Raw genomic sequence first — 126,389 nt, 5'->3', positions numbered from 1 at the left:
TCTGCACCATGTGTTTCATAGTTTGTGACAAGCCTTTGACAGGTAAAGATAACATGACCGAAAAAGCAAAAAAAAAAAAAAAAAGAGAGAGAGAGAGAGAGTGTTGACATAAGAAGAGAAAATACTCTCAATTATGGAGACAGGCAAATGGTTCATTTATGTTTGATGTGTGTTTATTCCTCCCTAAATATCGTCGGTGAAGTTTGCCATGCACGTCAGATTTTCCTGCGCATTTTTATACCTCTGCCAACAGAGAGAAAAAAAATCACATTCTAACAGACAGCTGGTGCTTAGAATACAGTTGAATAACTATTAAAAAACAGATGATATTTAGATGATAGTTCAGTCTAACACATGTGCCAGTGAACCATTAAACGTCTGTGAAACTATGCAGTTATGAAACGTAACATTAACCTCAGCCAAACCGATTTGCTCAGTTGTAAATAAAACAGCGAAGTAAACGTGACCCGACAGACAGAACCTGAGTGAATGAAGTCCAGCGTTTAACCACTGAGAGCTAAAACTCAGCTGAGGTTTCAAAGCTGTGTGCCGGTGATTGGACATCAGCCGCTGATGAAGCTGCTTCGCCTATAAAGTGCTCTGTAAGGAAACAAGCTCCAGCAGCTCTGCGCTCGGGGAAAACACTATATTTACTTATCTTGTGCAGAAAAATGCGCTGACATTGCTTTATATCGAGCACCGGCTGCCCGGTTAAACTGTGACACACCGTGCACATCTACTGTAATTGTGATTTCCGGCATGATGGCGCCTGTGTTTGGCTTTGCCGCTGTCGGGTGTAGCTGTTTTCGCTCTATTGTTGTGTTTTTTCTCTCTACTCTGCTGTTTTTTAACTGTTTTAATGATGTTCTGGCTGCCTTGGTCTACGACCGTCTGACGCTATTATCCATCCGTTCGTCAATGACGGCCAAAGATGTTTTTTCCTCTTCCATTTGTGGGACTTTCCATTCTCCACTTTTTTTCCCGCATTCCTCTGGTACCTTCCACCCTCTGCCTGTGACTGAATCTTCGGCCAGCGCTTTCAGCGTTCCCCGTAGACTACGGAGAAGAAGAGGAAAGAGATCAGGCATCCAGGTGAAGTTTAGGCTCCTTTGGCGGCGGGGGCTGATTAGAAAGCGATGTCGGGCGTTTTCTGTTGCCTACGCACATGACAGCTATATGGAGAGGCCTGGCTCTCCGAGGTCGTGTTATCTCAGAAGGGTTCATCCAGACTCTTCTGCTGACTGGTTTTTTATCCCCTCGGTGAGTGGAATATATGAACATGAAGGCTCTGATCTCGGGAATTTACGCCCTTTAGCTCGAGAAACTCGAGCTTCTACCAACAACAATGTTTTCACCCCGCTGTCTATGGCGCTCTTTAATGCCCGATCTTTGGCGAATAAATCGTTTGTGCTTAACGATTTCATTGTTTCTAAAAATCTGGACTTCCTGTTTTTGACTGAGACCTGGCAACGGGGTTCGGATTATTCGTCTACTATTGAAATGTGCCCAAACGGCTTCTCTGTCATTAGCCAGCCTCGAGGATCTGGTCGTGGAGGAGGCCTCGCGGTGGCATTTCGGAGCCGTTTAGACTGCCGTGCAGTGAAAGTTGGACACTTTCTGTCTTTTGAGCTGCAGCTCATCAAAATCGGAAAGAAGGATCCTTTTCACTGTGCACTGGTTTATCGCCCTCCTGGCCCAAACAGCTCGTTCTTAGCTGAGTTTAGTGATTTTCTGTCCTCTACTATGAGGTTGTCTAAATTGCTTCTTGTGGGAGATTTTAATATACATGTCGATGATGAGTCCGACCCCTTTGCTAGGGGTTTTACCAGCATTATGGACTCTTTTCAATTTATCCAACATGTATCTGGCCCCACACACAACAAAGGCCATACATTGGACCTTGTCTTTTCTTTGGGTCTGAATATTGATTTTATTTGTTCTAAGGACATTTTTATTTCTGACCATTATTGTGTCTTTTTTAATATGTCTTTTTGCGAGCCTATGTCTCCTGTTCATCGGACAGTCATTTCCCGTACTATAAACCCCTCCACAGCACAGAAGTTCTCTGATGCTTTTAAATTAACATTATCCCCACAAAACGATGTTGATTTTTCTATAGATCTATTCAATTATCATTGTCTTTCGATCTTAGATGAAATCTGTCCGATTAAAATGAGACCTGTGCTTGTTTCTAAGTCTGTACCCTGGTTAAATGACAACATTCGTCTTATAAAACGAAATTGTCGTAAAGCCGAGCGGTTATGGAGGAAAACGCACTTAAATGTTCATCTCCTCTATTTAAAGGATCTTTTAGCTTCCTTTAACAGTGCTATTCGAGTTGCGAGGGCTGCTTACTTTTCTCAGTTGGTTGCAAAGAGCAGAGGTAATCCTAAAGTTTTATTTGATACTATTACTAATATTATTACTCCTGCTTCACCTGCCGCCATTATCTCCTCTGTTGAAGATTGTGAAACTTTTCTTGATTTCTTTTTAGAAAAAATCAGTAACATAAGGAAAAACTTGTCCTTTTCAGCATCTGCGCTGTCTGCTCCCACGCCAGCTCGGCCTGTTGTTTTAGAAGGTTTTTCACCTGTTTCACTACCAGAGTTGGAAAAAATAGTCAGTGCAACAAAATTATCCACTTGCTCTCTTGATGTGTTACCTGCATCATTATTTAAAAATGTTTTTTACTCTACTGGTCCTTGCATTCTTACTATAATTAACACCTCCTTGGCTTCGGGCATAGTCCCTGCCTATTTTAAAACTGCTGTTATTCATCCTTTGTTAAAAAAGCCTATGCTGGACCCATCTCTCCCTAACAATTATAGACCAATTTCAAAAATTCCGGTAATCGCTAAGATTTTAGAGAAGATCGTGGCTAAGCAGCTTACAGCAGTCTTAGATAATTATAGTATTTTCGACAAATTTCAATCGGGCTTTCGTAAAGTCCATTCCACCGAAACTGCCCTTCTTAGAGTTTCTAATGATATTTTGTTACAAAATGATGCAGGTAATTGTTCTGTTCTCTTAATGTTGGATCTTACGGCGGCTTTTGATACTGTTGACCATTTTATCTTACTTAACAGGTTGAAATACTGGGTCGGTGTCTCTGGGACTGCATTGAAATGGTTTTCCTCGTATCTCTCTGACCGATTTTCCTCTGTGGCAGTTTCTAAGTATAGATCATCTTCTGCGTCTCTGTCTTCTGGTGTGCCACAAGGCTCTGTGCTGGGGCCATTACTGTTTTTAGTCTATTTACTCCCTCTCCAGCACATTCTGAGCCCTTTTGAGGATATTTGTTACCATTGTTATGCGGACGATATCCAACTCTATATATCTTTTAAGCCGGAGGAGGTTTCTAAGCTGCAGCTTTTAAATGTGTGCTTGGAAACCATTAAAGGCTGGATGGCTGAAAACTTCCTCCAACTAAATGATAACAAAACTGAAGTCCTCTTATGTGCCCCAGATAGACATAGACCCAGTATAATAAATGCTCTTGGTCCTCTTTCAGCTTTTGTAAAACCATCTGTCAGGAACTTAGGGATTATCCTTGATCCTGCTCTTACGTTAGATAGTCATGTTAAATCTCTTGTTCGGTCCTGCTTTTATCATTTAAGAAATATCTCTAAATTGAGCTCCATAATTTCCTATACCGAACTCGAGATTGTTATTCATGCTTTTATTTCATCACGATTGGACTATTGCAATTCCCTGTTTACTTGTTTAAACAAAGGTTCCTTGGAGCGTCTGCAGATCGTTCAGAATGCTGCAGCAAGACTTCTGACGAAAGTTTCTAAATATTCACATATAACACCGTTGCTTAAGCAGTTACATTGGCTTCCTGTCGAATCTAGAGTCCATTTTAAGATTTTGGTTTTAACTTTTAAGGCTCTTCGACAACAAGCACCACCATATATTATTGAACTTTTGCAGCCCTATGCCCCTAGTAGGTCTCTGAGGTCGAGTAGTCAGGGCCTACTTGTCATTCAGTATACGAGACTGAAAACTAGGGGTGATAGAGCTTTTGCTACTGTGGCCGCTCGACTTTGGAACTCCCTTCCTCAGGACCTACGATCCGTTGATTCATTGATTACTTTTAAAAAACAGCTAAAAACTTATCTTTTTAAAATTGCTTTTTGTTAACTTTGTTTGTTTTTTGCCTTTTAATCTGTTATATCTGTAAAGCACTTTGTGATGTCTATCTAGAAATGTGCTATATAAATAAAATTTTACTTACTTTACTTTACTTACTATCACCAAGTAACGTAGGCGTGTTTCTTGAATTAGCAGCAGGTGTTAAACAGCTGACAGATGAGGAGGAGGATGCATGCAGGTAAACTGAGGGTCTTTTGAGCTGATCGCTGGTTTCGTGAGAAAAATGTCAGCTCGTTCTTTATGTTACAGAAGCACAGAGACACAAGACCAGGCGGAAAGAGACGATCGTTCGGTGAAAATGAGAATCTGCGAATGCAACATGTGGAACACGGAGAGTGGAATATGTAAACAAACCGGTTAACGTAACCCCCTGGGTGCACTCTGCATGCTAATTGTTAGAATAGAATAGAATTCAACTTTATTGTCATTGCACATGCACAGGTACAGGGCAACGAAATGCAGTTTGCATCCATCCAGAAGTGCTTTAGTGATATAGATATATTACAATATATATTAGCAATAATATAGATATGTGAGTATATTACAGAAATGGGTCTATTATGGTATGTTATAATGTACACGGTATGAAGTATGTTGTGAATATTCTATAACTATAAGTATGTACAGGCTGTAGTGAGTACAAGCTATGTACAGGATATGAACAGGATATAAATATGAAAAACTATACAGAATATGAAATAAATAACTTTACAGAATCTGAGATATACAGCTATACAGAAATGGGAACTATGCAAGTTGTAAACAGTTGTAGGATTAAAGATTATCGAATGTACAGAATGATTATTTACACAGAGCTATACAGTAGTGCAGTTAAGATAAGTGAGGGTGTAGATAGTTTCTACAGAGGTGCTAGTGCTAGTGGTTGTGAGTGGTGGTTCAGTCCATGTTATTATTGTGTGTTTGAGGGTACAGTTGTCCATTGTGTGTGTGTGTAGGTGGTTGTGGGTGTGTGTATGTTCAGTCCATGAGTTTAACGTGGGTCAGATGTCAGGAGGCAGAGTTCAGGAGTCTGACAGCTGTGGGGAAGAAGCTGTTCCGGTACCTGGTGGTCTTAGTCCGGAGGCTCCTGTGGCGCCTCCCAGAGGGCAGGAGGGTGAAGAGTCCATGCGATGGGTGACTGGGGTCTTTGATGATTTTCCCAGCCCTTTTCAGACACCGCTTCCTGTAGATGTCTTTTATGGCAGGAAGTGGTGCTCCGGCGATGCGCTGGGCAGTTTTCACGACCCTCTGCAACGCCTTCCGGTCCGAGGCAGAGCAGTTCCCGTACCAGACTGTTATACAGTTGGTCAGGATGCTCTCGATGGTGCAGCGATAGAAGTTCACCAGGATGTCTGAGGACAGGTGGTTCTTCCTCAGAGTCCTCAAGAAGAAGAGGCGCTGGTGAGCCTTCTTGACCAGCTTGGAGCAGTTGGTCGTCCAGGTGAGATCCTCGGAGATGTGGACTCCCAGGAACTTGAAGCTGCTCACACGCTCCACAGCCGTCCCCTTAATGTGGATGGGTGGATGTGGGTCAGCATTCCTCCTGTAGTCCACGATGAGCTCCTTGGTCTTCTCGGTGTTAAGCAGCAGGTTGTTTGTGTCGCACCACTCAGCCAGACGATCCACCTCTTCCCTGTAGGCGGCCTCATCGTTGTCACTGATGAGGCCAATCACCGTGGTGTCATCTGCAAACTTAATGATGGTGTTGGAACCATCAGCAGGTCTGCAGTCGTGGGTGAAGAGGGAGTAGAGGAAAGGGCTCATCACACAGCCTTGTGGTACACCGGTGTTCATTGTGATGGTAGATGAGCAGTGGTTAACCAGCCGGACATGTTGGGGGCGGTTGGTCAGGAAGTCCAGTAACCATTTGCAGATGAGGGAACTGATGCCCAGGTCTGTCAGTTTCCTGATGAGTTGTGAGGGGTGGATTGTATTGAATGCTGAACTGAAGTCTATAAACAGCATTCTGGCGTAGGTGTTGTTGTTGTCCAGGTGTGAGAGGACAGAGTGCATTGCGATGGAGACTGCATCCTCTGTGCTCCTGTTCGGGCGGTATGCGAATTGGGGGGGGTCCAGGGTGGGGGGGAGACAGGATTTGAAGTGTGCTAGGACCAGTCGCTCTAAGCACTTAGTGATGATGGGGGTGAGTGCTACTGGGCGGTAATCATTGAGGCAAGATGGGTTGGAGTTTTTGGGTATCGGGACGATGGAGGTGGATTTGAAGCAGGCCGGTACCACAGCGTGGGCCAAGGACAGATTGAATATGTCTGTGAGCACTCCTGCAAGCTCCCCAGAACACGCTCTGAGAACACGCCCGGGGATGCCATCAGGGCCTGCAGCCTTGTGGACATTGATCCTGCTCAGCACCGCTCCTACATCGGTGGGGGAGAGAGTCAGAGGTTGGTGGTCTGGCGTCATGTCTGCTTTGGTTGTGGTTGTGGGGTTCCCTCGCTCAAAACGAGCATAAAAGTTGTTGAGCTCGTTGAGGAAGGAGACATCAGAGGATGCGGGGGAGGGTTTGGTGGTCCTGTAGTCTGTGATGGTCTGGAGTCCTTGCCACATGCGTCGGGGGTTGGAGTTGGAGAAGTGTTCTTCTACCTTCTTTTTGTAATGGTGTTTGGCTTTTTTGATGCCCTTCTTTAGATTAGCCCTGGCTGTACTGTAGGCGTGTGCATCTCCTGACCTAAAGGCGGTGTTGCGGGCCTTCAGGAGGAGACGAACATCCCGGTTCATCCAAGGCTTCTGGTTGGGGTACATGGTGATCCGTTTCTGGGTGGTGACACTGTCTGTGGTTTTGGAGATGTAATCCAGTACAGATGAGGCGTACTGGTCCAGGTCTGTGTGGGTGAACATATTCCAGTCTGTGTTTTTAAATCTGTCCTGGAGCACTGCGTCTGTCCCCTCTGGCCACACTTTAATTGTCCTCACAGCAGGTTTCACACGTTGGATGAGTGGTGAATACCGAGGTGTGAGGAACAGGGAGAGATGGTCCGATTGTCCAATGTGGGGGAGGGGTGTGGCTTTGTAGGCTCCAGCCAGGTTGGAATACACATGGTCTAAAGTCTTGTCTCCTCTGGTGTGGCAGGAGACATGTTGGTGGAATCTGGGGAGGACTGTCTTTAAGTTGGTGTGGTTGAAGTCGCCAGCAACAATAAAAGCAGCCTCGGGGTGTTTATTCTGGTGTTTGTTAATGGCTGCAGAAAGTTCTTTCATGGCCAACCTAGCATTAGCGTCGGGGGGTATATACACGGCAGTGAGTATGATAGAAGTGAGTTCTCTGGGGAGATAATAAGGTCTGCATTTGACCATTAAAAACTCCGCATTAGGTGAGCAGTGACTCTCAGTAGTAGTGGAGTTCATGCACCAAGCATTGTTAATATAAATGCACAAACCTCCACCTCTGGTCTTGCCGGAGTCATCTGCTAGCCTGTCGGCTCGGTGTGTGTGGCGTCCTGCTAACTCGATAGCATTGTCCGGGCAGCTGTTGTTCAGCCATGTTTCGGTGAAAAACATGACATTTGAGTCCATAATCCGTCTGTTGTTAGTGATGGAGAGCCGTATCTCATCCATTTTGTTTGCCAGAGAACGGACATTGGCGAGAAAAATACTGGGTAAAGGCAGCCGGTGTGGTGTTAGCTTTAGCTTAGCCCGTAGCCCTCCGCGCCTACCTCGCCTTTGTTTACGATCTCGGCGCCGTCTGCGTGCACTTCCGCCCGGCCGGGGAGAGTGGGCAGCCTCCGGTGTTCTGGAGATCTCTGGGATGAGTCGGAGATCGGCGATAAAACTGTTGGAGTTGTGAGTCCAGATGTCCAGAAGCTCTTGTCTGCTGTAGGTCAGCAGCGCACAGCAATTCTGGACGAATAATCCGGTTAAAAGTAGATAAAAAACCGCTAAATAGCAGATTCTGGAGAGACACTGAGCCTCGCGTTGTTCACGCGCCGCCATCTTGGATCTAAATATAGCAGAGCTAGTGAAATCTCTGAAAACATCTGAGCACTTTTGCAAACATGTTCTATGTTGACAACCTGACCAGACATACGTCGCGACATTCGCGGCTAAAACACTGTTAAAAGTGTAGCTGGTGACAGAAAAACGGGGTATTTTAAAACTACACCACCACCATTGCTGCCTGTGATTTGATCTGCATTCTGGGATACCTGGCTGCCCCAAGTCTACACAAGCTATCGATTATCTAGGATCGACCTGTTTTGACTTACTTTGCACGGCAACCAATCAAATGTTAGAGAAGCTGCATGGGCAGCGTTAACCCCGCCCCCTGAGTTTGATGGGTGAGGCTGACAGATAAAATTATTTCATGATGAGAGCCAGGTGCCATGACTGCCAAAATGAAATAAATAAATATATCATTAAATAATTAATTAAATGTGTCAATAATTAATTAAATGTGTCAATAATTAATTAAAATGTGAAATACATAAACAATTAATTAAATGTGTCAATAATTAATTAATTAAATGTGTCAATAATTAATTAAAATGTGAAATACATAAATAATTAATTAAATGTGTCAATAATTAATTAATTACATGTGTCATAACTATTTATTTAATTAATTAATTCCAATTTTAATTAATTATTGCCACATTTAATTAATTATTTAATGGTGTATTTAATTAATGCATTATGGCAGTCCTGGCACTCCATACCATTGAACCCTCTGCACAGAGTTTCAGTTTCCTCTTCTGGTCCCAAAGTGCAGAACAACAAAGTTTCAAACAGCTTCGTTCCAGCAGCAACAGCCACAGAGATGCAGAGAGACTTCTCTGAATCTCTTGGTTGTGTTTTATGATGCTGTTTGCATATCTGGTGTCTGTGTTGCTTTGGAAAGGACCAAAAAGCCTTCCAGAGAGTGATCCGTACAGCAGAACACTGCTGCAGGATTGCTCTCCCCCTGCTTCAGGACACCTACACCAGGAGATGCCGGACTAGAGCAGCGCAGATACTGAAGGACCCGTCCCATCCTGGCAACAAACTGTTCCAACTTCTGCAATCTGGTAGAAGGTTCCGCATCTTCCGGGCAAGGACAGAGAGACTCAAGAGGAGCTTCTATCCCCAAGCCATCCGTGCCCTAAACACACACACCCGCCCTCTCACATCATCTATAATTGACTGAGACAGGACTCTTCCAGACACTAAACCAAGGCACAATGTACATTTCAATTCCTTTAATTTTAAATATGTTTATATTGTCTATCCTGTAAAATAGTCAGATATCTATTCATATTAATGTACAGAATTCACCTGCTTGCTGCTACTACTGCACATTCACCCAGTGTATATACTATATGTGTATATATATATATATATATATATATATAATGTTCTTCCTCTACACCCCCCCCCCCCCCCCAATTTGTGCACATGTCGAGGAGCGTGTCAGGCTACATTTCACTGTGTGTTATACTTGTATAACTATGCATGTGACAAATAATAAAGAACCTAGAACCTAGAACCTAGAAAATGGGCATGTGAGAATGGATCACTCATCTACTGCAGCTCCAGATAGACAAGCTGGATCTGAACCTGGTAGCTTCACTTAGAAGACACTTGTGACAGGAACGTGTGAGAAGTTTTTTGCAGACAAGTGTGGATTTTGAGTCTGGTACGAGCTCTCCAGTCTTTGTAGAGATCCACATTCTGCATACTGCCTGTGGGAGGCTCCAAATCCACTGAGCAGCTGCTCGTGGTGGTATTAGCTTCATGTGTGTGTGTTAGCATTAAGCCTCGGTCACACTCTGCTGTGGATACAGTCACGGACACCTGGACATGTGATGGCTGAGTAGTCCTTCCTGTTAAACTTCTTTGAGGTTGAGCTTGAAGCTCCTGCTTGGGGCACAGCTGGTTATTGTACTGGAAATGTTCTGTAGAGTCCACACACTCACAACAAAACTCAGTGTGGACGACACTGTGCATGCACCAATGCTGATTGGTTGGAAAGTGGGTGGGAACGGGGAAGAGAGTGACAGCAGCATTCAGCACAAATATGGAGGATAAAAGAAGAAGAGCATGATTGTTGTAACACTGGCTTTCACTTTAGATTTACAAACACCAGCACAAGCAGAGCAGCCCACTGACTGCATGGCTGTGACAGCGCCCCCTGGTGATTGTAAACCGCTACAACATGTAGACGGCTGTTTGCTGCTCGTTTCTTTGCCTCCATCACAGGAGCTCTTTATCCTGTTCTTCACTCTCATTGGTTCTTTGTGTGCTTGTTTTTACAACAGTAGTTATTCTGATTGTTCAAAGAAGACAATCAGCTGTGACTAAATGTAGCTCCTACAGCAGCGATGGTAATAACTACTGAAGCAACAGCAGTTAGACTCTATAACTCCTCAATCACAATGTCAGGACTCACTGGACACTGTGAACATCCATGGTCGCCACTTCATGCATAATGGACCTTCTATGTGTATGGACATGTGCAGGTGTATATATATATGTATGTATATGTATACATATGTATATTTAGTGTGTACGTGTGTGTGTATCTTATGTGTCTATATATAGGAATAGTAGTGGCACAATAGTTACGTTAAGCTATATAGGACCATCACAGGACTGAATGGCTACAGACCTGTCGCCTTGACGTCTGTGGTCATGAAATCCTTTGAACGACTGGTGTTAGCCCATCTGAAAGACATTACAGGCCACCAGCTGGACCCTCTGCAGTTTGCCTACCGGGCAAACAGGTCGGTGGATGATGCAGTGAACATGGGGCTGCATTACATCCTGCAACACCTTGACCACCCGGGAACATATGCCAGGGTCCTGTTTGTGGACTTTAGTTCGGCTTTTAACACCATTGTGCCTGAACTTCTTTCCTCCAAACTCTCCCAGCTCAGCGTGTCACCAGCTACCTGTCAGTGGATCACCAGCTTCCTGACAGACAGAAAGCAACAAGTGAGGCTGGGGGAGATCACCTCTGAAACCCGGTCCCTCAGTATTGGTGCCCCTCAAGGATGTGTCCTCTCACCACTACTGTTCTCCCTCTACACTAACAATTGCACCTCCAAGAACTCGGCTGTTAAACTCCTAAAGTTTGCAGATGACACCACTGTCATTGGCCTCATTCAAGATGGTGATGAGTCTGCATACCGGCAGGAAGTACTCTGGTACTCTGGTGCAGTCAGCACAATCTGGAGCTGAACACTCTTAAGACTGTAGAGATGACAGTGGACTTCAGGAGACATCCCTCAACTCTGCTCCCCCTCACCATATCAGACAGCCCTGTGTCGACTGTGAAGATCTTCAAGTTCCTGGGTACAACCATCTACCAGGACCTGAAGTGGGAGACCAACATCAACTCCATCCTCAAAAAGACCCAGCAGAGGATGTACTTCCTGAGACAACTGGGGGAGTACAGTCTTCCACAGGAGCTGCTGATCCAGTTCTACACTGCGGTCATTGAGTCTGTCCTGTGCTCCTCCATCACAGTCTGGTATGGAGCAGCCACTAAACAGGACAGGAGCAGACTGCAGCGGACTGTACGGGCAGCAGAAAGGATCATCAGCGCCCCCCTGCCCTCCATCCAGGATCTGTACCTCTCAAGAACCAGGAAACGGGCAGGGAAAATCATCACAGACCCCTCACACCCTGGACACAGACTTTTTGATCTGCTGCCCTCTGGTAGATGGTACAGAAGCCTGCAGACCAGGACCACCCGTCACAGGAACAGTTTCTTTCCCCTCGCCATCTCCCTCCTAAACAGTTGAACTGTCACACTGCTCCCACTGCCAGACTGCAGCTGCACCTTATGCACATTCTGTAGTATTCATTCCACCTCATTCATTTCTGTATTTTATGTATATAAGTTTAGATTCGTTATTTATAGTTGGTTTACACAGCTTTGTGTATGTATGTGTATGTATGTGTAATGTGTATATATAGACACGTGTGTGTGTGTGTGTGATTTACACTGCTGTGTGTGTGTGTGTGTGTGTGTGTGTGTGTGTGTGTGTGTGTGTGTGTGTGTGTGTGTGTGTGTGTGTGTGTGTGTGTGTGTGATTTACATTGCTGTGCTTGAGAGCCACCATCTACCGGAACCAAATTCCCTGTATGTGACTGCACATATACTTGGCCAATAAACACGATTCCGATTCTGATATAGTTTATGTCTTGCATATTTCCACAACCATATCCATAATTACATATTGTGTATTCTACCGTTGTATATAGTGTATTATCTTACTCTTTTCATTGGCTGTACTTATTTGTATTTTTGTATTTCCTTCTGATATCTGTACCTGAGCTGAGGTAACGCAAAAATTTCCCCGTCGTGGGATCAATAAGTCTTATCTTATCTTATCAAATCCAGTATCAAAGCTTTTGATCATTAGTTTTCTTTTCTTCTACTATTATGCTTTGCTTCTGCTTCACAGATATTCTCTGAGATATTTTCTGAAATGTTTCCCACTGTTGGACAAACTTTCACAGTTTCTTCATAGAGGAGATCTCCTGTGGAGTCCATCTGTGCACACACAGTACTACCAAACTCATCACATACTAAACACACACACTTTGAAGGAATCATCAGGACTTTAACTGTTTCTCAGGTTAGCTTCAGGATAGCCATTTAGCATTTCTCCAGTCTTTTTCCCTGAGTAACAGAGGCTCAGATGACATCACAAAAGCTGATTATTCAGCTGCATTGGTGGTGGTGGAGCAGCATTAATAATGACGCTGTAGAACAACAGGAACATGGGAATATCAGACCGTTAGTGGGTTTAGTCATTCCTGCTGGACTTTTTGTCCTCATTGAAGTGACCTGCTGAGAGCTCACACTGTTCTCTGTAGAAATTATGTCAGTCTGACTCATCACATATTTGGAAGCATGTTTGATGTTTGCTCTCAGTATAAAATATGGAATATGCAAAGGATTGGAGACACGCTTCAGTCTTTATGGACCTGTTTCTGTAGCTGCCACCATCGTTCTACATGTTTGTACATCAGCTTATGAAATCCGGTCTCCTGTTAAAGTCTTTATTTATTGTTGTCTGGGGCTGGGAGCTCATGTATGTACCGGCTCTCTCTCCTAGTGGCCGCTTGGCGGGGCCTGGCGCCTGTGGCCCGGCTGGGCCCCTTCTTGAGGGTGGGGCACCCTCAGGCCTCTGGCCTCTGGGCCTGGGGCTCGGTCCACTCTGGCACAGCTGGCTGCTGGCAGAGTCCGCGGGCATGTCACTGCAGCCCCCTCTGGCTTCTGCTCCGTGGCTGCTGGGTGACCCCTCGTCTGGGGGAGGGTCTTCCCAGGAGGGTGGCACGGTAGCCCCTTTGGTGGTCCTCCTTGGGTCCTCGTACTCTGGGCCCTCTGGATGTCTGGGGCCTGGATCTCCTCCATACCTGCTTCATGCCCTGGGGGACGGGGCTATGGCTCCCCACACTCTCTAGCAGATTGTTGCATGGAGAAACCTTTTGAATACAAGCGTGCTGATCCACACAGTTGTGCACACAGGTGTACACACATATGTTCACAGACACAAACTACACATTTCTTGGCTGCTACCTCAAAGCACATTGTGGACTGTCAATCTTGCGTGCTGCACAATAACATTTAAAATTTAGTATCTACTGTTACCTACTGTTAGCTAGTTTATTGTGATGGTGTTGTATTTATTATGTTGCTCTTTTTTGTTTATTTTCTCTTCTGTTTTTTTCTTCTCTCGACAGGTGATCCAGGTGTTTTGTTTTGTTTTCTTTTTTGTTTGTTTGTTTGCTTTTCTTTTTTCTCTCTCCCCTCTATTTTCTGTTTTTCTCCATCTCTTTCTTTCATTCTTTCTTTCTCCCTGTTCTATCCCCCATTCATGTCTGTCCGTCTGTAACAACTGAAAATGAAATAAAATAAATACATAATTATAATAAAGGTCAATCAAATTGACCAATATGGCAAGGCCATGATGATCCACTTGGTAAAGTAAATCCGCTAGGCATCTTTTTTGGCCTTCAGACAACAATTCTGATGGCTAAAGATCCAAACGGGAAAGACTAAAAAAAAAAAAAAGTCTTTATTTATTACTCATCACCTGCTTCACTGTCACTGTGTGGGCAGAGCTGCCTGAGCCCCACCCACACAGAAGCTTCCAAACAGCAGACACACCTCCTCTCTGGAGCTAAACTTTTGCTTCATCTCTGCCTCTTTTCTTCATCCTCCATCTCTCTTTTCTCGTCTTCAGTGTTCTGCAGCCCGCAGAGCCTCTCACAGCCATTAACACACCCATACCTGACCAGCTAGCATTACCCAGCATGCTGTGCAGCAGTATCAGTTTGTAAATGTGCATTAATTCCTGCAACTGTTCATATCAAAGATTACTTTGTGCCGTGACCTTTGACCTTAAGAGAGTCAGCTGTGGATTATTCATTGTTCTTTCTGATACTTAGAACTTTGAGGAAGAACGCTACACAGTTAATCATGGTCCCCGGTCTCTGAATTAGGAAAGGCCGGCAGGCCGCGTGTAGGCCGCAGGCCATACATTGAGTAGCCCTGTTTGAAATGTGAACATTGTTCTGCTCCAGTCAATGGACTAAACCAGAGAAGAAGAAAACAGACTTTACCATCAAGATCATTAGTGTGGATCAGTATAATATCAGCCTATGTCTGCAGTTTAGTGTCAAGACAACTTTCACATCATATTCATCTCAGCACCACTAAAACATGGTGACTGACCTCAGAGTTTCAAGTACACATCCTGGACTCTCCAGAAAACCACACAGCTGCTTCACTCCTGAATCCTGCAGCTTGTTGTTATCACTCAGGTCTAGCACTCTCAGATGGGACGGGTTGGACTTTAGCGCTGCTGCCAGATAATCACAGCTGATCTTTGACAAACCACAGCACTCCAATCTGTATAAAGAATGAAAGATGTAAGTTTATTAGAATAGAATAGAATAGAATAGAATTCAACTTTATTGTCATTGCACATGCACAGGTACAGGGCAACGAAATGCAGTTCGCATGCATCCAGAAGTGCTTTAGTGATATAGATATATTACAATATATATTAGAAATAATATAGATATGTAGACAAAGTGTGTGCTTGAAATTCAGTGTTTCACAGTCTGTTCAGAGTTGAAAAGGGTTTAGAATCTAGAAGTTTAGAAAAGACTTGAAAAAGTCATGTTTTTCATTCAAGGAACCACTTGGCTGCACTTTTAAAGCTGCACATAGAGACCAGTGTTGTTAGTCCATGTGCGATTAATCCAGTCACACAGGATGAGAATAATCACAGAGTTACCCTGGGCAATCATGAAGCACAAACTGGCATTTGTCATGAATCAGCTGACGGAGCGTTTTGGGGGGATTTCCTGCTTTTATTGTTTTGTTTTAAGGTTTGATTCTCATCCTCTATTGGACCATAAAATGGGTGTCATCAGGACGCTACAACATAAAGCAAACACCATCCCCACGGACACAGCAGCCAGGGATGCAGAAGAACATCACATCAAGAAGGCCCTAAGTCAATGTGGTTATAACAGCTGGACATTTATGAAAGCTGGGAAGGCACCTAAAGAAAGCGGAGAGAAGGACAACTGCTGCCTAAGTGAAAACCTGTAGTGATACCATACATGTCAGGAATATCGGAAAAGTTGAGATTCATTTTTTTCTAAACACCGAGTCTCTGTGGCTTTTAAACCCCAAAACACACTGCACCAAAAATTGGTCCAACCCAATGATTGGGTCCCCCGAAACAAACAGAGCAACATAGTTTACGCTCTTAAGTGCCAGGCAGATTACCAGGATTTATACATCGGGGAAAACAAACAACCTCTGGCGACACAGATGGCACAACAAAGAAGAGCCTCGTCAGGTCAGGACTCCGCAGTCTATTTACACCTACAGGCCAGTGGACACTCTTTCAATGATGAGGATGTATACATCCTGGAGAGGGAGGAACACTGGTTTGAGCGGGGAGTCAAGGAGGCCATTTACGTGAAAAGGGAAAGACTGAATCGAGGAGGGGTCCTGGGGGTACATCTTTCGCCATCTTACAGTGCTGTGATTGCAGCCATTCCCCAACTCTCTGTGAATAGTACTCATGGTCTTTGATTAGTGGTTGATGATCATGGTCATGAGAATTCAGCCCTAGTAAAGAAAGCCCAGCAGTGCCTCCATTTCTTGAGGGTTTTGAGATGGAACAGGCTGCAGACTGAACTCCTAGTGTCCTTCTACCGTGCCACTGTTGAGAGTGTGCTTGTGCACACCATCCCTGTGTGGTACGCTGGTTGCACAACAGCTGACCAGAAGAGACAACAGAGGGTTATCAGAACTGCAGAGAAGGTGATCGGCTGTCCACTCCCCTGCCTGGAGTCAATTGCCAGCTCAAGATGTCTCTCCAGAGCCAGGGCAATTATAAAGGACCACCTCCATCCTAACCATCACCTCTTTTTAACATCCTGCCCTCTGGAAAAAGGTTCAGATCCATCAGGTGCAAAACCAACAGACTAAAGAACAGCTTCTTCCCGTGGGCTGTGTGGGATTATAATATTATTTTATGCCATGTTAGACCCCTAATTAAAGATTGTGAATTATTATGTAGTTTTAGTTTGCATTATCCTCCTGAATTAGAAGGTGATAACTCTTGCATTTGTTAAACTGATTTGCATTACATTAGACTGCTGATTTATTGTGGATGAATGATATTGTTTTATGATGCATTATACTGCTGAGTTATAAGAAATACTGTTGGCAGAAAGTCATCGCCTTATTTGTCTGATTAGAAGAGAACAGAACATACTGGAGAGGTTTTCTTCCCCATCTCAGCAGGAGCAGATAAACAGGGAGCCAAGGTCGTAGCTTAGGCGCCGTGTGAGAGAAAGAATGTGAATCTTTAGGCTTTTATGATAAGGTGGGGGCCACTAGAGGCTATAAGAGTTTGATCAATGGTCCACCATTTTGAGATCTGATGCTGTCTGCGTACGGTGTCCATTTCCCACGCGTGTGATCATTAAAATCATCGTTTGACTCAACCCGGCCGGACCAGTGTTGTTATTGTGGTTTTTCCTCTTGTATCCATCCCCAAAATTTGAATCCGTAACAGTTGTCAGAACTCTTAATGCAAATTAAGAGTGTGTACAGACTTTCCCAACACATACACTCTGACACTGCTGTTGATCATCTATGTGCAATATCTCAGTCTTGGGTTAGGGTTAGGGTTATTTTTGGCTCATGTGCAATATCCTTGGTATGTGCAATATTTTTCGGTCCTGTGCAATATTTTGGTCCCAGTAGAACTAGCATCTCCATCCTAAATAAAAAGCACTAAGTCTCTATGTCTAAGTCTCTAATTTGCATATTAATTATCAAAGAACTGACCTCCCAGCCCATTGTTCATTCAGTGTTGCTAGTTTCAGTCATTATGCACACACACACACACACACACACATATATATATATATATATATATATTTATGTATATTTATGTATATATATATGGCGTTATTTTTGTGCCACTACTCTGAGCGCACGTAAAAAAAAATTGCATGTGCAAGTGTTAAATTTTGAGAAGAAATTTATTTTGAGCGGAGGAAAGCTAAATTTGAGTGAACAAAATTCATTGCTGCATGCAAAAAATGTATTTCAGTGTTTGCTATTATCTATATACACCCACAATAGCAGCCCCTCTCGCTCAGTTTTTGCATTTGCGCTTGCTCGCAATGTGCTGCTTGCACTCTCAACATTTCTGCCCATGCGAGTTCAACTCTTTCTGTACACCGTTATATTTGTGCCACAAAACCAACCAATCACAGACCTGCAAAAAAAATCTGATTGGCTGTTTTGGTCTCCAATCAGCTCGAAATGACGAAATGCAATATCTCAGAATGCATTTCGTCCAAAACTCAAACGAGGCAGTGGCCGAGGAACGCAGAGTGGTGGAGTTTGAAATATTACTTTCTGGATCACAAAATAAACTTTCAAAGATATTTTCAGGCGAGAATGGTGCTGTGTAAACTTCAAATGTCTGCTCGATTCATCAAGACTTCACGTATTTGCAAAAGTGCTCTAACATTTTCGGAGATGCCTGTTACCCACCAGCTGACCGCACAGCTGGACTGACCATTGGGGTGGGAAACCATGTTTCTGCCTCCATCTCACTTAGCACTGGAGCACCTCAGGGTTATGTTTTAAGCCCCTCTGCTGTACTCACTGTATACTTACAATTGTGTAGCCACATCAGATACCACCTCCATTGTCACTTTTGCTGACGACACTGTTGTTATGGCCCTGATCTCCGACAACACCAAGAAGGCGTACCTGGAAGAGATTATGAACCTGGAAACCTGGTGTCAGGAGAACAACCTCCTCCTAAACATCAGCAAGACTAAGGAGCTGATTGTGGACTTCAGTACAAAGCAGGCGAGGAATTACAAACCCCTGATCATAAGTGGCACGCCAGTTGAGAGAGTGGTCACCTTCCCGTACCTGGGTCTCCACATCACTCAGGACCTGTTAGGACCTCACATACAAGGTCTTAAATAATCAGGGCCCATGTTATCCTAATGACCTTGTAGTAAAATATCACCCCATTAGAGCACCTCACTATCACACTGCAGGCTTACTTGTTGTTTGTAGAGTATTTAAAAGTAGAATGGGAGATTAGGCTTAAAACCTCCTTTTTGCTAAAGCATATAGTTAGGGCTGGATTTTAGGAGTTTTTCCTTCCCACCGTCGCCAAAGTGCTTGCTGATAGGAGGTCATATGATTGTTGATTTTGTCTGTATGTATTATTGTAGGGTCTACCTTACAATATAAGTCACCTTGAGACCACTGTTGTTGCGATTTGGCTCTATATAAATAAAATTGAATTGAATTGAAAATTTTCCTGTGCCTGCTTTGGATTTCAGTTTTATGCACTTTGTGTTTCCTCATTTTTGAATTTTGCATTTGGACCAATAAACGCTCCATATTGTCAGCTCCTGCTACGGTGCCTTCTACCTGGGTTGTCTATTGTTACGGAATAAATATATATTCTTAGTGCTTTTTTTCTGTTTATATTGTTTTATAGAGGCCAGTGTAGAAAAACGCCACTTTGAGTTATAAGGTGTGCTAAAGTTCACAGAGTACTGTGTATGACAGGAAACTCTGCACGCTTTGTGAACCGTTGCAAAGGAACAGGATGTAGACAGAAAGTGAAACTAGGCAGAGTGCACTGCAGAGTTGTTTTGATTGAAACTATGTGTGACTATGTGTGATGTATAACAGAACTATATTATACCCATTTGGCTTGTAATGTTTTAGACCTGTGGATGCTTGCTAGCGTCTGCAGCTCTCCTTTTCTGGAAATGTAGAATAAAGAGGATTTTTTGAGCTTTGACCACACTGAGTCAGGTTTTCTCTGTTCAGTACTGGGGATAAAAGAATCCGGTTTAATATTTGGTGCTTCCGCCTGGTTCCCTTTACAACGGACAGGACAAATGTGGCCCAAGGTGGGATCTGAAATGAGGCGAACAGAGGACTGGTCTAAAAAGATTTAAAGGTAAGCACCACCTGTTGAAAAAGAGCAAAGTGTGCATATTGGATGAATTCTAAATTATCTGTTCACCGAGTTAATGATCTTCATCGTTAAATTGGCTCAGTAGTGGTGAAATTAAACTAAATCATAAAATCTGTTCAGTAAATTTACTGGTGACATGTCCGAAGTGATTTTGGGGTAATTTGTGACAATAAAAGTAAAATCTGGGGAAATTTCCGATGAAAATTTATTACTGTTAATGTTGGGGTGAATTTTAGAGTTGACGTGTTGTGTGTACTGTTAACAGTGTTGTGTCAGCCAAGAGAAAAACAAATTAGAGTAGGGAATTGGGCACTTGTTTCAGGGATTTAAGTCCCTTTTGGTCAGAAGGCTAGGCCTGGACATCAGTAAAGTGGTGGTTGGAGTCCGCAGTGGTGTTTTTAACTTTATTTAAATAAATTTAGGACTGAAGTTGGACTTCTAAGAAGTGCAACTGGGTGCAAGGGTGACACCTCCACTTCAACGTGGACGCGTGTTGGAGACCTGCGGCGACGGGACAGTTCGGGTGGTTACTGGTAAAACTGGGGACTTTTGTTAGTGACTAGTGGTCAAGGACGGACCACTTTTTCGTCTGGGATGATATATGCACTTGTTTGGCCGAGAAAGCTAGGCTTGGGCGTTGGACACTTCAAAAAATAAAATAGATTGTGTAGAAATTGGGCCAGTCACAGTTTGGAACTGATACTGGTTAATTGGTCAGAAAAAGGTTAGACCTTGGCATTAGACGCTTGCAAAGTTGTCCTAATTGTGTAGGAAAAGTCTGGTACCAGCAGAAGGGTGATAAGGGTTGGACCCGGGCGTTGGACACCAGAAAACCCGTGTAGGGATCACGGTGTTTGTGTCTGTATGTACCTGGTTTGTCTGTTTATTGTGTATTGCTGCAAGTGTAAAGTGCTGACTATATAACGGCATGATGTTGTCCAATTTGTGTGCGTTGCTGAGGGTGCAGTTTTTATGTTAAAAGTGAGGAGAATCACAGAGGGTACAGTATATAGTGTGTGAACATAAAACAAGAGTTCGATTAGGCTGTAGAAATTGATGAAAATGCAGTGAATTGAAGAGTGTGTGTGTGTGTGTGTGTGTGTGTGTGTGTGTGTGTGTGTGTGTGTGTGTGTGTGTCTGTGACAGGAAGTGAAAATGTCTGCATGCAGTTTGAATGAGAGTGGCTGTGTGTGCAACGAGTGAGAAATAGAGACATTTCAAAATGTAAATAGAAAAATTAGAGAATGAATGTGTTAATAACTACTAATGAAAATGATATTAAATAAATGTCTTAGTGTGTTAACACAGGTGCCCATGGACTTGGCTCAACCTCGTGGATTCAATTCAATTCAATTCAATTCAATTCAATTTTATTTATATAGCGCCAAATCACAACAAAAGTCGCCTCAAGGCGCTTCATAGATACAGAGAAAAACCCAACAATCATATGACCCCCTATGAGCAAGCACTTTGGTGACAGTGGGAAGGAAAAACTCCCTTTTAACAGGAAGAAACCTCCCGCAGAACCAGGCTCAGGGAGGGGCGGCCATCTGCTGTGACCGGTTGGGGTGAGAGAAGGAAGACAGGATAAAAGACATGCTGTGGAAGAGAGACAGAGGTTAATAACAGATATGATTCAATGCAGAGAGGTCTGTTAACACATAGTGAGTGAGAAAGGTGACTGGAAAGGAAAAACTCAATGCATCATGGGAATCCCCCGGCAGCCTACGTCTATTGCAGCATAACTAAGGGAGGATTCAGGATCACCTGGTCCAGCCCTAACTATATGCTTTAGCAAAAAGGAAAGTTTGAAGCCTAATCTTGAAAGTAGAGATAGTGTCTGTCTCCCGAATCCAAACTGGAAGCTGGTTCCACAGAAGAGGGGCCTGAAAACTGAAGGCTCTGCCTCCCATTCTACTTTTAAATACTCTGGGAACAACAAGTAGGCCTGCAGAGCGAGAGCGAAGTGCTCTAATAGGGTGATATGGTACTACAAGGTCATTAAGATAAGATGGGGCCTGATTATTTAAGACCTTGTATGTGAGGAGCAGGATTTTGAATTCAATTCTGGACTTAACAGGAAGCCAATGAAGGGAAGCCAAAACAGGAGAAATATGCTCTCTCTTTCTAGTCCCTGTCAGGACTCTTGCTGCAGCATTTTGGATTAGCTGAAGGCTTTTCAGTGAGTTTTTTGGACATCCTGATAGTAATGAATTACAGTAGTCCAGCCTGGAAGTAATAAATGCATGAACTAGTTTTTCAGCGTCACTCTGAGACAGGATATTTCTAATTTTAGAGATGTTGCGCAAATGGAAGAAAGCAGTCTTACATATTTGTTTAATATGTGCTTTGAAGGACATGTCCTGGTCAAAAATGACTCCAAGGTTCCTCAAAGTGTTACTGGAGGCCAAGGTAATGCCATCCAGAGTAAGAATCTGGTTAGATACCATATTTCTAAGATTTTCAGGGCCGAGTACAATAACCTCAGTTTTATCTGAATTAAGAAGCAGAAAGTTAGCGGCCATCCAGGTCTTTATGTCTTTAAGACATTCCTGCACTTTAACTAATTGGTGTGTGTTATCTGGCTTCATGGACAGATAGAGCTGGGTGTCATCGGCATAGCAGTGAAAATGTATGCTATGTCTTCTAATGATGCTGCCTAAGGGAAGCATGTATAATGTAAGGGTTAGGGTTATAATGTAAGGGTTATAATGTAAGGGTTAGGGTTATAATGTAAGGGTCTGTATCATCCATGTGCTCTCTGGCAAACTTCAAACGGGCCTGGACATGCACTGGCTTAAGCAGCGGAACACGTCTGGCACTGCGGGATTTGATTCCCTGCCGTTGTAGTGTGTTACTGATGGTGACCTTTGTTACTTTGGTCCCAGCTCTCTGCAGGTCATTCACCAGGTCCCCCCGTGTGGTTCTGGGATCTTTGCTCACCGTTCTCATGATCATTTTGACCCCACGGGATGAGATCTTGCGTGGAGCCCCAGATCGAGGGAGATTATCAGTGGTCTTGTATGTCTTCCATTTTCTGATGATTGCTCCCACAGTTGATTTTTTCACACCAAGCTGCTTGCCTATTGTAGATTCACTCTTCCCAGTCTGGTGCAGGTCTACAATACGTGTCCTTCGAAAGCTCTTTGGTCTTGGCCATGGCGGAGTTTGGAGTCTGACTGTTTGAGGCTGTGGACAGGTGTCTTTTATACAGATGATGAGTTCAAACAGGTGCCATTCATACAGGTAACGAGTGGGGGACAGAAAAGCTTCTTACAGAAGACGTTACAGGTCTGTGAGAGCCAGAGATTTTCCTTGTTTGAGGTGACCAAATACTTATTTTCCACCCTGATTTACGAATAAATTCTTTACAAATCCTACCATGTGGATTCATGGATTTATTTTTCACATTCTGTCTCTCACAGTTGAAGTGTACCTCTGGTGCAAATTACTGACCTCTGTCATCATTTTAAGTGGGGGAACTTGCACAATCGGTGGCTGACTAAATACTTTTTTGCCCCACTGTAACACGTGTATTTCAGTAATAGCCTGCTGATTTCAGTGTAGTGGTGAACAGTCGCACAGCTCACGTAGGCGTTATCTGTGATACTCCTTAACTATAATTTATCCAAGTTAACTTCAGTTAACCATTCAGACAGTTCTTTTACAATGAAAAACATAAACACCCATGCTGCCGGTAGGTTTCTTCAGTGCCAGCTGTTAACATAGCTGCTTATGCAGTAACCATGGTAACCACTGACTCTGAGCGGCTGGATCGACGGAGGTCAGACAATTTTACATATATGATCGTAAAACAGGACACAGCCACTATACGTGCTGGCCTCATATCAAATGTGAAGGCAGACTGAGTCTATGTTTGACGTTTGTTTATATCTAATCTTCCTTTTCAAACATTTAAACAGCAGGGAGTCTGCAGCTGAGGGAATACAAACTCAAATTGTCGGAACAGGTTTGCTCGTTTCTTGGATTCATTTGGTGATTTATTAAATGTATAACTGTTATTCTAATCTACTGCTGGGTCTCTTACACTTTTCTTTATGCTGTATATTTTCACATCTCTGGAATAGTTGGCAGTTAGATAGTCAGCTGGGAAACTTTGTGTTAACTCATGGAGCTGAGGATATCGTGGATATCGTGGATATGCTGACCTCGCTCCGTGGTGTACAGGGCCGTTTACCCTCATGATTAATATTCACTATAAAAATATTAGCCGAACATCATGAAGTCTGTATGTGTTTCATAGTGTCGAACAACCTTTGTACAGTTAAAGCCAGCAGTTACTACATGACAGAAACACCAACGTTATCTCTTTTATGCGTTTATACACAGGTCACGCTGATTACTGAACAAAAACCCAAAGATCAGATGCTAAACAGATTTATTTGCTCTCTCTCCTCCTTAAACATGTTTTTAATGTTAGTTATAATTCAGAATTGGCGACTGAAACACGTAGGACACATAAGAACATCAGGAAATAAAACACCGATAAATATAACCTCAGTAAAAGAAGTCAGCGGGGGTTACTACAGCTGTGTACCGGGGCCTGCGCTTTGTCGGTGGGATTGCTTGCGAGGCGAGCGGGTCTATCCCATGCTTTGCCGTGAGACTGGGCAGACATCTCCGAAATCATCGAAGCACTTTTGCAAAGAGGCTGTATCTTGACAAACCGACCAGACACATGAAGATTAAACCACTACATTCTCGGATAAAAAAAATATTAAAACGGTATTTGGTGACACACAAACAGGGTTTTTCAAAGTTCAGTTCTGTTAGCTTCCACAGGCCGGTTGTTGTGTGCTAGAAACAATGGCCACCAGGCCAAAGCAATGGTTTTGACTCGATCAGCGTTAACCCCGCCCCCTGAGTTTGATGGGTGAGGCTGACAGATAAAATTATTTCAAGATGAGAGCCAGGCGCCAGGACTGCCAAAATGAAATAAATAAATATATCATTAAATAATTAATTAAATGTGTCAATAATTAATTAAATGTGTCAATAATTAATTAAAATGTGAAATACATAAATAATTAATTAAATGTGTCAATAATTAATTAAAATGTGAAATACATAAATACTTAATTAAATGTGTCAATAATTAATTAATTGCATGTGTCATAACTATTTATTTAATTAATTAATTCCAATTCTAATTAATTATTGCCACATTTAATTAATTATTTAATGGTGTATTTAATTAATTCATTATGGCAGTCCTGGCGCTCCATAGTGTGGGACCAGACACATTCTGTGTAAAATGGAAAGAGTCCATGGGGCTAAGAAAACCTCTAGGAAAGGGGTCAGAGTCATCATCATTGTGTATATTAAAATCCCCGACTATAGCCAGTCTGAGGCCAACCAATGAAATATGATGCGGGGAAAATGAACAGAGGTAGTGATTTTTTAAGTCTGATTTCAGACCATGTAAGTATTAGTTAAGCCAAGAGTAGGGCAAAACCTTTATAGCCCGGAAAGTTCTAATTCCCACAACATATTGTTAGATTAGTAAGCAAAACTTTTCTGTGATTAAGATTTTTGGGGTTGTTGTTTTAGTGATGGGTTAATTCTGGCAGTTAGGTTTCGGTTGTTTTCTTATTTCAATAGAGGGAGTTTTACTAAACACGGACATGTCTATAACTGGGCCCATTATTTTTGTAACAGTGCACTTAGAGAAAACCTGTCAGGTGATGATGTTTTGTGCTTTGATGAGCTAATAATCTGCTCTCTTTTTCTCATTTTTGTCCTAAGCAGGCCTGCAAGATTGAATTAACAGCGCTGTAAAAATCTTCGGGAGAACAAATATAAGGTGAGCTTTTCCAGATTATAATGGGCTGAGGAAAAGCCTAACTATGGGAACCGATGAGCGTTTGAGTTCCCGTCCAAAAGGATTGCAGTGAGTCAATCCAGTTAAAAATAATAAAGAACTCTTTTTCTAAAAACAAAATAAAACAAAAAAAACTAAAAGACACGTTGGTGGTTTGGAGGAAGCAATTATTGAAGCTAACTCAGAAAGATCAATTGGAGAAAAAGAGTCTAAATGAATATCAATGTTACTGAAAGTAGCTGTAGATAATATTACATCTGTGGGATTATTATTGGTATTTTTTTTCTAATGATAAAAATTTAATTTGTGAAGAAGTTCATGAAGTCATTACTAGTTAACGTTAAAGGGATGGTTGGCTCAAGAGTACTCTGACTTTTTGTCAGCCTGGCTACAGTGCTGAAGAGAAACCTGGGGTTGTTGCTTTCCTATAAAGCAACAAACTATTCGATTGTGGGCGATCGTGGCTCAAGAGTTGGGAGTTCACCTTGTAATCGAAAGTTTGCCGGTTCGAGCCCCGGCTTGGACAGTCTCGATCGTTGTGTCCTTGGGCAAGACACTTCACCCGTTGCCTACTGGTGGTGGACTGGTGGTCCGGCAGCCTCGCCTCTGTCAGTGCGCCCCAGGGTGGCTGTGGCTACAATGTAGCATGCCATCACCAGTGTGTGAATGTGTGTGTGTATGTAGACGACACCTGGGTCAAAATCAAGACACAAGAAGTGGAATCCTTCACTGCGCACATTAACACTCAGTGACGTGTCTAGCGGGGTGGCCTGGGGGGGCACAGGCCACCCCCCCAACCAGACTGGCCACCCCAGGTGCCACCCCGAAGATAAAACAATAAAAGTTAATGAAATATCAAATGTACGATTATGGTTTCACAGTGAAGCTCAGATATCCGAGGGTAAGTGAATGCAGCACCGGCTTCTGCACTATGCGCATCATGTTAGCAAAGGTAGGAGAGCCAAGCACGAAAGACGGCACCGCGGAAAACATTTTTTCAGCGAAAGATTAACAAGTTAACATAGCTGGACTAGCCATCGGACGTTTGCATGGTGGGCTGATGACTTATTTATTTATTTATTTTTTTGTAATGGCATGAACAATGAGAAGTGGTGGATTGGCCAGATGCTGGCCGATGTGTAAAAATAAGTCAGTTGTTTGGTGGTGGCTATGGCGGAGCTTCCACAGAGGCAACAGGTGGATGAGGGAAGGTGAGGCAGGAGGAGAGACCCGAGGTGGCCGCCAGTCCAAGTGTCAGGTGAACTGAACTTCAGGTAAGAAATTATGACCTGCAGTCTATCTGGGTCAGATATAAACCAAGTTTAGGTGGAGTTTATTTTCGTTGTGCTGACTTTTTACAGTCAGTTACAATACCTCATACTGCGTGAGCTAGCATGACGAGTTTCTATACAGCTGTTCGGTTGCTATGATGTTACTGATAGTGAACTTTATTTTATTCATAAGGTTAGTTAGTAGAGTTGCCAACAGCTCCTTAAAAAATGGAATGGTCCCTCATTCAGAGAAAATATTATGCGTTTCGTATTGAGCTGAGAAGAGACGCAGTTTGTCCCATACTTTAGCTAGAATGGAAAAAGACACAAAGCTGGAGTTATTCTGTCTTTACAGCTGCCTCTTCTCTTATCTCCCCTCCCTCTTCTATTGCTACTTCAATCATGAAACTGATCAATGATCAGCTGATCGTCTCTCTTGTTTGTTTATCGCCCACTTTGCGCCAGAAACAGGAAACCAGCGGATGTCGCGCTAAACAACAGCAACACGTTTAAGCTTGATCAGCTGTTGTTAGAATTTATTTAATATTAATTTCTACTATCAGCTGATGTTTGCTGGAGCCACAGCTGTAAAGCTGCTGGTCATGATGTCGGTTTGGATATGTGGTGAGAGGGAAACATGAAGATGAAACCAGGAGATGTCCTTACTGAATCATCAGAGCTGAACAGTGATGGAGAAACAGGTTTACCTTTTAGGTGACATGAATGAGTTGAAGGAAGTTATGAACTGTTTCTGAGAGACAAATAACACCAGGATCCTTTTCTAAGTAGCTGACAGCTGGTAACTGTGCAGGGGCGGGTCTAGCAAAGTGTTGCCAAGGGGCCAGGTAGGGCATTAACAGGGAGAGGGGGGCACAAAGAAATACTTTTCTTTTTTATTCTCAATTCAAATATTTAGCTTTTATTAAATAATTATCTGAATCTTGCGAACAAAGTTTTTATCTGACGTAAAATGTATAGAAATCATGCATACAGGGAGTGCAGAATTATTAGGCAAATGAGTATTTTGTCCACATCATCCTCTTCATGCATGTTGTCTTACTCCAAGCTGTATAGGCTCGAAAGCCTACTACCAATTAAGCATATTAGGTGATGTGCATCTCTGTAATGAGAAGGGGTGTGGTCTAATGACATCAACACCCTATATCAGGTGTGCATAATTATTAGGCAACGTCCTTTCCTTTGGCAAAATGGGTCAAAAGAAGGACTTGACAGGCTCAGAAAAGTCAAAAATAGTGAGATATCTTGCAGAGGGATGCAGCAGTCTCAAAATTGCAAAGCTTCTGAAGCGTGATCATCGAACAATCAAGCGTTTCATTCAAAATAGTCAACAGGGTCGCAAGAAGCGTGTGGAAAAACCAAGGCGCAAAATAACTGCCCATGAACTAAGAAAAGTCAAGCGTGCAGCTGCCAAGATGCCACTTGCCACCAGTTTGGCCATATTTCAGAGCTGCAACATCACTGGAGTGCCCAAAAGCACAAGGTGTGCAATACTCAGAGACATGGCCAAGGTAAGAAAGGCTGAAAGATGACCACCACTGAACAAGACACACAAGCTGAAACGTCAAGACTGGGCCAAGAAATATCTCAAGACTGATTTTTCTAAGGTTTTATGGACTGATGAAATGAGAGTGAGTCTTGATGGGCCAGATGGATGGGCCCATGGCTGGATTGGTAATGGGCAGAGAGCTCCAGTCCGACTCAGACGCCAGCAAGGTGGAGGTGGAGTACTGGTTTGGGCTGGTATCATCAAAGATGAGCTTGTGGGGCCTTTTCGGGTTGAGGATGGAGTCAAGCTCAACTCCCAGTCCTACTGCCAGTTTCTGGAAGACACCTTCTTCAAGCAGTGGTACAGGAAGAAGTCTGCATCCTTCAAGAAAAACATGATTTTCATGCAGGACAATGCTCCATCACACGCGTCCAAGTACTCCACAGCGTGGCTGGCAAGAAAGGGTATAAAAGAAGAAAAACTAATGACATGGCCACCTTGTTCACCTGATCTGAACCCCATTGAGAACCTGTGGTCCATCATCAAATGTGAGATTTACAAGGAGGGAAAACAGTACACCTCTCTGAACAGTGTCTGGGAGGCTGTGGTTGCTGCTGCACGCAATGTTGATGGTGAACAGATCAAAACACTGACAGAATCCATGGATGGCAGGCTTTTGAGTGTCCTTGCAAAGAAAGGTGGCTATATTGGTCGCTGATTTGTTTTTGTTTTGTTTTTGAATGTCAGAAATGTATATTTGTGAATGTGGAGATGTTATATTGGTTTCACTGGTAAAAATAAATAATTGAAATGGGTATATATTTGTTTTTTGTTAAGTTGCCTAATAATTATGCACCGTAATAGTCACCTGCACACACAGATATCCCCCTAAAATAGCTAAAACTAAAAACAAACTAAGAACTACTTCCAAAAACATTCAGCTTTGATATTAATGAGTTTTTTGGGTTAATTGAGAACATGGTTGTTGTTCAATAATAAAATTATTCCTCAAAAATACAACTTGCCTAATAATTCTGCACTCCCTGTATACCAAAAAGACAGTGTACATCACTGTCACAACAGCATTTGTTTTCATTCAAAGCTTTAATTAATACCTGGTGGGCCGGTCTGTAGTGAAAATGCCCATTTTTTTGTCCCAGTCCAGCCCTGCAGGTTAATACTGGCAGTGTCACCATGCCAGCTGACTGTATTTCATCATCAGCCAGTGTTGTTCTTTATACATCAATATTACCAAAGTTTACCATAAGGCAGCATATAAAGTATTTACTTGCTTTCAGGTTTTATTCAAATGTTAGTCTTTTCATTTGTTTCCCCACTTTTTTCCTGTTTCAAAATCAAACACCAGTTTGTGAGAAGATTATCTTCTTTTTTTTTAACAGGCATTCGTTTTGCATTGGCATTGGCTAATTTGCCAATTGTATGTTAAAAATGTTCGTATTTTAATATTCAAAAATGTTTTTGCCCAAAACATATGTGCACTACATGTCAGTAAAAATACTATGCAAATATTGATGTCCTTGACTGCTGAATAAACACTGACTGATTGTATCTCTTGTACTTTATCAACGCAGTATCTAAAAACTTTGCACAGTAGTGGTTAAAATCTCATTCTAATAAGAGTTAAAAGCGCATTCGGTTATTAGGTTTACAGGGTTATTGAATTATGGTTAACGGTTGGTAGAATTGTTTTTAACATTATCTGCCAATTACATCTGCCACCCTTCTCCAAATCTGTGCCCCTACCTGCCCCCCCCCAACAAAAATTTTCTAGACACGCCACTGTTAACGCTGTGGATAAAAACATCAGGTTCACCAGGGAAGACACAAAGGATAACTGTTTGCCTTTCCTGGACTGCGCCGTGCACATTGAAGAGAATGGCAACCTCAACATCGAAGTTTACTGGAAGCCCACACACACGAACCAGTACCTCCTCTTTGACTCCCATCACCCGCTGGAACATAAACTTGGAGTAATTAGGACCCTACACCACCGGGCAGAACATGTTCCCTTTAAACCTGAAGGAAAAAAGAAGGAACACACACATGTAAAGGAAGCACTCAAAATGTGCGGCTATCCTAAATGGGCGTTCTTAAAGTCAGCAAAGAGGCACAGAAAAGAAGATCAGACACCAGCGAGGGAGGATAAGAAGGACAGACGCAACAACATTGTCATCCCCTATGTAGCCGGTGTATCAGAAAAACTCAGGAGGGTTTTCTCCAAGCATGACCTCCCAGTGCATTTCAAACCCAGCAACATTCATTTAAACTAACATAAACATCCTGCTGCAACCAGGTTTCTGTAAGGCAAAGTAAATTGATTTGTTTGCAGCAATTACATTTACATGTCACTGTTTTACTCTTTGGTTCAGATGTGGATACTGTATAGTTCTTTCTTTGTGATTTTTTATATTTAAGTTTTTTTATTTCTGGTTTTTAGTTTGTTTTTTTGTCTGTTTGGGAGCTGACACAGTCTTTATGGAGATGGGGTTTTGGGGGGGTAACAGGAGGAGAGAAGCTGCAGAGAGGCGTGAAAGACTGCAACTCTGCTTCCTGGTCCCAACACTGGATAGTCATACTTGGGGGGTTTAATAAATTTGTCCATATTTCTAGAAATGAACAAATAAATCAGACAGCAATTAATCTCAAAAAGACTGTTCTCTCTGAGTCTGCTCCTCAATTCAATTCAATGTTATTTATATAGCGCCAAATCACAACAACAGTCGCCTCAAGGCACTTTATATTGTAAGGTAGACCCTACAGTTAGTTTTCAGCTACGGGCCTGACATGGAAACCGTATAAGCCAGAGGTCCCTTTACTATGGTTCACAGCTGCAGATCTGTTTTATATACATGAGGAATACTTGTCTATACGAGATCACTGCAAAAAGCACAGCCTTACATAATGTCCACCATACTGTTATTTATTTTATATTAAGATTAAAAAATCTAGTTGGCATTGGTATGGCGAGTAGCCTTAAGCAATAGTAATAAATCAGACAGCAATAGTACATTCATGTAGTTGCAAATAGCATCATAATATATTAAGTAACCCAAAGTATTTAAAATAAGTTAATCTCATTGAGTAACGTAACGGAATACATTACAAAATACATTTTGGAACATGTATTCTGTAATCTGTACATCTCTCCCTCCCCCTTTCTTCTGAAACACATGGGGTGGTTAATGGGGTGTTGTTTCAGAAGAAAGGGGGAGGGAGAGATATACTTATGTATGTCAGCATTAGACCGAATCCACTAGAGACAAGACACCCTATATGCACACAATATGCAGCTGGGGTAGCAAAACTCATACGGAAAACAGCACATATAGTGAGGGAACATCCATTGAGAGTACTGACCACACACAGTGTAGTAGCATATGTTAACTCACAAGCATTCACTATGACACCACTGACACAGCAGAGATTGAGTAAAGTCTTGGACGCTCCAAATCTGACATTCACACATGAAGAAATCAATATGGCAGATTTAATGGGGTCAGGGGAACGAGGCCAGAAAGGCGCAAGAGGAGGCAGCCCCGGAGGAGAAGGGGGTATAGAAGAACCGAGAACCGTGGGAGGAAGGAGGTCTGCGGCAAGGCCTCGACGGGCGACCTGTGCTAACCGCAAAACTGGCAAAACAGAAGATTACCGAAGCTCATGGGCTCGGTCATGTGGGTGTGGCTCAGATGGAGAGGAATCTGTGTCACTGGTGACACCCCTTTTTGAAAGACATGATTAAGGAGAAAGCGAGGACATGTTTGATCTGCGGGATACACAATCCAAAGCCAGTGATAAAACCGGAAGCAGGTAAGTTTCCCATTCCAAGGGGACCAGAAGAAGAGATTGTCATCTACTTCACTGACACGATCGACGTAGGTCCAGGAGGAGTAAGGTATTTGTTGGTGTGTGTAGATGCCCTGACAGGCTGGCCAGAGGCATGGGCTACAAGGAGGGAGGATGCTAAAAGTGTGATTAAGTGTTTGATCAATCATTACATCCCCAGACATGGGTTTCCCAAACGAATTCGGTCGGATAATGGGACCCATTTCAAAAACAAAAATTTGGCAGAAGTACAGGGTGGGCCATTTATATGGATACACCGTAATAACATGAGAATGGTTGGTGATATTAAAGTCCTGTTTGTGGCACATTAGTATATGTGAGGGGGAAAACTCCTCAAGATGGGTGGTGACCATGGTGGCCATTTAGAAGTCGGCCACCTTGGATACAACTTTTGTTTTTTCAATAGGAAGAGGGCCATGTGACACATCAAACTTATTGGTAATGTCACAAGAAAAACAATGGTGTGCTTGGTTTCAACGTAACTTTATTCTTTCATGAGTTATTTACAAGTTTCTCTTTGTTCACAGCCATTGACATGTCGAAGAGGTTAACACGTGAGGAGCGGGTCGAAATTGTGTTGATATCTGGTAAACGCAGTAACCGGGTCATTGCAGCAGATTTTAATACAAGACACCCTACGAGACCACCCATCTCCCATGCTACAGTTAGCAAACTGCTTGCTAAGTTTCGTGAAACTGGTTCAGTGTTGGATTTGCCAAAATGTGGGCGCAAGAAAACTGTCACTAATGAAGAAACATCAGTGGCTGTCCTAGTTTCATTCAGCAAGAGCCCACAGAATAGCACTTGCCGCATGTCACTGGAGAGTGGCATTAGTTGAACATCCCTTTGGCGGATATTAGCTACTCACAAATGGCACCCTTACAAACTCCAGCTACTGCAGCATCTCAACGAGGATGACTCAGATCGGCGCACAGAATTTGCAGAATGGGCACAACAAAAATTGGAACAGGACCCTCAGTTCACGCAGAAGATTTTCTTCAGTGATGAGGCAAACATTTATGTGAATGGTGAAGTTAACAAACAAAACCACCGCTATTGGTCTGACACTAAACCACATTGGATGGATCCCTCCAAGACTGTTGGAACAACAAAAGTGATGGTTTAGTGTGGTATATGGGGTACAACGATAGTGGGTCAATTCCTCATCAATGGAAACCTCAAGGCCACTGGATATTTGAAATTGCTACATGATGATGTGTTTCCCTCTTTATGCACTGAAGCTGGCACGTTCCCTGAGTTTTTCCAGCAAGATGGTGCACCACCACATTATGGGTGCCAGATCCAAGCATTCCTAGATGAACAGTTTCCTGGAAAGTGGATTGGTCGTCGTGGGCCAGTTGAATGGCCCCCAAGGTCTCCCGATCTGACCCCCTTAGACTTTTATCTTTGGGGTCATCTGAAGGCAATTGTCTATGGTGTGAAGATACGAGATGTGCAGCACCTGAAACTACGGATACTGGATGCCTGTGCTGGCATTTCTCCTGCGGTGTTGCTATCAGTGTGTGAAGAGTGGGAGAAGAGAGTTGCATTGACAATCCAACACAATGGGCAGCACACTGAACACATTTTATGAGTGTTCAGAAACTTGTAAATAACTCATAAAAGAATAAAGTTATGTTGAAACCAAGCAAACCGTTGTTTTTCTTGTGACATTACCAATAAGTTTGATGTGTCACATGGCCCTCTTCCTATTGAAAAAACAAAAGTTGTATCCAAGGTGGCCGACTTCTAAATGGCCACCATGGTCACCACCCATCTTGAGGAGTTTCCCCCTCACATATACTAATGTGCCACAAACAGGACTTTAATATCACCAACCATTCCCATGTTATTACGGTGTATCCATATAAATGGCCCACCCTGTAGAACAGATGCTGGGGGTGCAACACAGGTTTGGGACGGTGTATCATCCTCAGTCCCAAGGAAAAGTAGAAAGAATGAACCTAAAGTTGAAAAATAAATTGGCCAAAATTTGTGCACAAATGGGGCTAAATTGGGTTGCAGCCCTGGCCATTGCATTAATGATCATAAGGTGTTCTGTTAACCTATCCACAGGTTTCACGCCGTATGAGCTGCTGTCAGGACGACAGTTTCCAGCGCCCTGGACAGCGATCACGGCTGAAGAAAACATAAAAAGTAACAGAACTCATGCAGAATTTTGGACAGAACTAAAAGCTCTTGTCTCAAGTTTCACACAACAGGTTTCAGCAGGAGTGAACACGGTGGACAGGTCCATCCCAGACGCCAAAGTGGTGTGGCTAAAGGTCATCAAGCAAAAGTGGAAAGAGCCCAGGTGGACAGGACCATACGTAGTGATGGCTTGAACCACAACGGCGGTCCAACTGAAGGGGAGAGGCCAGACCTGGTATCATTGGTCACAGTGTGCAGTGGCAGACGAGAGCTTGGTGGAGAAAAGCTTATCTTTAACTAACACAGGTGGTAAGAAAACAGAGGCATAATAAATCCTCTCACCCGTGCAACCACCAACCAGTAGTCTACCTGGAAGGTCAAAGAAAGAAGAGGAGGATTGCAGAGAATCACCCGAACCAAAGAGGGGGCGTCAAAGAGGCGTAAAGCTTAACAGACCGGGGCTCCAGTCTAAAGCTAAAGGAGAGTATGAGAATTCCAAGCATGGGGTTCTGGGGAAGTTGGAAAGTAATTGGGGTGATGGCATGTTCAAGTGTTTTAATATGTTTGTTTGTTTTTTGGCAGACAGGTGAATTGCCCAGGCACAGAGATCCATCCACTCCAGAGTCCAAAATGATTGGGTCACAAGAAAAATCCAAGCGCGAGGTCTCAGGTAAACAGGATGAGTGTCTCAGCACATATGGTGGACTAGAGCTGGACTACGTTAACGGGTCCACCACTTCATTTACATTTGATCTGTGTGATGTCTTTAACTGTAGGGGAGCAAACAGTAGTTGGAGAGGGTATAATGTGTGGGTGTGTTGGGATTATGCAGTGAATACACATTGTGAAAGGGGAAGACGACCTTTTGACAGCTGGTGTCAGAACTGGAATCAGGTAAGAGGATACACTGGGGAAAATTGGGTGGCGTCAGAACAGGGGCAAGGGAATGAGCTAAAGCTTCATAGGGATTATAGTCCGACCCAGAATCCACTGACCCTGTCAATGGGGAACTGGTGGCGTCAAAAACCCATATATCTCGTTCTGGGTGTGGAGACTGCAGGGACAGATCCAAAGGGGTTAGTAAAAGTTAATTTTCTTAAAAAACCTAAGCCAATAGAGCCTGCAGCAAAGGAGAATGGGACATCACTGATAAAAGACAACCGCAACTCAGACGGGAAGCTAGTTGTAGTTGACTACACCCAGCTGAAACCACAAGATTTAATTGACCGTAATCTCTGGCTGGATTGGGTGGTCCAAAATGCTAGGGAACAGCATGTAGATGATTGTGTTGCCTGTGCCACAGCTGGACCTCGTTTGTTCACTGAGCCTGCGCCACTGTGCCCAGAGGATGAGTGGGGTTATAACTGTATGTTGAGGCTAACTAGAGAAGCTGTGACCATAGGTAATTGCACCACACTGTCCAGTTTATATCCACCAATTGACAAGCGCACACGAGTAGGACCATTTATATCCAAACAAAATAATTACACGTTTTAAATTCTCAACAGACAGCGTCAAGTACACTCTGGGAGAAATTGATCCCAGTTGGTGCACCACAACACTCACGGGGAGGACCACAAATAATGTAAGTGACACAGACACAATAATTGGTACGTGGGCTAGAAGTCCAATGATTTTTTGGGCCATATTGATGACCCTCTGGAGTACCTTTCTGTGTGCTGTGGTGCAGCTGGAGAACCACACACCGATGCAATATGTCAGCACACTTTCAATGGAGCAGCGGTAGAAGACGGTCAGCAGCTCCTTCAGGTCCATTTTTCTGAGGATTCTCAGAAAGTGGAGACGCTGTTGGGCCTTCTTTACGACCGCACAGGTGTTAGAGCTCCATTGGAGGTCTGTGTCTATCATATGGGTAACTACAAATAAAAATGTTGATCGCATTAATTATGTCCATTATAATTAGCTGAGACTCTCTAACCTAACCAGAGATGCCATGGAAGGATTTGCAGAGCAGCTGGGGCTGGCCGCTCCAGATGGCTCTGTAACCAGGGCTCTGGAGGGTCTGAAAACCTTATCTAAAACTATGCATGAACATTCGGGAGTCAACAATGTGCTGGAGAACTTGGTGACATCTGTGTTTGGGCAATGGAAGGGGTTGTTTATGTCTGCCATGTTTTCTCTTGCTACTTTTATAGGAATACTGGTTACAGGTTGTTGTCTCATTCCTTGTGCCAGAAGAGTGCTGGAGAAGGTGATAGAGAGGGCTGTGATCGGTCTATGATGCCATTGGTGGAGGTGGCTGAATGGACCGAGGAGTGAGACAATAGAAAGGATGTTGGCCTTCTTCGAAGGCATAAGAGGGGGAGTGTGGGAATTATATCATTTTTATATCATGTTTATTCTTCTATATCCTTTTTATTAAGCTTTGAGTAGTGGCATTTGATGAAAACATTTATTAAACATATAGTTTTAATAATGTTATTACAAACATTGCATATGTGCTCATGAAAGAGTTAAGCAATCAATCTTGTGAAGGTCATAAGCTTCATTCAGCTTGACTGTCTGAACTGATATATTGTAGGAATGGCGTGAAGTGCAGTAAATGAATGCATAACATGCTTACACACACAGACATCACGTAGATTTATTTCTACGGTAAAGGTGAAACATATTTTGCTTTGAGCTTGCATAGCAACAGTTGATGCACAACGTGTTAAAGATAAGCATGAAATGAATAAGTCGACAGGAAACATCTGGAGGGTGAGACGGGTGAAACAAACAGCCATGTATGGTAAAATGTTGCTGAACACGGAAACTTGTCTAACTGTCATTAATTATAACTTATGCATGTTGTATTCTTTGCTGATGCGAGAAGGGGTGTAAACCCTGACATATTAAAACTCATTTGAAAGTATGCCTTCAGCGGAGATCTCTGTTGACAATATAGTGGTGTGTATCTTCCCACACGTGTGTTTAATAAAATCATTGTTTTAACTCACTTGGACCAGTGGTCGTTTGTCTCACACCTCAATCACGAATCGGGACACCATTAAGGTCTTTATGTCTTTAAGACATTCCTGCACTTTAACTACTTGGTGTGTATTATCTGGCTTCATGGATAGATAGAGTTGGGTGTCATTTGCATAGCAGTGAAAATGTATGCTATGCCTTTCGTTAGAGTAAATTGTTAAATGTTGTCATTATTGTACTTACATGTGTAAACCTTGTCTTAACCTGTATGTTTAGAGATTTTTCTGTTCCTTCCCTACATCTAGGTGTGGGAGGCAATTAGCAATAGTTTTTAACTGCAGACATTACATGTAAGGTTCTGGGTGTCCTTATTTAATGACGATATTTTACTTCCTGCCCTTTATGGCCTCACCTGTGCTTGCGTATGGTGAGACTGTTAAAAAGGGGTTGAGTCATATACAGGGTGAGGGGAGATGACCCTTTGTGATCAGCAGGAAGTTACACAAAAACACCCACATGCATACACACACTCATGCTCGCACATGCATACACACACAGACTCAGTGCCTTAGTTTTATGACGCACCACAGGCTTTTTTTTTTTTTTTTTTTTTTTTTTACAATGGATGTTTGTGAAACTGTGTGTGAAAGAATAAAAGGCTGCAGGGGAGAGTGGTTCTGTGGAGTCGTCTGAGATTGAGGGCGAAGGTGCTGCTCTGAGGATCTGACCAGGCTTCCCTTGCCAGCAAGTAAAAACCGGTTGAGCTGTTTGTCTTGCTTTCTTCATGGGTGATAAGTCTTTGAACCAGCGGAGCCTGCAAGGTGCAGACCCAACACCTTTTGATGATACTGCCTAAGGGAAGTATGTATAATGTAAACAGAATTGGTCCTAGCACTGAACCCTGTGGAACTCGATAATTAACCTTAGTATGTGAAGAAGACTCTCCATTTACATGAACAAATTGGAGATAGATATGATACAAACCACTGCAGCGCAGCACCTGTAATAGATACAGCATGCTCTAATTGCTCTAATAGAATATTATGGTCAACAGTATCGAACACTACACTGAGGTCTAGCAGGACAAGCACAGAGATGAGACCACGATCAGAGGCTATAAGAAGATCATGTGTAACCTTCTGTGCTGTGATGGGCTGTGAAACCCGACTGAAACTCCTGCATTCCCCTGCAAATGATCTGATAGCTGTTTGACAACTGACCTTTCAAGGATTTTTGATATGAAAGGAAGGTTAGAAACTGGCCAATAATTAGCTAAGACTGCTGAGTCTAGAGATGTTTTTTTAAGTAAAGGTTTAACTATAGCCAGCTTGAACGCAGTGGTATATAGCCAATTATTAGAGATAGGTTGATCATATCTAAGATTGAAGCATTAATTAATGGCAGTACCACTTTGAGCAGTTTTGTAGGAATGGGGTCTAAAAGACACATTGAGCGTTTGGAGGAAGTAACTGCTGAAGTTAACTCAGTAAGATCAATTGGAGAAAAAGAGTCTAAATTAAGATCAATTTAAGTGTTTAAGAATTATACCATGGAGTCAAGTACTTCTGATTTGAGGCTTTAGTTTTCACAGGAGCTACAGTATCCAGAGTCATACGTAGTGAGGAGGTAAAGTTTTTAACAAGATAATCAACCTCTGTTGGAGTAGTGTTCAGGTAGGTGGTCTGCTCTGTGTTGATACAGGGCCTAGAAGATGATGATAGTGGGTGGATTATATTCTTAAACTTAGCTAAGTCATCTACTTTGATGAAGTCTACTCCCCACTGCTGTGTAATAAATTATTGTAAATGTAAATGTTATCAGGAAATGATCAGACAAGAGAGGGTTTTCAGGAAACACTGTTAAATGTTCAGTTTCTATGCCATATGTTAAAACAAGATCTAGAGTGTGATTACCTGCTTCTCTCAATGACTATCGCCCTGTAGCCCTCACCTCAGTAGTGATGAAGTGCTTTGAACGCCTGGTCAGAGACTTCATCATTTCTTCACTACCAGACACACTGGACCCACTACAGTTCGCTTACCGTCCAAATCGTTCCACAGACGATGCCATCTCTCATCTCCTCCACACATCACTTACTCACTTGGACACTAGAAGGGGGAATTATGTTAAAATGCTCTTCATAGACTACAGCTCTGCATTTAACACCATAATTCCCTCCACACTCACCACCAAGCTGGAGCATCTGGGACTCAGCTCATCTATGTGTCAGTGGATCTCCAACTTCCTAACTGGCAGACCACAGGCAGTAAGGATGGGCGGACATGTCTCAGCCTCCACCACTCTCAGCACTGGAGCCCCCCAGGGGTGTGTTCTGAGCCCCCTGCTGTACTCTTTGTACACATATGACTGTGTGGCCACTACCAGCTCCACCACCATCATCAAGTTTGCTGACGACACCGTCGTGGTGGGCCTGATCTCTGATAACAACGAGACGGCCTACCTGAAGGAGATTAGGAATCTGGAGAACTGGTGCCAGAGGAACAACCTCCTTCTAAACGTCAGTAAGACAAAGGAGCTGATAGTGGACTTCAGCACAAAGCAGGAGAGGAACTACCAGACCCCCGTCATCAACGAGTGCCCAGTGGAGAGAGTGGACAGCTTCAAATACCTCGGAGTTCACATCACGCAGGACCTGTCATGGTCCTGTCACATCAACACCGTGGTGAAAAAGGCCCGACAGCGTCTCTACCACCTCAGACGCTTGAGAGACTTCCAACTGCCCTCCAAGGTGCTCAGGAACTTTTACTCGTGCACCATAGAGAGCATCCTGGCGGGAAACATCTTAACCTGGTTCGGGAACAGCACCATGCAGGACAGACGAGCTCTACAGAGGGTTGTGCGGTCAGCTGAGCGCACCATCCGCTCCGAGCTCCCTGACCTGCACTCAATCTACAGCAGGCGGTGCTGGACCAAGGCCAGGAAGATTGTGAAGGACCTCAGCCATCCCAACAACGGACTGTTCTCTCTGTTGAGGTCAGGAAAGCGATTCCGCTCCCTGAAGACCAACACAGAGAGACTGAGGAGGAGCTTCTTCCCGCAGGCGATACGGTCTCTCAATCACACCACCACACAGTACTGACCCACACATACAGTTCTTACACACACACTGGACATTCTGGACTTTGTTTTTGCACAACACTGGTCACTATATTCTTCATTTCCGGTTAATACTTGTACAGCTGCTGTTATTGTGTATATATTATTTATATTTATATTTCTTCATACATTCTTATATAGTTCTATATTGTGTATTTTGTTGTACAGTTATTTTATTTTCAACTTTAATTTATATATTTTATCTTATTCTTCCCAGTTAAATTTACCCTTCATTCTAATTTGTGTTGTACAGTTATTTCATTTTTAACCTTAATTTATATTTTATTCCTTCCTAGTTAAATTTACCCTTTTTAATTTTTCATATTTATTTCCTATCTTATTCATAGCCTTTCCTTTTTTTTGTTTTCTTTAGGTCACGAGCAGTTGTCCAAGCATTTCACTACATATCGTACTGTGTATGACTGTGTACGTGACAAATAAAATTTGAATTTGAATTTGAATTTGATTAAAGTGGTGGGTGGGTTCTTTTACAGTTTGAGAGACGCCAATTGAGTCTAATAACAGACTAAATGCCATGTTGAGGCTGTCATTTTTAGCATCTACATGGATGTTAAATTCACCGACAATAAATATTTTATCTGAGCTGAGCACTAAATGAGATAAAAAGTCTGAGAAATCAGACAGAAACTCTGTGTAAGGCCCAGGTGGATGATAGATCATAATGAATAAGACTGGCTTTTGAGTTTTACTGGGTGGACAAGGCCAAGCATCAGGTTTTCAAATGAATTAAAAGTCTGTCTGGGTCTTTGGTTGATTGATAGGGTGGTGTGAAAAATTGCTGCTCTTTTGCTCTCTTATTGTTCTTTGTGGTTTTTTATGTTTAGGTCGTTTTTTGCTTGTTTTTAGTTTGGTTTTTGTCTGTTTGGGAGCTGACACAGTCTGTACGGAGATGGGGTTTTGGGGGGATAACGGGAGGAGAGAAGCTGTAGAGAGGCATGTAAGACTTCAATTCTGCTTCCTGGTCCCAACTCTGGATACTCATATTTTGGGGGGTTTAATAAATTTGTCCATGTTTTTAGAAATGAGAGCTGCTCCATCCAAAGTGGGATTCCGTCTCTCCTAACAAGACGCGTTTTTCTCCAGAACGTTTCCCAGTTATCTATGAAACCCACATCCCTTTTTGGACACCACCCAGACAGCCAACAATTTAAGGAGAACATGCAGCTAAACATGTCACTCCTGGTCTTATTGGGGATGGGACCAGAGAAAACTACAGAGTCCGACATTGTTTTGGCAATGTTACACACCGATTCAATATTGATTTTAGTGACCTCCGATTGATGTAACCGGGTGTCATTAGTGTCGATGTGATTTATAAATTTAGTGAATTTACGTTTACCCTTAGCCAGCAGTTTTAAATTTCCCTCAATGTTGCCTGCTCTGGCCCCTGGAAGACAATTGACTATGGTTGCTGGTGTACCTAGCAATACATGTCTCAGAACAGAATTGCCAATTACCAGAGTTTGATCCCCGGCGGGTGTGTCGCCGAGTGGGGAAAAATGGTTAAACACATGAACAGGTTGGTGGTGTACCTGGGTTTTCTGTATAATGCTATGCTTCCTCCTCACCGTCACCCAGTCGTCCTCTTTTCCCTGCTGCTCTGGGCCTGCCAGGAGACAGCTACGTTACGCTACCTTCGGCTTCACCGGCTACAAGGGCCTGGCTTGCTACGGGTGTATCAAGAGTGGAAAGCAGTCTCCAATTCAGTAATTCTAGCTTTCATAGCTGAAAATAGGCTACATTTATTACAAGTATCATTACTGCTAAAGGAGGCCGAGGTGAAGAGGCCATTCTGCTAGCGAGTCAGCTACAAGCTAAGCTAGCAAAACAGTTAAGACAGTGAGAAAATACTTTGGCAATAAATTAAGGAGTGAGTACACAGAGAGTGTGCTTCAGATGAAGCACGTAAAGATTATACCATCAAAAAATAAGTTATCTCAAAGTTTTTATTTAAATTGCTATGCAGCTAAACTACTCAAGCACACCCCTGTGCGTTGGAAAAGGAACAAGAAGTGATACTCTACCGCAGAGAGAGTGAACACCAAGTGACAGCACCACCCAAAGGAGTGAAGACAAGCTGGTGTGAGACTCCTCCTCCTCAGACTCCTTGTGCTCCAGTTCTCAGGACAGCTGTGACCCAGCACTCCCCTGCACCTGTCTCAGTTTCCCGGGTGAGGGGGGCTGGGGCCCAGTTGGTCCCCGATCTGGTTTCTGGGCTGGCTGAGGCTCTGCTGGTCCCTGCACCCGTACCCACTCCTCGGGTGGGAGTGGCTGATGTCCGGCAGGGGCCTGCACCCTTGTCCATCTTTGCTGGAGGCTCTGGTGAGCCCGTCCAGCTGGTTAACTCAGGTTCAGGGGGCTCATGAAAACAAACACCAACACCAACTCTACATCCACTTCAGTCATCTGCCACACCAGCTCAGCCTGCAATGCAATTATCAGTTCAGTCTTCTCACCAGTACGTAGCTTCGCCATTAATTCAACCATCAGATCAGCCATCTGTTCTGGCTGGGGTTTTTTGGGTGCCTGTCCAGCACTTCGTAGTGTCCGCTGGATGGTCCAAGGGGCCCATTCAGCAGTCTGTCTCTGCTGGAGGGTCCGAGGGGCCACTTCAGCTGTCTGCCTCCACGTGAAAGCCCAAGGAGTCACTCCAGCGGTCTTTGGTTCCCACTGGGGGCCCAGGAGCATTCCATCACCTCGTGTCTGCTGACGGACCTGAGTCCACTCAGCCACCACCAGGAGGTTCCACTCCGATGCCTGCAGCACCACCACTGTCCACGTCGCCATCGTGGGCGTCCCCTGAACTGTGTCGCCACCGCTGTCTTCGCGGTCGACCTCTGGGCTGGCCCTCTGAACTTTTTCCCCTAATGCTCCTGTGCTGTTGCCTTCCTGGTAGAGCGCCGGAACCTCTAGACTATGAACTTTGTGCTGTCGGCCCCCGGATCTGCTCAGTTGTGAATTGGTGTGCTGTCGCCCTCCAGGTCGACCTCCTGAACTTTGTTGTGAACTTGTCTCTGACCCTGGCCATATTCTCTGTGGGAGTTGTGGACTATTTTTCGAGTGACATGACCAGTCCCTGGACTACTTTAGTTTTGTTTTGGCTTACTGCTCCTGGGCTTCTGAAGTTTTGGACTCTGATTCTGGACTCCGGCCTTTTGTGCGAGTGCTTGATGTTTTGTTTGTTTATGGACTCTGGTCCATGGACTCCGGACTCTGGTCCACCATGACGCGGTCTAAGGTCTGCATCGTGGTGTCAGTGATTTTAGTTTCGTGTCCTCCCCGGCCTGTCATGTGTAACTGCCCTCAGCTGTGTTCCCCGTGTGCTTCCACTTCCCTCATTAGCTTCTGTGTATTTATGTCAGAGTTTTTCTCTGTTCTGTGTTGCGTCGTCCGTCATGGTTTTATGCATTTCCGCATGTTTTCCCTGAGTCTCTTTGTGTCTTAGCTTTAGTTCATCCCAGTGCAGTTTTGTATCGCCCCTTGCCTTTCAGTTAATAAAGCTGTGTTTTTTAATTTAACTCCATGTGTGGTCCGAGTCCAGCGTTTGGGTCCTCTCCTGACTACACACAGCCGCTGCCTGACACTTGGCCTCTCTATACAGAGATTACTCTAATCTGATCAAAGGAATCAAAGGAAGAAACATATTTCCACTGTTAAATATAACACGATATATATAACTTGTTTCTGGGTAATTAATATAATGGAACAGGACTGTCGAGGCTTCAGAACCTGCCTTTGAATTGTCTGGTTTACAGATTATTTCAGTATTAAATTAATCCAGTGACAGTTCTCAGTATTTCTGTTGCTGCACAGAAAACAGTAACTGCTGAATTCAGCAAAATTCATTTTCAATTTGTAACCAAATAAGGTTTAAAACAGTACGTATGCTGCTGCCATGGCAGAAGCTGGCTTAACGCAGTGACTCTCTTACTGTGTGGTTAAATAGTCCAAAGGAAATTATTCCTTTTCTTGACCATTATTTCCTCACCAGATGTCCTGAGGTGAAGGAAATGTGTGAAGGAGAAGTTCTAATGACTCAGGAGAGGGAGGAGTATTTGAATCCAAACTTGTAGATGATGGACTTCAAATGTTCATCTTACTTCAGGCCGATGTGCTCTGCATTGTTTTATGGAGGTCATGTAATCAGGAATGACCAGATAATTTCATTATAAAAGGTTGGAATTGTAAAGAAAAACAAGAGATCATAAAATGAAATAGAACTGATTGTATTTTTTGGTTCCTCCTTAAGAAATGGTGCCGTGTAAATATCTTTCATTTTAGTCAGGCTTTTTGTTTCCAAATTCATATTCAGGCTCCCAAAGGCTTCTTTTTGTCACTTGCTCACCTGCCTCTGCATCTTTCCCCTGTCCTCAGGATTCATTTGAAAACCCTTTCAGAGCATTTCAGGGTCAGGCTCCTGTGTATGTGGTCCATCTCCACCATCACTCTTCATCTCACTCACTGAGTTCAAATATGATACATTTATTATCTGTCTTACAGACCTGCCTAAGGTCATCCAGCTTTTCAGTCTGTGCCTGTTTCTCATTTCACACTTTGTACACCATCGACTCCTCACCTCATATCACTTCACCTTGGGGGTGATCTCAGGCGGTAGAGAAGGTCATCTACTGATCAGAAGGTTGGTGGTTCGATTCCTGGCTTCCCCTAGTCTGCATGCCAATTATCCTTGGGCAAGATACTAACCCCAAATTGCTCTCCGATGCATCCATTGGAGTATGAATGTGTGTGTGTGAATGTTAGTTAGAAAGCACTAAGAAAATGTGCAAGTGCGAATGGGTGTGAATGGGTGAATGCACAAGTTGTATAAAACGCTTTGAGTGCTCAGAAGAGTAGAAAAGCGCTATATAAGAACCAGTCCATTTACCATTTACCATATCTTAGCTCCCCCCACCAGAGATGTGAGCAGGGGAATTAAGACAACAGTTTAACAAAATCAAACATTCTAACTTTGGAGGTTCATTTTAGGTGAATATAATATGTATAATATGGAAAGCTGGAACATGAAGAGTTTTACTAGGGCCAAACTAGAGCTGCATTTTATGATTTCAGTTGTAACATTTTAGGGGTTTTCGTTTACTTTTTTGTTACTTATACATAATTAAATTTACAATAAGACTTGTCACTCCCCTGTGCCCATCAGGTACCACCACAGCTCACTTCAATAAAACTTTACTAAAGATTTATTTTTTCATGTTTTGATCCAGCTATTGTAGCGATTTCCCTTGTATCCAGTATTTGAACTTAGCAAGGCTAAATATGTCCAGAGCCTGTCTCTGTGTCTTTTAAACTGATTTGAATAAGGTAGAAATGGAGGAAGAAGATTTTTTTTTTGAAAATGACTGCACCAATAAAATTACACCTATCAACCCAAATAGTGAGGTGGTGGTTAGTTATTATTTTTGTTTATGATCCCATACATTTAACTTACATTAAAATATATTATCCAGCTAGAATAGTGTTATTGTTCATGTCACATATGAAAAAAAAACAGGAAGTGAGTGAAGGACATGGGAAATGTTTCCAGCTCTTCTACCTCTATCAAACATTCTCTCCATACCTGAGAGTGTCCAGTCTCCAGCGTGGATCCTTCAGTCCAGCCGACAGCAGCTTCATTCCTGAGTCCCCTGGATGATTGTAGCTAAGGTCCAGCTCTCTCAGATGGGAGGGGTTGGAGCTCAGAGCTGAGGCCAGAGAAGTACAGCCTTCTTCTGTTATCAGACAGCCTGAAAGACTGCAGACACACAAAACAAAAATCCATCTATGAACAATGATTTCCTGTCCATTTAGTTTAATTTAGCTTTATTATAAGTGACAATTCCCCATCCCCCCCCCAGCAATTCCCATGTAAGAATCTTCCTAAATAAAAATGGTAATTTTCTTATTTTTTAAGCTTATTCAATTCGAGGTTGGATCAATGAAAGCAGTTTTGAATTCTGTAAAAAAAAAGATTTTCAAATCTTTTTTTAAAAATTTCGTTTCATTTCTCCAGCCAGAAATTTTATCACGTTTTTAAAAAATAAAATTGCCACTTCCAATGATGCACTGAGTGTTTGTCCTTCCCCTATTATTCACTCTGTTTTTATACAACACACTGCATTTGATTATGAGTTGCTGACCTTTATGTACAAAGATGCAGACAGTTCAGTTAAGTAAAAATCAGCATTTGGCAATGTTGTATTTGTAGCAACTTCTGGGACATATTAAATAATTCTCTTCTTGGAACACAATAACAGCTGCCCAGTATTAAATTCAGTTCTTTTGAATTCTTTTGGCGGCAGAAAAAGACTGGACTCAGAGTGGTCAAAACTCAAAAAATAATCTTTATTTTACATTTCCAGAAATGGAGGCCCAAACACACGAAGACAAAAGCTCAGGTCTGAATGCAGTAGCAGCCAGCATGGTTATATTTCTGCAGCACGTCACACACACACACACACACTCAGTTCCTCTTTCTTTTTGTGTCTGATTTCCTGTGCAGCTCTACACTAAACTTGCCCTTTCTAAAGTCTGTTGCCAGGGCAACCTGTCACCCTCTGACCTAGTTTTTGTCTCGTCTGGGCTTGGTTTCTAAAGGCCTCTCTTATTAAAATACATAAAACAATATAATCAGAAAATAAGCACTAAGAATATATATATTTACTTCGTAACACCAGTTTGTTTGTTTATTTTGTTGTGCTGTGTTTTTTTTCAGCTTGCAATGCTAAATCTGACCTCTTGATGAATCTGAAAAAGAAAATAGCATAAATCAGAGTCTGATATATGAACAAACAGCTCTGTAAAAACAAATACCGACCAGAAACGGAAGCTTTGATTGATGAAAGTGCTGAAAAAGTGAAGACCTATTCTCACAGGATCCCATTACAGTGTAATTTTAAGAAATCATACTTTAAAAATGTGTGCTCTAAAATTACAGATAATTTAATGCAATTAAAAAACAAAACAAGCCACCAAACAAACAAACTATGAATCAATATCTCTCTACACAGGTAAACATTATGATTGAAAGACATTCATATCACAAGCTACCTGAAATATGGATATGGAGGTTATTAAATAGTATAGAATATTAATGCCCAGGAGACACCATACCATGTAATTTGGACATGGTTTCCTTTCCATGCATGAATCGAGGAAAGTGACCACCTCACTGAAGTGACCAGAACCTGGAAACTGGGGAAACTTGGCAAGAAACCACACGGGTATTACATAAAGGTCATCTGAGCAATCTAGCACATCCAGAGGAGCCAATGGGTCAGCACTGGGGACTCCAAAGTGTTGGCAAGAAAAGACTTATTGGCTACAGACTTAAACTTTACACCAAAGATGCAGATAAAAGTGGCTACAAAAGTCAATTCTGACTTCTGGTTTTGAGCTCCACCATGATGGCAGCGCTGTGAGTGAGTTTCCGAGGGAACCTACAAATCTGAAAACCTAACCCTATCAAGATGACGCTAATTTGTCCTTCGAGCAGAATAAAGAAGGGGGTGAGCGAAATACATCAAACCGATGCTCCTAAGAAAGTCGTAGTTTAATGGTGGGAAAATAACACTAGCTCCCAGGCTAAAACATTTTTCCACTCGCTGCGAACCTGCACACTGAAGAACTATTTCCGCACACTGTGACCTAACCACAGCAATCAACAGTTGAAATATGGCTGAAATGACCACTGTACTACTGAAAATTAAAAAAAAAACTTTTGCCAAGAAACCAGTGCACAACTGGGGGAAATTTAGGAAGAAATCCTAAAGGTGAGCACCCGACTGGATGAGGCGGAGGGAAGGATTCAGAAGGCAGAAGAGAGGATTCAAAACAATGAGGATGCCATGATTGAAATAATAAAGATATAGATAAGGCTGGAGGATAAATTGACAGACCTAGAGTTGCTGTACAAGAAGACCGGTGAACAAGAAGCAAGATCCTGGCTACAAAGAAAAACTCAGAGCCTTCAGGAGGACGGCACCTTAACCCTCGGGAAATTGAGGTTTACCCACTCTGTTTTTTTTGTTTGTTTTTTTAAATTCTATACTTAAGTCTATGATATTTGGTTTACGGAACACAATAAATAAATAAATGGGTTTTCTCATGAATGCTCTCTACGGTGAGCTCTAAGTCATCAAGAGCCTTCTTCATAGACTGATGAGGAATTTGCCTTTCGAGGTGAAGCAGCGTCCATTTCAGGGACTTCTACCTTGGAAGTAAGACCTTATTTTGATTTTTGTTTCTTTCTGATGTTATTTTTTTCATATGTTCTATGTTCAGTTTTTACAAGGGTGAGCAGGGAGCCTACCAAACTGTGTATAATAACCACAGAAACTATAACTTAGATGAGTAGCAGGTCAATAAAAATTTTGTCAATTAATGTGAATGGCTTACATAGTCCAGTGAAAAGGTGGAAAGCCCTATCGATGTTTAAAAGAGACAAAGCCCAAATTGTTTTGATGCAGGAAACACATCTAGCTAACATATATCAGAGCATAAAGACAAGGAAGGTAGATGTATAATGGTAACGAGTAAGATTGAGGGTACTATGATTACTCCCTTAAATGTGTATATTTTCCCTGGCAGTGACTGGTCCTTATATAGACAGATCCTGAAATTAGTAACAAGGAGTCAGGGAACTTTTATATGCGGTGGTGACTCAATGTCAAATGAAATGCTAAACTAGACTCTTCAAACGGAAAAGGTGATGGATAGAACATTGGAAGAAGGATAGTACATTATATGGATGAATTAGGATTACTAGATGTGTGGAGAGATTTCCATCCAATTGATAGAAAGTACACCCACTTCTTGTATCCACACAAAGTCTACTCTAGGCTAGACTACATTTTTAAGAATGTTTAAGAATTATCTATTTAAAATTAAAAGCTGTGAAATAGGTCCATGTACCATTTCAGACCATAACCCAGTTTATGCTAATATCTGCTAAATAGCAAAAACAGATCAGCCTTTTGGAGGTTGAACACAAACTTTTTAAATTATCCAAATATTAAAGAGAGTTTGAAAAAAGAAATAGAGATTTATTTAGACCATAACGAAAATGATGAGGTGTCACCGGGAATATTATGGGACGCATTGATGCATTGAAGGCAGTGATTAGAGGGAAAACAATTGGTATATCCTCTTACCTGAAAAAAATCAAGTTGGGAAAACCGTCGTCAACTAGAAGAGAAATTGTCAGAGCTGCAACATCTACATTCTGTGAATGATGATATTGAATCTGATATACTAAAATTTTCAAAAGAAATAGATTAGCTAAATACAATGGACATACAGACAAAAAACTTCTTTTTATGAAACAACAGCACTGTGAGGTAGGGAAGAAATAATTAACACTTCTCTCTCTTAAGCTTAGAAAGCAACAAGCGGCGAGGACAATACATAGAATAAAGAACCCTTTTTAAGGTCAAATAGAAACTGAACTGGGGGGAATTCAACAATGCTATCAGAACTATTATAGAAGACTTTACTCTCAACCCCTTGTAGATAACAATAAGGATGTCTCTCCGGTCTTTAAGTCTGACGTCATTAGCAATGTATGGGCCCAAAGTCCGCTGCAGGTCCCGAAGTCAAACCATCACAACAGCATTACTGAGAGTTGAAAAACTGTCTAAATTCTTTGATCTGTAATAAAATGGTGAGTGTGTAACAATTAAGTTTAACATCCAGGAAACCATGAAAACGGAATTTGTCAAATTTTAATGGGGTTAGAAGTTAGCAGGGGGTTAGCTCGCTAGCTTACATCTAAATATAATATAACATGTTCTGACTGAAGGATTTCTGAAACAAATTAAGATGTACAGCTCTGCTATCACTTCCGACATAAATGATGACAGCTATGTTAGCATAATATAAACAGTGAACCTGGAGGACAAACGCTAAGGAACGGAGGACTTTTTTCCACTCGATAAAGGTTAATGTGAGGGTTCCCAGTGGCTAGTTGCAAATGCAATCGCATGGCAGGATGCTGTAAACAGACCAAACTTCAGTCAGGAGAACAACTGAGATAATCCATCCACAATACGAGGTTAGTCATTAATATACTGCTGCATGGGCTGGGCCATAGTTACATCGTAAGGGTTTAAAAAGTGAGCTTTAAAATGATTAGCGGTAATAAAAACCGAGAGAAGCAGACAGTGATCACTGACTGTTTTAAGGGGTTTGTTGAGATTAAACAGACCAAGATACAAAGCCGGCTCTTAAAGCCAGCTCTTTGAAGTGAACAACGCGAGCCGGCTCCTTATTGTTTTGTTTTTTTCTTTCTCTCACCCTCTCTCTCGCACTTTTTTTCACTTCACTCCACACGTGAGCCTTGTGCTTGCGCTGAGGAGAGGGGAACGGGGCGGTAGTTACACTCGCGGTAGCACAGGAACAGAGTGGGAGGGAAAGAGAGAGAAAGAGAGCTAGGGACAACAACAAGACACAACATCATGACATTAGAAAGGTAGTAATCATCCACTTCCAATAATCATCCAATTATTTTCAGTTGCGGATGATAAAGGATTCAGAAAGTTTATTCATGCAGTGAATCCCATGTATGCAATTCCAAGCAGGAAAACACTCTCCCAAAAAATCATCCCAGGCTTATATGACAGAGAATGTGCATCTTCTTTTTGTCTTGCATAATTTATTGTGCTGTGGTTTGCAGTGTTATATGGGCCAGGATCGGGCGTAGCAGTAAGGTTACGAGGTACCAGTGATTCCATCCATTATTATAGGGAACGTGATATCTCTCCCCAATAAAGTGGATGAGTTGGCAGCTCTATCCCGACATCAGAGGAGCTACAGGGAGTGCAGCGTGATATGCCTCACAGATTTGTGGCTAACCGCGTTAACTCTGGAGTCACACATACATATGGATGGTTTTCATCTGATCCGGGTGGACAGAACAACGGAGAGTGGTAAGAAGAGAGGAGGGGGTCTAGCTGTGTTTGTGAAAGATAGATGGTGTAACCTTGGGCGCTTATCTATCAAAGAGACGCTATGCTGTAAGGACATTGAGACCGCATGAGACCGTACTATCTAAAAAGAGTTTACACATGTCATTGTGATAGCTATGTATGTTCCACCCTCTGCTAACACTGCAGCAGCCTGTGAGGTCCTGCACACTGTAACCAGCAGACTCCAAACACAGCACCCTCAGGCCCTTTCCCTGATCTCTGGGGACTTTAATTACATGTCCCTGTCCTCCATGCTCCCCACCTTCACCCAGTATGCCACCTGCCACACCAGAGACAATGAAACATTGGACTTATTGCATGCCAACACCAAGGAGGCATGTAGGTCATCACCCTGCATCACTCTCTGCTGTTCTAATTTGACAGCTCATGACTTTCTTATGTTTTTCAGAAACAGGGCTGAAACACTTAGGAATCAGATTACTTCCTCCTTGAGCTGTTCATTAGACTACTCAGCTGCTGTACCTGTTGGTGCAGATAAACTGTTCTTTGACTTCGAGGTTATTTCCCTGTCTGGATTAACTAAGGTTGCAAAAGCAGCTCGATGTACAACCTGTTCTTTGGATCCTCTACCAGCCTTGGCTATAAAGGAACTGTGGTCAGTATTAGGACCCTACATTCTGTTTCTCTTAAATACTTCGTTGACAACTGGAGTTTTCCCTGAATGTTTTAAATCAGCAGTGGTAGTACCAATCTTGAAAAAGCCTGTACTGGATGTTGACATGGTTGCAAACTATAGACCCACCTCACATCTGTCTTTTTTGTCTAAGGTCTTTGAAAAAGTGTTTTTTAAGTAGCTCACTGAGCATTTGTCAACAAACAATCTGTTTGAACCATTTCAGTCTGCTTTTAGACCAAATCACTCTACAGAAACAGCTTTAGTCAAAGTGGTAAATGATCTGATGGTAAATGCAGACAACGATCGCACTTCTGTTCTATTACTGCTGGATCTAAGTGCTGCGTTTGACACTGTGGATCACTGTATTTCATTGGATAGGCTTGAACATTTTATTGGAGTTACAGGAAACGTTTTATCATGGCTGAGATCTTACCTGTCTGGGAGGTCTCCGACTGTTAGTTTTAAAAATGATCTCTCCGAGACCTGTGCAGTGAGGCATGGGGTCCCTCATAGCGCTGTACCATTGCTGTTTTCTATGTATCTGCTTTCTCTTGGTGTTCTTTTATGTTCTTTTAATGTAATCTCTCATTGCTATGCTGATGACCTGCAGCTTTATGTTCCTCTTACCATTGGAAATTGTGCTGAAGTCTCTAAACTAGACTCTTGTCTATCTACAATTAGGGCCTGGTTATCGGATAATTTCTTGCTCCTAAATATTGGTAAGGAGGAGTTGATGGTCATTGGACCACAAAAATTTCATCTTGAAAATTGATGACAATGTCATAAATTGCAGGGATAAGGTAAAAAAAAAAAAAACTTGGGCGTGTGGTTGGATATGGTGCTCTCCTTTGAGTCTCATGTAAAAGAGATAACAAAGACCGTCTTTTCTCATTTGAGGAACCTTCCCCCAGAATCATCCCCCCTACTGTAATCTCCCTCATCTTCAGGGACTGCCTGTCTTTCATCTCAAGATTTTGCACCTCTCAGCTCCCAGCCATCACACCACCCCCAGCTTCTGAGGACTCCAACATACCTCCCACCCCCCCACCTCAGAAGCTACAGGCCGGTAGCTCTGACATCATCTCTGATGAAGACCCTTGAGAGGTTCATTCTAAACCATCTGCGCCCCCCGATGAGGTCTTCATTGGATCCGCTGCAGTGTGCTTACCAGCCTGGCATCGGTGTGGAGGACGCCATCATCTACCTCCTGCACCAAGCTCTGACTCACCGGGAGAAGCCTGGAAGCACTATGAGGATCGTGTTCTTTGTTTTCTCCAGTGCTTTTAACACCATACAGGACAACTTCTGAGAGAGAAGCTGGAGCTATCAGGAGTGGACCACCACATGTCCCAGTGGATACTGGACTACCTCACAGGACGCCCACAGTATGTGAGGACACAGGGCTGTGTCTCTGATACGCTGGTCTGCAGTACGGGGGCCCCACAGGAAACTGTGCTGGCACCCTTCCTCTTCACCCTCTACACTGCAGACTTCTCCATCAACTCCCCACGCTGCCACCTACAGAAGTTCTCTGAAGACTCTGCCATAGTCGGCCTCATCACAGGTGAGGACGACTCAGAGTACAGACAGTGGACTCTGGACTTTGTGGACTGGTGTCAGCAGAAACACCTGCTGATCAACGCCGGGAAAACGAAGGAGTTGGTGGTGGACTTCCGGAGAGTCAGACCCACTCCACTGACACCGGTGAACATCCAGGGAGTGGACATTGAGACTCTTATAGGTACCTGGGTGTTCAACTGAATAATAAACTGGACTGGAGCCAAAACACTAATGCTCTTTACAGGAAGGGTCAGAGCAGACTCTACCTGCTAAGGCGGCTGAGGTCATTTGGAGTCTGAGGAGCGCTTTTAAAGACCTTCTATCACTCTGTGGTAGCATCCGTCATTTTTTTACAGTGATGTATGTTGGAGCAGCAGTTAATCGACAGCTGAGAGGAAGAGGTTGGATAAACTCATCAGGAAGGCCAGCTCTGTTCTGGGATGCATCCTGGATCCAGTGCTGGCGGTGGGAGACAGAAGGACTCTGACCAAAATAACTTCTCTGACGGAGTCTCCCACCCCATGCATGCAAATGTTGCTGAACTGTAGAGCTTCTTCAGTGACAAACTGTTGCATCCTAGATGCATGAAGGAGCATTTCCGCAGGTCCTTCCTCCCTGCAGCTGTCAGACTGTACAATCAAAACTGCTCCCAACAAACATAGATGTTTACATCAGCAATGTAACTTGCACCAATCACTTTAATTTTTGATAACTTTACAATACTCTGTTTTGGTAACTATTGCCCTTGATTTAAATATGTAGAAATTGTGTGTGTTTCTGTTCTGTGTTCTGTGTTTTGTGTTCTGTTCTGTTTGTATATGTTTTCGTGCTGCTGTTACAACCAAATTTCACTTTGTGGGACAATTAAAGGATTATTCTATTCTATTCTATTCTATTCTATGCTAATATAAAAAAGTGACCACAATAAATATCCAAACCAGCCGATGTGGAAAAAGAGCTCAATGTGATAAGTGCTCACAAACTCCTCAAATTCAATATCTGGATTGTAGCAAAATCTGAAATATGTAGTTCTGTACTTGGCACTGTGACTGAACATACTTGCGATTGATAGGACACTCACTCGTTTCTACTCTGGGAGTGAGAAATGAGAAGTTGATTTTATGGTTGATACTCAGGCTTTGAATATCGTTCTGGCCTTCCAACCCATCTCTGACCATCTGGCTGTCCTCACTATCAACAGCACCATGAAAACCCATATCATTGTTGTCTGGATCAATTGGCAATCAGTGATATCGTGAGCAGAACAACTGAGAGGAGCAGACCGCTTGTTGGTTATATTGTCTGCTGTGGAAAAAATGGTTTGCTCACCGGTGTGTCAAACAAAACATGCAACAGAAAACATGAAGCGCACAATACCTTTCTTTTACCAATTAAACAAAATATATAGCTGTAAAGAAATCATCAGACAGTAATGAAGAATCTCCTAAGCCATCTATAGATAAGTAAAAGGTCACTGCCGATTCTAAAAAGTTCAGTTTTTTATGGAATAAAATCATTCAGACTTTATATGATCAGCAGTGGGAATGTTTGAATCCTGACCTGAGAGTTTCCAGTGTACAATGTGGACTCTTCAGTGCAGCAGACAGAAACTCCACTCCTGAATCCTGCAGGTCATTGATACTCAGATCCAGCTCTTTCAGACAAGAGGACTGGGAGCTGAGAACTGTGGACAGAGCACCACAGCTTCTCTCTGAGATTTTGCAGTCACTCAGTCTGAAAAACAAACAAACAAATAAATTAAAACAGTTAAATTATTTTTTTAAATGCTAGCAGCCAATAAAATTAATGGTTAACTAAATAGCTTGATTAAAATACAATTGTCCTTCTATATCCCCACTTACTCCTTGTAAGCTCTACCTGCTCCACCTTCTGAGTCAGAAGACATGAAAACAAACTCTAAATTCAATTCAATTCAATTCAATTTTATTTATATAGCGCCAAATCACAACAAAAGTCACCTCAAGGCGCTTCATAGATACAGAGAAAAACCCAACAATCATATGACCCCCTATGAGCAAGCACTTTGGCGACAGTGGGAAGGAAAAACTCCCTTTTAACAGGAAGAAACCTCCGGCAGAACCAGGCTCAGGGAGGGGCGGCCATCTGCTGCGACCGGTTGGGGTGAGAGAAGGAAGACAGGATAAAAGACATGCTGTGGAAGAGAGACAGAGGTTAATAACAGATATGATTCAATGCAGAGAGGTCTGTTAATACATAGTGAGTGAGAAAGGTGACTGGAAAGGAAAAACTCAATGCATCATGGGAATCCCCCGGCAGCCTATGTCTATTGCAGCATAACTAAGGGAGGATTCAGGGTCACCTGGTCCAGCCCTAACTATATGCTTTAGCAAAAAGGAAAGTTTTAAGCCTAATCTTAAAAGTAGGGATAGTGTCTGTCTCCCGAATCCAAACTGGAAGCTGGTTCCACAGAAGAGGGGCCTGAAAACTGAAGGCTCTCCCTCCCATTCTACTTTTAAATACTCTAGGAACAACAAGTAGGCCTGCAGTGCGAGAGCGAAGTGCTCTAATAGGGTGATATGGTACTACAAGGTCATTAAGATAAGATGGGGCCTGATTATTTAAGACCTTGTATGTGAGGAGCAGGATTTTGAATTCAATTCTGGACTTAACAGGAAGCCAATGAAGGGAAGCCAAAACAGGAGAAATATGCTCTCTCTTTCTAGTCCCTGTCAGTACTCTTGCTGCAGCATTTTGGATTAGCTGAAGGCTTTTCAGTGAGTTTTTTGGACATCCTGATAGTAATGAATTACAGTAGTCCAGCCTGGAAGTAATAAATGCATGAACTAGTTTTTCAGCGTCACTCTGAGACAGGATATTTCTAATTTTAGAGATGTTGCGCAAATGGAAGAAAGCAGTCTTACATATTTGTTTAATATGTGCGTTGAAGGACATGTCCTGGTCAAAAATGACTCCAAGGTTCCTCACAGCATTACTGGAGGCCAAGGTAATGCCATCCAGATTACGAATCTGGTTAGATACCATATTTCTAAGATGTTCAAGGCCGAGTACAATAACCTCAGTTTTATCTGAATTAAGAAGCAGAAAGTTAGCGGCCATCCAGATCTTTATGTCTTTAAGACATTCCTGCAGTTTAACTAATTGGTGTGTGTTATCTGGCTTCATGGACAGATAGAGCTGGGTGTCATCGGCATAGCAGTGAAAATGTATGCTATGTCTTCTAATGATGCTGCCTAAGGGAAGCATGTATAATGTAAACAGAATTGGTCCTAGCACTGAACCCTGTGGAACTCCATAATTAACCTCAGTGTGTGAAGAGGACTCTCCATTTACATGCACAAATTGGAGTCTATTAGATAGATATGATACAAACCACTGCAGTTCAGTACCTGTAATACCTACAGCATGTTCTAATCGCTCTAATAGGATATTATGGTCAACAGTATTGAATGCTGCACTAAGGTCTAGCAGGACAAGCACAGAGATGAGTCCACTGTCAGAGGCCATAAGAAGATAATTTGTAACCTTCACTAAAGCTGTTTCTGTGCTGTGATGAGCTCTGAAACCTGACTGAAACTCTTCAAATAAACCATTCCTCTGCAGATGATCTGTTAGCTGTTTGACAACTACTCTTTCAAGATTTTTTGATATGAAAGGAAGGTTGGAGATTGGCCTATAATTAGCTAAGACTGCTGGGTCTAGAGATGGCTTTTTGAGTAAAGGTTTAACTACAGCCAGCTTGAAGGCCTGTGGTACATAGCCGATTATTAGAGATAGGTTGATCATATTTAAGATCGAAGAATTAATTAATGGCAGGACTTCTTTGAGCAGTTTTGTAGGAATGGGGTCTAAAAGACACGTTGATGGTTTGGAGGAAGTAATTATTGAAGTTAACTCAGAAAGATCAATTGGAGAAAAAGATTCTAACTTAACATCAATGGTACTAAGAGTAGCTGTAGATAATATTACATCTGTGGGATTATTACTGGTAATTTTTTCTAATGATAAAAATTTTATTCGTGAAGAAGTTCATGAAGTCATTACTAGTTAACGTTAAAGGGATGGTTGGCTCAAAAGAGCTCTGACTTTTTGTCAGCCTGGCTACAGTGCTGAAGAGAAACCTGGGGTTGTTCTTATTTTCTTCAATCAGTGATGAATAGTAAGATGTTCTGGCTTTGCGTAGGGCTTTCTTATAAAGCAGCAAACTATTTCTCCAGGCTAAATGATGATCCTCTAAATTTGTAACATGCCATTTCCTCTCCAGATTACGAGTCATCTGCTTTAGGCTACGTGTTTGAGAATTATACCACGGAGTCAGGTACTTCTGATTAGAGACCTTAGTTTTCACAGGAGCTACAGTATCCAGAGTCGTACGTAGTGAGGAGGTGAAATTATTTACAAGATAATCGACTTCTGTTGGGGTAGCATTCAGATAGCTGCTCTGCTCTGTGTTGGTACAGGGCATTGAAGATGTTAAAACAAGATCTAGAGTGTGATTAAAGTGGTGGGTGGGTTCTTTTACATTTTGAGAGAAACCAATTGAGTCTAATAACAGACTAAATTCCATGTTGAGGCTGTCATTTTTAGCATCTACATGGATGTTAAAATCACCCACAATAATTATTTTATCTGAGCTCAGAACTAAATTAGATATAAAGTCTGAGAAATCAGACAGAAACTCTGTGTAAGGCCCAGGTGGACGATAGATGATAACAAGTAAGACTGGTTTCTGAGTTTCACAGCTGGGGTGGACAATGTTAAGCATCAGGCTTTCAAATGAATTAAAAGTCTGTCTTGGTCTTTCATTAATTAATAGGCTGGTGTGAAAAATTGCTGCCAAACCGCCCCCTCGGCCTGTGCTTCGAGATTTCTGGTAGTTAGAATGACTCGGGGGTGTTGATTCATTTAAACTAAGATAATGATCCTGCTGCAACCAGGTTTCTGTAAGGCAGAGTAAATCAATTTGTTGATCAATTATTAAGTCATGTACTAACAGAGACTTGGAGGAGAGAGACCTAATATTTAATAATCCACATTTCACTGTTTTACTCTTTGGTTCAGGTGTGGATACTGTATTGCTCTTTCTTTGTAATTGTTTATGTTTAAGTTGTTTGTTGCTGGTTTTTAGTTTGTTTTTTGTCTTTTTGGAAGCTGACACAGTCTCTATGGAGATGGGTTTTTGGGGGGTAGCAGGAGGAGAGAAGCTGCAGAGAGGTGTGTAAGACTGCAACTCTGCTTCCTGGTCCCAACTCTGGATAGTCATATTTTGGGGGTTTAATAAATTTGTCCATATTTCTAGAAATGAGAGCTGCTCCATCCAAAGTGGGATGGATGCCGTCTCTCCTAACAAGACCAGGTTTCCTCCAGAAGGTTTGCCAATTATCTATGAAGCCCACATCGTTTTTGGGACACCACTCAGACAGCCAGCAATTTAAGGAGAACATGCGGCTAAACATGTCACTCCTGGTCTGATTGGGGAGGGGACCAGAGAAAACTACAGAGTCCGACATTGTTTTAGCAAAGTTGCACACCGATTCAATATTGATTTTAGTGACCTCCGATTGGCGTAACCGGGTGTCATTACTGCCGACGTGAATTATGATTTTACTGAATTTACGTTTACCCTTAGCCAGCAGTTTTAAATTTCCTTCAATGTCGCCTGCTCTGGCCCCTGGAAGACAATTGACTATGGTTGCCGGTGTCTCTAGCTTCACATGTCTGAGAACAGAATCACCAATTACCAGAGTTTGACCCCCGGCGGGTGTGTCGCCGAGTGGGGAAAAACGGTTAGACACATGAACGGGTTGGTGGTGTACCTGGGGCTTCTGTTTAGGACTATGCTTCCTCCTCACCGTCACCCAGCCGCCCTCTTTCTCCAGCTGCTTGGGGTCTGCCGGGGAACAGCTAGCGGGGCCTACGCTATCTTCGGCTGCACCAGCTACAGGGGCCTGGCTAGCTACGGGTGAATGAAGGGTGCGAAGCCGAGTCTCCAATTCAGTAATCCTGGCCTCCAGAGCTGCAAATATGCTACATTTGTTACAGATATCATTACTGCTAAAGGAGGCCGAGGAGTAACTAAACATCTGACACAATGAGCAAGAAAGTGCAGGAGGGACAGGTGAAGTAGCCATGGTGCTAACGAGTCGGCTACGAGCTAAGCTAAGCTAGCGAAACAGTACAGAGACAGTGAGTGAATACTTTGGCTATAAATTAGGTAGTGAGTACACAGAAAGTGTGCTTCGGATGAAGCACGTGAAGATTATACTATGAAAGAAGAATGTATTTAAAAGTTGTTAATTAAAGTAGCAGCGTCACACTTCTTAAATCTAGTAGAAACATAAAACTCTGGATTCTGCAGCCATCCACTAAGACATGCTTTGTACTGGTCTGCTGCAGTTTGTGACAACTTGTGCCTGAGTTGTGAAGGATGATGAAACAAACGCTTCAGTCCATGTTTTTCTTCTAAACTGCATATAAGTTTGGCAACCGAGAGTTTTTCACACTCTATACCAGCTACAAAACAGAACACAACAAATAAATAACTGTACCCACTTGGATCCTTTTCATTCAATATTGTGAAAAGATTGTCTACTCAGAGAATACTGGTGATTTTAGATGAGAGAGATCATTTGGAAGATGATGAAGGGGAAGAGTTTTCAGAACTTGAGGCCTTTTGTCTTCACTGTATAGGACAGAGATGAGAGGAAAGGAGGGAGCAGTGAGGAGAATGACACACAGGAAATTGTCTTGGGCAGAGTCAAACCATGCCCTGGAGTCACGACTCGAACCTTCAGTACGTGGGTCACCTGCTCAGCCAGGTAAGCTATAGCAGCAGTAGGCAGTCAATGAGTTAATTTGAAGATAATGATGAGCATAGCTATAAATCAGGTAAAAACACAAAAAACAACTTATCATCAGCCAATAAGGGGGAAAAACAGAGAGATTGAATGGAATTGAACTGAGGTGCGCCAAAGTCTGTACCAACATTTTGACAACGCCCACTTGGCAACAGTGTGAAAGTGAAAGAAACTGGAAGAAAAGCAGGGTCAGCGAGGGACAACCATCTGCTGCAACTAGTTTGGAGTGAGGGGAGAGAGCAGGAAATAACAACATAGAAACAAAAAACACATTGTGGAAGAACGAGCCAGAGTTTAGTAATCAATTCAATTCAATAGTGGCGCATGAACACATGGAAAGTGGAGAGAAGTGGGTGAAAAAGTAATGCTCAGTAGATCCTGGGAAGTGCCCAGAAATCTAAACTTAAAAAGTGAAACTAAGGATGCTTCTATGGCTGCAATGATTCACTGAGTAATTGAAATGATGTGATTATAAAAAAAATTCTCAATGCAAATGGTTTGTTTAATGCATGAGCCACCACCAGTGTTGGGGAGTAACGGAATACATGTACTGCCATTACGTATTTAAAATACAAAATATGAGTAGCTGTATTCTGTTACAGTTACCGTTTAAAAGGGTGGTATTCAAAATACAGTTACTTTGTTGAAATAAATGAATTACACAGCGGTCTTTTCCTGTTCCATATATTAGGCTATGACGTCTTGATGCATGCTCTATCATCCAGGTAAGTAAATCTCCAAAAGTTGATTCTGATCATCTTGACCTGATTCTGTTCATCTGAACCTGCAGTCAGCTGAGACTGAACGAGTCACTTGGATGAGTGACGAAACGTTTCTACCACAAAACGCTAGGTCCAGATGAACAGAATCAACTTTTGGAGATTAGGTTATGACCTCTCTATTTTTGGTCATTCCACACCAGAGGAAACCCAAAGAAAACGCGCATTAAGAGGTTCTAATGCCTGTGTGTCAATCTCGCGGCCCATGTAACCTCTATTTGCGGCACACGTTATGACGTGAAGAATTATTTCAAAAAAATTATTCACGAAAATGATTTAATAAGAAGGCAATAGGCAGAGTGTTACAGGCATTGCCCTAAAGAATGTAGCCTCATGGGTAGTATAGTACGTGCTGCAGGGAGAATGGACTGCAATACCCGCTATGTGTCTGTGAGCACGAGGGAGGGAGAAAAAGGACAGTGGAAAAGTAAGCGTTGTCACCCACCAGAAACGGGAGATGGAAGCTTGTAAATATAATAATAACCACTGCAGCCAAAAGAGTGCCTGAGGAGCCGGTTGTAAGTAAGCTATTGACTCGACTGTACACTTTGTTTGTGTTTTCCTCCGAAACAACAAGTTCTGTTGGAGCAGCCTTTCAACGCCTCTCTCTGTCTTTCGCTAGCAAAGTTGACCTAGACAACAAAGTAAAGCTAGTTTTCAGCTACAAGCCCGACACGGAACTCGACGTACTAGCCAGAGGTCCCTTTACAGTTTTATGCCTTTACGGTTCAGAGCCACGGAGCTGTTTTATATAATAATTTTCTATACGAGATCACTGCAAGAAGTGCAGCCTTTCATAATGTGAACCTATTGTTGCTCATTTTATATTAAGATTTTAAAATCTAGTTGGTATTGGTATGGCGAATAACCTTCAGTAATAGTAATAAATCGCACGGCAATAGTACATTCATGTGGTTGTAAAAAGCATGACAATATATCAAGTAATACAAAGTATTCAGAATACATTACTATCATTGAGTAACGTAACGGAATACGTTACAAAATACATTTTGGGGCATGTATTCTGTAATCTGTAGTAGAGATGGACCTATCCGATATTACGTATCGGTATCGGTCCAATACTGACCTAAATTACTGGATCGGATATCGGAGAAAAATAAAAAATGTAATCCGATCCATTAAATATCACGAAAGCACCTCACAAAACTTGCAACACGCCGTAACTCGCCTCAGAACGTTAGCACGTCGGAGCAGTATGCATCACGTGATAGAGCGGCTGTGGCATGCGGGACCTGTCGGTGGTCTGGTTGAGCATTTGGAGCCTCGCTAGCAACCCGGCATTTCATCTCCGACAAAGTTATCCCCGAGAGAAGTAAAGCAAGTGTGTAAGTCCATCTCTGAATGTTTGTAAAGCATTCCTGCGTTAAGCTTAACAAACGATATATGGAGCGACTGCCTCTTCTTGCTGCTACTTCAATCATGAAACTGCTTAATGATCAGCTGATCGGCTTTTCTGTCGCGAGTCCGTCTCTCTTGTTTGTTTTTGGCCCACTTTGCATCAGAAAGAGGAAACCAGTGGATAAACAACAGCAGCACGTTTAAGCTTGATAAGCTGTTGTTAGAATGTATTTAATATTACTTTCTACTCGAGGATCTTTTTCTACGTAGCTGACGCTGGTAACTGTGCAGGGGCGGATCTAGCAAAGTTTAGCCAGGGGGGCCGATAGGGCATTAACAGGGAAAAGGGGGCACAAAAACATACTTTTCTTTCTTATTCTCATTTAAAATGTCTAGCTTTTAATAAATAATTATCTGACACCCAAAGTTTTAATTTGATGTAAAATGAATAGAAGTCCATTACTGTATATAGTAACTATTAAGTCTAATATATATACCCTAGTAAGCTATAGTACTTTTTCCTTTGGGAAGGTACCATCTGTGCAGTCTGCAATTTTGTTGAAGAAAGATGTTGAATCTATTTAATATTTCTTGAAAAATAATTGATTTCTGTGCATTTTTTTTCACACTGCATCAAATTAAGGTTGATTACGTCGATTAAGCATCATGAGGTGGACCGTGAGGGGTGGTTCCCTATTTTTTATTTATTTATTTTTGTTGTTGCTGGGAGTTGGAACCCTATTAGTTAAGTTGCTTAATATTTACGCTAAGTACTCTTTAAAATACCAGAATAGGGAGGATGGTGTATTGCTGAACTATGAAATATTTTTTTTTGCATACAGGTATAACAGAATAGCTTTAGTGTAGTTGTTGTTTTAAACTTGAGTATGGACTTATACAAAATGCAGCAAGATATTTAAAAAAAACTGTTTTATTGATTAAAAAACACTATATCGGATTCATATCGGTATCGGCAGATATCCAAATTTATGATATCGGTATCGGACATAAAAAAGTGGTATCGTGCCATCTCTAATCTGTAGTGGAATACATTTTAAAAGTAGCCTTCCTAACACTGGCCACCACGCATGTAAAAGTGATTGTTTCACCAACAGTTGTGACTTAAAATAGACCAGTAGAAATCTATGTAGGAGCATGCATGTGAATATAAAGTATTATAACATTAGGCACATACAGCCCCCAGCTTTTAAACAAAGACTGATAACACAAAAGCAACACATGATGATGATGATGTTATAGTTTAAGGTGCATTCAGCGTCTCGAGTACACTGAGTTCTTGAGCCATCAAAGAGGTTACAGTTATACTGGAGAAATTAAAAAATTTTAGGATACAAATTCATACAAAGACGTGAAGCCTGGTGTCGAGAAAAACCTGTTATTTTACTGTCACTTTGTTATCATTTATATGCACTGTCATTATTTCATCAGTACTTCATTAGTCTGTATTACTTATCTTCAGTTTATCATGTATCATTTATCATTTGTTTCAGAGCACGCAGGATAAAACACATTCGAGAAGTAATACTCTATTATGTGGCGAAAAGCACCAGCAGAAGCTGTACCTCCAGTCAGGCCGCAGTAAAGTCATATGAGGATACGGTGAACTTTTTAGCCTGGACCTACACTCACAAACTGCACACTCTGTATACACAATTGGTTAGGTTCCCAGAAAGCATGAGTGGAAACATCTGGAACATCTTGTTGTTCTTAGCCATAGAAGGACATAGAAGGAGATAGGGGAATGCTTCTGAATTCTTCTGACGTCATAAATGGCTATAAAGCTTTCTGTCTTTGTGCAGACGAAGAAGAAGTCCGGCTCTTCCCACACTGTACTGTGTGTTATAATAAAAATAATCTGTGTTGACCCACTACTACCAGTCGTATGTCTCTTCCTCAAAATCCAAACCATGACACTGGTAAAATAAATTACTGACACATTTGGCTGTTAAAAGTAAAGGGATGAGTGCAAATGTACTCACAGAGCTTTGTTGGAGGCTTTGACCACTGGCAGCAGCCTCAGAAGAGCCTCCTCTGAAGCAGAGTATTTCTTCAGGTCAAACACATCCAGATCTTTTTCTGATGACAGTAGGATAAAGACCAGAGCTGACCACTGAGCAGGAGAAAGTTTATCAGTGGAGAGACGTCCTGATCTCAGAGACTGTTGGATCTCCTCCACAAGAGAACGATTATTCAGTTCATTCAGACAGTGGAACAGATTGATACTTTTCTCTGCAGACAGATTCTCACTGAGCTTCTTCTTGATGTACAGGGCAGTGTCCTGATTAGTCTCTGAGGTACTGCCTTTCTGTGTCAGAAGGCCTTGTAGGAGAGTCTGATTGGTCGGCAGTGAAAGACCCAGGAGGAAGCGGAGGAACAAGTCCAGGTGTCCATTTGGACTCTGTAAAGCCTTGTTCACAGCACTCTGGTAGAAGTGTTTCTCTGCAGATTGTTCTGGTTCAGACTTCTGGGAGGTTGTTTGTTGTTGTTCCATCAGATTGAGTCCAGAGTTGATGAAGGTCAGATGGACATGAAGAGCAGCCAGAAACTCCTGAACACTCAGATGGATGAAGCAGAACACCTTGTTCTGGTACAGCCCTCTTTCCTCTTTAAAGATCTGTGTGAACACCCCTGAGTACACTGAGGCTGCTCTGATATCGATGCCACACTCTCTCAGGTCGGATTCATAGAAGATCAGGTTTCCTTTCTGCAGCTGATCAAAAGCCAGTTTTCCCAGAGACTCCATCATCTTCCTGCTCTCTGGACTCCAGTGTGGATCTGTCTCAGCTCCTCCATCATACTTGACCTTCTTCACTTTGGCCTGAACCACCAGGAAGTGGATGTACATCTCAGTCAGGGTCTTGGGCAGCTCTCCTCCCTCTCTGGGTTTCAGCACATCCTCCAGAACTGTAGCAGTGATCCAGCAGAAGACTGGGATGTGGCACATGATGTGGAGGCTTCGTGAAGTCTTGATGTGGGAGATGATCCTGCTGGCCTGATCCACATCTCTGAATCTCTTCCTGAAGTACTCCTCCTTCTGAGGGTCACTGAACCCTCTCACCTCTGTCACCATGCCAACACAGTCATGAGGGATCTGATTGGCTGCTGCAGGTCGTGTGGTTATCCAGAGATGAGCAGAGGGAAGCAGTTTCCCCCTGATGAGGTTTATCAGCAGCACATCCACTGAGGTGGACTTTCTAGGGTCAGTTAGGATTGTAGTGTTGTGGAAGTCCAGAGGAAGTCGACACTCATCCAGACCATCAAAGATGAACACAACCTGGAAGTCTTCAAATCTGCAGATTCCTGCTTCTTCAATTTTAGTAAAGAAGTGATGAACAAGTCCCACCAAGCTGAACGTTTCCTCTTTCAGCAGATTCAGCTCTCTGAAAGTGAATGGAAATATGAACTGGATGTCCTGGTTGGCTTTGTCTTCAGCCCAGTCGAGGGTATATTTCTGTGTTAAGACTGTTTTCCCAATGCCAGCCACTCCCTTTGTCAGCACTGTTCTGATTGGTTCATCTCTTCCAGGTGAGGCTTTAAAGATGTCTTCTTGTCTGATTGTTGTTTCTGGTCTGTCTGGTTTCCTGGATGCTGTTTCAATCTGTCTGACCTCATGTTCATCATTGACCTCTGCAGTCCCTCCCTCTGTGATGTAGAGCTCTGTGTAGATCTGATTCAGAAGGGTTGGGTTTCCTGCTTTAGCGATCCCCTCAAACACACACTCGAACTTCTTCTTCAGTGCAGATTTAAACTTATGTTGACATACTGTAGGAAAATGTGCTGGAAAAAAATGCAAAACATTATGTCTCATCTCCTTAAAGCAGGGGTCAGTAACCTTTAAGACCCAAAGAGACATTTGGACCCAGTTTCCACGCAAAAGAAAACACTGGGAGCCGCAAATACTTTTTGACATCTAAAATGAAGATAACACTGTATATACTTTTTTTTTTTTTTACTTTATGCTTTTTGTGAACAACTAAGATGTGTTGCTTATGAAATCCATGAAGTGCTATAGAAAATATTACATTTTATTTATGTAATTAACACATTTTGAACTAACAAAAGGAAAGACACCCAGCTGAACTAAAATGATCCAGCAAACAAAAGCTGTTTTGAGCCGTCAGCCTTATATCTCCTTTGGGCTTTTGGAGCCTTGACCTGACTTTTAAAAGATAATTGGAAAAAAAGCACTATGCTGCTGAAAAATGAAAAATAGATATTTGCAAAATTCTGCCTAAATATGTATTTTACCTGGTTAATGTATGTGGCGGGGCGTGGTCTGCAGGGGAGGTGGAAGCACCTGAGTGGCACCCGCAATCACGCCTCGCTGCCTTAACGTCTGTGCCATCTATGCTGTTGTGTTGGAGTGTGTCGGGCTGTGAGCTGAAAAGCTACACCCGGCTGTATGCGTACAGCAACCGTGTGTGAAAAGTGGTCAATAAAGAGTTGCTGAAAAGCATGTTCATGCAAACATCGTTGGGTCTGCCGTAGTACAATGGGACTTCTGCTCCCGAACCTCTGTGCACAGCGCCTGCAAATCGGGGCTGTACAAAGTCACTTTCATCTTTACGCAGGCAGCTTTACATGTGTCATCTGTGAGGCGTGAGCGGTGTTTGTTTTTAACATAGTTCACGGTGGAGAATAGCTGCTGACATAATGTGGATCCGAAGATCCATAATTGGCCTACCTGGGGTTGAAAGTCTCGATAAATGCATGGCGTTTTGGCAGGTATACCGGCTTCCGCGAGTGTGACGCTTATTTTGAGCGATGAAAAAATAATAGAATATAATTTTATTTTTATATTTCAATCACAATAATCTTCCAATTTAGAACTACAAGTTAAAAAAGAACTAACATAAATAAAATACACTTCAGCTCAATACTTCTAATTTATTTTCCTAAACCACCCGGAGCTGCACTATAAGGACTAAAGAGCCGCATGTGGCTCCGGAGCCGCAGGTTGCCAACCCCTGCCTTAAAGCATGAATATTTAGCTACATGTTGGTCCTTAAAACAATAGCAAGTGTTTCACTCATCAAGCAGCTTAAATCTTTACAGAAATAATCTTACTTCTCTGCAGACAGTCAGCCAGTTCCTCCTGTTTCATTCTCCTCAGGAAGTCTACTGTGATCTTCACAAATGCCTTTCTGCTGTTCCTCCTCTGATCATCAACTTCAGCCTCCAATATCTCCCCTCCCTTCATCTTACTCTCTTGGCATTCTGGGTAATCTGGACTCAGAACCTTCTGGATCTTCTTCAGCTCGTTCTTCACAAAAGTGATGATGTTGTCCTCCAGCAGCTGGAACAGAATATTTATGAATGAGCCAATCAGGCTGAAATAATGGAGCCAAACTTCAGATCCATGTTGGACACACTGACAATCCACTGGTCTACAAAGAGCAGCATGGAGATGACTGTGAACAGAACAGATGTAACAGTAGTTGTTGTACATGTACAGACCATAAATATGGAGTCCAGCTGTGTTTGATGCTGCTGGGCAGACTGACCACTGGGAACCTCTGAGCTCTGCTGATCCACTCTGTGGAGGAAGGTTTTAAGGTCAAGATCCTCTCAGAGAGATTTTAAGAAGCACAGTAACTCCCATATGACTCCCTGTTGTTACAGGTTCTTCCAAAAACAAACAAACCAAATAAAACATTGTGGAATTAATAAGGCCAGTTTTTTTTTTTTTTTTTTTTTTTTTTTTTAATTGAGCAGACTAGACAGTCTTCTTTGCTGTTCAGATTATTGCATTTGTATTTCACACAGTGGAACAAACGTCCTTTCAGTGTTAGGTTAGATCAACTCAGTCAGTTCAATGTTTCATAAACATTTTAAAATCTGCCTCTGCACACTTTGTTATAACATCTTGTTCATGTATTTTAATCTTTTCTTCTGTATTATTGTCCTTTGTTTTGTTTTGTTGTTTTTCCTCTCCAATTTATTATTTTTTTAACTTATTTTTCAATTTTCTTGGAAATTTGTAAAAATTAAAATCATTTAATATCATCATTGTTGTGATCTACTCCAGTTCTCCAGTCAATTTATTTCAATTTTTGCTGATTTAAAGCAGAAAAAAACAAAAGTCTTGATTTGCATGTGATGTAGCTGAATCTGCTGCACCCACAGGAGTGTTGATGTGATCAGAATTGGTGTATAACTGGTTCAGATCATCTGCTCAAAGCTGTGAGTGCAGTTTTGTGTAGTTCTGCACGGAGTGCTTCTACACTTTTACATGTGACACAGTGACAGGAAGTTCATTCATACATAAGCAGGTCGAGATCTGGCAGAAAAAACGTTTTCTGCTGTTCTTCTGCACAATGTACAGGTCAGCTGTTAGATTTCAGGTTTTTATGGAGGAACAATTTGTAAAATTGGAACATCCTCGGGATGAATCCTGCACTCCTGATCTGTCACACTGATCCAGCTGTCTGCAGATTAGACACATCACTGTGGTCGGCCTGCTGCCAACAGCAGCTGGATCACTGCTCCATGTTTGAAAGGAGCTTTCTTTATCAGTCACTTCATTGCAGGAACAAGAAGCTCATCAGATCCTGTCTGTGTGACACTGAAGGTGACATTACATTTTAAAAAAAGGAAAATATATGAGACAAGTTTCAGAGCAATAAATGTCTAAACTTCTTTCTTGTGGTTTCAGATGGAATAGATATTTCACTTCCTGTTTGCTGAAGTGGATTTCCAATACTTTAGAAATTAAAGGCTTGTTTTAAAGAGACAGTTTAAATGGGATTGAGGGAATGACGTGTTTGCAGTTTATATCCAACAACATCAAGCAGTTAAATCAAAGAGTTCATGTTACTAACAGCTCACCTCTCTGCAGCAGTGAGAGGCTGGACTTTAAAATCAATGGGACGATGTGCTGACCAGTCGCTCTGTAAGGACACACAGCTGGGTCCAGGTCCAGGTTCGGCAGGTCTCCCATAGATCCTGTTAGATAGAGAAGAGAAGAATAAAGGTCTTCCTCTGAATCTGAGGCTCTATCAGAGTTGGTCAAAAGTACTGCCTGGATGATTCAGAGCTGGACCAGAACTGCACATGTTTTTCCTGCTGTCTGAGAAACTGGACAAGTTCCTCTAAGGAATCCCCTGTACTGGACATCATTTCACTGAGCTATTTTCAGTTCTCACCGCCTGCAGGTGAGAAAACTTCAGATGGGATTTTGGAGGATCAACCATTTCCACACATTCACACAGCGATGTTACTGTCTGCTATTTGTGATTAAACATGTTTCTTACTTTCCTCACAGCTTTCATGGTTTCACTTGATGCTTCAGTGCTCGAAACATCTTCATCTTCTTGGACCCCAAATAACATAAAGAAATTTTGAGCTCATTTCAGCTCCCTCCACTCTGCACCGCTGAAACTTCTCTTTTGTTTCAGTTACCGTCTATGCACCACTTTTAAAGTAAAATAAGGACTTTAAAGTGATATTTATTTTGATAAAGTCCAAAAGAAAACTTTAATTCTTTAGAATTACATTTTCAGATAAAAACAAATAACTGTACAAAATAAATCTCAACTGCACCTTTGAATCATCCAGATTCTCAGAAACTAAAATAGACACTCACTGAAAAGAGTCCTTGAAAACAAAATCAAATAAAATGTTGAAAGCCTGTGTCGATATTAAAACTCTGTGACCGTTTCACTTCCAAAGCAAACAGGAAAATAAAATAAGAGTAAACACGTGCAGTAGTTTTATTGATCCTTAGCATTGAGAAGTCACAGCTAGTATCAGTGTTAATGATGAAACAGTGAGGAGACTGTTGAAGGGAACGATGAGGGGACAACAAAAACCCAGGAGAGGAAGCTGAGGTCTGGGCTCCTCTGTGCTAACACAGCCTCATGCTCCTGTAACCTTAGTAAACATACTAATATCTCACACGACACCCAGTCCATAAACTTCACTTAAGCTTTAACTGACTTACAACATCAGCACACATTAACAAACGCAGGAACTCACACAGCTACACTCAACTGTACACGTGTGATGAGATATAATATAGCTGGATGTGGTAATTTTAAGATCTTTGACGGCTCCAGAGATTCACTTTACACAGACTGCTTCTCCTACAGAGATGCAGTTCATTTAAAATCAGACAACAAAATGACATCAAAGAGTTCATGTTACTAACAGCTCACCTCTCTGCAACAGACAGAGGCTGGACTTTAAAAGTAATGGGACGATGTGCTGACCAGTCACTCTGTAAGGACACACAGCTGGGTTCAGGTCCAGGTTCGGCAGGTCTCACATAGATCCTGTTACAGAAGAAAACTGATAAAGACTCAGAAGTTTTTCACCTGAAAGAGAAACTGGTGGATAGAGCCGGTTACAGAGACCAAACACATGAACTTGTTTGTGTACTGGGACTGCAATAATTCATCACGTAATTTCAATAAAACCATAATCAAAGATCCACGAAGCTGGTATTGTGCTTTGATGCTTTAATCGACAACTCTGTAGCTCTCAGTCATGTAAACTTGAGTAAAAATAAATCTGCAATTAGGGCTGCTCAATTAATCGAATTTTAATCTCGATTACCATCTGGGCTTTCAATGATCATTAAAAATGACTGAGCTGATTATTAGCACCTCCCTCGTGCTTTACTCTCACACTGCTCCGTGTGGCAAATCGAGCGCACCTCTCTACATTCGAACACATGTCACAACAATTAAGAGGACCCAAGGGAAGCTCGGAAAGCTAAGCAGAAGTTATTTAGAGAGGAGAGTGACTGCCGTTGGTTGAAAAGAGAGGTAAAAAAAACTTCAGTGGTGTGGAAACATTATGGGTTGGCGGAGTCAGACGTGGATCAAGTAGACACAGTGTGTAAACTTTGCTACAGTGTAGCTGCACCACAGAGCAACACTGCAAAGTTGACTAAACATAGATGTTTACATTTTTCATTTATCTTTTATATTGCAAACATTTGCACTGTTATCAGTATTTGCACACTATTTTATATTATTTTTTAAAGTCATTATTCAATACATTGTTATTGTTAACCCTTTAAAGCCGGTCAGAGCAGCACGCTCCGTTTTGCGTAACTATTTTTAAATCCCTGTAGAACCTGAACCGCGTAATTTTTTTTGCATATGAAACCGGACGAGTTGTACTTACATCTTATGCCATCAGCTTGTCCTCGGTCACGGTTTCCTTCCACATAAAGCTTTGCAAAAGCTGCATAAAAAGCGCTTGCAGGAACAAAAACATAATATTCCAGAAACACGCTTTGCCGATCCGATCAGCTGTTCGTAACACTTCCCACATTGAACAAGACGTCAACGCGAACTATCGCATTTACGTCATTTCCTGCCCGAAACTGGAAGTGACGTCATTTTCGTGGAAAATGTAGTTTTTTACTTGTAGGCCTTAAAAGGCTATACTGGTGTTTTTATAAGTCATGTTTGACTTTTCTGAATAGTTTCTGGGATGCTTAGAACTCGAATTACACTGCTTTAAATAGTTTATTTTAATGCACATGCTGTTTTCTTTGCAAATTTGCATCATAGGATTGTTTTTTTGTTTTTCCTGCAGTATATAAAAATTGCTATATCTCCAAAATAAAACTATGAAGACACTCAAGATAAATTTCCTGTTGTTGTAAACTATTTTTTGCAACTTTTTTGTATTTACAGTTTTGGGGGATAAGCCTCTTAAATTTCTCCAAGTAGAAATATATGCAAAAAAACAAAACAAAATCGATTTTCAATTTTTTTGTAGTTTATGGCACTTTTTTGGAATTAATGTAGTTACTATGGACTTAATGCATACATATTATTAAAATATGGGCTATAACAGTTGTATTGATGTATAGCAACTTGAAATGCTCCCAAAAATGGCACTACAGCATGTAAAAAAATAATATAAGCTCTGGCGGACTTGGTTCTATGGTAGGTCTTAAAGGGTTAAATAAATATCGTCAAATAATCGAGATCTCAATTTCAGTGAAAATAATCGTGATTATCATTTTTGCCATAATCGAGCAGCCCTATCTGCAATAGAAAAATATGTTCTGTGAATAAAAAGTGTGACAGCATGAAGCTCAAGCAGCTCACAGCTTCTGCCCCCTGGTAGAAATTTGCCCCCTGGCAAATTGGTCCTGGGTACGGGACCAGACAAAGAGCGATTCAGAAGACCCCTATGGTAAATGGTAAATGGTCTGCATTTATATAGTCCAGTCCCTAAGGACCCCAAAGCGCTTTACACTACATCCACCCATTCACACACACACATTCACACACTGGTGATGGCAGCTACATTGTAGCCACAGCTGCCCTGGGTTACCGGGAGACAGGTCAAGACTAACTGGTGGAAGTACTTCATCAAAAGCACCTGATCAACAAACTGATGGGAACAAAAGAACTTTGTGGCACCATTAAATTACACTAATATCAAAATCAGGCTTGTCGGGGAGTTTTTAGGACTTCCTGATAATAATGAATTACAGTCATCCAGCCTGGAAGTAATAAATGCATGAACTAGTTTTTCAGCATCACTCTGAGACAGGATATTTCTAACTTTATGTCATTGTCCTTTTGCCCCAGTATTCTGAGTTTCTGTTTCGATGTCATTTTGTATTATCGTTTATTATTTTAGGTTCACTTTGTAACCCTGAGTTTATTCCATGTTTTCCGTTCAAGCTCCCCTTGTGTCTTTGTCCTTTGCGTCCCTCTCTGTGTGTCTGTGTTTATGAGTATTTGTGTGAGTCCTCGTGTCTTCTTTCCCTCCCTGTGTATCAATCCATGTTCCCCCTGCCTATCTTGTTTACCCATCACTTCCCAGCACGTTTTGTCTCTCTGGTCCTCTCTCTCATTCTCATGGCCTCTCACTCTCTCAGTGGTGTCTGTTTTCTCCTTGCCTCTTCCTGTGTTCCCTCTTCTTTTGTTCCACCCTGTCTCCCAAGTCAGTGTTTCATGTTCCATGTCCTTTTGTCACAGTCTATGTGTCACCATGTTTCCTTTTTTATTTTACCAGTCACGTGTTTCCATGTTCAGTGTGTTTGGATTTGCTTCCCCTATAGAGTCATGTCAACTTGTCAATTATTTTCCTTCCCAAATAGAGCTGTGCTTTTTGAGTTGAAGTCCTCCCTATCAGTCTGCATTTGGGTCCTATCCTGCCTGTGTCACAGTCAGTTCATGACATTTTAGAGATACTGCACAAATGGGAAAAACAATTAGTCCTACATATTTGTTTAATATGTGCGTTGAAGGACATGCCCTGGTCGAGAGTGACTCCAAGGTTCCTCACAGCGTTACTGAAGGCCAAGGTAATGCCATCCAGAGTAAGAATCTGGTTAGATAAAGTAATGAAGAGTGGCTCAAGACTTTTCCACAAGACTGCACACATTCATAAGCACAACTAGGAAAATGGAAGTAGCTCCCCAAATGTTATTTATGTGAAAATAAAATATAATTTACACAAACTGCTTCTCCTACAGAAATGCAGTTAAGAGACCAGGAAACAACAGCAAGCAGTTCATTAAATCAGACACCAAACTGACAAAGTTCATGTTACTAACAGCTCACCTCTCTGCAGCAGAGACTTTAAAATTAATGGGACGATGTGCTGACCAGTCACTCTGTAAGTACACAGATCTGGGTCGAGGTCCACGTTTGAGTCTCTGATGGAGCCTGAAAAAAGTTATAAATCTTCAGTAAAAATTCTCATCACATATCAGCTGATATTATTGGAGTTAGCTTACCTTTTCTCAGCTGACTGTCTTTGCTCAAATCTCTTAATGACATCTTTGATTGAGTTACTTTCATAGGACACAGAGCTGGATGGAGGTCCAGGCTGGTTCCTGTGAATAATGATGGAGCAGTGATGTGAGTGCTGAGCTGTGACATGGAGAAGAGTCATGGACAGTTAGAGATGGTCATCTCACCTCTGAGCTTTGGTCTGGCTCTCATGTTCCCCACACAGAGTGGTTTTAGAGGGAGGGGCTCCCTCCTCTCTGTCCTCACACTGATCCATGCTGCTCAATTCACATCAGCTCACACACACTTTCTACCTTCACCTGCAGCGGAAACACAAATCATTCATGTGCACATCAACTCAAATCCTCCTTTCCATCATGTGTGCTGTCCAAATATCAGCTGCCTCTTTCCTGCTTCCTCTCAGTGTCAGCTGAATGCAGTCAGGCTGTATACCAATTCAGGATCTGCAGCCTTAAAGGCCGCATTTCAGGGCCGTCACAGCGGCGCACCGAAGGCTGTCCCAATTCAAAAGCTGCTCGAAATGCGGCCTTGAAATGCGTCCTTCATTTCCCTGAATTTTAAGGCTGTGGCAGTGTAGACTTCGTGGCCCAACATATCCCAGAATGCATAGCGCGGCGGTGGGTGTGGATAATTTTGCCGAAGAAAAACGGCGGATGAGGGGCGCCCGAAGAGTAAACTTTAAGTAAGTACTGAATATAATGTCACTTATTTATGTGCAAATGTTTAATAACGAAGAACATTAAAACATTACTGTTTGCCACATGTCGGCAAAGTTATGTGACATTAGTGACGTTTGTACTAACTTGGTTTTAAAGCCTTTACTTTAAAATATACGCCGTTCAATAGCTGAGCTTAATCAGAGAATGATCAAAGCTCATGTAGAAACAAACAAACAAATGAACCAAAGATTTTCTCCTTCATTTCTGTCAAACAAAGCTGTATGACACGTTTCCAGTTGTTAGTATCATGGTTGCTAGGCAACCTGGGCAGCGCAATGGAGGCTAGACCGTCCCATTTCACAAGCCTCACACTTCCGGCCTTAGCGGTCTTTGAGTACGTGGCCCTTGAGGATCGTTGAGGCTGCGTACTTTAAGGCTGCAGACCTTGAATTGGGATACAGCCTCAGATAGCAGTGTGTGGCAGAGGAAGCTGCCATCAGCTGCTCTACTATCAGTCCACTAGATGGAGCCATGAAGCACATGAGCTTGACAGAGGAGTGGAGGAAAGGCAGATGAGAGGGAGTGATTGAACATGATGGGCTGCGGAAACATAGAATGAAACAAAAGGAGGGAAACACAAGGACTCACACAAACCCACAGAGACACCGAGGGCAAAGACACAGGCAGGAATCTAACAATCAAGGAACTAAACAGGAAATATAAGAAACTCAAAGCAGCATAACTAAGACTGTAAATGAACCAGAACATAAACCATAATACAAAATATCACCAAAACACAAGAAACTCAAAGTGCAGAATAATCACAGTACCTTTCTTTGCTCTTCACTCTTTGAGTGCAGACAGACTCCACATTAATCTATGACATCATCAATGAAAGTTAAAAGCTTGCACTTGTACAGTGACTACCAATACACAAATGAGTGTACATTGCTGTCAGAGCTACAGTGATTCATCCAGTAAGTTGAATGACTTGATAAAAAAAAAAATTGTTTGATGCTTTGTATTGAGGCCCATTGTTGAATTTACAGGGAAACAATAACCTCAGATCAAAAGTGCAAACCACTATAGTATAGAGCCATGTTATGAATAATAATAATAATAATAATAATAATAATAAAAACAATGTAACAAGCATTAAATTCAGGTTAAGTAGATAATCAGTATTTGGAGGAGCTCCTTATCCTTCTCTTTACTGCCACATACAAAGTGTTCACACAGTTTGCTAGCCTCTTTCAGCCTGCTAGCTATGCTAACAAGTCTACTGCCTGCACCCAACTTGGTGACATGACAGACAGCAGAGGTGGCGGCTGCTCTCATGTTAAAGGTCAGAGTAAAGAAATGAGGTGATGTTGTTGGGAGTTACGTCACAGACTAGAAGCATTTAGTTACTCAGCATATATTTAATCCTTATTATCTGCTCCGCTCACCTCTGTTTACCTCTGACAACAAGAACATTTAGCCAACAGTTTATTAGCTTTGGTGACATTATGAAAAGGCATCTCTGAGGTCAACATCACCTCATGTCTTTTAGTGCTGCAGCAGCAGGAACACCAGTTAATCTGAAATCTCTTTTTCTCTCTAAAACAAAGTGACAGCAGACGGAGTCAAAGACAGAAACCTTATTTAAACACCAAATATTCACCGGCTTTACTTCCTGATCCAGGATTCAAAGAGGACGTTGAACTTACTCAGCTTCTTCCTATGAACGTCTTCACTCTGCAGCTCTGCTGTCTGGACCAGGTCTGTGTAGAAACAGAGAAAATCCTCTGCTTCTTCTCTGTCACCAGTCCTCTGTGTCTGCAAACTGTCACATTAAACGCTTCACACCAGCAATGCATCTGAAGCTCACAGGTCAAAGGCCAGCTGCTGCACCTTGTGTGATAATAATTTGATCAATAATTAACCTGCAGCAGGTTACTGCTCCAACTCCAACACTCTGTACAAACCTGAGAACAAATCAGATAATGTGGGTGTGTCTGCAGGCTTCAATAGATGAGCATTAAACACCTCACACCATCAAAGAATCTGAAGTTCCAGCTCACAGGTCAAAGGTCACACTGTATATAACAATTCACTTTTCAACAGTTGATAGCCTGACTGTGGGCATCTGTAGAGCCATAAACACATTAAACACTAAACCATAAAAGAGGCTTAAGCTGTAGCTCACAGGTCAAAGCTCAGCTGCTGCACCCAGTTGAAATAAATAAATCATTAATCATTATCTTGTTGATTTGATCAACTGGTCTCTGAATGCAATTGACACCCCTTCTCAACGAGAAGTCTGGGCTCGGGTGAGCCTGACTGCTGAAGATATCTACCTATTTGGAACCATGATAACAGGGTTCTTGCTGATCGGTCCTGGCTTATCGAAGAATTAAGGAAGCGGAACCGGCTGTTCAAACCCCCACAAGGCTGCCCGCTGGGACTGAAATGATGGGACGAGGCGTGAGTTTCTCAAAATGGGCTCATTGAGTGCAGCACAGAGAAGATCTTGGAGAACGCACGGCTGCCGTGAATACTCAGAACAAGACCTCTGAGTGAAAAACTGGATTACATCTGGAGGGGCTAGCTCGAATAACACCTTTGAGTGCAAATTCGATCACATCTTGGGGAAGTGCACTGCAGTCATGAGTTCTCAGAACCTGCTCTTTGAGCAAAAAGAATGACAACATCACGGAACGTAAGTTTGGATAACATCATAGAAAGCTCACGGCTCTCCAACGGGAGATTGAGAGACCAGTGTTGGACTGTTAGAACAGCTTTGAAATTCATATGAGCTGTTCGCACTAAAGTAAAAACCATCATCACTTCATGCGGATACCCCTTCGGCGCCAGCTGCGGTCTCAAGGCTGGAGCTGAACAAACCACCCTGATAACAACTGTGTTTAGACTGTTCCCCCCATTCCTTGCAAGGCCACCTGGGTTGGCTGGAAGACTGTTTACTTAGCCTGGCAGGGCGAAGGACACTGTCTCAGCTGAACTCTGGACACACACACACACATACACTGATATGCACACACTGATCCCCCCTCCCTTTCCAAACGCCTTCGATGCTTGTGCCCTACCGGGGAAGATGGCAGTCGACTGGACCAGCGCAAACATGCTGCAGGACCGGATGCGCTGTCTACACCGGCTCTCTCTTACCCTTTACCCGCCCCTGTTGCTTGTCTTGTGTTTCTATGGTGTATTGATAGTCATGTGCTTTTTGTGCTGAGGTGTTTTTTCTGTTATCAAACTGTTCTCTCATGAGGAGCTCTGTCTGAGTGGAGTTTTTTTTTCTCCTCCTCTTACCTCATGTTATGTATTTTCGTTGTTTTTTTCCTATCAGCCTACCTTTCTGACATGTCTCCCCAATGTGATGTTTGTGTAAAGTTGGTCAGAAGGTTCCTTTGTAAGTGTGCATGCGCCATTAGCGTGCTGCCTGCTGTAACCCTAATTTCCTTCGGGATTAATAAAGTATTCTGATTCTGATTCTTGGGGTGTTTTGACTGATTTACACTGTATGTGTCAAATGTTGTAAATAACCAAAGTCTTGAACTGGGAGTGATTTGGTTGTATTAATGGTTTGTTTGTTGGTTATATATTTCCATGTAGATGAATGAAGACACTCTTACCTTTTCAAAATGACTGTAAGGTCCACCACGTCTATGCTTTTATGCCTCTTCCTGAGATAACCTCAGTGATTTTCCCTTGGTCTGAAATCTCACCTGATCATGTGATATTGTGAGTCATCTGCATTTAAGGCAGCAAACCACTCTTACTACATTGTTTCACATCATCTCAACAAGAACTGAGATGTATTCAGTTGTTAAATTTCATGCAGATCTTATATGATTTAATTATGTTCATGTTAGAAACATTATTGTTCAAACTCTTGTAAATGTAATAAGCATCCAGTTTCTCTTTTTTGAGTGAATGATTAAGAAGAACAAACATGGAAATAGTTTCTGATTCATCTTCAGTCCATCGTCTGATTAACCTGACATTCATATTTCTGAGTGGAACTAAATGACTCCTGCATCATTTCTGTTCTCTCTGTATTCAAGTGCAACATTTGAGCTTCTGCTGTGTTTCCATTTGAACGTGTTTTAAGTATTAAAAAACAAACCCAGTCTTCCACGTGTCACTTTACACAGGATGCCAGTGATATTTCTTTCATTTCTGATAAAGTCCAATGGTGTTCATTTATCTGTGCTTAGAGAAATAAGGCAAACTGCTCTAAGGTCAGCTGCCTTTAGATCAATAATTAACCTTCAAGGTTCAAGGTTCAAGGTTCGTTATTTGTCACATGCATAGTTATACAAGTATAACACACAGTGAAATGTAGCCTGACACGCTCCTCGACATGTGCAAAAATGGGGGGGGGAGAACATTATATATATATATATATATATATATATATATATATATATATATAGTATATATATTGGGTGAATGTGCAGTAGTAGCAGCAAGCAGGTGAATTCTGTACATTAATATGAATAGACATCTGACTATTTTACAGAATAGACAATATAAACATATTTAAAATTAAAGGAATTTGGAATGTACATTGTGCCTTGGTTTAGAGTGTTTGGAAGAGTCCTGTCTCAGTCAATTATAGATGATGTGAGAGAGTGGGTGTGTGTGTTTAGGGCCTGGATGGCTTGGGGATAGAAGCTCCTCTTGAGTCTCTCTGTCCTTGCCCGGAAGATGCGGAACCTTCTACCAGATTGCAGAAGTTGGAACAGTTTGTTGCCAGGATGGGACGGGTCCTTCAGTATCTGCGCTGCTCTAGTCCGGCATCTCCTGGTGTAGGTGTCCTGAAGTGGGGGGAGAGCAATCCTGCAGCAGTGTTCTGGTGTACGGATCACTCTCTGGAGAGCTTTTTGGTCCTTCACACAGCTGTTCCCAAACCACGATGTCATGTTCTGTGTGAGGATGCTCTCCACAGCGCCTGTATAGAAAATCCTGAGGATCTTTGGAGAGACCCTGAACTCCCTCAGTTGTCGTAGGTGATACAGGCGCTGCCTAGCCTTTTTGGTCTGGACCTGAATGTGGGCAGCCCATGTCAGGTCTGAGGAGATGTGGACACCAAGATACTTGAAGGACTGCACCCTCTCCACTGGAGCTCCATTAATGATAATGGGCTTGTAGTCTCTGTGCTGACCCCTTCTGAAGTCCACCACCAGCTCCTTGGTCTTGCCGACATTCAGCTGGAGGTGGTTGTCCTGGCAGCATGATGCCAGATTCTTCACTTCATCCATGTAGGCCACCTCATCGTTGTTGGAGATGGCACCCAACACCACTGTCTCGTCAGCAACTTCACAATGGTGTTGGAGCCGTGGGTGGCCACACAGTCTGAAGTATAGAGGGAGTAGAGCAGTGGCGAGAAGACACATCCCTGTTGTGCTCCTGTGTTGATGGTTATGCTGTTAGAGACGCATCTACCCACCCTCACCACCTGAGTTCTGCCAGTGAGGAAGTCCAACACCCATGCACACAGACGGCTGTTAAGTCCCAGATCCCTGAGCTTTGTGAACAGTCTGCAGGGCACTATTGTGTTAAACGCTGAACTGTAATCAACAAACAGCATTCACACATAGTTACCCTGTTTCTTGTCCACGTGGCTGAGAGTGGTGTGTAGGACGTGGGCGATGGCATCCTCTGTGGATCTGTTGGATCGGTAGGCGAACTGCAGCGGATCTATGGTGTCTGGGACAGAGGAGGAGATGATGTTCTTCAGCAGCCTCTCAAACACCTTCATTACTACCGAGGTCAGTGCAACTGGCCGGTAATCGTTCAGGGATGAGGGTTTGCTGTTCTTGGGCACAGGGATGATGGTGGATCTTTTGAAGCATGTGGGGACCACAGACTTCGCCAGGGACTCGTTGAAGATGTAAGTGAACACACCTGCTAGCTGGTCAGCACAGCAGCGCAGCAGACGGCCGGTGATGCTGTCTGGCCCCGCCGCTTTCCTTGTGTTCACTCTCCTCAATGCCGCTCGGACGTCATGCTCCGCGATGCTGGTCGTCACTGATGACTGCTGATGACGTCACTGTCCTCGGTAGTCAGGCGGTAGATAGCACTAGCCGCCTGGCTAACCTCGAAACGGGCGTAGAACTGATTCAGCTCGTTGGTGAATGCAGAGTCGGCGTTGATCGGCGCAGTGTACCTGGCTTTGTAGTCCGTAATGGTGCGTAGTCCGTGCCACATACTCCGTGTGTCGCCCTGGTGGAAGCGGGACTGCACACGTTCCCGGTACCGGCGTTTGGCATCTCTCACCGCGCGCTGCATGAGGCCGCTTTGTAGGCGCTCATATCGCCAGTGGCGAGACCCGCGTTGTAGGAGGCGGTCCTGGCGTTTACTGCAGTGCGGATCGATCTGTCCACCCACGGTTTCTGGTTTGGGAATGTGGTGACTAACCTGCAGCAGGTTGTGGCTTTATGTGTTTGTAAGAGTTTCACTTTCAGGAGAAGATTTAAATGAGTCATACAAATGTGAACTTCAACTTACTGCAAACTGCATGAAATCTGACCTGAAGAAATCCAGTCTTCTGCCTGTTGTGGTTGTGACAGCTGCTAGTAGGAGAGTTTGTTTGTAGGAGGCGGAGATGTTCTCAGAACAAGTGCGTCATGGCTCTTTGTGTAGACGCTAAAAGCTGTGAGCCAAAACTCTCTGCTCTGAAACTCTTCAGTCAGTCCTCACGCTGAGAGTTTAGAGGCTGAAGAGCAGAAATGAGCTTCTGTTTCTCAGCAGTGCGCACACAGAGAGCTACTTCTCTCTGCTCACTCTGAACAAATCAAAGTGAAACGTCTGTGAAAACACAGCTGCTGATGAAACTGTGTCAGATTAATGCCTCAATGTTTCACTGTCAGATTAAAAAACACATAAAAATGATTTGAAGCAAGCAGGAGGCAGATTTTCACAATAAGAGCACTTTGTTTTTAATTCATTTAATGTCAAACTGCCATCAACATCTCTGTGTTGTCTCTGTCTCTGAGCAGATTCAGGCTTTACTCAAATAATACAGGTTTTTTTATTACTGTTATACTTTTCATTAGTCTCTGGGTTGCTGACTATAAACATAATTATTAAAGTTTTTATCATTTCAGGCTGAAAATCAACATAAATTTGGTTCTAATCAAAGAAGCTCTCTGTCATTAAAATCTTCACACAGACTTAAAAAGGCGACATTAACATTAAAATAAATGAATGAAACTTCAGCTGAGAGCTTCATGCAGTCATCATAAGCAGCTCATAGCAGTCACAGCTCTTTATTACGCAGCTTTGCAGGAATTAAAGTGAGTGAAGTGTCAGAGTTTGTGTGAGAAGCTGCTTTATGGACAGCTGTAGACATTTCTTTATTATTTCTTCATAAATCAAACACACAGGTTTGTCTGTAGATGATTTAAAGTGTGTCGTTGTGCAGTTAAAGCTGTTTGTGTAACGCCCTGACCTCCTGTGAATGAAACAGACAATCAGATCCATCAGAGAGAGAGAGCAGGAAGTGTTGTGTGTTTGTGACAGAACAAGGAAACAGTGATAATGATGAACAAAAAGATCCTCTGATGACGTGTTTGTGTTAACGCTTATTCATCTGTTGCTCTCCTACATTTTCCTATAAATAAAGGAGAAAAAGTCCATTTAGTTTCATTTCAACAGCAAATATCTTCAAATCTTCGAATTGACATAGTAGTAGTTTGACCCAAACTGTTACAGCCAGAATAGTTTCTACATATTTCAGACATGACGCAAACCTTTATTTGGATTTCTTACATGTTCATGGATGTATGGATGAGTTTAAACTGCTTCAAAGTCCCACGTCTTCTATTTAAATATGAACTGTGAGCGACACGTAATCATCTGTAAATGGTTTGAGGCCCACTGAGGCCACCTACAGGGCAGGTGGGGAACAGCTCATTTCAACCTGTTGACGTCATGAATGAAAGTGCAGACTGAGAGTGGATCACATGATGTTTAAGGTGTGTCATGTGACATGTTCAGTATTGTCACACATGTTTAGAGTGTCCCTGATATCATAACTGCTCAAACACTGATGATTATATTTGAAGAATTATTACTGATGGCAGCAAAGTTTGAATGGAGCTCTCTGTCTGTGCTGATTTGTCGCCCTCTGGAGGTCAAAGCTCAAACTGCATGATGTCACTGTAACCACCACAGTGACAGGAAGTGTTTTTAAATGATGAAATATGTCAGTGATGCTGATAGTGTGTTCATCACAGACGTTCAGGCTTCATGTTGACATGAATCAAAGTGAAAGCAGAGAAACTGGAATGAATCAGGTGTTTTTACCTGGTGTAAATGGCAACACATTAAAGGTGTATAGACAGTAGAGATGTTTTAAAAATCTTTAAGAACAGTTCAGTAGCAGCGCCTCGCTCGTCACTTCTCACGGTAGATGACTTTAAACTATGGCCCGATGTTAGCTACATCCACATTATTAATGACTTGTATTTTCCGAAGGCGTTGTTGGCGATGAATTGTGTAATTATAAGAGCACCGAGGCGTATAATTACCTGCACAGCAACAACATTGATAAAGTACTGCTCAACAAACAAGACGACTTTATTTTTCTTAAAGCAGCTGTAGAGCCGAGCCAGAGCGCTAATCAAGCTAAACACTTAGCATGGCTAATGCTAAGAGAAAGTGGAGTAGTGGAGACAGTCGGCTGTTCCTGTATCGCCGGATTAGGGAAATCATGTAGTCATGCTGCTGTTCTGTGGAGGGTATTTCACTTATCTGGATATCACAATGTTTAAATGACTGAAACAGAAACACTGGACTGGTCAAAGGCTGACTGGGGAGTCACGCTGCTGCCATCTAGCCAAGTACTACATGGAGCACTGTTTACTGATTACATGTCAAAGCCACTCGTTAACTTTGTGTGGGCTTTATGCTGCACAATCACAGGTTAAAATAATATTAAAACAATAAAAGACTACATTCAGGGCAAATTTACAAAACAAGAAAAAAAATACAGTTATAAGAAGATGTGACACAGGGTTGTATATATATATACATATACAATATATATATATATATATATATATATATATATATATATATATATATATATATATATATATGTATATGTGTGTGTGTGTGTGTGTGTGTGTATATATATATATATATATACACACGCACACAAACACAAACACACTACTTTGAAAAAAATTAGACTGTAGACTAGTTTTGTCATGCAGATGGCGATCTTGCACCGTGTTCAGAGAGCCGACACTTTGATGATGCTGGTCTACTCAACTTACTTTTAGCCTGGGTTGGACTCTATATGAGCAGCTTCCACTCTGGTTTCACTGTTAAACACACTTGTTTGGTTTCAATTGTAAAAGTTGAAAAATAAATATTTTATTGCAAAATTATTTGTTGGTACACTTTTGAGGGTCAGATATCTTGTTTGATTTGAGGAATGAACTGTTAAGGTGGAAAAAATGAATCAGGTTAAAATACTTTAAATCAGTGCAGATGTATAATGTAATCTAACATGTTGATAATGGTTGTAGTGGGCTTGTAATGTAAATGTGGTCTGATTAAATGTGACGCTGCATAAACCATGATAAAACAGTTCTATTAGTGGGTCTGTGTGATCAGCATCAGTGGGTTAAGGTGAGGCTGTTACACACCGGCCTGGGGGCTGGAGTGCAACACAGGAAAAATAATAAAAAGAAGTAAATCACACAGCCACAGCTTTACAATGACTAGTCGTTTTATTAACTTGACAGGTAGCGAGCGTCAGGGTGGGCATGGCCAAAACAACAAACAAAACACACTGGAAATGAATCAGAACTAACTTACCTATAGTGAATCAACCCCAAAAGAAAATACAAACCTCTAACCTGTCTCCCTATCTGAAACAGGAGAAAAAGGTTGTAAAAGAAACGGCTTCCCACCCCTACAGCTACCATGTCCAGATACGGCTCTCTAAACAGTTTTTACTGCAGCCCAGCTCTGTCACACGCCACGAAGGGCCCCAAACGTGCAGCTCACTGGAAACAGGAAGTAGTAGGAGAGGCTGCCGGCCCAGTCAGGTCCCAATTTGTAGCTGGCCTCATTCCCTCTTCCACCAATGGTCAGCTTCCACCTGGAAACTTACATAACACAGACATCACAGAGTACAAACAATGCCCCCGCATGGTGTGGTGAGTAACAGCACCACACGGCAACAATGACCTGGGTCATAACACCCCCCCATCTAAAATCAAGCATCTCCATCCTTTAAGAGATGCTGAATCTAGGTCTCTACTCGGGATAGTGCATTGGCCACAATATTATCAGCCCCTCGGAGATAATGAATGTCAATGTTAAAATCCTGCAGCAACAAGGACCATCACATGAGGCGATGGTTGTTATTTCGCATGCGAGAAAGGAAGACCAGGGGATTGTGGTCAGTATAAACAACAGTTGGTGCGGCGCTGGAACTGACGTACACTTCAAAATGTTGGAGGGCCAAAAGTAATGCTAAAGTCTCCTTCTCAATTGTGCTATAATTCATCTGATGCTTATTGAACTTTTTCGAGAAGTAGCACACTGGGTGATCAATTCCCCGGTCATCCTCCTGCAAAAGTATAGCACCTGCACCATAAGCACTGGCATCCACCTCTAACTTGAACGCGCGAGTAAAATCAGGGGCACCTAACACTGGGGCACTGCACAACAGGGCTTTGGCTGAGTCAAATGCTTCCTGACAGTCAGAGTTCCACAAAAAGAGGTGTGACGGACTTGTCAACGCAGTCAAGGGAGTAACCACTGTGGCAAAATTTTTGCAGAACCCACGGTAGTAGCCACACATACCCAGAAAATGGCGAAGTTGACGCTGTGTTGTTGGTACTGTGAAATCCAAAATGGCCTGGAATTTGGCCGTGAGAGGGCGTACCTGCCCCTGTCCCACCTGTTTCTCCAGATAGGTAACCACAGCTTTGCCGACCTCGCACTTGGCAAGATTATTTTATAGATAAAATCTCATTGTTAAGGGCCACACATTCTTTGGTAGTAAATCAAGCCCCAGCTTCTGAATGTTCAACGGTTTTCCAACAGTTCGAACCTGTGTCATTTTTGACTTTAAAGGAAATAATTAATAATCTGAGAAGCTCAAATTCTTTGCACGACATTATTCCCTCTCGTATCATTAAGGATGCATTGAATACAATCGGGTCTTGTATTTTATTTCTAATGAACTTCTCACTGTCATCTGGCTATGTTCCGACTGTCTTTAAACATGCAGTCGTGCAACCTGTTATCAAGAAAAGTACCCTTGATCGTAACATTCTAGCTAATTACAGGCCGATTTCTAAACTTCCTTTTATGTCAAAAGTCTTAGAGAAAGTAGTGCTTCGGCAACTACAGACCTATTTAGAGAGAAACGGTATAAGTGATAAATTTCAGTCTGGATTTAGACCGCGTCACAGCACCGAAACTGCCCTACTAAGAGTCTTTAATGACCTTCTCTTAATTGCTGACTCTGGGCGCTCTGCGGTCTTAGTACTATTGGATTTGACCTCAGCCTTTGATACGGTTGATCATGATATCCTTTTGGCAAGATTGGAACATGTAGTAGGCCTCAAAGGAAATGTTTTATCTTGGTTTAAATCATATTTTTCTGAGAGGTCGTTCTCCGTCACGATGGGAAAATATTCCTCTTCTTCTGCCCGTTTCCGCTGTGGTGTGCCCCAGGGCTCGGTACTGGGTCCTGTGTTGTTTTCTCTGTATATGTTGCCCTTGAGCTCCATTTTTGAAAAACACAATGTCTCTTTTCACTGTTACGCTGATGATATTCAAATCTACCTTCACCTGACTGGGGATGCTTTATCCTCACCACATCCTCTGTTTGACTGTCTGAGTGATGTCAAGGACTGGTTATCACGTAACTTTCTTACTTTAAATGGAAAGAAGACAGAAATTATTGTTTTTGACCGAAATATGCTTCTGGGACAATTGACTGACACATTTGGGCCTGTTGCTAACTACCTTACTGATACTGCCAGGAATCTTGGAGTTTTCATGGATAGTTCCTTCAAACTTGACAAACAGGTCTCTACTGTGGTAAAAACTAGCTTTCATCAACTACGCCTAATCTCTAAGGCTAAACCCTACATACCACACAAAGATATGGAGAAACTCATTCATGCTTTCATTACGTCAAGACTGGACTATTGTAACTCACTCTACTTGGGTCTACAATCTTCTCTTCTGCAGCGTCTGCAGCTGGTCCAGAATGCTGCAGCACGTCTCTTGACCGGCACTAGAAAGTTTGACTCTATCACCCCTGTTCTGAAAAATTTACACTGGCTTCCTATCAAATATCGAATTGATTTTAAAATTCTATTGTTTACTTATAAAATTCTAAACAATATGGCACCTGACTACTTAGCTGATCTCCTCTGTCTGTACAGCCCTCAGAGAGCACTAAGATCATCGGGCCAACTGCTCTTGGTGCAACCTAGGCCTCGGCTGAAGACCAGAGGAGACCGTGCCTTTGCCGTTGCTGCACCCAGGCTATGGAATACTCTCCCTCTTCATATTCGCGCGTCAGATTCCATTCAGTCTTTTAAATCACGTTTAAAAACGTATTTGTTTGATCTGGCATTTAAGGCGAATTAGGGTAATTTACATCTGGCTCTGTATTTAGATTATGTAATTATCTTATATTTTATATATTTGTAATTTATATTTTATTGTGATTTTATTTGTACTGCGATTTTACTGGAAAGCACTTTGGTGTACTTCGGTCTTAAAAATGTGCTATATAAATAAATTTTGATTGATTGATTGATTTGATTCACTGTCAAACAGGCACCCTTCAACCGGGCAAAAACTTCCCTTGTCCATGTGCTCTGGCCATGTTGGTGAGTAAACTACAATATCATCTAAGTAAACCTCACAGCCATGGACACCCAATAGCACCGTATTCATCAGTCTTTGGAACGTGGCCGGAGCATTTTGTTGTGTATTTTGGGTTATAACAGGACCCGTAGCAGTCATGCCCAGATGCATTATGGGAAAAGATGCTTTTTGGCTGTTGCTCGGGCTAGCTCCATGTTAAGTTATGCCGTTATAATAAATGCCTCAAGTTACGTCGTGGTCCGAGTATCATTGTTATACTAGTAACCCGGAGTGAAGATATAACAAAAGTGGCGACGAGGACGTCTGGACCGACGCTGCAGTCCGCTTTGGAGTTTTATACTTTTTTTTTTCCTGCTGATGCCTCGCGCTGACCTGGTGTTAGACGGCGCCGGAGGGAGAACGACGCTCCCGGTGTGCGAAGGTGGATGCCGCTTTTTTTTTCTCAGCAAAACGGGGAGGAATGTACAGCGGACAGGACGACGAAGGCAGACTCCGTAAGTGACATTAACCAAAACATAAACGGATAAAAGAGACGTTACGAAAAGGAACAGTTGTGAGGGGAAGAGTGCCATTCAACCAGGAGCCGAGTAATGGCTGGAGTTACTGGCCCTATCGGTCCCTTCGACGAAAGCACGGAGCAATGGAGCTCATATACGGAGCGTTTTGGATATTTCGTTGCGGCTAACGACATACAGGATGCTAAACTGGTGCCCATTTTTTTGAGTGTGATAGGCCCAAAGACTTTTACCCTGCTAAGGAGCCTGCTACAGCCAGCAAAGCCAGGCAGTAAAAGTTTCACAGAGATCGTGGACACACTGACCAAACACTTCTCGCCCAAGCCCCTCGTGATCGCTGAACGGTTCAAGTTTCACAAGCGAAACCAAGAAGAGGGTGAGTCTGTCACAATGTTCGTTGCATCGTTACGCAAATTAGCTGAACACTGTGAGTTTAAAGATGTGTTAAATGACACATTAAGAGACAGACTCGTGTGTGGTTTAAGAAATGAAGCTGCACAGAAGAAATTGCTCACGGAAAGTGATTTGACTCTTGAGAAGGCAATTAATATCAGTGTGACCATGGAAATGGCATCAAAAGAAGCCCATGCGCTACATGCTACAGACAGAGTACACAAACTAGACAATGGTAAAGCAAATGCACAGGGACCATGCTTCCGCTGTGGCAAGTTAGGACACCTTGCTAGTGATTGCTGGTGCAAAGAAATGGATTGCAACAACTGTGGAAAAAAAGGTCATGTAGCACGGGCATGCAGGAACAAAAGGTGCAAGGATAAGGGCTCAAAGCCTGGAAATAAAAGAGGCACTGCAAGATTCAAAAAAGAAAGACATGTTCACACAGTTAAGCTTCATGAGGATAGAGCAAATGACTCCTCAGATGAAGAAGTGTTGTCTGCAATAAATACTGTGCGAATACTGAAGGTGGATGAAACCTCAGACGGCTTTTGGGTCACGCCCAAACTGGAGGGACATGTTGTAAAAATGCAGATTGACACTGGGTCAAAAGCATCACTAGTGTCATATAATGTCTATAGGACATGTCTGCAGCACCTTCCACTCAAACCCTCCGACACAGTATTTAAAGGATATACTGGACATCGAGTGCCTATGAAAGGAATGGCAGAGGTGACTGTTCAATACAATGGCCAAATTGCTAAGCTGCCTGTGTATGTTACGCAGAAGAACTGCCCTGCTATAATGGGACGTGTGTGGCTCAAAACAATCAGACTCAACTGGCAAGAGGTGAGAAAGCTGTCGCATGGTTCCTCTCAGCTACAGGCCATACTGGGAAAACACCAGGAGGTTTTTCGTGAGGAACTGGGCAGCATGAAAAAAATTACAGTGAAGCTGCATCTCAAGCCTGACTCCAAGCCAGTCTTTATGAAGGCTAGACCTGTGCCGTACGCCATTCGGCCCAAGGTGGAGTCTAATTTAGACGCATTGGTCAAGAATGGTGTTCTGGAGCCGGTTACGACCAGTGAGTGGGCCACGCCCATCGTTCCAGTTCCTAAAAAGGACGGCGGAATCCGGATCTGCGGAGACTTCAAGGTATCCGTGAATCCTGTATTAACAGCAGAGCAGTATCCCCTTCCACTGATTGATGACTTATTTGCTGGTCTCAGTGGAGGACAAAAGTTCAGCAAAATAGATCTCAACCAAGCTTACCTGCAAATGCACGTTGAAGAGCAGTCACGTGACATGTTGACTATTAACACACATAAGGGACTTTTCAGATTTTGCAGGTTGCCTTTTGGCATCACATCAGCTCCAGCATTGTTTCAACGAGCGATTGATCAAATCCTGAGCGGATTACCTGGTGTGCAATGCTATCTGGATGATATCCTGTGTACAGGAGCAGATGATGAAGAGCATCTGCGCAACTTGGATGCGACCCTTCAGAGGCTGAAGGAATACGGATTGAGAGTCCGTAAGGAGAAATGTGACTTTTTCCAGTCATCTGTGGAATATCTAGGGCACGTGATTGATGCAAATGGACTTCACACTGCACCTTCGAAGATCACAGCAATCGTGGATGCACCCCCACCACGAAATGTCAGTCAGTTAAAGTCTTTCTTAGGGCTGTTGAACTACCACGGACGGTTCATACCCAACTTGGCATCACTCCTGAAACCACTGCACAACCTGCTACGCAAGGAAGAAGCATGGGAGTGGACAGCAAGTTGCCAAGACGCCTTTCAAAAGGCAAAGGATTCACTGACTGCATCTGAGGTGCTAACCCACTTCAATCCCAAGTTCCCAATTCAGCTTGCTTGTGATGCTTCTCCCTATGGGGTGGGGGCAGTGATTTCCCACATTCTCCCAAATGGCGAAGAAAGGCCAATTGCATTCGCATCAAGGACATTAAACACAGCAGAGTCCAACTATGCTCAGCTGGAACGAGAGGCGCTGAGCATTGTATTCGGTGTTCGGAAATTCCACCAGTACCTGTACGGTAGGAAGTTTACACTGTTTACTGACCATAGGCCTCTCACAACCATCCTGGGACCCTATACAGGGATTCCATCTCTTGCTGCTTCACGTCTCCAGAGGTGGGCGTTGATATTGTCAGGACATTCTTATGACATCAAGTATCGCAAATCGGAGTCTCATTGCAATGCAGATGGGTTGTCCAGGTTACCCCTTCCTGTTAAAAGACCCGTCTCTGACACAGTTGAGATCCTCTACTTCAGGGAGGTAGAGACAGCACCTGTTTTGGCTGTGCAGGTGAAAAAGGCGTCCAGAAATGACCCTGTGTTGGCAGCAGTGCTGGACTGGATCATTAAGGGTCTGCCTGCAAGTAAGGGTGTAGACCTGAAGGCTTTCCTGGGAAAGCGGGCGGAGCTTTCTGTTCAGGCAGGATGTTTGCTGTGGGGGAGGAGAGTCATCATTCCCATGTCATTGCGACCAAAACTGTTGAAGCAACTGCATGCAGGACATAGTGGAATAGTGAGAATGAAGGAAATAGCGAGAAGCTATTTTTTGGTGGCCAAATATGGACAAACAGATTGAGGAGATTGCTAAAAACTGCTCTTCGTGTCAGATGGTCCGGAACAACCCACCACTTGCTCCTCTCCATCCCTGGGAGTTCCCACAGGAGCCATGGCATCGGGTACACATTGACTTTGCAGGTCCATATGAGGACAAAATGTTTCTTGTAGCTGTTGATGCACACAGTAAATGGCCTGAAGTGACCATCATGAAATCAGCCACCACTGAAAAGACCATAGAAGCTCTAGGAGAAATGTTCAGTAGGTTTGGATCTCCTACTCAGATAGTCTCTGACAATGGACCTCAACTGGTTTCACAGGAAATGGAGGCTTTCCTACAGGCTAATGGAGTGCAGCACATTACGTCAGCTCCATACCATCCTGCAACGAATGGTCTTGCAGAAAGGTTTGTTCAGACAATGAAACATGCACTGAAAACATCACAAGGCCAAGGAACACTGCATCAGAGACTGCACAAGTTTCTGCTTAACTACCGGAATAGTCCACATGCTACCACAAGGACATCTCCTGCCAACGCAATGTTCAAAAGAGATCTGCGCACTACCTTTGATCTTTTGAAACCCTCAACTGTGAAGGACACTGTACAAAAACAACAAGAGAAACAAATCATGTACAGGGGTCAAAAGGTCAAGGGCAGAGTCTTCAGCACCGGCGAGTCAGTGCAGGCCAGGAACTACCGAGGAGTACACAAGTGGGTTCCTGCAACTGTCATTGCTCAAACTGGTCCAGTTTCATATACAGTTCAGGTGGCCGATGGAGTCTGGAGAAGACACGTGGATCAGCTACTCCAGTCCGCACCAGTGTCTGCAGAAGGGTCTTGCGGAGATCTTGAAAATGCACTCATCGATTCGTCAGCCCCTTCACACACACAAGTAGAGAACTCCACCACATCAGGAACAGTGGTTCCACCTGTAAATGAGACTGTAAGAGAGACTGAGACATCTTCGGTGTCAGGAACAAAGGCTCCACAAGAGAGCACACAGACTGATGTTACCACAGACCGCCGATACCCCAATAGAGAGCGGCGGCCTCCTGTTCGTCTGAGTTATTAGATGGCACCTGACCCAAATGAACGGGGCAGAATAATCCCCATGGGTCATGGGGGAGGTTGAGGTAGTCCACCCTCACTCCCCAAGATAGCAATTAAAAGAGTTGGTGTTGTAACCTTACAGTTAATAAGAGGTGAAATGTTTGTGAGGCTATTACTGTCATGTGCCAGTGAAGACTGAAGTTTGTGAGTAGATCACCTGTTTATTTCGTAGTACATCCTTTGTAAGAGGGGAGGAGATGTTGTGTATTTTGGGTTATAACAGGACCCGTAGCGGTCATGCCCAGATGCATTATGGGAAAAGATGCTTTTAGGCTGTTGCTTGGGCTAGCTCCATGTTAAGTTATGCCGTTATAATAAATGCCTCAAGTTACGTCGTGGTCCGAGTATCATTGTTATACTAGTAACCCGGAGTGAAGATATAACACATTTCTTAACTCAAACGGCATCACCGTATATTGCAGGAAGTGGTCTGGTGTCACAAAAGCAGAGATCTCAGCCGCCCGTTGTGAAAGGGGCACCTGCCAATAACCTTTCAAAAGTTCCAGCTTTGTGACAAATCTGGCTGAACCCACCCTATCTACGCAGTCATCCATACGTGGGAGCGGAAAAGAGTCTGGTTTAGTGACGGCATTTACTTTGTGGTAATCATTACAGAAGCGTGGAGTTTGGTCAGATTTAGGCACCAAAAGGGTAGGTGAACTCCATGGGCTGAAGCTAGTGACCGCAAAACCATTCTTCAGCAAGTATTCCACCTCCTTCTTCATAACAGCCCGCTTTACTGGGTTGACCTGGTAGGCATGCTGCTTAATGGGCCTGTGGTCACCAACATCTATATCATGCTCAAGCATGGTGGTTTGAGTCGGTTTGTCACTAAAAAGCATGGTATGGCCACAGATCAGACTATATATGTCCTGCTTGAGGGGCTCATCCAAGTAAAACAAATGAGCCTCAAGATCCTCCAGGATTTTAGAATTCTCTAAGCGTCCCCCAGAAGTTGGTCCCGGGTGCTCATGCAATCCATCCACCTCAGGTTGGTAGGAGGGTGATCCCACCGTCACAACAGGGGAGGCCATGTCGGTATGACTCTTTTCACGGACCACATATTTCTTTAACATGTTGATGTGACAGACCTGGGACTTTTCCCGCCTATCTGGGGTTTTAATCAGATAATCTGTGTCACTGATTTGGCACTCAACCTCATAAGGACCACTAAAGCGAGCTTGAAGACATGAACCCACGACTGGTAGGAAAACCAAATCATGCTCACCAGGCAGAAAGGTACGCTTGAGGGTTTTCCTATCATACCTCTCCTTCATATTACTCTGGGCATTAGAAAGCGTGCTACGAGCCAACTCACACGCAGCGTGCAACCTCTCCCTAAACGAACTCGTAATCAAGTACATTGTGCGCGGGTCTCGGCTGGTCTGCAAGCCACCTCTCCTGGAGCAGACGTAAGGGTCCACGCACAGTGTGTCCAAAAACCAACTCCGCCGGGCTAAAACCCAGGGACTCTTGTGTGGCTTCTCGAATGGCAAACAGCAACAATGGCAGGCCCACATCCCATTCTGAATCAGTTTCGACACAGTACTTCCGCAACATGGCCTTTAGAGTCTGGTGGAATCGCTCCAATGCCCCCTGAGTTTCTGGGTGATAGGCACTAGACACCCGGTGCTTAACAGACAGTTCAGACATAACTTGAGCAAAAACCCTAGACAGGAAATTAGATCCCTGGTCGGTTTGAATGTATTTCGGTAACCCAAATGTAGAAAAAAACTGAACTAGTGCTTTCACAACGGCCTTTGCCTTGAGCGATCGCAGTGGAATAGCTTCTGGAAACCGTGTGGCCGTACACATTATGGTAAGTACATACTGGTAACCTGCCTTGGTCTTCGGCGGTCTTGTTCGAAGGGCTCACCTATTGCAGGGATAGGATGTAAAGGGGCAGATTGGGCTTGCCAGACACCTGACAAACATGACAGGACCGACAATAAAGAGCAACATCAGATTTAAGCCCCAGCCAAAAAAAATAGCGGAGCACTCTGTCATACGTTTTTCTAATCCCTAAGTGGCCCGACAGATGATGCTCATGGGCAAGACTCAAAACCTGGGGTCGGTACTCCGTCTGCACCACAACCTGAGTGACCACATCACCCTCTAACCCAGACACCGGAGTCCACTTGCGCAACAGAACCCCGTGGTCAAATTGGTAGGACGCAGGACCAGGTACAGACAAAGTATCATCAGACTGTTGAGCCTCAACGAGCTGCTCCCTGTTCACCGCCAAACATAAGTCCTCTGATACTACACTAAAAACCTTAGATTTCTCACCGTCTACCTCCGGGGAAGGGCTATTATGTGAGTCAGAACCATCCAAGAACGTCTCAGATATGTCCACCATGTCACCAAGGAGACGAGCCTGAGCACGTGTAACGACACATGCCGGGAAAACTGTGGATTCGCCAAGTCCAGAAGAGGTATGACAAAAAAGATCCAGAGTAGGACATTCAGTGACTTCAGGAGTGGCCGGAAACACCTTTCCCCCAGCCAAGTCATTTCCCAGAATAAGATCAATGCCTTCAATTGTCAGCTGATCTTGCACCCCCACCCGCACTGCGCCCGATACAAAGGGCGAGGTCAAGGTAACAGTATGAAGCGGCATGCGCAAAATACTCATCTTAATCCCCCACACCAACAAATCAGAGCCACAATACGACTGCTGAGAGAAAGGGACAATTCCATGCCGCGCTACAGAATGCTTTGCCCCCGTATCCCTTAATATGGTGATTGGAACCTGGTCCGCTGCATCACCAGACAGTGACAAAGAACCCACAGAGACAAAAGGTCTGAACACCTCATCTATCTCCACCGGAAAAACCCCATCTGGCACTGGCCTAGGGCGGTCCACAGTAGAACAACACTGTACTGGCCCCACCCCAGATGTGGTTTTAGTCTGCGATACCTCCTTTGTCCTTGACTAGTAGAACGTCATTTTGGTGTATGACAACACATGAGCCAACATCAGACTCCGAGCGCTACGATACTAAAGATCAGAAGATCCAGTGTGACATCAAGCGTTACCTGGCAACAGAAGCCCTCATCTGACTTTATTGGAGCATGTTTACACCAGCAACACTGTTTAGTTTGATATGACGGATTAACAACATGCGCTGTGATATCCAGCTCATCTGTAATAGATACTGGATCTAATCAGTGAGCAGATATTTGATCACCTTATTTATAACTATACTAGAAACAAATACAGCTGTGTTGGTGATTCATGCAAACTTGCATATCAGCCTTTGAAGGTTTTGTAGTATTGAGAACAAAGAGGTTGTGTTAGGGCTGAAAAGCCCGACTTGTTCTCCTCTGCAGGTCATCAAATGCACCACAGAAGTTTGTATTTGCACAAGCCTGTATATGTTTGATGGCTTTATTATTCTCTGTTCAAAGACAATAAATGTGGAAAATGTCTCATGTAGTATCAGCTTCATTTAAAATGGACTGCAAACATTCAGAGAACATGTGCTGCTGTTTGTCCTACATTTCAACACTGAATGAACCCTGAAAACGTGATGGCAGGTGGCATATTGGAGTTCACATGAAATATAGGCTGTATGAAGACTGGAAAATATAGATGATACAAATATGCAGCCAAACATTTGTGGACATGGCAGTGACACAGCTAGAAAATGAAAGTGTGTAACAGCTGAAGTCAAATGTAATGCAGAGTTGAATCTGCACTTGGATCCATCTGTGAAAGGTCCACATGTAGGGATTACATGAGTCCTGATGTTTGTCAGTCCAGCTTGATAACTCCATCTACTGTGGGCTACATATACTGGGCTGGTAGCTCCATAGTGTTGGAAAGAAACTATTAAATGTGCAAATTTTAAAACCAGAGGCTCTTCTAACACAGGAGCCATGTTGAGTTTAGATCACAGCCGACCACCGGCAGTCTGAAATGGAATGAAGCCCATTGACAGCCAGCAGGTCTAAACAGGAACGCAGCCATTTGCATGCGTGGCAATGATGTGGCTGCAACTGACACAGGATTGGTTCAAACTAAACATCAGACGCATTTCACAGAGTTCACAAATAAACTCACGTTTTTATCTTTGAAGATCATCATAAAGTAGAATTTATGGTCCAGTAGACAACAGCAGGTAGTTTGAGCCCTTCTGATGCAGCAGAAACAGGATTTGGAGAAAGATGTTAATTGATTAGAAAGAATTGTACACTGTGAATCAATGCAAGTCTTTCTAGATAGACAGATCTTTAATAATCCCTCAGGTAGGTTCCTCTGGGAAAGTCACAGATAGAGACTCCAATTCTGACGTCCTTTGAAAGCCGGACTTTGAATCTTCATCACTCGTCATGTACACAGATGTTAATTCTACATATTCCTAGTACTGAACTCAATATGAAGAAAATGCTCCTACTAATCTGCATATATGTTGATATCAAATCCTTTTCCAGCACATGGATAAATCTCTATAAATATTTCAATCTGATCAGAATGGGAACAATGTTGTTACTTCAGCACTCTCTGATGTTTGAAAAGCTAAATGTCCATTTTAAAGTGGTCGTTTGTAGGCTTGTGTTTCCTTCCTTTGTGCAGTTCTTACAGTAAACATGTGTGAATGTTTCCTGTTCCCCTGATGCTTCTTCCTGTTGGATAAAGTTGGTTTGGAATAACATGTTCTTATAGGTTTCAGTGAACTTCAAACTGTGATCCACTTACAAACTGTCTCATTTTATTGGAACGATTCACATTTGTACATTTGACATCTGAACACGTTTGTACACATGATGAAAGGACAGATGGTATTTGTGTGTCCTTCTTAAACTTAGTGTTAATGTTTCATCATGTAGAACTACTTAGAACAAAGTCTTTGGGAACATTTGGAGAACACGTTTAGGAAAGTAACATCCTGGTAGAACATTTTCTTAAAGCAAAGCAGAGCTGCAACATGACTGTGAGGATTCAGAAGAATAAAGTCAGAATACTTTATTATTATGAAGACTAAAGTGCACCTTAATGCTGCCGATGAACACACATGTTCTTTGGGAAAGCATGTGTGAGCACAGCTGACATGCACTACACTGACCCCACTCGCCCCATTTCTTCATCCACTTCTTGCTCTTGTGCTTGAAATGAGACGCAGCAAAAGTAAGAGGCTCTAAAATCCACAAAAAGGGGGCTTGTTAGATCAGGATATTGGATGTGATCCATAGAAAACATGGATAATACACCACTTTATTTGAAGCATCTGTAGCACTGCCTCAGTTCTGGATGTTTCCACAGACTCCTCTGTGCACCTAAAGAAAAGGTCAAAGGTCAGCAGCAAATGTAGTTGGGACAATTCTTCATTTACAAAAAACAGTGGCACAAACTATACAATTATTCGTCCGATTGGGGTCTAGAGTGTGGGGCCTCCCTGCTGCTGCCGAGTCGGGGCAGTCTGCTTGTTGGGTCTGTCTAGCACAGGCCCACCGCTGGAACGAGACAATTTAACTACACAGCAAAAGCATTGAACACCAAGTAGGCAAAGTTCTTCGTGTTACTCATGCATGAGGGAGACCTGCCTGGAGTCAAGTGTCGTTCCACCACTTGACCTCCGTCAGACTCTCGTCCGCTCCCCCATAACACTGCTCTTTTATTGAGGTTACATGAACATACATAGCTTATAGAATAGAATAGAATAGAATAGAATAGCCTTTATTGTCATTGTACAGAGTACAACGAAATTGGAGTGCCACTCCCTTGGTGCAAGTTTCAATAATAAATATAAATGTAAAATATAAAAAGTACAGAAAAAAAAAAAAACAATCGTAAGTACTCAAACAATAGTATGTACAATATATACAGTGTAGCAGCATTAATATAATGACAGTATGAATAGCAGCATAATATAATGACAGTGACGGTATGGAATAGGTTCAATTGTTTTTGTGCTTATTTACTACGGTGATAGCTCTGGGAAAGAAGCTATCCCTGAATCTGTTTGTCCTGGTTTTATGTGACCTGTACCGTCGGCCTGACGGTAATAGTTCAAACAGTTGGTTGCTGGGGTGAGAGTGGTCCTTGATGATATTGCCAGCTCTGCTGAGGTACCGAGAGTTTGCAGTGACCTCCAGGCTGGGCAGAGAGCAGCCAGTGATCTTCTGGGCTGTGTTGATGACCCTCTGCAGTACTTTCCTGTCTGCAGCTGAGCACCCTGCATACCATGTTGTTATGCCGTACGTTAGGATGCTCTCTATGGTGGCTCTGTAAAATGTCACCAGCAGCCTCTCCTCCAGGTTGTTCCTCCTGAGCACTCTCAGAAAGTGGAGACGCTGCTGGGCCTTTTTAACCACCGCTGTAGTATTTGCAGTCCAGGAGAGGTCATCAGATATCTGCACGCCCAGAAACCTCATGGAGTGTACCCTCTCCACACAGCTCCCGTGAATGTAAAGTGGGGCCGGGTCTGCTCTGCCCTTCCTGAAGTCCAAGATAAGTTCTTTAGTTTTCGTGGTGTTCAGTTGGAGGTTGTTAACTGAACACCACTCAGTCAGTCTGTTGACCTCATCTCTGTAGTCCGACTCATCCCCCCTTGAGATGAGTCCAACCACTGTGGTGTCATCCGCGAACTTTATGATGGTGTTTGAGAGATGGGTAGGGGAGCAGTCGGATGTGTAGAGCGTAAACAGGAGGGGACTCAAAACACATCCTTGTGGAGACCCGGTGCTGAGTGTGATGGTGCTGGACCGGTGGGGGCCGAGTCTGACAGACTGTGGTCTATTTGTCAGGAAGTCCTTGATCCAGAGGCAGATGGGGGTGGAGAGTCCCAGGTGAGACAGTTTCTGGACCAGGATCTCCGGGATGATATGATTGAATGCTGAGCTGAAGTCCAGAAAGAGCATTCTCACATAGCTTCCTCGGTGCTCCAGGTGACTCAGCGCAGTGTGGAGCGCTATGGTGATAGCGTCCTCGGTGGAACGATTTGTCCTGTAGGCAAATTGGTGGGGGTCCAGAGTGGGAGGCAGACCGGCCCTGATGTGCTGACAGACCAGTCTCTCAAAGCACTTCATCACTACAGGCGTAAGTGCAACAGGCCTGTAGTCATTTGGGCTGGCCACAGCTGTCTTCTTGGCGATGGGGATGATGGTGGAGGTTTTGAGGCAGGGCGGGACGGTGTTTGATGACAAGGAAAGGTTGAAGATTTTAGTGAAGACTCCGGTCAGTTCGTCAGCACATGCTCTGAGAACCTTTCCATGTATTCCATCAGGACCTGCCGCCTTCCTGGGATTCACTGACCTTAGAACACACCTCACTTGGTGCTCCCTAAGTGTTAGTGTGCCAGTGCTGGGGGCGGGTGGAAGTGGTGTGGCAGCTGAGGGCTTGGTCGTCTCAAAGCGGGCGAAGAAACGGTTTAGATCCTCAGCCAGTGAGGCATCAGTCCTAGATGTTGCCTGGTTATTGCTTCTGTAGTTGGTAATGTGATTGATCCCCTGCCACATTTTTCTGGGGTCGTTGTCAGCAAAGTGATCTTCATTAACATATGACGTCTACATACAAACAAAGAGTACCTTGCCTGTGTGTGTGTGTGGGGGGGGGGGGGGGGGGGGGGGGTCAGAGTGTGACCTCATAAATGACTTCCCTAAACCTGCTGGTCTGGACATCCAGCAGTTCATCTAAACAAAAGGCACTTAGCCTAAAACAGATATAGACACGTTTATCCTACCATAAAACAATAAGACAGGGTATGACCTCTCCCATGCTCCCAGAGTGCTCTGGAATGCACACAAAGTTTGCAGACTATCAAGGATCAAACCTCTAAAATCTAAAACTAATTATAAAACTCTAAGCATATATAAGTAGATATTTCTAAGCATAAATGACAATCAACAATACAAAACCTAACACTGCTTCTCTCCACCGCAGGGAAAAGGGTAACACCACTTGGGTCTGGGTGCAGTTTCCCCCTCCAGGGGCAAGGGTACCTAGACCTGGGGTATAGAGTACGCTTCGGGAGTGTGATTGTGTGTACAGTGTCTCTTTATGTCTGTCTCCACGTTGGTTGAGTGTTTGTATCTGTGTGTGCCTGTATGTCTGTGTCTATATGTCAGGTTGAGTATCAGACGCCACCTCTCTGGGGACATCTCAGGCCCTCCAAGGTATGGAGGCCTATCTCCCCCCACCACTTCCCCTGCCGGTGGCAGATGCCCTCAGACATCGGTGCGTTGGTGGGTCTTTGTGTCCGGGGATAGGCGTCCAGGTACACACCGGCTCACTCCTTGGTGGCTGCTTGTCGGGGCCTGGAGCCTGGGGCTCGCTCGGGCCACTTCGGGGCTGGGGTGCCCTCGGCCTCTCGGCCTCGGGCTCGGTCACTCTGGCGCAGCTGGCTGCCGGCGGAGCTCACGGGCACGTCACTGCAATCCCCCCTGGCTTCTGCTCCGCGGCTGCTGAGTGACCCCTCATCTGGGACTCTCCTCAGCTCTTTCTGGGACAGTGGCACGGCTCCCCCTCTGTTGGTCTTCCTTGGTCTCTTTTGTTCTGGGGCCTCTGGATGTCTGGAGTTTTGATCTCCTCCATACCTGCTTCATGCCCTGGTGGGCGGGGCTGTGGCAGCCCCACACCTTCTAGCAGATCATTACATGAAGGAACCTTTTAAAAAACAAGCGCGTCCATGCTCACAGGTGTACACACGGGTGCTCGCACACACAAACTACACCCTTTTTGGCTCCTACCTCCAAGCACACTGTGCGCTGTCGATCTTACGTGCTGCACAATAATGTTTAATATTTAGTATTTACTGTCATATTCCCATATATCACCGTGATGTTGTTTATTCTATTACTCTCATTTTCTTCTGCTTGTTTTCTCTTTTTTCTTTCTCAACAGGTGATCCAGGTGATTGATAGATGTATTTTTTGTCTGTTTGTTTTGTTGTTTTTTGCCCTTTATCCCCGTCGCTCTTCCCCGCTGTTTTTCTTTCCCTCTTTCTTTCTCCCCTTTCTTTTCCCCAGTCAAGTCTGTATTTAGCAAGTGAAAATAAAATAAACAATAAAAGGTGAATCAAATAGACCAATAAGGCAAGGCTGGGATGGTCCATTTGGCAAGGTAAATCCGTTGGGCATCTTTCTTCGCCTTTAGACAATAATTCTGATGGCAAAAGAACCAAACGGGACAGGAAAAAAAAAATACAATTATTTTCCTCCAATTACGACTTTTCACTTGCAGAAATGGTCCTGTGTGATTTCTAGGTTGTGATATGAAAAACTAGTTCCTAATGGCAGCGATTCACTCAGTAAACATGTGTTTCCTTCACCAAACTCACACACAGATCCAATAAGATCAGGAAGTGGGCAGTATGGTACAATATGTGTTATTTCAAATCAAATCAAATCAAATCAAAAAAAAAATTGTCAGGTATCAGACAAAAAATTGTCAGTTCTCAGTTCTCAAAAAAAAAATGTCAGGTATCAGACAAAAAATTGTCAGGTCTCAGTTCTCAAAAAAAAAAGTTGTCAGGTATCAGACAAAAAATTGTCAGGTCTCAGTTTTCAAAAAAAAAATTGTCAGGTATCAGACAAAAAATTGTCAGGTCTCAGTTCTCAAAAAAAAATGTCAGGTATCAGACAAAAAATTGTCAGGTCTCAGTTCTCAAAAAAAAAAAAGTCAGGTATCAGACAAAAAATTGTCAGGTCTCAGTTCTCAAAAAAAAAATTGTCAGGTATCAGACAAAAAATTGTCAGGTCTCAGTTCTCAAAAAAAAAGTTGTCAGGTATCAGAACACAAGGTACTAGAGAGAAAATCTTCCTGCAGGTGGCGCTGTTGTCATGTCCCACCTGAATTGATTTCTAAATACGTCATCAACGTGTGACAGTGGGAGAGCGTAAGGTCGTTGACCTCACTGGAGTTTTACAGTGGTTCAGGCTCCTAACGACACAAGGTAAGTTTAACTTTTTCTCCCTTTTGTTCATATTTTTGCCACAGTTGTGTTATATTAGGTTGCAGTTATGTTGTGAAAGTTACATATCAGAGACAGAAAGCTAGTTTTGTACGAAACCAAATCAGTACTATTTTTGTCTGGCTAATTCATTCTAGCTAGCGACAGTGGTGAAACGTGATTCAAATTTAAACTGTTCAGTAATTGTTTTGTATACATTTCAGCAAATGGACAAGCTGAAAGCTTACGAGCAGCTGAAAAAAAGACCTTGAAAATGGTAATCAAACACTTTATTAAATTCTTTTGTAATGCTTGCAAGTTAATTTTTTTAACTGCAAAGAACCCTGACAATATCATGCTTTAATTATTTAACATTGTATGGTATTCCTATTTACTTCTCTTAATTAATATGCATGTTAACAGACTTATATAGTTATTACTTTATGATATTGCTGGAGTGCCCGATTTAAAAAAAAAAAAAAAAAGACAAAAGATAGATTTCTCACAAAATTAAAAGATTGCAATTTAAAAGTTAGTCAAGTAGGATCTGTCTCCTACAGTCAATCTATAACTACTTACCCTTTTAAAATTTTATTTGAAGGTGAGATTACCCAAAAAGGCTTTGATAACAACATAAAAAAGCTCCTGACAGCAGAAAAATCAGGTAGGTTTTGATACTTTTGAACAACATGCAAAATAATCTCCCTTATTTAACATGATATGTTTAGCAGGTTATGATTGACTAACCACTTTATTAATAGATGCAATACATTTTGAAAGCAGATGACTGTGCAGTAGTCTGTGATTGTAGTAGAATTCTATAAACCACGTTTCACATCAATGCCCTATTTATATTGCAGATGACACTACTTCAACACATGGCAATGAATTTCTCAGTAAGAAAACCCCAATTATTTTGCTTTAAGGTCATTTGTAATATAGAACTCGCTGTGGATCAGTTTGATTAACTTTCAGCTTCATCCATTACAGGTGCACCAGAGGCCTTTGGTAAAGCCAAGAAACTACTACAGCCTCAAGTAAAGAAAAGGCAGTTTCCACTGAATGATAAACATTTGGACCATGGCAAATCATTATTGAAGGTTAGTTAAAAAGTGAAGCTACCTGTATGACTATCAGCAATATATTAAAAAATAACTTTCTAAAAAGGCATATTTTTTCATAAATTTCCCTTTTTTTCCTTGATGCTAGGTCAGACTGGCTCCCATGCAGTGGAAGCCAAGAACTCATAGAAAGTGTGGACGGTACCAGAAGTTAATAATGGACGAAGCTCCACCTCGAATCATTCTTCAAGGCCATGAAACCTATGATGATTTAATTACCATAGGCAAATGGTAGGGCAGGGATAGCTCAGTAGGTAGAGTGGTGGCCCCATGATCGGAAGGTCGGGGGTTTGATTCCCCTGAACAGCTACCCTGAGGTACCCCTGAGCAAGGTACCATCCCTACACACTGCTCCCCGGGCGCCCAGTGGCTGCCCACTGCTTCACTGAGTGAATGGGTTAAATGCAGAGAGGGATTTTCCCCATGGGGACCAATAAAGTACACTTTCTTTCTTAAAGAACGCTTCTGGCCTGAGGGGAGTGAGTTCACTCTTTGCCATTCTGACGGGACCAGGTGGAGTAAGGAGGAGTTCCACAAAGAATACGGAACTGTTTCTGATATTACACATATGTGGAAAAGAACACTATACATCGGGCGAAGACAACTGGGTAATAAAGTGTTCAATATTACTATTAACTACTGTCTAGCACTCGAATTTGTATGGTATGAAATAATTTTACTTTTTGTACAGAGGTCGTGTGTTTGGATGATCAAAGTTCCATCTCAGGTGTGTGCCTGCCCAAACCAAATTGAATATTTTTGATGTTATGATTGAACATGGTACACTGGCCATGTTGGGCATTCAGATATATTGCAATTAATGTGTTATTTTACAGATGAAGACCCTGTAACTAAAGTGGGTGGTGATGAAAGTTGCAGTTTAGGTGAATGCCTGGACATCTAACTAAATCATTAAAATTGACTTCTTTTTTTGTTTGCATTACATTTCCAACCTTTACACACTTGTTTACTATGCTTGGTCATTGCACAGTTACAGTATATAATATGCATCTTATTCTGCAGATGAACTTCCTGAAACCCTCATAGGACAAAGTGTTGCAGAACAGGTAAAACCATGGCTTCATCTTGAACAGACCAATTAATTTCTTATCATTGTCATAAATGTGGATATTTTCACAGTGCACCCTGCAAAAAGTATATCTTGGCTGAATGTGTTCATAGGATTTCCATGCAGAAACATCCAACTCAGCTGAATTTGAAACAGGGAGAGTCAGAAAGAAAAGCCAGTCCAAGCAAAGGAAGGAGGAAAATGTAGGGTCATCTCTAGGTCCAGGTGGAGCAGTGAGCCAAGACATGTTACCACATGCAGTTATTGAGGCAAAAGAAGCTATGGAGGGAGCTGAAGAGCTATCTGAAGGTGCTGGAAATAGTGGGCTTTTGATAGATTTTGCACAGTCTTTCAACACAACTCCAAAATTGCCATCATGTAAGCATTCTTTCCCATTTAGGGCTAACATCATATCATCAGACAAAATTGTAAATAAAGGTTTTCATTCTTCACTATTTGGTACTCAAGTTCCTGGAGTAAACCTAGATATTACTGATCCAGCAGTTAATAAAAGAATGATTAGCAGTAGCTGTATGTTAATGTATGTTACTTTGTGTTTTTTTTTTTTGTTTTTTTTATCCCCAAGTGTATCTTCCACGTGTTCCATATGTGGAAGAGGCTTTAATTACATACAGTGAGGACAATCTACTGGGAGAAGGAACATTTGGCAAGGTATATAGAGGTTCTTTTCATGGTACTCCAGCAGCTGTTAAAAGGATCATGTGTGGCCAACAAGGGATGGAGGACAGCGACATTCATCATGAGATAAATGTTTCACTGTAAGAACTTTGACACACTTTTTTTTGTTTCATTGTCAAAATCGATTGTTCCTCAAGCTGTAACATAATATGCCTCTATTTTGTTTTTTTTTATTCGGACATGTTTCTGTTTTATTAGGAGACTGTCTCACCCCAACATCGTCAGACTCATGGCAGTTGCCCGCACTGAGTCCTGCTTTTTGTTGGCAGCTGAATACATTCATGGCGCAACCCTGCAGGAAGTGCTTCACACAGACAGCTGCTTGGTGAAGGTACCAATACTCATAATTTTATGTTTAATACATTTAGGTAGATGTGAATAATCTTAATACCCTCATATTAAAAAATAACTTTTTATTGCTGGCATTTGTTTAAATATGTACTTGAAACCATCTTTGTGTACAACATATAAAAAGACTGATTACTTTTTTTCTCTCATGTTTTCAACCATTTAGAATTACCAAAATGATCTTTAATTGCCAAATGCCAGAAAAGTATCAACTTAGTAAAAGAATAATCTTAAATTTTTAATAATAAGCTCCCTTACTCTTTTGGTAGAATTGCTTTTTTTACTTGGATGAGGTTCAGACATTTTAGGTTTTCTTCTACAATATTCTTACAATATTTTTCAGGAATTTCTGTCCAGTCCTCCAGACAGGACTGGTGTAACTGAGTCAGATTTGTTGGCCACCTTGCTCACAGTTTCGCAAGAGGACTGCAATCAGGGCTTTTTGATGGTCACTGCCAAACATTTACTTTGTTGGTCTTAGGTCCCATTGTAATTTATTGAAATTGAAATTGCAATTGCATTTGAATACTAATCCTATTTGAAGTAATACATTTCCAGTGGTAGACATGTTAGATTGTCACACCTGGCTACGCGTGGTTTTATTAATATTATATATTGTCTTGATAGCTTGAAGGGGATGATGCCGGTTTCATATCACTGGACTTATCCATGGCAGTAGAGTACATCCATGCACAGAGAATCATTCACCAGGATATAAAGCCAGCAAATGTCATGGTAAGCCATACTGTATTTTTCTTTTTCTCTACTTTGTTTTTGAAGATCAAAATAAAAATAGTATATTATTTATTTAACTTTATTCTCTTCAGTCTATTAAACACTACATTTGAACAATGAGAAACTTTTCTGGCATATTCATATAAATGATTTTTTTTTAAAGTAAGAAGCCTTACATTGTTTCTTTAATAGTCCATTTTTTCTTTAATGTGTTGGTTCTTGCACACCTACAAAATTCCCAAACATGTTGTAATGTTTAGGCTTTACAAACTGAAAGTTTCTATTATTTTATTAGTCTGTACCACTTGCTTAAGTGGAATGGGGATAAAAAATGCACAGGACTATAAAACCGGATTGGATCATTAACCAATCTGTTAATTTTAATGTTGGGTATAATAAACAATCTCAGAATAAATCTGCAGTGATTGGGTGATCTGGGTGCTAAAAGCTTTGAGGGTTTTTTGTTTTTTTTTTCAATTATGAGCTGTGGTCTTTGGAATGACATTTTTGATAACATTTGTGAAATTTTAGACAACCTGGTAAGTTCTCATATGTATACCTTATAGGTTCACCACCCTTCTAAGAAGGCAGTCCTGACAGACTGGGGCATGGCAAACATAAGAGACACTGTGATGCTTCGTCAAGGAAGTAAGTTCACTGCCCAGGCTATCGGTCCAACTGGTGGCACATATCTTTACATGGCCCCTGAATGCATACTGATGTTTGAAGAGGCCTCGTTCCAGACAGACATGTGGTCCCTCGGAGCCACATATCTGGAGATCCTGACGGGTTCCGCTCCGTGGATGGTTAAAAAACAAAGAGAACTGGCTGCACTAATGGCCACCAAAACCCCACCACATGCCCTATCACATCTCAGTGACAAAAACAGTTTTCTTGGTGGTTTGGTGAGCTATGACCCAGACTCAAGGCCTTCCGCATCTGATGTTGTTAAGTTTCTCAAGTCAGGCCTTGATCTTACGAGCCGATATGGCTACAAGTGGTAATGTTGCTACAGTCTGCAGTTCAAAAGTCTTTCAATGTTAATTATGTTCTACATTATTGTTAACAAAAGTTGTGGTAAATGAAACACTGAATCATTATGAAAGATGGCACCTTGTCAATTGTATTTCAACATTTTATTGTACATTTTGTTGGTCAGACAGTTTTCAAATTACCTGTTGATTTTAAACAAGGATAAATAAATGTTAACAAACAATGTTGTATGATTTTATTGGTCATTGGAAATGTTTACTGGTGCACCTTCCATACTCTCTCTCTTCAGAAAGATGTATATGTCATTTGCCTCTGCAAACGTAGAAGGTGTAGGAACTGCATTTCTGTTCATGGCAGTTGTGAGCTCTTGGACTAGCATGAGGTATGCAGCAAGGCAACCATCAGGTGTGCAGGGAAACTGGCTGTTTTCTGAAATGTTCTGGCACATGTCTCTGAATTCCTGGTTTGCTACCAGTGAAGGCTCTTCCCTCTCACAGATTAATTGCTTGGCGTAGTCTAAAAGGTCTGGGTCAACTATGTGCAGCACATTGCCATATCCTGCGAATGAAAGACAATATTGAAAAGATGTTCACTCTTCACTCTTATTGTACTACAAGTAGGCTTCTTAGGAAGACACAAAAGAGAAAGCATATTATAACAGTTTTACGCTCATTACACTGGCTTCCAGTATATTTTAGAAAATTCATTTTAAAATTTTAGTAATGACTTTCAAAGCTCCGAATCGTGAAGCTCCTGCCTTAATTTCTGATCTTATAGAACCCCATGCTCCCTCTCCCAGCCTGTGATCATCTAATCAATGGCTGTTAGTAGTCCCACCAGAAGACCAGAGGCAATAGATCTTCCAAAGCGGTGGCTCCCAGGTCATGGAATGCTCTGCCTCCATCATTACGTTTCCTTGATTGTATTTATTCTGTATGTTCGATTGTGCTGTTTTATGTTTATCTGTTTTATATTATTGTGAAGCCACTTTGTGGTTTTTATCCTGTGAAGAGTGCTATATCAAAGTAAAAGTAAACTAATGAAAGTTAAAAAAAAAAAAAAAAAAAACCCACAGGCTTTCAAATGACATACCAGGAGGTGGTGAGGTAAACAGAAGGCCGGGTTTCCCAAATGGACCAGGTGCATTGCGTTGCTTGCGGATGTCATGGGTGTTCCAAACTGTTTGCTCCGTTTTTAAGTCTCTTTGAAGCAGTGGCAAGTGTGAGTACTGCAAGCAGTTGCTATGAAAAAGGAGAATTAAAAAATTAATATGTTCATCTGCTTCTTTGAGGTAGAATAAGTAAAAGCTAAATTTTAATCAGTACTCAAAAAACAAAGGCATTCCTAGACCACATACTTTCATACTGCTGCTTGATTATTTTTCATGTCTAAAAATATTGACTTACATGTGCACAGGATTGTCCAGTTCAAGGATCCCAGACTCCATCATGGCCTACGCATGTTGTTTTGAAAAAGACATAAGTTGTGAAGGTGAGAATTTCATTAGTGAAAAGGTACAGATGTACATAAACACAGATTCTGGCCTTGTCTTTTCAGATAAACTAATCCATCGTATGTTTAATGAAATTTTGATGGCTAGTCTTTGTTAATAGGTTTTACAGGTGAAAGATTTGCTTTACCTCAAATGTTGTCAGCCATTTCTTAATCCATGTCCGCTTTAAAATACTGTTGAAACATTCAGCTCTCTAAACAACAGAAATATTCTGCCCTCACTGCTACACTGGATACAGTTATGCAGATAGATAAACTCCTCGACAACTGACAGGTGTGTCGTCCCTTTTATTGACGCTGCCTTCAATTATCAACAGAGTGAAACTACAAACAGAAGAAATAAGCAATATTCAGCCTATATATTCACACGATAATGCAAATCAGTTGGCTAAACTAGCTAACATTGGAAAGAAAGTAAATCTGAATACAGTACACCTTTAACCATAAAAGTGCATAAATAATAGCAAATATAGTTGCATTAACTCTTGTTCAACTTAAATACTCACAAGCGATGCTTTCTGTAAAACAACGAAGAGGATGGATGCAGATGTTTATCTGAACAACATGCTGAGTCAGTCTTTTCTCAAAGTGTGCTGCATTACTAACTCTACAGCTAATAACAAACAAATCTTGGCATGAAAGAACTGTAGCGACTCTTGCTGGTGGGAAGAAGAACTACACCAGCACACTCCCCGTCTGACACCTATCGGATGCCATCACCATCTTTAAGGATCAATGTCTCTATTAGTATTTCGCAGCAGGAGTACAGTCTCTGTCACTGGTCTTAAGAAGGTTTTAGATATTCCTCCAGAAGTGACCTTTACCTCAATCTTTCTGATGTGTCCGTCTTGGCTAGGAAAGGTCTCAACAACCACCCCCATAGGCCAGTGGTTTCTTTTAGCTCGACTGTCCTTTAGAAGAACTAGATCTCCCTTTTGAAGATTTTGACTCACAGATTGCCATTTTCTTCGCTCTTGGAGCGTCGGCAGGTACTGTGTTTTCCAACGGTGCCAGAAGACATTTGAAAGATGTTGCACTTGTCTCCATTGGCGTCCGAACATATCTTTATTGTCAAAGTGTCCGGGTGGTGTAGGTGGTAATCCAGTTTTCTGCGTAAGGAGGGTAGCAGGCGTAAGAAGAAAGGGGCAATCTGGATCTGACGAGACTGGTAGTAGCGGTCGAGAGTTTACAATAGCGGTTACCTCTGCTAGAAGGGTAACGAGAACCTCATGGGTCAACAGGCAAACTGAGTTGACAGTTAGCATAGAGTCCAGTATGCGCTTCACGATGCCGATCATGCGCTCCCAACTTCCTCCCATATGAGAACTATGAGGAGGGTTGAAGATCCATGTGCATTCATTCTTGGATAAAAAGTCTTGAATTTCCTGATTGTCGCAGTGTTTTGAAGTTATTCCGAGCTCCTTGCACGCTCCCAGAAAGTTGGTCCCACAGTCGGACCTCAGCTGCTTTACTGGTCCTCGGATAGAGATGAATCGTCTCAGAGCATTGATAAAACTAGACGACTCCATCGTCTCGATGACCTCAACATGAATGGCCCTGATGCCCAAGCAGGTGAAGATGACGGCCCAGCGTTTGCTGCTAGCAAGGCCTCCTCTTGTTCTCCGAGAGCTTATTGTCCACGGTCCAAAGACGTCAACTCCGACGTAAGTGAACGGGGGGCAGACTGTCACACGATCGATGGGTAAGTCTGACATTTTTTGCGTTCCTGTGTTCCACCTGAGCTTGCGGCAAATTACACAGTGGTGGATGACTGAACTGATGCTCCGTTTCCCACCAACAATCCAGAAGCCAGCGGATCTCATGGCTCCCTCTGTGAAATGGCGCCCCTGGTGCTGCACCTGTTGGTGGTAGTGTCGGATTAGTAAAGTAGTTAAATGGTGGTTGCCTGGGATGATAATGGGGTGTGCTTCGTCGCTTTCCATGCTGGCTAGTGAAAGGCGACCACCAACCCTGAGACAGTCTGCATTGTCTTTGAAAGGAGAGAGTTTTCTGAGAAGGCTCTGTTTTGGAATGTCTTTTTGGGCTTGAAGACATGTGAAGATGTCAGGGTAAACCTCGTGTTGAAGACCACTCAGAACAACGCTCTTTGCCTTACTGTAATCTTCTGGACTAAGACTTTTGCAGATATGCCAGCCATGACACCTTTTTGGGGGAGTGCTGTTCCTGTAACACCTTGCGATATGAATGAGCCTTGCTATTGCTCTCAACAGTGACCCCCAAGTAGAGAAAGACGCAAATCGTCTCGTTTTGAGGAAAGAAGCCACGACATTGGTTGAAAGTGATGTCACTGTTGGACGGATCTCAGGATCTGATTCAGGATTGACTAGTTCAAAGGTATGTTTAGTCACTTCAGGGGTTGATCTCAGTAGGTAATCTGGTCCTTTGAGCCATGTGCTTGATGAGAGTGCACTAGCTTGGATTGATCTTGAAGCTATGTCGGCCGGGTTAAGCTCTGTTGGAACGTAGTTCCACTGCTCTGGGTTGGACGATTTTCGAATCCTCTGTACGCGATTGCATACATAGACGTAGAATCGTCTGGATTCATTCTGTATGTATCCAAGTACCACTCTGCTGTCTGTGAAAAATCTTGTAGAATGGAAGGGAACATCAATTTCCTCTGTGATAATGTCAGCAATCTCGACAGCAAGAACAGCTGCACATAGCTCAAGCCTGGGGATTGTTATTTCTTGCTGCGGTGCGAGTTTTGCTTTGCCAAACATGAATCCCAGTTCATTGTTGCCTTCTGAGTCTGTTAGCTTGACATAGGCTACTGCAGCGATAGCTTTTGTAGACGCGTCACAGAATATACAGAGCTCCCTTTTTTCTGCACCATTGAAGGATATAGAGGTGTACATTCTCGGTATTCTGACTTCTTCGAGAAGTTTCAGGGACTCTTTCCATGCACTCCACTCTTGGAGCAACTTTTCTGGGAGTGGATCATCCCATTGACATATGTCTGTGGAAAGTTCTCTAAGGAGAGCTCTGCCTTTGATGCTGACCGGAGCTGCAAACCCGAGAGGGTCAAACAGACTGTTGACAACTGAAAGTACCCCTCTGCGGGTATAGGGCTTCTCAGCAGTGGACACTTGAAACGTGAATTTGTCTGTTGCAATGTCCCAGCTTATTCCAAGGCTTCTTTGCATAGGTGGAATGTCAGCTCCTAGGTCGAGGTCTTTTAGACCTTTGGCTAGATCGTTTTTGTGGAATGCCTTCATTACGTCCACGTCATTGGATGCAATCTTGTGTAGCCTCAGATTAGATGAAGCCATAGTGTCTTGAGCGTTTTGCATAACAACAATGGCATCAGTACTTGATTGGAAGGAGGCAAGACAATCATCTACGTAAAAATGTCGTTCCACCAGATGTTGTGTAGTGATGTCTTGCCTGTCTTGGTCCTCTGATGCCCTTCTGAGTCCGTAAGTTGCAACCGCGGGCGACGGGCTGTTGCCAAAGACATGTACAGTCATTCTGTATTCCACGATCGGTTGATCCATGTCATTGTTTTGGTGCCAGAGGAATCTCAAAAAGTTCCGGTGGTCCTCCCTGACCACGAAGCAATGGAACATTTGTTTGATATCGGCTGTGACTGCCACCTTTTCTTCACGGAGTCGCATCAACACACCCAACAAGCTATTGTTGAGGTTGGGCCCAGTAAGAAGAACATCGTTGAGGGATACTCCATTGTGTTGTGCACTTGAGTCGAAGACAATGCGTATTTGTTCCGGTTTGCGTGGGTGGTACACGCCGAAGAAGGGGAGGTACCAGCACTCTTCTTCTTTAGTGAGTGGTGGCGCTATCTCAGCGTGGCCATTGTCAAACTAAGTTTGCATAAAGTCTGTAAACTGACCTTTTACCTGAGGGCGTTTGTTCAGCATGTGGCGTACCGATGTAAGGCGTTGCATAGCCTGCCGCTTATTGTTCGGCAGCCGTGGCCTGGGTGAACGAAAAGGTAGTGGCGCGACCCAACTGTTAGCACTGTCCTGGTAGACTTCCTTATCCATTATCTGTAAAAAGGCCCTTTCCTCCTGAGAGTAGCCGAGGCTCTCGTCCAAACTTGTTTGTTTGAAAACTGTTTCTCCAATCGAAGAGTGCTTTCTTCGCATTGGGGTGTTGACCTTGTTGTAGCCTTGCGAGTTGAAACTTTCCTTTACCTGAATGGCATTTTTGCATGGAAGGAAGTGACTTGGACGACCATTGTCTAAGATGTTCGTTTTGAAAATGTTAGCACGCACGGGTTTGTGAGCTCCACCCAGGCAAACGTTGCCAATGATCACCCATCCAAGAGCTAGCTTCTGTGCAAATGGCGCATTTGGAGGTCCATTGCGCTGGTCGAGAACTTTGTGTGCTTGAATAACGTCCCTTCCAATGAGCAGCAGGATTTGAGCACTCTGGTCGAGAGCCGGGATTTCGGTTGCGATTTCCTGAAGGTGGGTGTGGTTTCCAGCAGCTTCAGCTGTGGGAATCTCACTGCGATTGTCGGGTAGCATATCACACTCGATAGGTGTCTGGAGCTCAAGACGTGACGTGCAATCTGCCGATTCCACAATGAAGTTAAAAGCTCTCCTCCCTGTCACTTCCTCCAATCCAGCACAGGTTCTCAATTTATATGGAAATGAGTTCCTTGTGATGCCAAATGTGTCAAAAACCGATGATTTTGCGAGTGACCTGTTGCTTTGGTCGTCTAGGATGGCATAGGCCTTAAGTTTCTTTTCAGGTGAGTTCTTTGGGTAAATGAACACAAGGCAGATCTTGGCACATGAGTGACTTTCAAATTCACTTCCACAGACTTGTGTGCATGTCGAGATAGCTGTGGGCCGTGCTGCATTGCGCTCCCCGCCGTCAACTGTTACCGGCTCTGCAATAGTAGCTGTCGCAGTAGTCGTTGGTGCCAGTCCCGGATGAAGAGCTGTAATGTGTAATTTTGAATCACATTCTATACAATGTATTTCTGACTTACATGTCTTTGCCTGGTGGTTTGTAGAAGCGCAGCATCTGAAGCATATCATGTTTTTTTTGAGATAGGCCTTTCGCTCCTCCAGTGGCATTTCCCTGAATGCTCTGCATTTTTTGAGAGCATGAGGCCTTTTGTGGATAGGACATTCCTTATTTGGGTCCTCGATGTTTGTAGGAGTTGATTTCGGCTCCGTACTGACAACTTCAGTTCTGATGACTGAGATAGGTTCTCTTTTAGCGTGTTTTTCGTAAAGTTTATTCGTCTTTGAAAGGGCAGGAGGAGGCGGCACAGACTGCCTAAAGCTGGGGTCGTTGCGCATTTTTGCTTCTCTACTGATGAAGGCCACAAATGCAGAGAATGGTGGAAATGACACACAATGGTCCTCTTTGTATTTAGAACCATAGTTCATCCATTTTTCTTGCATAGCATAGGGGAGTTTTTCCACCACTGGATTAATGCCTCTCGCTGTATCGAGGTAGAGTAGACCTGGAATGTAACCTTCACTCTTTGCGGCATCTATCTCTAGGAGCAGGTCCTGTAGTTCTCTCAACAGTTGTGGATCTTTGTATGAGATTTTTGGGAAACGGTCCAATCTGTCGAGCAGTGCGTTCTCTATAGCTTCGGGGGAGCCGTAGCACTCATTTAATCTTTCCCACACCTTAGCAAGTCCTTCAGAGGGATTGTTAATATGCACAGCTCTTAAACGATATGCATATTGCACTGATTCTGTGCCGAGCCATTTAATCAGCAAATCCAGTTCCTCACTGGCCGTTAGGTTTAAGTCACAAATTGCATTCTCAAACGAAGATTTCCATCCCCAGTAATCTCCTGCCTTGTCACTGAACCTTCGGAGGCCACCGGTGAGTAAGTCGCGTCTTGCAAGAAACCTGGCTATGTCAGAAATGTTTCCTTGTTGCATGCTCACCTTATGTTCAAATCTCGGTGAAGTACCTGGTGACGTTTTCTGCATTAATTTCGGAGACTGGGAAACATTTTCTCCATTGTCAGTACTCAGAGGTTGAAGGACATATTCCTTTAAGGTGTCCGACCTGGTTGGCTCTTGTTTTGGCGTGAGGAATGTGACATTTGGTGCAGGCATTGAATTATACTCGGTATGGCCAATTGGGCTTGTGCTGTCTTTGATGATGAGCTGGTCTTTCACATAGTTAAAGGTGCGTTCCAAAGTGTCAACCCTTTGAGGTACACGCACGTGTTCTTCTTCAAGATCATTGACTGCTGTTTCAAAAACTATTGCTTCGGCGTGTGCCGCTTCCGCGTCACGTTCTTGTTGGAGGGCTTGTAATGTGGCCTCTAGACGTGTTTCCTCTACTTTAAGCTCTGCTTTCTTAACTTGCATTTCGATTTCCTTTTTAGCATATTCGGCTCTTTTGCGTGCTGCTTCAGCTTTGGCTCGAGCGTTTAGGGCGGCCATACTGGCAGATGACCTACTTGTACCCTTTGACCCATATGATTTCTCTGAACGGACAGATGATGCTTTATCTTGTCTTGCTTCAGACATGGTTGATGTAGCTGAGTTGACGTAACATCCAAAGGTTGTCTTGTAGAAGGACGCTTTTTCACTATTCTGCCCTCACTGCTACACTGGATACAGTTATGCAGATAGATAAACTCCTCGACAACTGACAGGTGTGTCGTCCCTTTTATTGACGCTGCCTTCAATTATCAACAGAGTGAAACTACAAACAGAAGAAATAAGCAATATTCAGCCTATATATTCACACGATAATGCAAATCAGTTGGCTAAACTAGCTAACATTGGAAAGAAAGTAAATCTGAATACAGTACACCTTTAACCATAAAAGTGCATAAATAATAGCAAATATAGTTGCATTAACTCTTGTTCAACTTAAATACTCACAAGCGATGCTTTCTGTAAAACAACGAAGAGGATGGATGCAGATGTTTATCTGAACAACATGCTGAGTCAGTCTTTTCTCAAAGTGTGCTGCATTACTAACTCTACAGCTAATAACAAACAAATCTTGGCATGAAAGAACTGTAGCGACTCTTGCTGGTGGGAAGAAGAACTACACCAGCACAAGAAACATGACATTATCAGTTTTGTTGTCAGGTTGTTACTTTAGAAATAGTCATTTACCAGCTTAAAGACATACCTGGTTGTGCACTGATGTCCCCATTCTGAAGCACCTCCATGCCTGATTCCCAAGATCTCGCATGTGAAATGCCATCTGCATTTGACCCACAACAAGGTTCTCCTTTCCTCTGTCCCCCCGAATCATTTGAGGACAGCCTAAAGACACAAACTGAAGATAATTAGTGAATGATGAAAAAATAAATTTATTAACAAAATGTAATCTTTTTTAACCCCCCATTTTTTAGTATATTGCATACCACCCTGTTCTTGAACAGCCTCAAAGAAGTATCTGGCCACAAAGTTTTGTTTGCGGTTGGATGTGCCCACCTTTAGCCATAGAACCTTCCTGGAAAATCTGAAAAGAAAGAAACAGAAAAGTGGCCACTTGTACATATGATTTAATCATGTTTTGGCACTATGTTTGGTTTTTGTTACATTCCCCAAGAGTATGCTGGTTTTCCATTGTATTATGTCTAGGCGTTGTTTCTGGTTCCTCCGGCCATTTTGACTGCCATAGTTGTGTAGGCTTACATGCCTTTGGAATTGAATGTGACTTGACTATGTTCAGACTGACGCAAGGGGAGAGCTGCCTTTTGTTTTGTAATCCCTTGTATTCTCCTGTTTATGTGTTGGTTAGGTAGGTTATCGTAAATTGTACATTTTATTTTCTTTGGAGTTAAATTCTGTTTACTTTATATCAGGGATGTTTTGTTTGTTGTGTTGGTCTTGGCCCTCCCTGAAATTAACTGCCAGTCTGAAATGGAACTTTAAGACTAGCAGGAAATAAGCCTTTTAAAAACCGCCATCTTGAATCCTCCTTCACTATTCATACTTTATCTTGGTCCCTTAGACCAGGCTTGGCCAACTCCAGACCTCGAGGGCCAGTGTCCTGCATGTTTTAGATATCACCCTGGGTAAACACACTTGAATAAAATGATTAGTTCATTACCAGGCCTCTGGAGAACTACAAAACATGTTGTGAGGGTAATTTAGCCATTTGAATCAGCTGTGGATCAAGGACACATCTAAAACCTGCAGGACACCGGCCCTCGAGGCCTGGACTTGCCCATCCCTGCCCTAGACTACTCAGGAGAGATAACACCTCAGTTTACCGCACATCCTTATCTTGAAGCAACTTTGTACTATCACTGAATATAATAAATTAAGTAGCGAATGCCATATTCAAACCTACCCATCAATCCCCAAATGTATCCACATTCCAAAGAACTTCAGTTTATCATTGCCTATATGAAATAACAAATAATAATTACAATTTGTTTCAACAAAAGTACCATCAAAACATGTTTGGAAGGTTAATTGAAAAGATAAAATAAATACCATCAATGTGCCATGTGTCATTTGGACCACGGCTGATGTAATTCCAATGGGGAATTTTCTTCTTTCCAGGAGATCTCCTCTGAAGACCACTTGCATCCATATACCTCATTATATTAGCAACATCGTCTCTACAGTAACAATAGATTTTACTCTGAGCTCAACAGTAAAACAAGAGAATACTTGATTATATACACACTATTTAACCAACCTGTAACAAGGCCGCACTCCTCTGACATCCCTTACCCGCTTTACCATTGCCCTGATTCCTTGTTCAGGAGACCACTGTTTCATCTTACTGTAAAAAACAAACAAACAGACAATTGAATGTTTTTTTTTTTTAATAACTACAGAAAATAACATTTATTGTTTCTACAATAGCTCATGACACAGACTTCAGGAAAATATATATTTTTTGCACTGATGTTTTAACGCTTACCTCCACAGCTTTGTGGATTTCAGTAAAAGGTCGTTGGGGGCATCTTCGCTTCAACCCTAGAAGTTTTAAAACTCGTCTCAGATGCCTCTCACTGTTAAAAGACAACACAGACTTACATTATATTAAATGCAAACTGCGTGTTTTGTAATTTTAGAGAGTTGTCACGGAAACTGTTGAAATGCAGACTTGCCTTATTTTATGCCTATATGAAGTCAGTGCACAGCTGATTTCCTTTTGTTTTAAGCCTTTGTTGAACAATGTTATTATCATTGTATCTTGAAAGGTTAAGTGTAACAACAACAGTCTAATTGATCACCCACCTCTTACACTGAACATAAGTAATTAACCAGTAAAGTACTAAATCTTTTTATGTGGCAATTACACTAAAAGCATCGTCTATTCAGTGCCCACAAATAAAACATGTGTAGCAAAAAATACACTTCTTTGATATGAAAGAGGTAAACAGTAGTTAATAAATAAGTTGTACTTTAGTCATTTAGTCATTTTTTAAAAAAAAAAAGTATTTTTGGTACAGTCATGGGAACCAGCCAGAGTCGGATACTCCTTTCATCATTGTCAGATGACATATTGCAGCAAAGTCTAAAAACAGAAAAAAACATATCGGGATCAAAAAATATCCCGACAGTAGCAATATAGAAAAGAGAAATAAAGAAAAAGAGCGACAGAAAGGATGCAGGCTGCTCGTAAGCTTTCAGCTTCTCCATTTGCTGAAATGTATACAAAACAATTACTGAACAGTTTAAATTTGAATCACGTTTCACCACTGTCGCTAGCTAGAATGAATTACGGTGTGTTCACACCGAACGCGATAGAGGCGGCCAGAGCGTCAGGTTTACATGTAAAGTTAATGGAAAGGCGCGATGACCCGCGATTGCGGCTCCCGCGAAAATTCGGAAGCAGATTTGCGTCGCGAAAACGCCAAAACGCGTGAAACGCGCGTCAGTGTAGCGCGTTTCAGGCGTTTGACTCGCGAAAAAAAAAACGCGTGTGAGTTTTTGTGTTGCATTTTGTGCATACGCGCGTTTCGCGTCTACCGCTCGAGTTGGAAAAATCTGAACTCCAGCGTCAAATCGCGCCGCGACAACCAATCAGGAGCTTGGTGACGTGGCTGTTACCTAGGTCAAAGGGGCAGATCCAGCCAAAGCCTTTCATACTTCAATGGAAGGAAGGCTAATCAATGCGGTAGCAAACAACCCGGAGCTCTACGACACCAGCTGCTTTCTGTACCGAGACAGGAATATAAAGGACCGAGCTTGGAGGAAGATATGTGAAGAGATCGGGCAATCTGGTAAGTTCATTCATTTCTCTTAAGTTTTCTCTAAAGTTTTCACTGACCCGGGGAAGCCGCACAAAAGCTAGCAAGCCACCGCTATTTTCCCTCTGACATACAAATACCATTCTGCTTTTATGTATGTTGTCATTTAGGAATATATTTTGTTTATTAATAAACAGCACACAGTGGTCCCGCTGTTCATCCGTCACTGCTTCGCTTTTTCGCTGATTTTCTTTTTCTATTCTTTTTTTTGCACCGTACAGCATTGCATTCTGCAGCCTGATTGACAAATCTCCTTCGTGTCGTGTCTCCTGCGCTTGCCAAATTTATCATGTTTGGTTTTGATAACTATCACGTCCAATAGAAAAAACAGCACAAAAACACCCATAACTACGACCCTCATTCGGAAATAGACACCTGCACCGCGAGGGAAAAAGGCGCATGAAAGTGGCAGGCAGATGAAGACAAAACACGGCATAATAATACTTTTACGTTTTGCAATCTACAAAGGTTTGCACTTTGAGAATCAATTGTGAGAACTGTGACCAATGTTCATGTGTGTGGGGAAAACAGTGTATAAAGTGCGTGACCAGGGGCTAGTTATTCTGAGAACCCCTGCTGCAATAAATGAGGGACCACTGTCTACTCTATGATTATTATATTCAACCTGTTAACATTTAATACTGTATTGATAGAACCAACTGATTCTGAAGCAGAGCATCCCCTGTTGCTTCTCCTGGCTCCCCAGTCCCTGAGCTCCTGCTGCTGCACCCACAGGTATGTACAGCAAGCACTGATACCTTTTTAGTCGGTGGGATTGCCTTGTGATCACCTTAAATATCTACAACCAATCTGATTATATCCTGTTTTTGTTTTGTTTGTTTTTTTCAATGTTGAAATTAAAATCTAGTAGCAGCCTTCTCATTTCTTTGTGTTTTGTGCTTTTTTACAGGCCCACAGGGGAGGACTGCTCCGAGGCAGATGAGGGACGGGTCCCAGGACGTTCCATCGGCGGTGGAGCTGGCCATCCTGGAGTCCCTGAAGAGGCCACGCCAGTCTCCAATGGAGCATTTCCTCCTCAGCCTTGTTCCTGCTCTGGAGAGCAGCTGGTCCTTTTTATTCCTGTCTCTCTGTAAATACTTATATTTTATATATTTATGTTTAATGTTTTTCTGTTTGAGACTTTTAATATTATTTCAAATAAATTTTTATAATGACTAATGTCTCAGTTCTACTACACAGCAAATGTTGGCACACGACTTGACACATGTAGAATTTATTTCATATTATACTAATGACAAAATATACTAATACAGTGGGATGCAAAAGTTTGGGCAACCTTGTTAATAGACATCATTTTCCTGTATAAATCATTGGTTGTTACAATAAAAAAATGTCAGTTAAATATGTCATACAGGAGACAGACACAGTGATATTTGAGAAGTGAAAAGAAGTTTACTGGATTTACAGAAAGTGTGCAATAACTGTTTAAACTAAATCAAGCAGGTCCATAAATTTGGGCACCACAAAAAATAAATGAAATAAATATTTAGTGTACATCAATGTGTGTGTCTCCTATATGATATATGGGGTGCCTTTGTCTGGACGTGCTTCCCATCCAGAGCTGCACAGCACAGAGGAAAGTTCCAGCGCTCCTGGAAATCCCTCTGTGATGGACCGCCAGTCTCCAGGTGAAGGCACAGCCATGAAGTCGTCCACTAGACAGTCCCAGGTGGCCGTCGCTGCCTGGGGGGTGATCTGGCTCACCGTGGACACACCGACTCTGTAACTGAACGCTTGGTGCTGAAGGAGTCCGCGGTGACAAGGAACCTGGACAAAATTGTTCAAAATCAGTATTATGTGTACTGCAGTTACAAAATACATTATTCAAATTCCAAAATACTTTTGTGATGTCAGATTTAAATCACAAAACATGAATCTTACATAAAACCTTTTGTAATTATAAGGATAATTACAAAATGTTTATTAGATCATATCTAAAACAGTTGTGTTTTGTTTTAACTTTAACATATCATAATTTGATTGGTAGCAACTTTCACAACTACAGTGAGCCAATCACTCATAATTCCTAAACATGTCAATCAGGTAGGAATGAAGTAAGACATTAATAGAAATAAAGAGTTGTATGTTGACATGTAGCCCTTTCCTTGCTTAAATCATTAATATTTTTGAAAAATTAATCTGGGATAAGACAGCTTATCAAGATAGAACCATGTAACTAGAGATGAACCAAACTGTTCAGTTTTATCTAACTCTGTTTTAATAAAGGCTGGTGACCCCTGTATAGAGTCTGACAGCTGCAGGGATTATATACAAATATTCAACTATCCCAGAATCAAACCAGGTCTAAATAAAAAGGAGTGAGTATCACTACAAGGTTAACTCAGTGGTCCTAATGCTACAGTTTGATATCAGCAAACACCAGCGCATACATTGATGTGACACCACAGCCATGCTATCATTCAAACACTGATAACAGCATAAATCGAATTAAATCGGGGCTTGATGAGAGCTTCTGAGTATCACTAGAAATATTATAAACAGTCGTCTTTGTACCATAGTTTGCTTTCAGTAAACACCGAGAGCATTCACTGTTAGCATAGCACATCCATGTTAGCAGTGTATAAATGGATGGTTTAGCATATTAGCACAGGTATCAATAAAGGACTACCGTATTAAACACTTTTACTAACCTCAGGCAGACGGACAGGCGCTCTGCAGGTGGGATTGAGCGCCTGTAATTGGTGTCTAGGCGGGCGATTCTGGGACCGACGCGGGACAGCAGGTCCTCAAACTGGCTGAGTGAATGACGGTGATAGCGCTGGAATCGGCCGTCATCCAGGCGCAGCTCCTGGAGCAAGTGGTGAAACTCACCAAACTGCTCACACCTCTGGAGGACCTGATGGACCCAGGTACGGCAAGGATGTCCTTTACACCGCTACTTTGCTCTCCACAGTAAATAGAGAAGGGAGACTCTCTCTTCAAGCGCTAGCTCGACAGCTGCCATCTTGCAAAGATACCGGTCTTGCAAAACTTCCTCCCACATCCCTCCCACATTTCCGGTTCACGCGCGTTAAAATATGATATTTTGGGGCGCGATGGATTTTTCTTGGACACGCGTAGAGGGTGCGAATGTGCACGCGTCAAGTTAGGGGCGTTTGGGGCTTTTTTCACGCGCCCATCGCGTTCGGTGTGAACACACCGTTAGCCAGACAAAAATAGTACTGATTTGGTTTCGTACAAAACTAGCTTTCCTTCTCTGATATGTAACTTTCACAACATAACTGCAACCTAATATAACACAACTGTGGCAAAAATATGAACAAAAGGGAGAAAAAGTTAAACTTACCTTGTGTCGTTAGGAGCCTGAACCACGGTAAAACTCCGGTGAGGTCAATGACCTTACGCTCTCCCACTGTCACACGTTGATGAGGTATTTGGAAATCAATTCGGGTGGGACATGACAACAGCGCCACCTGCAGGAAGATTTTCTCTCTAGTACCTTGTGTTCTGATACCTGACAACTTTTTTTTTTGAGAACTGAGACCTGACAATTTTTTGTCTGATACCTGACAACTTTTTTTTTGAGAACTGAGACCTGACAATTTTTTGTCTGATACCTGACAATTTTTTTTTTGAGAACTGAGACCTGACAATTTTTTGTCTGATACCTGACAACTTTTTTTTTTGAGAACTGAGACCTGACAATTTTTTGTCTGATACCTGACAATTTTTTTTTTTGAGAACTGAGACCTGACAATTTTTTGTCTGATACCTGACAACTTTTTTCTTGTGACCTGACGATGTCCTAAAATGTACACCGTACTCCAGGTGTGACAGGGCAGTATGTAGTGTCAGGGCTATGGCATCATCAGTGGACCTGTTGTGGCGGTATGCGGACTGTATAAGGTACATTGAATCGGGTAGTGCAGAGCAGATGAAGTCCCTGACAAGCTTCTCGAAGCATTTGCTTACGATGGAGGTCAAGGCTACAGGTCGCCAGTCATTTTGTACTGTACTGCCCAAACTTAAGATCTGCTGAAGTGTTGGAAATGAAGTTTCATCCAACAATAATGTTTGCCTTCCACAGTGTGCTGTTAGACACCACTGTACCTCTGCCATTTCAAAAAGAGCAGCTTGCTAACATTTTGGCTCCAAACACTTTGTGTTTAAGTTCCTAATCTTTGTTTTCTTTGTGAAGCCGACAACATCTGGAGCTTTTTGACTCATAGAAACATCATTTTGTTCTTTAGATGACAGCAGATTGGGACTGAATAATCAGTCACTATTAAACCAATAAAGACAAAAATGCTGATTTTACAGGAACTTTGTTGGAGAAGCTGTAAAGACATGAAACTGGTGGAGATCCCAAACAAGTTGATAGTGCTGATTATTCCAAATAAAGCTGTTTCCATTTGAGATGAAATGACTTTCTGTCCTGATATATAATAAAGATGTTGTTTTTGAGCCCCTGTATTAAAAGTAGATCCAGTTTAAAGTCAGCTTGAGTTTGATGTCTTTATGTCAAAGCTGCTCATGATGTTGAGCTGCTGATGGAATAAAAACAGTGAAAAATCTGCCTCAATATAAAAGCATGTAGTCCAGACTTAAATGTAGCCTATTGTTAGCTAAGGTCCACACACAGTGTTTGACAGTGTAAACTGTGTGAAAGGGCTGCTGGTGGAGCTCACTGGGATGAGCAGGTGACCATGTGCCACGAGGTGGAGAGCAGCTGGCCTGGCTTTGATTCTGACCCGGGCCACTTCCCCTTTCTCTCTCCCTCTGCTTTGCTGTCACTTAGCTTCACTGCTCTGTCCAATAAAGCTGAAAAAGGCCCCGAATCAAAGAAATCTGCCTGCAGCCTCTGAAATGTCTTCTGTTTCCTTCCAGAGGCCGACGGCTTTTTCATCGTCAGCCCATCAGAGAGTCCAGCAGCATTTATGATGATGTCATGATTTTGAAGAGACTGCTATGGTGGCCTCCCATGACCCCCAGCCTCATCTACACTGAGATGCAGATATTTGAAAACATTCAGCAGACAACAGAATAACAGTACAACACAACTGTCTGTGTACAGACACACACTGACCTTTCATATAGTCAAAGGAGTCAATCAAACACAGCTAGTTGAGTCATTTTGTCACGGCTGGTGGAGTGAGCCGTGTGGAGTGGAGGAAAAGGAGGACCCAAAATGCAGCAAACTGATGATACGAGTGAAGTTTATTTACACGGTGGCAGTGGCAAAAACAGGCAATGAAGCATGAGTAATGATAAACCTAAACTGGGAGAAACTAAAGAGCAAACCTGAAGTCTACAAAACGGAGAGCGGAGCGGAGCGGAGCGGAGCGGAGCAGAGCAGAGCAGAGCAGAGCAGACGCAGACGCAGACTAAGGAACAGGGTAACAGACTGACACGGAGTTATACAGACGAACCAGCAACAGGCAGGAGAACACACAGGGCTTAAATACACACCAGTAATCAGGGGATGAGAAACAGGAGGGCAACACAGCTGGGAGGAATCTGAGCTGACAGAACAGGGGAAACGTAAACTGAGCACACTCACATATGACACAGACCTTCACAATAAAACAGGAAACTCAGAACACCACACCAAGACGCAGACCTGACACTGAGAGACAGACAGAATGACACATGGAACCTGAACTAAACTAAACGTGAGATACAACCGAGAACAATTCCTTAAACATGAAACTCAAATCATCATCATCATCATCATCATCATCATCATCATCATGAACACAACAAGAGAACAAGAACACAATCCCTGATGCAAACTTAAATCAAAACACAACAAACTCAAAATACTGGGTCCAACGGATCCAGAACCGTGACACATTTCTTGTGTGAGTCTAAAGTGAATCTAGTATTTGAAAGTCCACTTCCTGTATTTGTTGTTGAAGACTTCTTCAGCTTCTTCTCAAGGACATCAGCTGCTTGTTTGGCAGCAGAGGCAGTTAAGAAGCTTCCTGAAAAACACTGAACAGTGAGTTCACTGTGGCATATGACAAATTCAGCTTTCTATGTGCAAATGTGTCTGTGTCGACCTTTCAAATGCTGTTGAATCCAAAACATCAGCGGCTCCTCGGCTGCTCACTTCATGCACTTCTGTCTTTGTGACAGTCCAATGACATCACAGCTGTTTCCAGCCCCAGTGTCTCAGGACTGGACACCTTTAAACATGTCGAGGATCAAACAGCCGTCCAGCTAAACGTACATGAAACTATCAAAGCTGACAATCATTCCAATAACATCTAATGGTACATATATATAGACACAGGACTACAAGGAAATGGCTCTCAGCATCTGGCTGTGGTAACAAATGAGTCCCTGTTTGTGTTCAAATTGTATGCATGTTTTAGACGTGTGTCATATGTAGAAACACAACAATCCCACAATGACACAAAGATGTGTTTGACACAACTGTGCAGCTGTAAGATGTTTCTAATGATTCATTGAAGCTCTTCTAACATTCTGGAGACAATCTGTACATGAATCTGTTCAACACGACAACAATTTGACTTCAATGTGAACGTTTGCCATTAAATAACCTTCTTCATCCAGCTGACAGCATCCTTCATTCTATGATATTAACAGTTCCTCCTGTTGATGACAAACCTCTGACATGATCTGCTTGAGGAGCTTTTTCATGTGAAGCTCTCTGAGCTCAGGGCTGAGCTGCTGTTTCATCTTTAAGAGCTGCTGCCTCCTCGCCGGACTTGTTCTTCTCTTCTTCTCCTAATGACACCATTTCTGCTTCATATCTTTCACTGGGCCTACAACAGATTAAGAGTAGATCTACTGCTGTTCACTGTTTGTGTCAATATGGAGAAATATGAAAAGACAAACACAGCACATACAGAGAAATGTAGACAGGATGTGCAGCCAGTGCAGTAAATGGTCTAAATATCAGCTCGTTAGAAAATGATCCTGATGAACATGAAACTAACATCAGATGAGAAACACAGCTTCCTTGTTTCATGTCCAATAACAATGAATGAAGAGCTAATAAAGAGCTATTCTATTGTACAATGCTGAAATGATTATTAGACAGAACCCAGCGGCTCACCAAAAGCCTGCATTGAAAATCTATATGAAAGTAATCTATGCTCATATATGGCAAAATCCTTTAACTGTCACTGTGTTTTTCATCTGTGCTCTTGTTGGTTGGACAAGTTTCTAAATGACAAAGAGCTCAGTGGACTTTGCATCCATCAAATCCTGTTAGATGTTTGGATTGTTTTTCCTTCACAGCTTTGTGATGAAAGCTAAAAAACAGAGATATGAACTATTGCCAATATGAATCCTGATGGCATGACGTGGGCATCGACCCACCAAAGCAACACTCAGCTCACCTCATTCCAGGCGCGCTGTCTGCTGGAGAGTACGGCAATGAGAC

The 126,389-nt window shown here is 42.6% G+C and overlaps 3 protein-coding genes and 2 long non-coding RNA genes across 6 annotated transcripts; 2 read left to right on the top strand and 3 right to left on the bottom strand.

Annotated features, from left to right (window-relative positions):
• Nucleotides 1-19,902: 19,902 nt before the first annotated feature.
• LOC120724569 lies at nucleotides 19,903-30,889 on the top strand. The gene is made up of 3 exons (XR_005693958.1): nucleotides 19,903-19,915; nucleotides 29,026-29,037; nucleotides 30,715-30,889. It is a non-coding gene; the product is annotated as an uncharacterized LOC120724569 (long non-coding RNA).
• Nucleotides 30,890-55,052: 24,163 nt separating this feature from the next.
• LOC120724566 lies at nucleotides 55,053-86,019 on the bottom strand. Its single transcript, XM_040016815.1, has 14 exons — nucleotides 86,011-86,019; nucleotides 85,843-85,899; nucleotides 85,478-85,650; nucleotides 84,957-85,050; nucleotides 84,799-84,817; nucleotides 74,436-74,481; nucleotides 74,253-74,351; nucleotides 74,077-74,181; nucleotides 70,693-70,809; nucleotides 69,365-69,481; nucleotides 67,994-68,072; nucleotides 67,604-67,832; nucleotides 66,157-66,313; nucleotides 55,053-55,254 (listed from the first exon to the last, which is right to left on the bottom strand). The coding sequence occupies exons 1-14, from the start codon at nucleotides 86,017-86,019 to the stop codon at nucleotides 55,053-55,055; spliced, it is 1,503 nt and encodes a 500-aa protein (XP_039872749.1).
• Nucleotides 86,020-104,082: 18,063 nt separating this feature from the next.
• Nucleotides 104,083-107,641, top strand: LOC120724567 (serine/threonine-protein kinase mos-like). 2 transcript variants are annotated; one of them, XM_040016818.1, is made up of 7 exons: nucleotides 104,083-104,163; nucleotides 104,273-104,320; nucleotides 104,460-104,503; nucleotides 105,092-105,284; nucleotides 105,403-105,535; nucleotides 106,180-106,287; nucleotides 106,854-107,641. In XM_040016818.1, exons 4-7 carry the CDS (start codon nucleotides 105,226-105,228, stop codon nucleotides 107,289-107,291), a joined length of 738 nt encoding a protein of 245 aa, XP_039872752.1. In that variant the 5' UTR covers nucleotides 104,083-104,163; nucleotides 104,273-104,320; nucleotides 104,460-104,503; nucleotides 105,092-105,225; the 3' UTR covers nucleotides 107,292-107,641. The 2 variants fall into 2 exon arrangements, with proteins under 2 accessions (XP_039872752.1, XP_039872750.1); XM_040016816.1 differs by lacking the exons at nucleotides 104,083-104,163; nucleotides 104,273-104,320; nucleotides 104,460-104,503 and having other exon boundaries at nucleotides 104,932-105,284.
• LOC120724570 lies at nucleotides 107,516-117,508 on the bottom strand. The gene is made up of 9 exons (XM_040016819.1): nucleotides 117,430-117,508; nucleotides 117,222-117,349; nucleotides 117,076-117,127; nucleotides 116,141-116,238; nucleotides 115,903-116,039; nucleotides 108,921-108,986; nucleotides 108,687-108,733; nucleotides 108,373-108,521; nucleotides 107,516-107,838 (listed from the first exon to the last, which is right to left on the bottom strand). Exons 1-9 carry the CDS (start codon nucleotides 117,474-117,476, stop codon nucleotides 107,516-107,518), a joined length of 1,047 nt encoding a protein of 348 aa, XP_039872753.1. The 5' UTR covers nucleotides 117,477-117,508.
• Nucleotides 117,509-120,636: 3,128 nt separating this feature from the next.
• Nucleotides 120,637-122,648, bottom strand: LOC120724568. The gene is made up of 3 exons (XR_005693957.1): nucleotides 122,593-122,648; nucleotides 121,666-122,519; nucleotides 120,637-120,781 (listed from the first exon to the last, which is right to left on the bottom strand). It is a non-coding gene; the product is annotated as an uncharacterized LOC120724568 (long non-coding RNA).
• Between the last annotated feature and the right edge of the window lie 3,741 nt (nucleotides 122,649-126,389).

Source organism: Simochromis diagramma, unplaced genomic scaffold (genome assembly GCF_900408965.1).
Source record: "Simochromis diagramma unplaced genomic scaffold, fSimDia1.1 OVJJ01000697.1, whole genome shotgun sequence".
NCBI classification, from domain to species: domain Eukaryota; kingdom Metazoa; phylum Chordata; class Actinopteri; order Cichliformes; family Cichlidae; genus Simochromis; species Simochromis diagramma.
Note: the sequence above shows the minus strand (reverse complement) of the source record. Positions and strands in the feature narration are given on the sequence as shown.

Excerpts from the sequence above, each read along its gene's own strand:
- LOC120724566 (XM_040016815.1), bottom strand. Across the intron at positions 70,810-74,076 it reads AAAGTCTCTGCTGCAGAGAG|GATCTATGTGAGACCTGCCG; the intron begins GTGAGCTGTTAG and ends CTTCTGTAACAG. Across the intron at positions 67,833-67,993 it reads AGCTGGACTCCATATTTATG|CTGCTGGAGGACAACATCAT; the intron begins GTCTGTACATGT and ends ATTCTGTTCCAG.
- LOC120724567 (XM_040016816.1), top strand. The coding sequence starts at position 105,049 with ATGTTACTTTGTGTTTTTTTTTTTTGTTTTTTTTATCCCCAAGTGTAT. Across the intron at positions 105,285-105,402 it reads CATGAGATAAATGTTTCACT|GAGACTGTCTCACCCCAACA; the intron begins GTAAGAACTTTG and ends CTGTTTTATTAG. Across the intron at positions 105,536-106,179 it reads CAGACAGCTGCTTGGTGAAG|CTTGAAGGGGATGATGCCGG; the intron begins GTACCAATACTC and ends TTGTCTTGATAG.
- LOC120724570 (XM_040016819.1), bottom strand. The coding sequence starts at position 117,476 with ATGGTAAAGCGGGTAAGGGATGTCAGAGGAGTGCGGCCTTGTTACAG. Across the intron at positions 117,350-117,429 it reads GGAGTGCGGCCTTGTTACAG|AGACGATGTTGCTAATATAA; the intron begins GTTGGTTAAATA and ends TTGTTACTGTAG. Across the intron at positions 108,522-108,686 it reads CTGGACAATCCTGTGCACAT|CAACTGCTTGCAGTACTCAC; the intron begins GTAAGTCAATAT and ends CCTTTTTCATAG.